Source organism: Anomalospiza imberbis, chromosome 1 (assembly GCF_031753505.1).
Source record: "Anomalospiza imberbis isolate Cuckoo-Finch-1a 21T00152 chromosome 1, ASM3175350v1, whole genome shotgun sequence".
Classification (NCBI taxonomy): domain Eukaryota; kingdom Metazoa; phylum Chordata; class Aves; order Passeriformes; family Viduidae; genus Anomalospiza; species Anomalospiza imberbis.
The window spans coordinates 59,317,950-59,462,128 of NC_089681.1; the positions used below are offsets into that span (position 1 = coordinate 59,317,950).

Here is a 144,179-nt window from a genome sequence, read left to right on the forward strand (position 1 = left end):
CTGGGAGTAAGATAAACTGTAGGGTCAATATCCGTTTTACTTTATGTCATAACAATGAATATTTAGAAGATAAATAAATAATTTTTCTCTGCTTAGAAAAACCTTCTGAGGTTCCTGTGGTACTTTGGGTTGATGATGATGAAAGATGACATGCACAGCTTTTCACTTACAGAAAGGGAACATGGGTAACTCACATTTTCTAAACTCCTCACAAGTAACTCACCTGATGACACAGGAACAAACAAATCAAGCCATCTGTACCAATCTCAGATGAACTTAAATTTGAGATACAAAGCATTTCACAAAGGAAAGAGCCAAGTGTCTGAAGCCATTTTAGTATTGGATATTTTTTCTTAACAGCTTTAAGCATCTCCAGCTTTTATCCAACATACTACAAGGCATCTTAAAACATTCTGTATTACAGAATGCTATCTGAATGTACCCTCTAGCATCCTCAAAGGATTGCTCCAGTTCAGCATCTGCTTAAAACACTAAGCCTTCTTGCCTGCCTTTTTTTTTTCCCCCTTCCTGCTTGGGGCTAATCAGTCTACTTGTTTCTCTAGAAGAGCAATATGCTTCTCAGAATGCCTTAGGTATTGGAGAGACCCTTCAGTCCACCCTCAACTACCCATAATTATAGTTCTACCTCTGGTTCACTCATCAGTCAAGAAAGCAGACATCAAAAAAGGCATTCCCTTATTTTCTGTCAGAACATCATTCCGCCTAAGAACATTTTTGCAGAATAAGATGATTCACCGAGATTAAATTATGTGCTTATTTTCAGAAGTTTCCAATTCGTCTTCCCACAAGCTGTCTGCACATTCCTCCTCTCTTTCATTTGAACAGAAGCCCTCTGCAATAGGCACACAACTCTTCTGGTTAGGTTTCAGAGTTTTTGCTCCATCTCCAAATTATTTTGATCTCTCAAATTGTTGACTTTGCCCTTTTTGGCAGTATTTTCACTCAATGGTGATTCCCCTCTGGACCTCTCACTCCACTTCTGGCCTCTTCTTGGTCCTGTTCTCTGCTTCGGCCTTCCTCAGAGACTGCTTTCCATTTACTTCAATTTCAGAGGGTCAAAACTTAGCCCTTACTGTTCTTTCATGGGCTTTCTTCCTCTTTCTTATGGCTCTGTGAGCAACATCCACCACATTATTCCAACCCCCAGAGCTGAGTAGCAACCAAACCCCTGGTCTGTGCTTGCTTCCTACTCAGAACATACCCCTTCCTCCCTCACTAGCAAAAGCACCCCTAACTTTGACCAGTAACTGGTGGGTCAGCTTGGAAATACTTGCTCATACCCAACATATTTTTTCTATGTACTATTTACTCTGTGACTACCAGCCTCAAACAAAAGGGCTTTTTTTTTTTTTCTAGCATTTTGGGGTGTTTATGGTTTTCTTCTTCCCATATGCAGTATTAATAAACCTGTGGGAAAAAAACAAAACAAAAAAAAAACCAAAAAACCAACCAAGCAGAAGCATCTTTGTAACAGCTACTGTATACTTGGAGATAGTAAATGATGTCATCACATGGGTACAGTCTCTCTTGAAAATGCCAGCATTCCCAGAGTTCCATGGAAAGCAACAAATAGGGGACCATATCTATGCTGTCTATGCTTTCAATTATCTTCAACTGCTTTACACCACTTGCTGTTCCAGAAACAATGATTTCCCAATTTATAATAAAAAAACTAAAGTGGAAGGTTTTTTTTATGTATCAACACACTCCATTTCATTTGTGTTACCCTTTAAACAGCAGGAGCGGACTGGTGTTCCTTACCTGCAAGCTCTCAGTGAATCCACTTGTGCTCTGTCTCTGAACACTAGACTGCCCTGAAGTGTGGGGTCTCAAACACAGCAAAAGAGAAAGGAGAGAGCACAAGTGGAGAAGACTCTGCAATTTGGTACTTTGCACAGAACTGCTGCCTTAAAAATAGTGGCTTGCACAGAGGCTGGGAAATTTGACTTGTCATAAAATGTAACCTTTCCCTTAATAAACCAACATATTTTATGTATTAAGACTCTAATGAAGAAGTTACCTCTTGCTTTGTTCCAGGGCTTGTGACAGATCGTTTTTTCAAAGACAAATCCCCACCTATGTCAATGAATTCCAGCACTCCTGGTGGACCTGCTGAAATACACTTGAGGTAGCCCAGCATACGTATATGGCAAGGAAGAACAAAACCTAGCAAAGGCCTGGTCAGAAACCCTTTAGGCGTGAGAAGGAGTGAACAGGAGGGATGCACTCCAACTAGAATAACAGGATTTTGTTGTTTTGTTGGCTCCAAACATCATGCATGCTCTGATGCCTCCAGTAGGACAAATGAAGACAACACAAAGTTGTCCAAAGCACAAGAATGCAGCAACACAGTTACAAGGATTACCATGAAACCAGCAGAATATCGGTGCCTGGAAATCCCCCTAGTGAGAAATTTGTATCCTACAGTCAATAGCAAACCACTTTTTGCACCTACCAGCAGATGCTGTTTTCTAAAGGATAATATTCAGTTGTTTTCATTAAGCTCGGTCTTCGATAGGACAGAGGCAACAATTTATGCTAAGGTTTATCCCTAAGGACTTTTAAGAGGTTTTAAAATAAAAACCTAAAAACTGTCTTGGCTTTCTGACTGGCTTAACTTTTTGCAGAATGCACCCATTTATACACAGCATTTCTGACAGAAGGAATTTCAAGAATGCAGCATGGTGGCAATGTAGTTGATTAGCCCTGTGGAGAAAGTTTCTCCAAGTTGGATTTTTGGTCAGTGTACAACATTCAGGATCCAAAAATACTCTGGTGGTCTTTCACTTCAGCCATTATAAAAGATATCTCCTACATTTTAGCTAAAATAAACCACACACAAATCAGAGAGGGGGGGGGAGGGAGAGAGAGAGAGAGAGAAAGGGAGAGAGAGAGATGGCAGATACACTGAGAATCTGCAGTGTAGATAATCAAATCCTTTATTGTCTAAGTTACATTAGACTTGCAACACCATAAAAACCTGTTAAGAAGAAGAAACAGTAGATTGGTAGAGGTAGTAGAAAGTCCCTGTAACAGTCATAAAAGGGCTTTACTGGAGTGTGTCATGCCAAAAAAAGGTATCACGTTGCTTAAAAGAGCTGATCAAAGCCCATTTGACTAAATAAATAAGAACACAACTCATTTTAAATACTATGGTCTAACTAAAATAACAAATCAATACAATACAATGATAAAGAAAAAAAACCAGAAATCGTGAGATTCACTTTCAAAAACGATGGTCCTTAAGCTTGGTTTTCCCCCACCCACTCTTATTTCTTGTTTAATTAAGTGAAAATCTCACTTCTGTGCTATACACAGCATATAATTATTTAAACTGATTTCCCCTAGTGTTGTTCTTCATGAAGCTAAATTATGATTGTAAACTTTGCTGATTAGTACCCTGGCAATGGCAGTGACAGCACTAGCTTCTCTGGCAAGAATTTGGGAAGAAAATTCCAGAAAGAAGATTTTGGCTCTAAATATTAACTCAGATTTTCTAGTTCAGCTTGCCAAAAAAAAAAAAAAACCCACAAAACAATTAAAAAAAGAATTTACAAATGTACACTACACTTTTGTGCCATTTTGGGTATAGAAGAGTTTTTAATAACTAAACCACAAACAAACAGGTTAAGCAACTAGCTTTTTTGCATTCCTGAACTGTCACCATTACCTTCTCTCATGGAAAATATGACTCAGAAAAGCAACAAAAAAAAAAAAAGAAAAAAAGAAATTTCAAAAAAATCAAGAACAAAGAGAGAGCTAGTGCAAACCCAAAATGATAATCATTAAGCAACACAGCAAAATATTTAATTTTTTTCTTTTCTTTTTTTTTTTTTTTGGTGTACAATGGAATGTGTCTATGCAACCTCCCTCAAAATAACTTCACAGAACAGTTAATTACAATCACTTTTAAGTACTTGCACAGACATTCCTAACTACACCGAGACTTACAGAGAATTCTGGTTTACATCTTGTGTAATAGCATAAGGAAAATCTAGTTAAAAAAAAATAAGTAAGGAAGTTAATTTGCATTGTTTTCAAGTGTTGCAAAGTAACAAAACATGTCAAGTAATTTAAAACAAGTAACAAGTAGTATCCAGCCCAAATTACTGACTAGATTTTTTTTAAAAAGCGAATCGCCCCCCGCCCACCTGTTAGAACAGAACTGTTAAAACAGAAAGAACACGTTTTAAGGTTTTTTTCTCCTTTTTTCTTTAAACAAATCTTTTGTCAGAAACCCATTTCTACAAAAACAGCACTATTCCATTACTGTATTAAGTAAACTGTGGTCTCACCTGTATTAAAGGTTAGCATCATTTCTGTACATGTAAAATTATTGCTTTTTTGAAAAATATATTTAGCATGCTAGTTGTTTTTTTAAACTCCATTTCCTGCCTTTACAAAATGTTACAATTAAAAAAAACCAAACAAACTAGTAAAGCTTTTGCAAAAATTTTCACAGAACATTTTCTTTCAAGGCAGCAGTAACTTTTGATAATGCATAAAATTATATGTGCAAAATCTGAAACTTTCAGAAATATTACCATCACACATAGTGTCACAGCAATAAGAAAAGAAAATATTTATATCTGTGGAATACATTTTTAATTGCTTATACTGCATGGTTTAACAACCTGTTATGTGCCACAACCCCACCTTGAAAACTTGCAGTTAAAGAGTTACTGTAGAAGAGGTATATAAAGCTTTTTTTTTTTCTTTTTTTTTTCCTAACACCACCAGTGATCACCAAGTACAAGACATGACACATTTATATGAACATTAACCTGCCAGCACAAAAGAAGTTCCTCATCTTTCCAGAACGTCAGCGGGCCCAAGGCGGAGCAGCAGCTGGTCTGCTGAACCAAACCAGGAGCAGAGTGCACCTTATGGCCCCAGGGCTGCCTGAATTCGTTCAGTGACACCTTTTCTCTTCTAAACAGACACATCAGCGGTGTTAGACAGCTGAATGTTTTTTTTTTTCTTTTTAATTTTCTTTAAGTGAAGACTTCCTTTGTGGCCAGGTTGAAGAAAGTAGCCCTGTTACAAAAAAAAAGGTCCTGAGAGTAAAACACAGAAGCCTGTTTTTTTTTCTTAGTGTTCAACTAGCTTTTCTTTTCCAAAGCAGAATAGAAGCTTTTCTCGGGAAGTGTTTCAATTTCCATATTCACATACTATTAATGGTGTGCAGTCAAGAGCAAGAGCACTAGAAATGCAAGTGGTCCCCAAACTGTAATGAAACAAACCATTGCAGAATGACGGTCTTTCTCTTTAGTCCCTTTAATCCTTCATCAAGCTTTGCTTTCTCAGCACCGAATGCCACCTTTTCCCTGCACCCCCCATTCTTTCTCTCTCTGTTGTTGTTTTTTTTAATTTGCTTTTCAGCATGACAGGCAGTGGCAGTTTCATTAATTAATACTTCTCCAGCCCTCGAATCCACTGCTGTTTTTCAAATGTATCAAATAGTCATTGTGAGCATCAGGGAGGTTTTTGTTACAGTGCTTAACTTCTTCATGCTGTCCAAATCACATAAAGTTTAATTTTTCCAGTGTCTCAAACTTCTCTTGATTAATACAGATGCCTTGTGCCGCCACAGTGCTTGCCAACTCCACTGTTTATTATAAAGGAAATAAGGAACCATGGGACTGATTAGTACGTCAATTTATATATATCTTGTGTAGCATCTTCATTTATTTTAAGATGATTAACAGCAAGGAGGCACCCCCCTCCTGGCAGAGCGCTGCTCCCAGCCTCGCGCAGCAGCTCCGGGTGCGGCGACGGCTGGCAGGGAGATGCTCTGGAGCGTGGGGGGCTGCTGGGGTTCCTCCACCCGGGATCTAGGTTCCTTTCCGGAGATGCAGCATGTGGGTGACCTCTGCGCTGCCGTGGTCCCTCCCCTGCAAGAAGGACAACACAGGGAAAAGCTCATTCTCGCCCCTGCTCCCAGGCATGACCCTCCAGCAAGTTCTGCCGGCATTCGTTACCCTTTATTAGCATCATGTACATTCATCCTGACCCACCACGTGAAAACACTTTAGGGTTTTTTTTTAAGCATCTCCACCAAGAGCAAAGCACGTCAGGCCTATAGAAAGTCCGTGATGGACTAGAACTAGAATAACAGGATCTGGTGGAGCAGCTCAGAGAAGGCTGAGAACACGAAGGGAAAGAAGAGGCCTCCAAAAAGTGGAAAATATGTGCTAGCCAAAAGGGATTCACAACTAGATCAGTGTTTTAAAAAGGCTGAAGTTTGAGGTCACAGAGGCAGCTAAATGAAGAAAAACTGAATTCTTGTGCAGGTCTGTCAAATGCTAAGGCGGCTTTCCCCCCCCTTGTCATCTTCCTTTTATTTTCTTAGACAATTTTCATGAATAATTACCACATTGAAAAAAACATAGCAAGGATATTCTAAAATCAAGTGAAATTAAAGATAACATCATGAATAAGTGGGAGCCTGCAGCTCTCAAGAAAAGCTTTAAAATGACATTTAGAACATCACTGTCGGAACAATGCAGTTTACAATCCTGATCCTAAAACAACATGGCAAGATTAATCTTACATAAATGCATTATCCTTAAGCTAAAGTCTTGATGAAGTGAAACAGACCATTTTAAATTAATGCAACATAAAATACAGCACCCATGTAAAATCCAAGCAAGTTTCAAGCTGTGCCTATGGCAGCCCTCGAAATAGCTAAAGAAAGCCCAGCTCTGGTTGACATAATGTATTAACTGCATCTCTTTTGTTAATAGATTTAGAAAATTCCTAATTAAACCTGGCCCGAGATTCATGACATTTACCAGTCAAAGTTTCGTTTTAAGTCGGAAAGATTTGCAACAAAATTAAAGAAAAAAAAAGCTGCTGTACAGACTGCAGTATATTTGAAATGTAGGAAACAGTAACTGAATGAGAGATGTGATAAAACTTCCTTAGTTGGATGCTGAATTTCCCGCAGTAAACTAAGAAAGATGCTTTACATTTTTGCGCGGCTGCATCATGCCTGAGAGACACAGCCACAATTCCAGGAGTAGGCATTCATCACTGGAACGCCTCGGATCGAACCGGCTCCATGTACACGGGGGAGCGCGGCAGAGCTTCATGGGGCTGGGGAGGAGGGAGGGAAGGGGAAGGGAGGGGATGGCAGGCACCTTGCCCCACTTTCCCTGGGCAGAAACTGAAAAAAGGCGCGTAATTAGGGGCACTCTTCTGGGATGGACAGTCTGCGAGGTGGTGAAGGCATGCCCTGCATGTCATGGACCACACAGCACAAGGGATCCAGAAAAAGAACAATCCATCCTCCCCACACCTGCAAGGACAATGCAGGGGAGTGGAGGTGCTGGGTGGCTGGGCCCCTCTAAGGCACAGCTGTGCTCCCAGTTTCACTGGCGAACAGGACCTGAGCTTCACGTGTGCCAAAACCCACCCAGGGACTCACCCCGCTGTACTCACACCATCCCAAGGTATGGTCAACTTTTGAACCAGCTGATACAGAGTTGGACTGAATTCTTCCTGAAATAAAAATGTTTTCCCTTTCAAAAAGTAGGCTTTCCTCACTTTCAGTGAAAAGTAGCAGATCTTTGCGTGAAACCTACAGCTTCCATGCCAAAAGCTGCTCTCATAGCAACTTCCAGGGCTTTTCCCCAGTTAACAGGAAAAACCCAGTTTGTGTGCATGTTAGTGAGACAGAGACAGGTCATTGCATGACATTGAAGTGAACTGCAAGGAGCACACATATCACTGCAGTTTGCTAGCAAGGGACAAGTGCTGGGACAAGAATTACAGCTCCTAATCCTGTCTCTAATGCTCATAAAGTAACAGACATAGAGTACATGCATATTACTCAGATGCCAGTACAGCAGCCTCCATGGTTCCTTGATTGTTTGCATTATAATCTCCATATGTATGAACGAGACAAATTAGGTTGCCATTTATTTGTTCATTATCTATTATTTTGATTAATGGAATTCTTGTTCTCAGAATAACTATTTAAAAATAACATTTGCAATAATGAGGACTGAACTATTAATCATGATCTTTGGAACAAACTCTGCAAGGAACTGGGGCAAGACATTTCATATGAACAAATGTCATAAATAGGACTTCTAACAGACAAGTACTAGAATTTTGAGTGCAAGAAAACCCAAACCAGCCAAACTCAGAAACCAATAGTTTAAATAACTTTTTAATCTGGGTTATGTTTTTTGCCTTCTCCCCTTCTCTGTAAAGTTGCTTTAAGACAAGTAGAGCCATAGTGTTGCTGGACTATAGAAACATTACAGGTAACAGATGTCCCCAGCTTTTCCCCCAAGCTCCTTTACAACACACATATAGACATGTATATAGTGTTTTCTTGATGGCACTTTCCAATCTTTCTATCCCCCAAGTTTAGGCTATTCACATTTATGTGATTTCAAGTACTGAATGCTGCAAGAAATATTTAAAAATACGTAGAGTGGAGAAAATAAAGGTTTATGGACGCCTTAATGAAGGGATATATAGTACCCTTGTCACACAGTAGGTACAGGACCTACTGCACACCTGTCTTTTCAGTGAATGAGGCCCAAAAACTGTGGTGTCCAGAGCTTTTTCACAAACCAGGCCAATATTACTGCCTTCTGGCATGGGCTAAGCTTCAGCCAGAGAATTCAAGACACCAACAGTTTGGTTTACTTCCCTGGGCTGCAGCTTCTAATTGATTTTCTGTAAATAAAATATTGTTTTTCTAGAGAGGACAAAGGTTGGAGTTTTGGAGACTTTACTTGTTTCACTCACATGGAAGATGGAGAACTTGGTGTCTCTGGCTCCAGTGCTGTAAATACGGTTCACATACATATACACTCAATTAGAGAGAGCTCTCCCTCTTTGCTAACCAGGAAATCATGCCTTTTGAAAACCCCATTTCTTGTCCCTTAAAATTTTTAGAGTGTATTGACTGACACTATTGATAGAGCATAAACTACATTCCTAAAGCAGGCCACATTTTTATATGGCTTTAAAAACGCAGAAGGAGTCAAAACACACGGCGTACGCGTTAGAAACTGCCACCACTGCTGTCACATGGTGAAAAAGCAGGCTCCAGACTGACTCCTGTACCACTGGGAATTGGGCTTCTGGCTGCAGCATCAGGCAGTGCCTCTGAAATGACCCCACGCTTTAGGAGAGCCTTGCTTTGAGACACACACGTGGTTGCAGGGCCCCTTCTGAAGGGGAGCCAGCTTTTGTCTTGCTGTGTATGTGCAATTGGAGTGTACTCCCCGAATTCATGACTGCTAAATTGTGTCTCTGGATGTTGCTTAAGAGTATTCCAAATTAAGATACATATTCATTGTTGATAAGCAAGTTTAATTATGTATATACTGGGATATTTAGCATTTATAAAAATATTCAGAATATTCAATATGTTTAATATGGCAGCTTTTCAAGAGAATCTACATGACTTAGCACAGATTGTATTGACTAGGGGTATGCAATGAGCATTTTTTGTCCTTTAGATAAAGAAGAGTAGGAAATATTCCAAAGTTCATGGGAAATTAATTTTAAGTAAAAATGTCATTTTGTTGGGTTTTTTTTAAAAGCATTCAGGTAGAAATAAGAAACCACAATAAATAATGTTATGAATGAACATCTTATTTCCTACATTTTATTTGTATTTCATTGGTGCTGATAACAAAGCATGAAACACAACCCAGTGCTACAAAACTGTGTGCGTTTGATCTTTTTTACACACTCCTGTAGGTAACCTTTTCACAGATGCTGAACACCTGCACCTCCTATTGGTGGTTCACTACCCTAAAATAGGGTTCTTATTTAGACAGCTAAATATAGATTTAGCTAGTTCATTTTTGAAAAAGCCTGGCTGTAGACCCTATTTTTAACATGCAGAATTAGAATTGTTCAGTGATAAAACTGCTATTCAATGTAGCACTGCTGTAAGCTACCATGCTGGGGGATTTTAAAAGCCCTACCTAACATTGTTTCCTAAACCTTTAGAGATGATCTGGCTGACTAGAGAAGGGAATGGTGGAACCCTGAAATACTAATGCTAATATTTTTACTCTTTAGCAGACTACTCAGGGGAAGCTATTTTACCTGTGAGGTGGAAACATTATGTAAAGTGAATCATTTCCACTTGACATCAAAAAAACCCCTTCTTCCCTTCTCAAACTATCGTATAGATAACTATTGTTTCTTGCTCGGAGCATATGCACGGCACTTCTGTAACTTGAACTGACTTTACACCCTAAACTCTCATGAATAGATCTGTCCCCAATTAAGAAATGAAATGAAGACATGGAGTGACAACGTCTGAAGTGGGAAATGGTAATGTTAACAGAATGCTGCAGGCACCGTTCTCACTGAGAGCTCATTTCTGTGCTTCTAAAGGCCCCTACAGCTGTGGAAATGAGAGTATTCCCTCTGCAACGCCCAGGGACTGTGCAGGTGGAGTCTTCTGGGGCAGCAAAATGCCTGCCTGCAATGAGAGCCAGCGAAACAGCAGACAACTGAATAATCCCCCTGACACAGATGCTGACAACTTGGGACTAAGGTTGGTACTGAGGAGCAAACAAGACAAAAGAAAGGGAACGATCTCCTGCAGGAGTGATCACACTGCATCTTCTGTGGAAGAAATACTGACTGGCACAAGATGAAGCCATTCAAGAAGCTAACCCCTATTCAGTGTTCTGCTGTACTGAGAGATGCTGTAATTTAATCAAATACTTCGAAGGCAGACTGGCAGATAGAGAGAGCGAGCTACCTTCGCCATGGAAGAAGCTAGTCAATAAATTCTGGCATGACTACAGTTTACAAAGATGAGATTATGAGTCAATTTATTGTGCAGTAATATCAACCAGATTACAAAAAGAGTCCAGATCTGGTCTGAGCTGCCATATTTCTTTTTGGATATATATGGCCATTCCAGAATTTTTTGGAAATGTATTTCCAACTTTGACCTTATATTGTCTTCTAGAAGAAAGCCCAGATGCCTTCAGAATGTGATCTCAACTACACATGAGAGAAAACCATGAGCATGAAAAGATGAAAGAGCTTTTTAAAAGACGCTTAGGTTTATTAATCTATGTTACTAAACTGATGAGAATCGAAGACTAGCTGAGCAAGTTGGCAGAGCTGCAGTGTTTCACTCTGTTACACTGACTGTATGTATCTGTCTCACAGATGTGTCCTTGTACAATTTTATCAGATAAGCATCATAAGGGGGACACTGCAACATAACTTTGCAGCTACTGTCCCACAGAAGCACAGCAAACATTGCTCACAACAACAGCCAAAGTGCTATGCCATCTTGGAAACTTTATGAGAATTGTTGGACCCTCTTTATGCCTTGGTGTCAATTCAGACGCTCCTGTGACAGAGGCTGGGCTCTTAATGCAGCCTTTGGGCCAGAAAGATGCAGGGGCACAGAGAAGGTGCCAAGAGTCTTCATGAAGGGTGCAGCATATGAACTAGGCAGCATAATGGTGCCCAGTGAGAATGTTTACTGAGCAAGTAGAAACCAATTCCTAAATGTCTTCATGTTGGGAGTAGCATGAAGATGCATTTTCTAAGCATGGTTAAAAACATCTGCAATAGTTTATTAAGAGACAGGAGGACAGGGGCTGCTATAGTGAAAATTAAAGTAAGAATGAGGATGAAATGAAAAGTGAGCGATGCTGGAGGCAGTTTCACTGATGGAAGAGAAGTACCCATGAGAAGGTGTGCTCTGAAACAAACCTGCCAAGCTGCAAATGGAATGGGAAGGTCCAGGCTGTGACACTATTCTCCAATGATATAAGATAGACAAAACAAATTCAGTTTAATGATTTTCTATGTAACAGCTTTGTTATATATAGTTTAAGGCTTTGAAAAGTGTTAAGAGAAGAAACTGTATACAAGAAACAGGAAAGCACACTAACAGAGTCCATGGAAACTGGTGGATAAGAGCTTTTCTAAGTCAGATACTGGGTATCAGGGTGCAAATACTCTTCAGAAAAATATAGACTAAACGTTAGTTGTCTTGTTGCAGCAGAAAATGTGTTAATTGTAAAAGCAAAATTCCAGGAATTCTTTATGTACTATCTCACTATTACACGTCAGAGCACATTACAGAGTTACCCATCCCACCTAGTCCCCAGTAAGCCAGTATCATGTTTATTTAAACACTAACTACCTGCTTTACAATTAACTGACTCTCTATATATCAGATTCTGATAAAATGCTTTAAAAATTTAAGAGCTAGAAATTAAGCAATACCATTATTATTTATACACGTTATAGAACAGTCAGTGCTTTAGTGATGAGTATCACTGTGCAATTTTTTCCCAGCTACCACATTAAAAACCAAACACCCAATTAATTGTAAAACATACTTGTTTTGGGGCATCTGCGGAGGTGGTGTGAACTTCAGTACCTCGGAGTCCATTAGACTCAAATACCACTGTGGGAACAAGGGGGCTTGTTAACAGATGAACATTCAAGCTTCGTTAGTGTGTGTACATTATTTGAGACCATTACAGATTAACCACGTTCAAAAAAAGACACCAGCTACTAGCCTGTGGCCGGAAAATACCAATTTACCGTAACACTTACTGTAAGAGAGTGTGCTAATGGCAGCCTAGGGCCACTGCCCTTTTTAATTCAGACTTCAGCGCTGAAGAAAGCAATCACTGACAACATTAATTATCAGTGTATGTGTAAAGGGACCCTCTTCCTGCATTACTTACCATTTGGCTTCTGTCATTTTGCATCAGACTGGCTTATGTATGCATCATTCACACTTTTGAGGAGGAACCTGCTACTCTCCCTGTCTCATGCAATGCTCAGGAGGGCTCACGACACTGGTGGCTTCAGTGTCCTCTAGCTTCAACCACAGACCGTGTCAGGTTAAAAAAGGCTGGTAGGGATCTCCCGTTTTAGGGCTGACCAGTCTGAGGAAAAATCGTTTTCCACAAAAATGTTCCTGTCAACAGTAACGATGAGGCAAAACAAAGCCTTATGTTGTGCTGAAAGGGGTACTTTGATTTCAATTTGTGCTGGTGGCAACAGAATTCATTAGCATATTCATTTCTGAGTACCCCACTCTCTAATTAAAATAAAACATTTGCAAACAGACTTATCTTAAATGCATTGCAATTTTATGGAGTTCGAGCAGGGATCAGGTAAGCAATATTTGGAGAACAAGAGCAATAGTCATAAAAATAAAAAACCTATCTATTAGATTTAGGTTCTGGAATTACTTAGGTTAACACAGTACGTGAAATGTAATTCTTGGCATTTGTTAGCTGAATCTGAAACAGGCAAGTGGGAAAGGGAGAAAGTAAGAGTGAGTGCGAAAAGATACCTGCATGGGACCTCTGATGAGTCCTGAGGTGGCTGGGTTGGGTAAAGCATTTTCCACATTCTCTGCAGACACAGTCTCCTTGGCGTGTTTGTGTCCTGAGCATCCCTGTAGTCAGGAGAGAAGGAGGGAAGGGGGGTGCGTGGGGGGGAGAGGAGAGAGGAAAGTTGAGAAGAAAACATTATGCCAGAAGAAAACATCATTAGTATGTCTAATGTGTCATTATGTGAGGCTACCTTCAGGCCCTGGATGACAACTGTCAGCCTTCATCTAGGCACTGGCTGACAGGCCAGGCACACACAGGACTGCAAGAATGCATAAATTACATTGAATTAAAAAATGCTCCCCATGATGTGCCCGCACCAGGACTGGCATGTCAGGTGTGCGCTTTTCAGAGCAGCTGGATCCACTTCTCAGCCATCACCCAGCTTTGTCAAGCAGTACATCAGGCAAATCAAAGTGACTCCAGCGTGGCGGAGACAAGTCACATGGATAATAGGAAGTGAGTAGGACCAGAGCCCGACTGTCCCCCCCAGGCTGCAATACCTCAGAGACAAATGCAGAGCGAGTGGAGCCATCGCAGACTGATCAAACCTTTCGCCCCTGCCTACCTGCCTGCCGGTGCTGCTCTGACCCTGGACCTCTGAGGCACAGACGAAAGACATCTGTGAATGAAAGTGTCATTCCGGACATTTTGAGCTGGTAGCAGCACAGCAGCCTTCCCCCAGCCCTGGGTAAACATGTTTTCTAGGCTATTAGCATTTGTGGAAAACCGCTCAAACCTCTCCTTTTTCTCCAAAGGTCAGTTTACAGCATCTGACTTAAAGGGCTGGTCTTTGTCTTTCTGCTGCTGATCAAAAAAGACACATTTGACTTTTATTGGGCTTTTTTATTATTAAAAAAAATGTTTGAACATCATCTTTTCTATTTTGGTAAAACACCCTCTTTGGAAGAAAAGAGTTGATGTTTCCATTTGCCACTGGAATACTTTGGCTTTTAAAGAAATTCTGAGAGGGCTGTCAACAGAAGTGAAGTTTCAGCTTTTCTTTCATATCCCCCCCCTGCCCCAGTTACAGCATTTAAAAAGAGTAATATTGTGACCAAAAAAGTGGCAACAAAAAACCTCCACACAACTGAAAAATCAACTGCAGGATGCCACAAAATTAATCCAAAATATGGATGCTGCATCTGAAAATGAATGGAGAAGAAGACAGCTGCCATTTACTCTGCTGGTATGATGCCAAGCATCCTGGGATGGTTTTCACCAGACCATACAGTGCAAAGAAATATCTTGCTGCAAAAAAAACTCCAAACAAACAACCCACTCACAGATTGTTTTCTTCCTTTATAATAGCACCTCCTGCAGATGGCAGCACAGTCTGCATAATGCACCTGAATACTCACAAAATTAAGTTTCTGACCGTCAAATACAAGATCATGATTTGGGGAAATATTCAGACCAGGTACGCACACAAAAAATCCCAAACAAACAAATAAAAAAAAAACCCTAGGGAAAAAAAAACCCTAACAAAATAAATTTTAAAATATCACATAAGTGTTCTAAATACCAATGAGAACCTTAGTGAACTGTAACAGGATGGGTTTGCCTTGTAAGGCAGTCAAGATTAAAGCAGGATTTCTGAGCTGTTACGAGCATTTGTACCCTCACTGCCCAGAACTGTAGCTGCAAGCTGGAAAGCAAAGCTGAGGGAAGTGTGTGGAGGAACCAGCTGGGGCCTTTGCAGGAGTGCCACGCTGATTGCTGGACAGGCAGGGACTGGCAGAGTAGCTTTGTGAGGCCCAGGAGAGCTGGGTTCCTCACATTATGGTTTTGACACCTCTGGAAAGACATTTAATCCCTCTGTAACCTACATTTCCTTCTGTTGAAGGGGAATACAATTATCTCAGCAGCCATCACCAATCCGATCCACCAGCCTTCACGGAAGCACCTCTCCCACCCATGGGGGAAGGCTGAGGATGCTGTTTGCAAACCCATGTACAAACACCAAGGATGAGTGGGTTAAGACTTCCACCTAACCCCTCCCTAGCACTCACTTTAAGGAAGTTACTCAAAAAGCAGGGGGAAAAATGGATTGCTTCCAGGTGTATTTGCCATTGTTGCATTTCCCAGGTAGCACCAGAAGGCTTTTGATAGTTCAGAGCTTTGAGCCATGGGCATAGCTGCCACAAGGCAATACCCCTGTGAGTCATCACTCAGGTTATCCTCTAGGTGAACAAAAGGGGGTGGGTGACTACAGGTGTTCTATAATTCAGGTAAAGGAACACCACTGTGTGAATGGGAGTTCCTGTGAAATCCATGCTCAAAGCTGGTCTCAAAGGAGCCCCAAAGAAAGAGTGCATCTGCTGCCATAACCCACCCTTTCCCAATATATCAATGGCATGAATAAAATAAATAACCTCTATGAAATATAACAGTAAGATTCTCTCTTACAGATATTTCGGAAGACTGGGAAGTGTGAAACAAACCTAGCCTAGCACAGCAAGCTTCATGTTTGAAGCTGCATCACAACAGTACACAAAACAACTCTCTTCCAAGGACACACTGGAACAAACATAAACGTCAAAGAAAGGATCCCAAAAACAAATGCAGCCACTCAAAAGGAAGTTGAACACTGTACTACCACACACTAAAATAATCTAGTGTGATCCAAGATGACATCATATACCAAAAAAACCCAAGGAAAGTCTATTGGGAATATTCAACTGAGGGTAAAAAACATGACAAATACTGTACATAATCCAGATTTTTGGATGTCCTTTATATCATAATTGCCATATTCACATTACAGTATTAAAGCTAAATGGGATGATGCATACTGACTCAGAGGACTCAGCCTATCTAGAGCCATATGTTATTTCAGATGAAGTTCAATTACCCTCCTCTGTTTGCAGTTGGTAAGATCTCATTCCTTTTGCCTGAAGCAGCTTTTTATTTCAGTGCTATGAAAAACAGCTGTCATGCCAATTGGTTTGGAGAAACATCAGCAACCTGGAAGTTGTATATAAAATGAAGACAAGCTACATTTCAAAAAAAGAGGTTTCAAATTCTGAAAACTTGATTGCTGTAAAACACTTGGAATGAAAGAAGAGGTTTCAAAGCAGAGATGGGCACTAAATAACTTCCAGTTAAAGTGTCTCTAGAAATCACTGCCCAGCAAAAACATTTTGGCAATAAAATCACTCTTTTAAAAAGCAGGTAAATAGAGACCTCTTTAGAAACCCTGCCCCTGTTTTACTTTGTTCTGAAAGTCATCATGAATTTTCTGGTCCTTGCCTTCACTTAGTCATCTTCTATTTCCTAGCTTTTACTGTTTTTCTCTTATCTCTCCTAACGTGGCTGGGAGCTCACTGGATCAGTAAGATTTCTCTGAGCAGGCTGACACAATGTACTATTAAATAACATCAAGGAGGGCACCCACGCGAAGGTACCCCAAGTTAGGGGTGGAACAATTAACTGGTACTTAGAGAAGGAAGTGGGCAGGGAGGAAACTTTAAATAACAATCCACTGGGATGGCAAAAGCAAAGCCGACTGGACAAAAAAACCCTAAGGAACACTGAAACTGTAGTTTCAGAAACTAAGCATGTCTTCCTCTGCTTCCTTAACAAAACCCAGCAGCCTGATGTTGGTTGCAATCATCCAGCAGGCGCTAAGCTCCTGCAAAATGATCTGCTCAACAAATAACAGGTTCCTATGCAGTACCACCTTTGAAGTGACTGAGCAGAACTGACAATGGAGGTGGCTGAAATGTGCAACTCACTCGTGGACTATGTCAGACAGATTCTGCCTTCCTGTCTCTTCCAAAAGACCCTTCCACCAAGACCTGACTGAACACTCTGGGCTCCTTCCTTGCCTCAACTTGCACACACCTTCTGGGCACTAGACCACAGCTGTCCTTAAGACTACCAGGTTCCAAGTGTCTTGGATTTTGTACCACTTGCAAAAGCTCCACTTCACATATGCCTTTGTATATTATGAGCGTATTATGTCAAGCAGGGACACTGGAACACTGGCCGAGAATGTGTGCTCTTTTCATGAGGAGTTGATTTGCACGATTTCTACAAAGAGAGGAAGGGTATAAAAAACAGCATCATTTACAAGTGGTAAGAGATGTATGGTATGGCTCTAATTCTCCTCCCCTACAGACACACACACATCTCGTGTATAAACAATCAGTATGATTTTCAGTTTCCACTGCAACAAACTAATTCTGGCAGATCATCAGAAGAGTATGGTTTCAAATGCAAATATGTAGGTGTATTTTTATTTATATGGCTGTTGAACTTTTTTAGTCCCCAAACTTTTAAACTGGCTATTTACACAACTGATTTTTCTGCTTATGTGAATTAGCAGGCACATGTCCAGTTCTGCCTCTTTTTAATTATAAGCATACAAACAGGTCAAAAGACTCATTTGAAAAATACCTAGTAGCCTTTGATATGGACAAGGGAGATCTTAAGACTTTTGTCAAGAAAGACAAAGGACACTGACAAGCGATTATCCCTCTGTGTTGTTGGAAGACTTGTTTGCTGACAAAATTGAACAAAACCTCCAAAGTAACATCACAGATAAGCCCCAGAGGATGTTTATTTTGCCTGAAGCAAAAAGATGATGATGTGTGCCAGCACCAGCATATCAGGGGGATCTTCCTGTGACAGCACATCCGTGTAACTCTAGCCTGCTTGAAGCAAGAGGACAAAGGAACAGCAGTACTCCAGGTGGAACCAGATACATTTAACCTTCGACAGAAATGTCACACAGTGCACAAGGGGGGGATGCTGCAATGTTAAGAGAGCAATAAACAAACTTATTCAAGCCTATCCAGCAATGATATAAACAGTGAACTTGTAATCCTAAGTGTTAAAGGCAGAGAAGGAAAAAACTGGGAAACAGCATGTCATGGTTCTGAACAAAAAAGGAACAAACAAGCTATGTCCTCAGCAATGGAAGGGCTTGTTAAAATCTTACCTGTGTGATCTAGGACAGGGCTGTTGGCACCACAGGTTTGGTACAGTGAAGCAAGGTCCTTTGGAATGTATGTTTTAAAGATATTTAAAATGTCCAAATGTTTCTCATGCCCATCTGATCCCAGATCCTGTTTGCTGGAGTGTAAAGCCGGAGGAACTCCCACGGCACCAGGCTGAGGCTGCAGCACTGGACTGGCTCGTGCTACTGCTGTGCAGTTTGCCAATGTCCTCATCTCATTTCCAGCCTTCATGTGAGGCTCCCTCTGAGGCACCGACGGCTCTTCATGTTTAGGGTACTGCTCACTCTTACACAGAGGATGGTACTGCAGCGGGGGATTGTATTTGGCCTTCATGGAGTCGGATGCACAGTGCTTACCTGGAGAGGCAAACCCAGTACTTCCTTGGGGAACCACGTACTTTTCCACTTGCTTACTGTTGGTGGGCTGCGTGCTAGGCCTGGATACGACTGTTTGAGTAGGTGTGATGCTTCTGCCGTAGGTTCCCATTTGCGGAAGTTTGGAATTTGCTTCGTATTTGCTTTTTTGTTGTGCTGCTATGCTGTATTGCTCCTGGGAATGGTTTAACTTGGGCTGTCTGTACCCATCCAGACCTGACACGCGTGAACCACAGTGGCCGAGCACGTGACTGTCCTTTGATGGATGCGTACTCCCGGACTTTGCAGCCATCCCAACAGAAAGGGAGCTGGGTTTGGAACCTGGCAACGCACTTGGCACTTGAGTACGTGTAAATCTGGCAATGGGCAAAGGCTGGCATTCCTTACCACCGAGAACAGGAGGAGGGCCAGTGCGCCCACTCCTCGCCAGAAAGACCAGGTTGGTTTTAATACCCTTGAATCCGTTTTGTTGAACCCACGGGGGTACCATTGAGTTACAGCTGATTTTGTGCAGAATTCTTTTGTGCATCCATAGGACTTCAGGGTAGTAGGTTTTGTGACTGCAGAAAGGACATGGGTAGACAATTAAAGTAGCCTGCAAGGATGTATTCAGATATTTATTGCATGAATTATCCCTTGTTGACTTTTCACTCAAATCGAGTGGAGCTACCTCTAGAACTTCAGCACCTTTTTCTATCAGAGGATGCTCCCTTTGCAAGTCTAGCAAATTTTCTCTAGCACGACTAGCCTGCACTTCAAGTGACGTTTTCAAGTCCATGACCATGTCTAAAGATGTCTGGCCCATACCCGAAGCAAAGCTAGCAATGTGACTGGAGCAAGGAAGCCCTTGGCTGTGATGAAATACTGGCATCTTTATGTCCGCAGAACCTTGGTATTTTGAAAAGGGTTCCTTGATGACACACTCCAGTGCTGACACCAGAGCAGGAATCTCTGGTTTAGATTCCCTGGCCTCATTCTCTCTGGCATTGCGGCCTCCCAGCTTTGGGAGTTCATCCAACTGAGATGTTATCATTGGGGTTTCCTCTTCGGGGAAGTTGCAGTGGTATGGCTTTCCATCTGAATGGGAGAAACAAAAAAAAATATCGTTGTCATTTTATACAGAAAGGAGCCCAAAAGACAAAGAAGATTTCAAGATTAGAAGAGGACAGCAGGAGAAAAAGGAAACTTTGGTATTACTATGGTAATGATGTGCTACAGACCAAATGTGCTGTATGAACAAGAAAATCTTGAAATAAGACACAACAGTTCAATTTACTTTTAAAAATGACTGCATAGTCTGGATAAACTCTCTAGTACTGCGTGTTCATGACATTTCGAAGAAAAAACAATTCAATAACATACCCATGTTAAAATTCTGGGACTGCGAGAAAAATAAACAAATCTGCAACCATTTAATGCTTTTACAAAAGCAAAGATAATGGAGCCAGATAAAACTGACCTAGTTAAAGGTCTGTCAGCACTTCCATTACAAGCCCCTATTTTCAAAGGGTTTATAACTCAGCAATAAAAATTGGCTCCACACGGAAACCAACCATATAAGCAGGTATAGCATACAGAATAAATTGCCCACTTAAGGGAGACTTTTGCAGTGGCCAAGTATAAAAGATGAGTTATAGAGGGTATAAATTTTGAATTTTCTGTCCTTTAGTTTAAAGCAGATATTTTTCTTCTGGTTTCTTTAATTTTTTTTTCTTTATAACATACGTTTATATTTGAGTCAAACTTTAGGAAAACTTTGTGACTGCTCAATCCATAGGAAGATAAGAATCCAACATTTCAGCCATTTAGATTACAGAATTCAAAACCCACTTTTAATTTTCCTCATTTACTTTTTCACTTCTCAGCTCTCCAGAGTAAATTTATCCACCTAACATATGTCCTGGAAAGGGAGCATACTGGCCAGTAATTAAAACTGTTTAGGGTGAAAGAGAAGAGCACGAATTGTTTTGCTGAGAGTGTGGCTACATCTGCCTGCTCTCCCGATGCTGACCTCTGAGAGCCACTGATGAAGCCAATAAATCCCTTTAAATCAGTTCACAGATCAATTCCACAGAGATTTTCATCACAGCAGTAATGCTTACTGCACTGAATTCATTTAGCATGTAACTGAATTGAATCATCTGACAAACTTTCAGTTTCAATTAACACGCAGTTAATGAGCCACTGCCAGGCAAGTGTAAGGAGACCGTGCTCCATCTAAAACGTCACCAAGTCTGAAGTGATCACCACATCCATAGGAGGGGTGAGAAGGGGAAAGGAGTGAACTGCTCTAAGAGCTGCATATCCTCTCACATCAGCTCAGAGAAGCTATCCCTTCAGAAAAGCTAGCGCCGTTCGTTAGCACAGGGCACTGCCACAGGCATTATTCTGCAATGGAAGAGCCACGCTGTTGGCTGGAGCTGCTCTGCACATGAAGTCTACTTAGACTCACCTTCAACTCAAGCAAAAACATTCTTAAGCTTTTGTTTAATTCGAGGTAATTAGGTTAAAAATAACCCATAGGCTTGCAGCATCGCAGGGCTGAATGCTCACTTTGCTAAGATCATTTTCCTTTCAAACCCTCCAAGGGGGTATATTCAGGGGGAAAAAAATCCCCACAACGCAGGAACTTGTTTTTCCCGTATTGCAGGCAACAACGTTTTGGGAAAGCACATGCCCAGCACTACTATCCAAATTTACAGTTTGAAACAAAGACACTGCATGCAGCAGTGAAATCTGACACTGCACATCTGTGTTGTTTTCAAAGCGTATCTGTCAAAGCCCAAAATACTTGTGCTCTTAAATAAGATTTTAAGGCTTCTCTTTATGATCACAAGGAGTGGCTGCTTTGATCATTGTAGTAAATAATAAAGCAAAGCAAAAACAAATCCTTTGGTTGCAGCAGTACTCAGTGGAGAGAGAACCGACCTGCTGGCTGTATTGGGCAGAGGAGGGAGGTGGGAGACCACTGCCAGCCCCATTCCAGGGACTACACAGCTGGGAGGCTCTTGGTCCACCTCTGCAGTTGTGATGAAGGGGGGCATCAAAAGAACGATATCTGCAACTCCTCGGTTGCTCTGAGTACTGCAGACATTCCTGCATACTTTCTTGGTCAAAATCTATGTACCAAGCTGTTTCAGCAAGGAGGACAAGGTCAGACTTTGAGAGGTGGCACATCTCAGATATGGGCTTGGTCTTTAGGTCTGGACTGTTCAGTTTAGGTCTGTACCTGGGGAGGGGAGGAGGAGGAGAAAGCAGAGAGACAGCACACAGTCCCATGTGCCCCCCATAAAGCCTGGGACTGCCAATTTTGAGGTGGATGCAGACCTCTTTGCCCTATTTCCTAGTGCATCCATCTATGAAGAAGGGATTTTTTCAGGTGGAAAATCTAACACAGCAGGAAAATGATGAAGACATTTCTGAGGTCTATAGGCCTGCAGTTGCCCCAAAGCTGTCAGTGCATTACATGAAAATTTGTAAGGCTATTACAAAACACAACCATAAGCTTCTAACACCGCTTCATAATGTCTGGCTAGATTCAATTCCTCTGATGCCTCACAAGAACAGTAATGAACATACCAGGAATAATTTTAAAGCTTCAATCAGGAGTCTCAATAGCAGTATTTGTGCTGGGTTTTTTTTAAGCCGTACTTAAAAAAAAGCCAAAACAACAACAACAACAAATGAACAAACAAACAAAAAAACCCCACATCCATACCCTACTTCCCAAGATTTGGACAGAAAAAATTTCCACCTGCAGGCCAACTCAGACTTCCTTCTCAGTACAAAGCACAGCCAATGCTCTTCCCTAGTCCCATCCTGTCTACAGATCTCAACTCCCAGACTGCCTCGTGCCAGCCTTCCCATCATGGCAGGTGGTCCAGGCTGGGCAGTGAGCAGGTAACAAAAGCCAGGTGGAAGAGGGGATGCAGGCAAGAGCGGGAGAAGATGATAAGTACACTCAAAAATATAGGTAAAGTCTCTTTAGAAAAACAGATTAAATTTATTTCTGCCTGTTCCCAGCTGCTTGCCCCATCTGAAAAGGGGTAGTAATAATCCTTTTAAATCACTGGTATAAAATATTGTTCTAAGCAGCCCAGCGCAGGCATTACTGTCACCAGAAACTTTTGAAATTTTATTATGGCCAGGTCAAAGCAAAAAGCCATGAATGAGATGCCTTCTGCTTGATCTCCAGGGACTATAACTCATATTCCCCATTGAAAGAGTTCTTGGCTAAGCATGCTCTTGCTTTTATCCTACAGTCTCCATCATCTCCTTATATTATGTCTCAATTCCTTTGTTTCTTACCCCAAACAGCTGTTTTTATCTGTTGTACTTTAGAGTGAGAAAGGTCCTTTTACTACAGGAGAAGTGTTATAGTTTTTCTGTATCACAGATGCCTGGGCAACAGCTAAAGCAGAGTTTTCCAAGGCGCCTAGCTAAGAGGTGGCTGCTGATGCCACCACCAGGTTCACTGCAGCTTCAAGTATCAACAGCATCACAGGCCACAGGGAAAGCAGAGCAAGAGAGTGCAAAACACTTAACTAGATGAAAACCATGGTCTAGAAACACAAGAATATTCAGGGATTTGTGCAGTTCCTCAGAAATACACCTAATGCTATCACCCAGTTACTCACACACACAGATAAAAGCAACTCCCCTTCTCCCCACACACATACACCCCTGTTCTCTCTTTCTCCCCCTCACATGCATACACTCCACTTGTTTTCTCCCCAGCACTGTTTCTCCACAAAACAGAATTTCAGAATGGGTTGCACAGCTGTTTTAATTAATGAGACTTCCTATAAAGTAAACCAGGCTACAAGGCTGAGGACAATGAAATCATGATTTCTATTCAGAAGAGCAGAACTGGCTAGAAATTGGCCCCTTTTCTGGCTAGTGTTACAGCACTAGAAGTCTAAGGAAAAGGAACAGATGTGGTCTGTTTGATTTTCAGTAAACATTTGATAGTGATTTGCGCTTTGAGATGAATACTGTGGCTTGATTTGAAAACTGACTGCAAATAAATCATGATAAAAGCAAAGGATAACAAAGGAAGAAGGTGCAGTATTGCAAAGACCTGTATTAGGTCCTATTTCACTTGGTATTTTCTTTAATGTTCCAGAAGAGATTCTAGACAGCATGCTAACTAAAATCTCCAGGAAATATCACATTTGGAGGAGCTGCAAAAATAATGGGGACAAGAAAATAATGCACAGGGACTCAGAGAGAATAGAAATGCAGTCTGAAAATAATCAAATGAGATTCATTCTGGGGAAGAAAAGCAGGCTAAGTAAGACAAGTGAAGGGAAATGATCCAAAAAAAATCCATGCAGTGGGAAGGTAAAATCTGGGAAGAAGCAATGTTGAAAATAACTGATGTTACAACAGACAGCAAGTTCAATATGAGTGTACTAGATGAAGTTCTTCAGCTTAGCTTTCAGAGATAAAAACACACATTATAAAAACAAAAATAAAACTATCCCTCTGAAGAAGACACAATGGCCATGCTAGTCACACTGGGTTTTGAATATAGAAAACATATGAAATATATATATTAAAAAAATCTATATAAATATATACACACACCATAATCATGGGTACTATGCAAAAGCCCACAGTAAGCATAATACAATGGGACCCAGCAGGGAAAAAAAGGCAAAAAGCAGTTTTGCCACAGAAAATTCAGATCTTTTATTCTGTGAAAGGAAGGTTCAACAAAACAGTCCACGCCCCTAGAATATCTGTGCAGATCTGCAAATACAGGTAAATCAGAAGGTGTTCAGAGAACTGCCACAGAAAAGTAACCCCCCTCCAAGAAAATAAAGACAAATAGTTTCCCCACATGGCTGAGGGAAGACAGAAGGGTGACAGGCCAACGTCTGCAGCCTCCCCAGGAGTTCAAGCTCCAGAAGAATGATGTCATCCTGAGCACTGGAGTCTATCAACAAATATCAGATACACTTGCATGCAGAAAAACTCATGATTAACAGAAATAATAATTTAAAAAAAAGATAATAAATATTTGCAGCTTGAAGAGTAATTGTCAAGGGAAGAGGTGAAACACCACTTAGACTGTAAAGCCTGCATGGACAAAAACATGGACTATCAACACATTATCTTTTTCATGGGGAGACAGAAAAGTATGAGTTACTCCTCCCCTTCGCTCTATCAGCACAGCAAAGCAAAACCCCACATTAGCCAGTATCCACACACTGTAACTGCTTCACAGACATATGCCAAAAAACTAGCCTTCCTTTCATATTAATTCCAGACACAACTGAAGAAAGAACCCTTGGAGCATTCAACAGCGAGCCCATGACACTCCTTAGCAGCAGGTTTATCCTCTGAGCCTAGCTCAGCTGTTCAAAGAGACTCAGTATGTGTTCTCCAGAGGAGGATTTTTCTTACCACAGCCATGTCTCCTGTTCTAGCAGCCTGTGGGTCAAGTTTTTATACTCCACACACTGCCCACCACTTTCCCTGCTTTCTGATCCAGTTTTGCCACGAAGAGGATCCCACATGGTGGCAACGTGGGCATGAAGCAAGAGACAACTCCTACAAACCTTCTTAGGCTTTGTTACAGCACAAGGCCACGTGGCACAATGAAATACTGGGAAGATAAAATTATGCTGTTTTGACTGGAGATACAGCTACTCATCTGCAAAGCTCCTCTTGCTTTACATGTTGTTAGATGTTTTGAGGGGCTCCTACACAAGCTCCCCAACAATTCAGAGAAAGATCGAGGACTAGACTGGAGCACTCAGCACCACAGGATGGGGTAGGTTAGCAGCTAAGAAGGTGATACTGAGGGTAGAAAGCACACAATCAACTAATATCCCTGCCTTCTGTCCAACAAATTTTAGAACTGACGGTCAGTGGTTTTGGCTGAGGTTTGAGGTTTCTAACAGGGCAGAAACCCAGCATAGCTCTTGATGCTGGCTGATACAAATGGTTTGTCAGTCAGACAGCACACCCTGTCCCGCAAAGGTTTCCCTTCAGCTACACAAGGGGGGAGAGTAATGCTGTCCCACACCACAGCCCAGGAGCACATGGAAAGCAAGTCCCAGGTGCCCCGAGAAGTCCTGCCTTCAATCCGGCCATGAGCAAGATGCTTCTGGTTTGTACTGCACTGCTTTTTTCTTATTATAGTGTTTTTTTCTCTTATTTTTGTTGTGGCTAGTTGTTGGGGAGTTAGTTTTACAGTTCCACGAAATCAGCTATACATTTCTAGCAACTCTATAAATCCTTAGCAAATAAACCCAGGCCAAGGGCTTACCAACCAGAAGCAGCAGCCCTTTGGTACAGTTTGCACTGCCTTCCCATTCTCCTTTTCTACATCTAAATGTTAATAGTTCTTAAAATGATTTCCCACTGACTCTTTAAACTCAAAGCCAATAATTTCAAGCAAAGCATCCTGATGGGAGCTCTTTACTTTCTATCAAGTATTTATTGGGAAGGATGATGACTATGAAAACCCATGATCTTACAAGTAGATTAGGGGTGGAAAAATAATAATCTGATGAAAAAAAATTGAACTTTTTTTAGGCACTGTCCTGGTTTTGGCTGGGACAGTGTTAATTTTTTGCAAAAACTGGGAGGGGTCATGGCCAGGATCCCAATGTTATTCATTATTCAGTACCTCAGGTCATTGCTGGGTGGAGGGGAAAGGGACACTCTCTCCCTGCTTAGGAGAAGGGAGCAACCTGGAGACCAGACAAGTGCTGTATTTGCTGGGTTTTTATCTCATTTCTGTTTCCAGTAAATTGCTCATCTCAATCTGTGTTTTTTGCTTTTTGTGCTTCCAATACGAGGGAGAGGAGGAAGTGATCAGCAGCAGCATGATGTTAGTGGGAGTTCCAAACTGAAGAGTAATATTCCTAAAGCACAACAGGCACCCTAGAGTAACAAAATTTAACATTTTTTACACCATTTATTTCCCAAATAGTACTACTGCTGTTTCCACAATGATTATATGACTAATGGTTGGTGTCTTTAATTCATTTTTTTTTATGATCATGCTGTTTTTCAGCTAATTTTCCTCTTTTTTTTTTTAAGGCTTCCCTGTATTCCTACAATAACACTGTACTGATTTATTTCAAAGTCCCTTTTCCTTCATTTCACTAACTTTACCCTCTGCAATTTCTCACTTTAGCTCTAAGTTACTTTTTACCCTCGCTGTCAAATGCATCGTCCTTCCAAACCCAGAGAGCGCAAACGGCTGAAGAGCCCCGTTGCATTGTTCATCTCCTTTCCCCTGCAGAACTGGGGGACACTGCAGGGAACAAAAGCAGGACAGGCCAGTCAAGACCACCACTTCCAATGCTTCCCGATCTCCATTTCACTAATCTTTCCAACATTGTCCAGCAGGACACCTGCTGCTTATGAAAACAAAACCCACAGAGCTCTTACAATCCAGACAGCAAAAAACATGAATACTTGACCATCAGACTTAATAAAGTTTGTTCAGTTCTGGACTGCACATGTTGAGATTTCAGAATTATTTTAGATTATTTGTGTTATTAACATCAGAGATACTGCACTGGTTTTGCATTTCAGAAAGAATCTGAAATATCACCAAAGTGAGTGGAAAAAAGCACAAAAATTTTAGTTGATTTCATTTGAAACTTAACCTTTTAAGATGAGGGAAATCTGAGTCTGAGAACAGTAACAGTACAACACACAAAAGACCCCTCTCTACAAGGTATTCCCTAGTTCAGTAAAATTACAAATTCCTCCGCACAGCAGAAATGCTTTAGAGTTATGTCACACTTCAAGATCCCTTTTTTTTTTCCCCCAAAAGAAAAGGGAGGTCTGAAAACATCCACACAGCTACAGATGCAAATGCCAGCAAGGTTATTGGAATTTCAAGCATAATCAAGAGAATAGGCACCAACAAAGTAAGTAGAAACTAGGCTGTAAAGGGTATCGGGGTCCAAAATCTCTCAGACTGAAGTGCACATTGTTAGGTACTGGAAAAAAAAGCCTGAAAGTTCACAGTGAACTTTATCTCTCCAGCTACAATGTTTTCTTTAAGACTATTTGGCTTTGTTGTTATCTACAGTACTGATGCTACAAGGCTCCTGAACATCAACTGCTTGAACCAGCAGCTCTATGTGCAAATTATTCCAATATCCTCTTGCACAGTACCTTTTCATCACCCTCAGCTTCACACCAGTGCCCATCAGGTGCAAAAACTTTGTAGTGAACCCCAAACACAAACCCTCTTCTAGGGCAGATGCTTTGGGATCTGTCTCCCAGGTATCAGCCCTTCCAGTCACAACACAGACACGGAGCTTACGGAAGGAAAGCATCCACAGCAGGGCACTTAATGAAGTGAAAGTGCAAATGTGGGTAAAATGGCTGCTGCTGGCAGTGTGCCACAGACACGACATTTTCACTGTTCAACATGTTTCTCTGTACCTCCTCAGTGACATTTTCTTGGTAAGTCATTCTATACATGGTACACAGGAATTCCGTGCAGTGGCAGAGCTAGTCGTGACTTACAAGTCCTTTCACGCGTGTATTTCTCACAGAGGTCTGTGAGCATGTTCTCTGCCCAGCAGCAGGCAAAAAGCACCACAAAACATACTGTACTTATCTGCAGGTGAAGCTGTAGCTCCTGTTATCACAGCCTAAGTGCCTTTTTCACCCTCCACCGAGTATTATATCAACCCAAGGGTAGTGAAGACTACACTGGGGCTTTCACTGTTTGAGAATAAAGTTTGTCTTTTATGTAGAGCTGAGGGCAGGTGACACTGGTCTGACCAATTCTAAAAAGCAAGGCTGGAGCTAAGGTATCTGATCCTCATCCTGATGCCACATCCAGCTCTCATCCCCAGCGCAGCCCCTTCTGGGACTTGGGAACAGACTTCCTGCTCACGGCCCACAGCCCTTTGAGCTTCAAGAGCATCCTGATGTCTTCCTATCTCACATGGAGCTGTTTTAGCTACAGTCTGGATTCTGGAAAAAGGTGAAGGAATGGTAAGTACTTATCTAAAAATTTGTGGGTAAAATAAAGGGCTAGAGGAATACATACACAAAACCAATACAAAACACATTTGAAGGACTTGCTTGCCAAAATGAAGCTGTACAATTTGGCATTGCCTTAAATGTTGCTGCTCGTAATATACTTAAAGAAAATTATGGGATATAAAACCCCTGGAATGCTCTGCAAAATTAGGAAGTGATTAGGCCAGATGATATCAATTTGACTCAACACAGCTCTCCTGTAATTTCAGAGTTAACAGCAATACAAGTAGAACTGGTCCAAAACTTAGGCAGCATACCTCTGTATGCTCTGTAGCTGCTGCACATTTCTCTGTGTGTGGCCCTGCCTGTGAAGTTTGGTTCAGGTAGATGGGGATAAAAGAAAGGGTCTAAGACCATTAACACAGCAGTATACACAATTAAATTTGAGAGAGTTGGATTTGGGCAAGGGTTGTTGTGGGTTTTGTGGGTAGTGATTCTTTTCTTTTAGTTTAAGGCATAGGAAGAGAAGTGCAATTGGCTTTGATGCATCAAAAATACTTGCAGAGGAGATGGAAAATCATGACTCAGATTTTTTTAAGCAAGTGGCAGCTTGCCTGTACAATCCCTCCAAACATAGACCCAAACAGTTGTAAATCTTCCTGGAGATTTTTCCTTTCATTCCAACAGTCAGATTTGCCACAATGTCTGCTCCACAGCATCTTCGTGACCACCACCTGTTCATCTTCCTTCAAGTGCATTAAGGAGGAAAGCTTTCCAGGCCAGGAGTGTGGACTGGCAGCCATCCCATACAGCTTAACATTCCTCATCCAATATTTCATTTCTCCCATCATTTGTTAAGCACGGGTAGCATACTGCCATACATCATAAAGCCCTTTACTACAGCTACTCAATCTAAAAACAGAGGGTACAGCTGTGCTGTCAGCCAGCATTCTGCAGAAATGCCTCAGCTACAGCCGGCAAGCCCAGCGTGGTAACAGAGGCAGCAGTCACAGAAATAAGGAGCTCTGCATGACCTAATTTACCTTGCTTCTCCTGCTGAAGGCCATGCTACCATGGCTGGTGACTCTGCTAACAGACTTAAGGCAGTCGAGAATCTCTACTGTGCAGGTCCATCACACATAAAATACAGGAGCACATGACAGAAAGGGGAACTTAGATTGTAAGTTATTACACAGATTATACAGTGCTTGGAAAAAGAATATGCTTTCTTGGGCTCATTGTTTTTCTAGCTTTCAGAGGAAAAAGAACTTTGAAAAAAGAATGGAAGAAAATAGGTTTGGAATAGGTAAAGAAGTATATACTAACAAAACCCAAGACATAGGCTGGACAGAACTATGATTCTTTGACCACTGGAAACTGGATGCCCTTGGTGAGGTGTGAGATTGCTGGATCATAATTAGCACCATTATGTGGTGCTGCAAGCACATGGCAGGAAAAGATGAGAGACCAAGCCCTGCAGAGTTTCCTCAAGGAAGAAGAAGGACCTATGCTACTGAAAGATCAAAAGTTGATTTGAAAAGCTCTGCTCTGGACCAAAGGGAACCAAGGCTCCTGAGGAGGATGTGACTGTAGGCACAAGGGCAGCCTTTGGCTACTCAGCCAAAGCCACTGACTCAGTACCCACTGAAGCTGAATTGCACCAAAGGCGTTGTACATGTGACAAAACCAGCAGCCCAGAGCCAAAGGCCGCAAGAGAAGAGGCTGGAGGTGCCAGACCCAGCTCACGTGTAGCCGCCTCTGGCTCGGCATTGGCAGTGTTTGCCCCTTTTGACTGCACAGGACAGGGGTATTTGCTGATCAGTTAATTGCTACGAAAGTACCTTCCCTTTCCCCTTCCTTCCACTACCCTCCCGTAAGGTAGCAGTGACAATGGAAAGCACTTCCAGAAAAGTAAATGATCTTTCAGACCTGGCTTGAAACAACTCAGCCTTATGCAGATCACTGAAGACATCAACCATTTACTGGCGACTTCCATAATCCCCTTGAAGATCTGATAGACAAAGCAGGCTGGAACCTAGCACCACCAGCACAGCAGCAGAAAGGGCAGCTGTCTGCAGGCAGAATGAGCTCTAGAAGGGATTTGGAGCTTTAGCATTTTTCCTGACATCATTCCTTTTACACTGAGGGGAAAATCTGAGAGCTCACAAGAACACCAGAGCTCTGGGTTCACTTATATTCTTCCTTTTAAAGTCTTACTATTCTGAAAAAAAATTATTAAAGGGAAAAAAGTAACTTTCAGGATGTCATTTAAAAGACAAAACGAATAAATACCAACATCTATTTAACTCTGGTGGAAGAGACAGAGGAAGTCCTCTGTTTGGGAAAGAAGTCAGATGAGAATCATCCCAGGGTGGATCATGTCAGAAAGGTCAGGAGACAAGGGTCTCAAATATGTCTACAAAAAAGAAGAACCAGCTGTAAACTTGTTTTAATGAATCTTTCAAATAATAGAAATTTTGTTATGCTAAAAGACAATAGGGAAGACAAAGCAAATCCATTTGAAAAGTGGCAATAGAAACACATCACTTAAGCTTCAGAGACAATGAAACAGTAATTCTGCACCTGTGAGCCATGATTATTTATATCACCACCTCGTTTTAATAACAGCTGTGTGAAAATGCTAAAACATTATTAAATCTGAAACTAACTACTGCACGTAGCACATAGGAAGCTTCTCCACTTTCCAATTAGCACCAAGGCTTAAGCGTTAAAAGCAGCAGAAGCAAAAGAAATGCTGAAAAACACTGCCACAGGCTGGCTAAAATTGGAATTTCTCCTTTTCAAAAGGATTAAAAAGAGAAAACCGAACAACCAAATATACACATCCAGAATGGCAAGAAAGTACTTCAGAATTATTTCCTTCCCCCAGCACTCATTTTATTACATTCTTTACAAATGAGCAGGTAAGTGTATTTAAGGGCAACTTAAGAACTTGGTTTGATAAAAAAGAATTTCTACACATGTACCTGCAGCGCTCTGCAGCACCACTCTGGGCGAGACGCTCCATTAACCTCACTGGCATCTCTCACCTCCATACTGAGAGCAAGCCCCAGGAAAGATCCCTGGGCCTGCCATGAGATTAACAGGGGAAGATTTTAAAATATCGATGATCAGTTATTTATGAGCTGTCCTTAAACAGAAAGATGTCTGATGTTTCAGTGCAAAACTTGTTGCTCAGACATGCAGACCTGGCAGGATGGAAGATCATCTCACTGGGAGCAAGGAAAAAGCTGCACCAGCTCTTGGGCAAGGGCTTGGTGTATTTTTGTAGGAAGCAGTACTGACACTTCTCCTCTTGAGAAGTTTAAGTGTTAATTATTCCCCCGTGTTAAGGAGTTACAGGGACCTGATTTTTTTGGAAGCTCAGGAAGGCCATCTGCTTTCCCAGCAGCACACAATAGGTGAGAACAACTCTACTGGGGAGTGGATGCACTGGGGAAGGATGAGGGGAACTAAGGTAACCAAACCACCATTACCCCACTTTCCAGACATGTATCAATTGCAAGGTCTGTTTTCATGCACATGACATTCTACAGGAAAAAAAAAAAAAGGAAAGATTAAGATACTGAAAGAAAAAAGTTCCTCGGATCTCTAACATCACTTCCCTTTCTGTTCAAATGGCAGGACACCACTCATACCAATCACAGTTGGCCCCTTAAGACTGCTACTAGACAGAAATAAAACTTGTCTACAGAAGAATGGGCTCAAGAAATTTATCTGGGTAATTCAAATTCTTAAATAGTAGAAAATCATACTGAAAAACAGATGTTTGCCCAGATATTTACTAAGAGCGTGTGTGTGTGTGTGTTCCCAGCATGACCATATAAAGAAGTACTAAGTACCACAACTGCTCTGACAAAGATACAGATTAAGCCGACATCACAAAAATGATAATGTTTTGAAAATCCTTCTCAAAGTCAGAGTAATTTTAAATCGATTCACTAAGAGGCATTTAATCTGCAACTTAATGCACCTGCACACCTGACTACACACAGGATCCAGGTGACAACTCGTCCTTCTGTACAGACACCGATCACATCGAGCCCATTTCAGCTTCAGTTCCTCAACCAAAAGAACGCACAGCCTCCGAAGGGACTTCAGGCCCTTGTGAGGGATGTTCCATAGCAAACACAGCACCCGTCCCGGAGCTCAGCCACGCGCTCTTGGCACTATGGAGCTCACACCGGCACCTTCACCTGCGCACAGGTAACGCGCTCAGCTGAAATCCCAGCCCAGGCACTTACTGCCATGTGCAGCACCTTCAGCCTTCTCCAGCCACCAACGCCCCCACCGCAGCTCCCCAAAGAGCCCAGGGACATCCATTTGTACAGGACATCGCCGTGCAAGACAGCTCTGGTATTTTCACTGTCACTAAAGGCGCAGTCACTTCTCCCGCATGCCGATGTCAGTCCCTGGCTCGGCAGCAAGCGGGCACCGGGCAGCTGCGGGCTGCTGAGCAGAGAGCAGGCCGGGCACGAAAAGGAGGAGGAGGAGGGGGAGGAAGTGAAGGGAGGTGCCGGTGCCGGCCGTGGCCGCCAGGTGGCGCCGCCGCCCAGCGGATGATGCCAGCGCCGCTTCCCAAAGGCAGCGCCGCCGCCTCGGTGTCTCCAGCCGGGACCGGGTCCGGATGCTGCCCGAGCGTCCCGCTCCAAACGCCTACCCGCGGCCCAACAACCCCCACACAAATAAAAAGCAAGCAAACAAGAACAGGAAAAAAGAAAAAAAAAGAAGAAACAACAAAAATCCCTACCAAAAATCCCCTGCCGTCCATAACTAAATTCATACATGTCATTCCTCCTCTGTGTATTGGGGACACAAGTCCTTCGGTGACCTAGTGCAGGGCTCCTGTCAGAGCTATGGGGCAAAGTGACGCTGCATCAAGTGGCAAATGCTCAGTCCCTGCAGGAATGAGGTGTGCCGATGTGGTTGATGATGACACCCAACTCACCCTAAGTCAAAGTGTCTGCCACCATGAAGAAAATGTATCTGTGGTTAGTCCAGTAACTTGGAGGATAATTACAGAAAGACCAAGGGTTTTCTATATAATGAACTGTGTAAGTTTTTAAACCAAAATTATCTTTATTTAAATACTTCCTAACAGGTTAATATAGATTAATTTACAAGGAAGCACCATGTTTGCAGATGGTGGAAAGGCATCCATTTTAAGGGACACAAAACCTCTAGCAGAGATGTTCTGACTTTTGTTCACTGCCCCTACTAGGTAAAAAAAATCTCTGTCAAAACAGGCCGAAGTTTGGGTGGTCAGCAGTAGGATGAGGTAATGCCAACATCTATCCTTCTTTACAGAGTGTCCTCCTTGATGCATGGTAATCAATTAGCCCACATGTTCCTTTCCACAGGAAAGGATGGCTTCAACTTTCCTAGCAAAGCCACTGGGGAAAATACAGAAACATGGGAGAAGAGAATACAAAGACCTCACAAATGCAAAATCCTCTGCCTGCCAAGTGCTAATTGAGAGAACATTCTTGCCAATTTAAAAAGTGCTTTACTAGTGGGAGAAGCTTCACTTCTAACAGGAAAGTAAACTAATAAGCAGTAACTCCAAGTAAAGAGGTATCTGTGGAGATGGCAGCCGACATTTGCAACCAGGTCAGTTCTAAACTACTACAGACTGATGGCTTGTGGTTACAGGAAGGTAAATTAAGATGTTGCAACAACACATTATTAAATTCAAAATGTTTGGAGAGTGCACGTGAACAAAAACTTCAGATTTAGCCAAACATAGCAAGGAAGACAAAGAAGTACAATATTGTGCTCTGAATTCAACTTAAGACAAAGACCAGGAGAAGGATATATGGAGCCAACTCTATTCACAGGGAAAAAAAAAATTTAAAAAATCAATTCTTTAGAGGAAGGAGTCCTGAAATGAAGGCTTAGGTTTTTTGAAGCAATGAAAGATTGTGGGTACTCCTATTTCATGACATTAAAACATACTTCATATGCTTTCATTCACAAGGCATAGCTTCCAGAAGACAAGCACATTTCATCATGATCTGCAGAATGTGCACACTCTTTGCCACTGAGCACCCAAATGCACTTGGTTCTCTGGCATTTGTTTCCAGCTTATGAAACACTTAGCAAACCACTGACTCTTCCCTGATGCCTCACTTTTCTTTTTGACTATCTGGGAATGGAAAGCAACAGTAGCCAAGTCAGAACACACAGCTTAAGGATGTTTTGCAAAGTTTCATAAAAAGCAGCACTTCCAAAGAATATTCTCAAAAAAAAATTGACTTGGTTTAAAGATTTAGGGTTAAATTACATAATTCCTTCATTATTTCAGAATGAAAGTTCCCTGAAAAATATAAGAAGATAAATGAGTACTGAGTTTACCAGGGACTTTCCAAGGCTCTGTCATAATTTTGTGTATTTGTTGATGAAATACTGGCTTTCCCAAGCTCATTGCTGACAATTCCTCCTTTCCATTGTCTTTAGGTTTTGCTTCTTAAAGAGCCTTTAAAGTTTTCTTTTGTCTATAATTAAGAAATTTTGCACTATGAGGTACTTCCTTTCATCTTCTTTGGGCTGTGCAAGAAGGCTTCCCATGAGAAGGGAATCCTTGGCAGTTTCTAGATAAGCCAGGTCTGTATTTAGGGTCACAGATTGTGAAAGCCACCCTTTTCAGCAGCATGCAGAGTACAGCAGCAAGCACTTTCTGCCAACTATGAAGCTGAGTCAACTTTTCAATCTCCTCTACTAAAGGTCTTTACCCCAAGAGTTTTCTCCTTTGCCCTTCCTGCCTGAATCTTCATGGCTGTATTTTTTTAACCACTGGAAAAGCTCATTACTTAGGTGTAATGCCTTTTATCCTTTATCACCACTATAAAGATGTCTTCTGGACCTCTTTTCCCCACACCCTACTAGTATATTCTGGACACATCCTTCTTGCTAGTCATTTTCACTATCTGTCCTTTTGTCTTGTTCCATTCTCTGCTTCGCAAGAAAAAAAAACGTAGAGGGTGGATGGTTTTGTAGTTAAAGACAACGAATGACATTCCAAACTACAGTTTTTGGGTTTACTACATACTTTAGTTCCATAAACAACCATGAGAAAGTTGTTCAATCCCTCTGAGATTAAAGTTCTCAATCCTCTGGAGGAGGAGCACTGTTGCTCAGAAGTGACAGCGCCTCTTAGCTCCAGCTGAGAAGATTTGTCCTTTACTCGACTCAGCTCTGCACACAGAAGTCTCTGTGTTAATTTCAGTTGTGGTTCCTTCATCACCTGCCCTGGCCAGGACAGGGAACTTAATAAGCTGGTACACTTCCAGTTTTGAAGATGTAATGCACTGCAAACAGCCTTGCTGATCCTAACTCCTCACCACATCTAGTCCTCATCATTTACTACAAATTGAGCATTTACGTCAGTTTGTAAACTCTTACTCCTTCTTTTGGTTATTCCTTCTTTTGAATCTAGTTAATTAGTTGCAGTGAAGCTCAAAATAACTATGTAAGGCAAGAAAAGTCACAGTCATGATGAAAAAAAGGTATATTTAAAAAAACACAAACAGCTATTTACATTCTCCTTGCCTTTTTCATTGTCCCAACATCTCTGATCCCCACTCTTTAGTTCTTCTCAGTTTTCGTTAAACTTTCAGTGCACTGTATTTGCACTCAGGCAAAGTTGAAAAACTTCCTTTAGGCAGAAACTCTTGCCCAAGAAATTCATGCTCCCTTAACCTAAACATAAAATTCAGACTTCAATTAAACTACTGTGAATTTCATACAGCTGAATATTGCTGGCACTTGCACTGTGCTAAATGTTTTCTGGCTGCTTAGTGTTGGACTTCAAAGTGAGGTACAGTTTTACCCTGGAAATCCTCTCAACAGACAAAACATAAAACTTTTAAGACAGTGGAGTATTTTCAGTATTGTGGTAAAGTACAATCCTCATTTTCAAACAAATCAGAAGTGCCACAGCAGCTCTTCTAAAAATCTCTTCATTTGGTTTACCTAAAAAATGTTATTGAAGTGTCATACTCCTGCATTTACAGTGAGAAGTGCCTTTAAAATGGAGCTGAATTTTTTATGCATATCCTATTTTGGTTCAAAATTGATCTACTGCTACTGATAGTAAATTTAAGCTGTAATGTTAAGAACATAAACCTATATTTTTAATAGAAATTGTTTCTATGTAACCTAATTATCCAGGTTACTATCTGAGTCATCTTGTTACTAGGCTGAAAAAAAACCCAGAAAAACAAAGCAATACCTTGTCTAACATTACTGAATCACAAGAAATTAATTATTTTCTGTGGAAAGCAGGGGTTTTAGTATTATAGTATTACACTGCTACAAACAATACTTTCAAAATAAGCATATTTAGATCTCAGACTGATTTTAAGTAGCTTTCTTGAATTTTTTTCTAACCTTCACTTTAAAATAAAGTATGAGAAATTTAATGAATGAGCTCAGTTAAAGTTGCCTCCAAATTCTGGGCTGACAGGTTCTATAATCCAAGTTGAAAGGCACAAGGAGGGGTAGTGAGGGGTTTTCTCTATCCCTCTGCCAGTCTTATCAAACACAAATCCTTGCCAATTTAATCTTTTCCCTTCCACAGACTCTCTGTGCAAGAGATGGCTGCAGCCTCAAAATGGAGAATCACCACTGAAGAAGTCTCACCTTTCATTTGTAACTCTCTGAGGAGGTTTTCCATTTCCCCAAAGCTGGAAACAGAAAAACAGCCCCTTTTTTACCATAGTTGTCTTGTTGCAGGTGGGTGCTATTCTACCTCTTCTAACCAAGCTCCTTCCTGAATCTAAGAGGATCTAAAAAATCCCTCACTTGATGTGGCCTGTCCTCTAAGACATGAAGACTCGGGGTGATAATGGGTCAGCACAGTCTAAAGATAGATCAGCTTGCTCTAGCTGCTTAATAGCTCGTTACAGGCAGCTGTAGCACTTAATGAGGCAAAGAACAACAAACTCGGCTCCTTCGAGGTTCTGCTCCCAACTGCTGGGAGTGGCATTTGCCAACTTGGACAAAAAAAAAATTAAAACTACAAAACAAAACCAAAACAAAACAAACAAACAAACAAAGACAGAAAGCAAGAAAGAGAAAAATCATCATTTTACTACTCATCACTAAGTTAATCTCAGAGCTGATGACAGTATCTGCATCTCCCAGATGCAAAGCCTGTGTCTGTCAGGTGATGCTGGCCAGAGACAGCGTAAATCAAGTCTGCCTACTCACTCACTGAACTGGTATCAGGACAGGCTCTCCAGCAAACTGCTGGAAATGGATGCCACCTCCACCACATTTGATGATCAGTTTAAAGGGAAAAGAGGAAAGCAGTTGGACTAGCAGCTCTTTTCCTTTTCCTTTGCTGTACTCCAACACCAGATTAGCAGCCTGGCAGACAGTTACAGGTCTTCACCCATTCTCAACCTACATGTTCTATCAAGTAGTGCCAAGAAAGAGCCCTGACACTACACTGCAGCCTCGGGATACACGGTTTGGAAGAACGCAGAAGCTCGACCTGCTTAATTAGTTAATTCCCCAGAAGGAGTTCATTCCATGAACATCTGCTCTTCCAGGGAATGTCAAGCTTTGCTGGAAGAAGCAAAACCAGTAACAGATCCACAGTATTCATAGGGCTGACATTTTTATTTAAAACTTGCATGGCAGTTACTTTAAGGGCCTTTTCCTTTAAGCAACCTTGTCATAACTCATCAGTTTGGGACTCCAGAGCAGAACCACCTACATCACTGAGACATCACTACTCTTGATACACGTCATTTTCAGATTTGGAAAATCTGCAGGTTTGTATTTTGCAGGGAAGAAGTAGTGAAGAAGAGGCTACTGCAGGCATATCTGAGAAAGAAAAGAAAAATGCTAATACTGCTGCATCATCACAGTCACTGGGTTCAAACACCTTTCTGTATTGAAAAGTATGATGATATTTTGAACGTGACAGGAAATCACCAAAATTTCTTCAGTGCTTCCCCTGTGAGCCAAACAAGTCAGGAATAGAAATGTATGAGCCACTGCCCCAAGTGCTCCAATGGTACTCTGAGGTTCATCAGACTGTGCTGAGCACTGAAGCATCCCTGAAGCGCTATAAAACTTCAGTTAGAACTTGTAATTCAGAGATTCCCAGTGACCCCATTATCAGCGTAGCATAGAGAAAACGGGGCTGGTCTTGGTATATGAAGGCAATGACTATTCAGGGAGCTTTAATCAGAAGGAATTTAACTGAACAAACAGCCGTGGCTCCCAGAGAAAGGCAGAGTACTTATAAAAATTGAAAGTAGCTGAGCGTATGCTCTAGAACAATAAGATAGAATTATTATACTAAAACCCTTTAATTAATGCATGCGACAGAAGCTGTGATTTTTAAACCCTAATCTCCCTGTCATTTCAGTTTTTAAGAAATAGTAAGAAGCACCCATCTGCTCAAGCTGCCACACAAGGCCCAAAGTTCTGTTCTCACACCAGTTTCATGCCGGATGTCTCAATAAATTTACTGCTTATTTACATCAGCCAAAATGGAGAAGAAAGCTGCTAATCTCCTAAGTTTGCCCTTGTGCTGAAACAAAATATATTTTGCTGCTACACACCACATTCTTCCCCCTAAAAGCAGGGGTTTGTCTCCCCCTCCCCCCAAAAAAGAAAACCCATAGGGCATTTCTAAAACCCTGACAGATGTTTAATTACAGAGGCACTAGCAAGCATTATTTTGAGAAGCTCAAGCACAGAACGACTGTATCTGACAACCAAATGGCTAAAGAGTCTGCGGTACCACTAGCAAAACAAAAAACTCTGCTAATCAACATTTTTGCTAATTCAAACAACTAATAATTGATATGCAAGCAAAAAGCTGCCAGTAGCGCAACACATCTGAATAACCATTTAATAGGAGGAATCTATGGTGCAATCTCATGTTACCACGGGTGTATTAGGAAATACAGCAAACAGCAGTCAGAGCTATGTTGTGAAATATCAAACCCAACTCTTACTCTCAGCATCTAAGAACAAAGTACCTTTTGTAATGCAGGTTTCTCCCCCGTTCTGCATTTATTAATTCATTAACTTCATTCATTTAAATAGGTTCTTTAGACACTGATGTAAATGAACAGGGAACTACAGTATGCCTGTGGGCTGTGTGGCAGGAAGAGAATAGAGATGGCACTGCCTTCTCCACTGTTATTTCCAGCTGTTTCTTACAAATTTCTCACTGATTTCCTGGAAGTTCTCACACTCAGTTCCAATTAAAAAACTTTGTTTTATTCAGACAGAAAATCCTACTTAGGACTATTAAAAAATTAACAAAACCCAAAAATCCAGTCACACAGAACTTTGACTAAAATTTCTTGGCTATGCCTCTGAATGGAGTGGAACCTGCACCTTCTTTGCTGAGTCAAATTTAGTAGTGAATAATCTTCATCCTTTATCCACCCTCAGAGCTGAGTGAGGCATACGCGCCTTGCTGTGCTGTAGAATTGTGTACTGAGCACGCAGCAACATGAAATATTGTCCTAACAGATTTAAGCATGCCTCAAAGCACATTGTTCTGACAGCGCCTGGGTCTCCGTCATCACTCTCGTAACTATCAATGATTCTGGTTAATTTTACAATCACAAGAGGTACAAGCCTCCATCTGGTTAGTCTACATATTGCTGCAGAGTTGGAATCACACTGATCAACAAAATATGCTTGCTAGTAATGCTCTGTTAAGGTGGACTGATGAGCGGAGAACAGACCTGCTTTCAGCTGCACATAAGACCCACAGAAAATGCAAGGGAGCACAGCATGAGTATTGGTGCTCCCTGGGGAAAGGTGCCTGACACTCTAGGGCTGCTGGGGGAGGCCAGACAGATCAGGATTCAGGTGTGCCAGCAGGTCTGCTTAGTAACCTAACACACCAGGTACAGTCTCTCAAATGCCTGCAATACATAAAGCAACAGCCTGCCACAGCTCTTTCCGTGGAATGAAGCTGAAGGGAAGAGAGTTCCTGGTTTAATGCCTGTGACTGAAGCAAACTTGTGAGCACAGGTGACAGGGTTTCCAAGCACTTCTTGCTCCCCACTTGCTCAAACCCCAAGTACAAGAGCATCCTCACCTGCAAGTGAATCGTGGTGTAGCTGCCACTACAGAGCAAGTCACCACCATTGCCATCAACCCTCATTAAGAAGCCCTGGCTCACAGATCTTAGGGGGTGTCAATGCATGAATCCTCACACCAAGAGTAACAAGGTTACATCTGTGCCAGCAGCAAAACCAGACATCCACAGGACTGTCAGCATGGATGGAGACACCGTGGCAAGACTGCTATTTGTGTTGTTATAGCCCTTCCTCTACACAAAAGATAGCTGGAAGCGTCACTTGGTTGACACTGCTGCATCTGCATCTGGAGTCCCCTTTCACCAGACCTACAGGGCTCACAGGGTAATGCTGCTTTAAGCCTAACACGTCTAACACAGACAACTGCTGGCAGAACCTGCAACACAGAGTGCATCTAAGTCTCCTGTGAAACAGGTATTTCTTCCTTATCTTCCAGTTCTGGGTTACTTTTGGATGTTGTCACAAACTAGGACTCCCCTCCATCCCCTTCTGTCTTCCAGCACAGGAGCCAGTGTTGATTTCTCCCAAGTCTCACTCAACTGTATTCTTACCTTCTAATCAGGCCTTTTCTCTGAACTCCTGGTAAGCAGCATGTTTAAATGCAGAACTGTTTTTATAGATCTTTACCTACAGCTCTTCTCAAACAAATTTGCAAAAACACAAATTACTGGGCTTATATGCAATGTACTCCATAAGCAAAAGAAATTACAAATTCAGAAGCCTTTTCTTATTCTGGACTTCAGAAAACACTTCTCCAGTAAGACCCTGAGTAAAGTGATTTAAATGCTCTTAAAACTTCAGCTTATTCTCAACACTAAATTTGCACCGAGGCTCTTCACAGCACAGTATGTGTAATGTAGGATTATACAAAGGAACTCCCTTATGCAGCAGTTAAGAAGCACCTCAACCCTTATATTGTTTTGACCTTCTTTTTGCATTAACCTACAAGGCAAACAGAAGCAGTCCATGAGCAAAGGGCAAGCAACACTTCTTTATCTGCTTTTGTTGAGAACTCCCCTTCCCATAGCTCTACTCACTTCTATTCACCATCAGGCACAGCACAGAATCCCCCAACCATGTTTTATTTCATTCACCTAATACTATTCTAAATAGGTACAAAAAGTCTGCTGTGATTCTACTGAAATCCTCAATGCTACAACTAGTAACCTCAAAAGAAAGAGAACTAGTCCAAAGAACATAAATATAAAAACCAGTAACTTCAGAGCCTCTCCTGGCTCTGGACAGCTGGAGTTTTTAAAAACACAGTAGCTCTGTAGCTTAAGCAATGAAAAACAGGTTACAGAACTCAGCAACAGGAATTAATAAAAATGACCAAGGGTCATCTGTAGTCTATCAATCACTGTATCATTTACAGTTCATATTACAGTAGAAATGTATGAATGTTGTCAGTGTTATACACTGGCTACTCAGATCTATAATGAATAATTGATAGAGGTCATCCATCTGAGTCCCAGCCTATTAGTCAAAACTCTAAACCTGCTGTTCACCAACAGTAGAGCACTACAGATGAAGAATAGAGGGGCACTTAGAGAAACTGTTTTCAATGATACAAGCAGTTATAAGGGAATGCAGATGATCTGAAAACAAAAGCTAAATTTTTCTGAGACCTAAGACACTACTCTTTGTGAATCAGCAAAACAGCATTTCATGTATACCTGTTTTGTACAATTTATTGCCAAGAGTAAAATCCATAAGGCAAATCTTAACTCGAGGCTTCAGTCTTAAATCTCTTAAAGGGTTGAGAAGTTTTAAGAGTGTTTGAGCTGACTGCTGGGAAGTGCATTTGCCTCACACTCCCTTAGATATTTTACACTGAGCATCCACTATGTCTCATCCTGACAAAGTGACTTTGAACTAAAATCAAAGAATAAAAAAAACTTTGTTTAATAGACCAAAGTTTTGATATTACTTTTAAAATGAGTAAGTAATAAACCAGGAATAGCTATATTTCTGAATACACCGGGTGTTTGAGGAACTAAGACTTGCAACATGACCTACACTGTATTAACCCAGACACAGACATTACCCAAGTAACTTACTCCATGACCACATTAATTCTAATGGTAGCAAATGGCAGCACACCTTGGAAATTTGGAGCAAGGTTAATGCACCAAATAAGCATCTACTAACTACAAACAGTCCTACTAACTAGTGCCTTGTTTGTTTACTTACAATTCACCATGACTGAACTGAAGAATCACCATCCTGACTCTCTCAGTCCATCCTGCAGGGTGCAGAACAGATCATAATTTCATTTTAGCTTTAAGGTCAAGCTCACTGAGCTGCCTTTGAATGGTTTTTAAGGGCAGAATAATCCTTTACAATAATAATGACTGAGACATGGAATAGGATTGTCTACAAACAGCAGCCCCACTTTCTAATCTTTACAACAGCAATTCAGTAGTGGCTGAATTTGAAACAGCCATGATATAGTTACATCCTGACAAGCAACACCTGAAATGCCTTCCCTAGCTTTGCACATCCTAGGAATCAACAAAAAATTTAACATTTTTTCCAATAAATTCAGAGGCAGGTAGCCAAAGTACAGTTTTCTCTGCAAATTTACGGATAACAGAGCCTACTTTTAATTCCCTTTGCTGAAATACGAGGCTCTGTCTAGACACCAGCCTTAAGGCACTCTCTTTGCATATACGGCAGGTCAGGGTATACTGGAAGCATAAGGATTGTCAAAAAACCTGTTTGGGCTTTGGCAAAGTAGCAGTACATATTCTGTAGACAGCACAGTTCTTAGGCTTCTGTCTGACAAAAGCAAGAAGATGCTACAGTATTTTTGACAAACTTAAGCTTTCCTTGCCAAAAGCCATCCTCTCCCCAGCTCAGCCTGTTAGGAAACCAACCTGAAGAAGGCACACCTCTGCCTTTTCTTACCCAGAGATAAATTTTGTTTATTTTGACTGACTCTTGGAGGCTGCCTACTTCGGACTTGCAATCAGATTCCAAGATCAGTAATACTGGTTTTATATTGGACTTTTTACAACCTGCCACTCATCCTTTCTACAACTCAGTGGAGCCATATTTTGATGAGAAACTAATTAAAATCCTTGCCTGAACACACCAGGAGAGCCTCTTCTCTCATGCTTCCTGTAAACAGCAAAACCCAATTCCACTCCCATCTTCACTTCAAAATATTTTTTTCACACCAAGCTCTTGTTCAACAGCTTGTGTGTAGTGGTCAGGCTGTAGACACCTTTCACATATACAGTCAGTGGTTGCTTTTGATGGGTCAGACTCTCAGCTATTCCACTTCCAAGGCTTATGAATACAGACTTCCAGGCAAGTCTGGAATTTGGTTTGAAACACTGGTTTGGAGACAGGGCAGTTGAAGACACTGCATAGTTTCCACTAAGAAATTTACAGCTGAATTGGCTGAGTGGTTGGTACGGCAGCAGGGTTAGGTGAAAACAAGACAGAGGGAAACAGATTTGATAGCAAACAAGTAATTCATCACTCATTTAACTCTTCCACATGTGTTGCTTCCACATAATTTCTCAGCTAGTTAAAATGCCCATGTGATACTTGACATGGACAGGCAAATACAAACAGCAGCATTTAGTAAATCAGTTATTAAGATTAGTTTTGCCTTACAACAGCTGAGCAAAATAAAAGACATTAAGCCCAAACAAACTTCATAATGTAGGAAAATAACTAACTGCACTTTAAAGAAAGCCCAGTAAAATTACTACACCATCAGAAGGGAGTAATTTATTAATTACGTGATGATCATGTATTTCTGTTCTTTTCAGCTAGGCCTGGAGATTAAATATGAGCCTTATATGGAAAGAAACTTTGATGACAGTCATTTATTTGGGAAAGCTTTCTCAGCCTTTTTGTTTCACACAAATGATTTGAATGTTTAAAGTACTGTAATACTTTCATATCTAGGTATTAATAAAGACATGTTGTCTTTTCCATCTTTCATATTTTATTAAGCTTTTAGTGAAAATGTGGCTGCTGGCTTATAAGAAATTCAAAAGTAATATATATACAAGCAGGCAGCCATTTTCACAGTCTGGCAAGTAACAGATTTCCATAAATAACAAAGAATACAGGGTCATGTTATCAGCTGTTCAGAAATTTTTAAAAGTCAGATTGCTTCTATTTTTGCAGTAACTATTTGCTGGATTATTTTTATTTGTGGCTTGAAAGAGAATCTAGAAATATTTTCCCTAAACTTTAGACACTATGCTCCTAACTGACTGGCTTTCTCTCTGCTCTTTTTTCACTTGACTTCCACGTATCTGTGTCCAGTCTGAGGGCAGGGAATGGCATTGGCTCAGAAGCTGGGCCTGCAAAGGTCTGTGAACATCTGAATATGATCCTCGTGCATTTATATGACCAGATTGCACAGATATTGGGTTATTTGTTCACATAGGTGGTCAGCTGCCCTGTTACCTGGCTCTTCAGATGCAGCATTAATTGCACTGTACATCAGTTTTAGGTAATTAGACACAGCTGTATGTTTGAAAATGCTAATACACAGTGGGAAATCCTTCTGGAAGATGTTGGTCATTAACACTTTTCTCTGTTTTGATCCCTGTTTAAAGTTCCCTTTTACTTTTCCCTTGGAGACTTTGCCAAGCTTTCCACTTGAAAATGATTCTGCAACATTGTGACTCTGCCTCTTTCTAATAGAAAAAAAATCATATACATAATTCTGTGAAAATGGAAGCCATGTCCTTAAAATATACAAGGAAAAATAAAATTATTTTTTAAAAGTATTTTTGACCAGCAGAAGCTGATGGACAAGATGAGGTTGCTCAGTGTTTTTCTTTTTAATGACATATGAAATAATGCATTTTACATACTTCTTCCTCCCTAGAAAAGCTGACCATTTTTCTAGAAAGAGACCGGAAGCTCCTCTTCTGGGAAAAAAAAACCCTGAAAACAACAAACACCAAAATTGTCTCGGATCTGCTCACTTAATTTTCTTCCACAAACACAGGTTACAAGCCATGTTAGTTCAGAACCAGACTTTGACAATCTCATTCCCTCATGATTCAGGTAACTAATAAAAACCCACAAAAACAACAACAAAAAAATCTATGCTATAGTTTTAATCAAAATTATGAGACTATTCTTGTTATTGCTTATCTGAAAATATAAACAAGTTGGGTCTCAGACTTCTTGAAAAAATGGCTTGTTTCATGGCTGTATTGGGGAGGTGCAAATAAAAAGGGAAGAGATTACACTGGTGATTGTGAAAGCATGAAAACTCAACAGGCAAAAAGGCATACACAGATATAAATATAGCACAAATAAATACAGCTTATATTCTTATATATAAGAATAAAATTAAATGGGTTCATCCAGTCTGACTTTGCATATTTGCAAATCTGCATATCTGGCATCCCAGAACCAGAGTACAGCATTAGTTAAAGAAAATGATCGAGCAATTTATTCCTTGTTTTCAAGAGTCCAGAGAGAAGAACACTGTAAGAAGAGCAGTGATAACATGGTAACCCCAGAAATTAGAGAAGTGTATATTGCTTTAATTTTGATTCATGAGCGAGGATTTATTTTCTTCCTTTTTTTCCCCTAACTGCCACTAACTGTATTTCTGGTGTTCTGCTTCAAGGGAGCACCAAGCTAGTAGGGGATTTCCTAAGTGGGATTACCCGTGTTTCTTCAGTTCCTGCTGGCTGCTTGCAGTTGCACCTGTGACAGCTTAACCAAGTTGGCTGTCAATGACCTGCAACCAAACCTGAAGATTTAAGCTCTCTCGGAAACAAAGCACATGGATGAAACGTAACCTCAGGGTGGGATTTCTTCCTTTGGCTGAAATCAGTAAAGACTTCTAAGTCCTAATAAAGAACGGAAAATCTAAGCTCATCTAAAAATTTCCGCCTTTTTGTCAGGAGTCTTGCTTCTCCATTCAGCTTTTGCTGAGGTGTAGTCACAGTGCAGAATATAATTAACTCTTGAGTACGAGAGGAATGGGAAAACAGTTTCCCTTCTCTTCTCAGGAAAAGCCTTTTGGGGTGGGAGGGTGGGCGTCAAATCAGAACAGTGCCAAAGCTTAAAGTAAATAGAGGCACAATTAAGCTTTCATACAACATCTGTATCACATTTACACATGCGCTCACTTCCAGGGAAGTGACAGACATCAAAACTAATGGAGAACATCCCGACTCTCCAAATGCAGGAAGAACGTTGCAGCTTTCCCAGCTGTGCTCTTGGGACTATAAAACAAGAGATTGGCAAAGGAGCCTATTTTTTATTGCTTTTACTATTGGTTTTGGCCAGGTAGTGTCACAAAATTCTTAAACAGAGTTATCCTACTGCACCGCGAGAATTATGTACTCCAGGACTACTGGAAAACAATAGATGCAGAGTAAGCCTCATCATCCTCTGGATGTTATGCACAGTAATTGGTTCCAGGGTCAACACTGTGATGCTACAACAAAGGGCTGTAGCTTAAGGGTAAAGAATAAACAGCGGGAGTTAATGGAAGTTCTGTTAATCTATAAATGCCCCCCAAAATGAAAGACAGAAAATAAAATATTCTGTATAAACAAAACTGATTATGAATCCAATATGCAACCTTAGTTCTCAACAAGCTGTTAATTTCATTAAAGAAACAAAGCAAGTATTTCAAGTCACTGTAACAAGAAAGCAACACATTAAGATTTTGAAGCTAGTTTGACAAACACTGTGCTTGCCATGGGTGCAAATTTATTTGGGAATAAAATACAGACAAAGAAAGGTGTCTAAAATTACAGTATTATTCACAAAATACCATTATTAGGGTATAGGCAACTTTGTTCAAAACACCACATGCGATTGCTCCACTAAATCTAAACATCTGGGGCAAGTTACCCATCTGGCTTTAGTGCCTTTGAAATTACATGCTACATTTAAGCTACGAGGTCTAGTCACACCAGTTTTAAGTAATCATGTTTTCATAGTCCAGCACTTCATCATTTTGAATTTTTCATTCAATAACACTTTTGATAAAAATACATTTAATCCTCTTCCCCACACAGCAGGAAAGTGAAACAGATATAGAGGTACAAATGTTTTCTTTCTAAGTATTTCTCCAAATACAACAATTATCTCCTGCCATTCAAGCACTCAGATGAAAAGGTACAAAGGAACATCATTATCCTTGTGATTTGCCAGGTGAAACACTAAGATGCAACATATCAAAACAGAATCGCTCATTAGTATGATAGTATGTTTCCCTATCACTCCTCCTTCCCTTTTCCATTTCCACTGTTCTCAGGACCTGAAAGAAACTTTTACCTGCTTTTCTTTCACCTTCTCTGCTGCTGTGCACAGCTTCAGATGCTGGGACTGCTCATGCAGGGTTGTAGCAGGGGCACTGTCTGTCCTCCTTCCCCAGTTCACTCCTGCCTCCTAACATGAGCAAGATGACACTGAGTTACAGCACCTTCTTCTTTGGTGCTCCACTTTTTCTCCGTGGTCACTCATTTCCTTCCTTTAAACAATACTCTGTTCCCAAATGCCAGCTGTGCCCACATAGGATGAGTTCCCACAGCATGCCAACCTCCCTGGCACATGCTGCTCCAGGCCTTGGCTATCCTTATGGATCTCCTCCCATTAGTAAGCCAACATTGTGACACCATTTATGCAAACACAGCATGCTTTTACCTCCAGCTTACTTCCTTGGGCCATTGATTCAGCTCTTTTCCAAGGCTGCTCCTAAGGCTCCCCACACCTACATAAACCACCAATGGTTTGCAGCTGACAAGAGCCTGAAATACAGACCCTTCAAGACAAACTCTTCTATCACTTCCTTCAGCTCACAAACACAATGGTTGCATCAAAGAAAAATATCCCCAGCCAGGTCCCATCCATCACCCAGCTCTTGGCAGCACCAGCCTGAGTGCCTGGTTTGCCCACAGCAACACCGGGATACATCATAAAATGGCACTTGGGCTCACTCCTAGCTGGGACCCTCGTGAGAAGAAACATGGATTAGTAATCCTACAGTGTATATGCTGTGAGATAACCTTGATATCATGCATCAGATCAAACATGTGCATGTCAGAAAGCAAATTCACAGATAGGGCAGTTACTGCAGAAAACCACATTTCTGGCCTGTGCTTTAGCATGGCTCTCACTCGCCACTACAGCAGGGATCTCTGGAGAGCTGTCAGCAACAGAGACCTGCTTGGAACTATCAATGAGCTTCCAGAAGAAGCTGTTTACATCATCTGGATGCACCTCTAATAGTAACACATCATCCCTTTACCATGTAGATCCATTTATCTATACTTGTTACATAAACAATTTCTGAATTTTTGTCTTTCTCAAACCTTTTTCTGCTTGATGGACTTTTTAATTACATTATGGTTTTGGCCCTTTCCAGCCTTCCTTTCTTCCTTAGGTATCAGGTTTCTTTCCTTTTGGCTTCTAAAGGCCACAAAGAAAGTTGCAAAACTGGAATTTGAGTAAATACTTTATGAAGAACACTTTCCATGATGCCCTGCTTGAGTGAAGTCAGTATTTCAACTTACTAAATATATGCTAAAGTACATTTTATTTAAACATAATCTTGCCCTAATATAATTGACCAAGAAATGTCAGAATAGCAGAAAATATTACTTAGCACATAAAAACTTAATTATGAATTAACAGCATTTCATTTCCATTATGAGCCTTAATTTTAGGTGTTATCAGCATACAAATGTCTAAGATAAAAAAATCCTAATAACTTGCAAAATTGTATTATTATATTTGAATTATAACTGATGTGTCATATCTGTGTGTATTAAACTAAAAAAAGCACAACACTCCCTACTTCCACAAAAAAACAGCACTGAGGCTTCCTTGTCAAATATATTTAGCATTACAGTAGCAAGTAAGTGATCCTCACTTATGTGCACCCATTTTGTTGTCCCAGAACAATCCAAGTAAAGATTAATTTTTTCCTGTTACAACTTTACTTGTCATTCTGTGTTTGGCTATTTTTTTAAGGCTTCTCCAGGCTTCAACAGTACTTAAGGTTAAGACATTTCTGGGAAATTGCTGTGCATGTGGATATAGATATGTGCAAGGACAAGAAACTTCTGCAAAGTATTATAAGGGGTTTAGGATTAATATGTTCCATGTGCAGTGTAAGATGTACTTCCTGAATTCTCTTTTAAGGGAAGAGACAGATCTGTTTGCTTCATTATCTACCAAAAAAGGCTTTACTACCTACTGAATAAAGGCTAAATCACAGAAAACAGATCATACCCTTGGTTCAGTAAGGGTATGAACCTACCAAAACATGCCAAAGGCAACAAGGAAACACAGCATCTGCTCCACTACCTTGGGTACAGCAGGCATAGGAAGAGATTAAGTCTTTTATATCCCATTATCATCCTGAGTCACTGCATTCAGTCCTTCACCATCATGACAGTGGTGAAAGACCTCTACTGTCAAAACACCCAGAAAATGCTTCACAGGAGGTGAGAGGGAAAAAAAAAAAAAGCCCTTTAGACCTGAGGTTCACATTTCCCAAAGAACTCATATATATCCCTTGTGGCTACGCTTTTTTCTCCCTACCAAATATTTAGGTTTTGCTGACAACAGCTTGCCTCAAATGCTATTTAAGCAGTAAGACATCACAAGACATATGCTATCCTAAGATAACACACACCTCTGAAGTGCTTTTAGGTGTAGCTGATGCCTTCAGCAGCCTGATGAATTTTTTATCTCAAAGAAACACAAGGTTTGGGAATGCCTTATATTACAAACTAACCCTAAATTTAGTCTTTAAATAAATAAATAAAAGCTGTGATTTTGCATCCTGTAATTAAAAAAAAAAAAAAAGAAATCTGACTTGGAGTAAATTCTAACTTCTGGCTCCCAAATAAAACCGAACTTTTTAGCGCTATACCTGTGATATGACAAAAACAACCATTTTAATGGCTATTTGTTTTTCTGTTATTTGAAGTAACAGAGATAACGAAGTAATAACTGAGGTTTGAGATTACCCACCTTGAAAACAAAGTTCTGAAAGCAGGAGGGCAAATCTTTTCCATGGGTCCTGTACAAGGATGAGTATCTCATGCTGTAAATCCATGTTAAGTAAGCACCCGTATCAAAGTTACAATAACCATCAATTGAGCGAGTACTTTTGCCTTTCACACGGACACCTTCTCATCAGAGATTCTGCGCTTTAAAAGGATGAAGGGTTGGATTTTTGCCCTCAGCATTGCTAAAGCGTAACTGAAGCCATCAACAGAGTATCCACAAAAGACAATTCTGAGACTTGCTCCTCCCCTAGTCTTATCCCCTGTAAAGTTTACATGCTACAGTACATTTCAGGATATGCAATTTACACTGGCATTGATTAGAAAAAATAAAGATTTCCCTATTCTTCTCTAATCTCAGGCCATTAGGTTCCAAGTGGTTCAACAAAGCAGTTAACAATTATTCCAATCTTACTGCTCATATGCTTAATATCAAGCCAGCAGTTATAACTATTGCTGTATCAAGGCCAAAGTATTCTGCAATTTTCCAGTCCAAACCCATGCTGTCTATAAACAAGAAAAACAAATTCACCATGAAAGTAAGTTCCCTACACATTTACAAATCCATTCAGGGATTCAGTCCCTAAAAATACAGGCTTGCTGATGATAAATCTTGTAGGCAATCAAAAGAAAACTGAGAATAAGAAAAGCTATCGATGCTCCCATCACAAAGTGTTCCCTTAACTGCAGCAAAGTTGTTCTTGACTTTTACTGGTACGACTGGTACCACAGTCAGGCCCTTTTTTACAGTAAAGTAATCCAGTGCCTGAATGAAACTAGTAGGTTATAATGTAATAAAGTGAAGTCAAGTGAGACCTAGTAAAACTTGTATTTGTAAAACACACCTGCAGGAAACAAATTATCTACCAAGGCTAGGCCCAACCACACATTACTTTTATATCCTGTGCAGCCCTGGGACTTCTCCACATTTCAGCTCCCGCAGAATTCAGCTCATCCCATCCACTGAGAGTACCTACTGCCAAAAGAAAATCTGACTCTTGGTCGAGGAGAAACTGTGAACCATAATGTTAAGAACCGCAAAAAGATTTAGCATTAAAGACATTTATACAAGCCCCTCGTTAGCAGTCATTTACAGATCAGCAGAATCCCACTAAGCACAGTCATGGAGCTACTGAAGTATTTGGGAATCAGATTAAAACACTACCATCACAATTTTCATTGCCTGAATCCTGTTTTACTAGATGGGGGGAGGCAGTCCTCACTGATCAGAAACTGCTTGAAAATAAAAGCACTACACAATGTGATCTTTTGACTATAAATGTCACAAAGCAGTATTTCACACGCTACAGTTTGATGTAATAGAAACATACAGTAAAAAGAATTACCAGAGATGCTAAACTGACTTTTACAAGGCAGCAAGGTCAGGGCAGGTGTCAAGAAGTGAGGGATTTGTTAAAACTGAGGTTCCATGCAGCTGGATTTCCAAGTGCACACCCCTATATGCAGACATTTACCCTATTTACTGAACAAGAGCTTTTTAGCTCTAGTATGAACACTGGAATCCCTGTGCAACTGACTTAAACATAAAGGGGTATTTCTGAATGCACAAACTGAAACCAAGATGGCCAATACATTTCCACACCTTTTTAAATGCTAGTGTATGTGTGGAATGGTGACTGACAGCTGAGGAAGAAATAAACAAAGATACAAGCAATCCTTTGAAGCAGCTCTTGGGACAACATTTCCAAAATCTGTGGAAGTAGTAGTATGAATAAATAATTTTGGGCATTTTCTATAAGCTTCAGGGCAAAACTTATCCTACTATGACCTACCTTTAAGAAACCACACTTCCTTGCTTCCTAAGAGATAAAATAAAGGTTGGGTAAACCTATCTCTCTCTTAGCATCTTGTACAATTTTTCTTCCAAGCTGAGCTGTGTTTTGGTTGCTTATATCACAGAAGTACAGCTAGAGTAAACTGCCTAAATAATACTTCTATCTCACGGTGTCACTTTTTATTGCATACGGTAACCTGCAAAAAAGGAACACTAACAATTAAAGCTAAATACAGCAGAAGTATCTTTGACATGCACGAAGTTCTTCGGCACTTAACACCCTCGTACAAGGAATAATAAAAGTAGTGCTACAGCTGGTCTAATAACTTCAAAACACTGCATAAGAAATTGTCTCTGAGCAACAATAAAGGCAATCTCTCTCGTGACAAGCCATTAATCTACTGAAGTATCCCAAGCTCAGCCAGCAATCCTTAGTTCTGACTTGAGCTGACTGTGTTATCTGTTCCTCATCACCATGTCCCATTTCAAGAGGAACTTGAATTGCTGTTTAACACTCTTGCTGGCCACCCACATTACATGGGACTGAGTAAAACAGCCCTTGGTAATGCAGAGCAAAGTGTGGTAATGAGTAACAGAGTGGAATTTACCTAAGATTCCTACAGGGCAATTGTTGCATGTTCCTTAGTCAGTATGACGTCAGGTTAATAGCATTAAGGGGTACAGACTGATTTATGCCAAAGCATTGCTGTCCCGCTCCAATCAAAGACTTCCTGCATGGATTTGTTGAAGCATAGCTCCCACCATCAGCCTAAAATACAGAAGGAGCAAGCAACCTCATGTGTGTGAGGTGTACCTGGCAAGGGAGGTTTTAACCAGTTTTAAGATGTCCCATGGCTTTTCTCTCTTCCTTTCCTCTCAGTACACACTGCACTCATCCTGGCTGCCAGAATTTTTCTTGCTATCCATTTTCTTGGGACAATCAGCATAATTTCTATTTTGTTCTGTTTCCTCAGTAGGTATTCCCATTAAGATCAACCCACTGTTAAAGACAAATAGAATAAAAAAATACTGCTGAGGGCAACGCCACAGGAATGTGTATACTCACGTAGGAGATTATCACTGCAGTCCTGAGGAGAGTACAAGGGGAGGAAAAAGTTACAAGTGGTGCTGTGGAGATATACACAGGCTTGTACTGGTCAAAAATGATGGTCCAGCCTGCAGTGTTTTACAGAGAAACCTCAGATCATGAGAAAGTACCACACTGCACATGGCTTTGCTAACATGCATCATGATTGGACTATCATTACAGTCCATTACATTGGACTTGCATTACAGCAAGGCAGATAGGAAAGAGAAATTTCTAAATGGTATTAGATGTGTTCAAACTAGGTAACAAACTAAGTAATGGATCTAGTCCAAATTTGCTTTAAGGAACAGTTGAATTCTGCTAAGTCCCAACCAATATCTAATGGATCTCTTACTGCTAGCACAAGGTCTTTGCCTCTGCCCAACTTCTCCTATGATTTGAAGCATCAATTTGCTTGTAATTCCAAGTCCCAAAGTTTCATTGATGCCACTGGAGTTAAGAATTCAAACAACTAGTTTGAGTTGTAAAGCTGAAATGGTTTTACATTCCAACAAGCACCCCTTAGCAATGCCCAAATTAACTGGTGAATGTATAATCACAGCATGACACTCTTATCTTCACAGTTCTGAGACACCGTTCCTTCTTGAAACAGCCTTATTTCTTGGAAGCCTTGAGCAAGAGTTACCTATTGTCCAGGACTGAAACATTCTCCAGTTTGTTATATGCTCCTTCAGCAAACTAAGTATGATAAATAACTTAAACACACTTAAGACTGTACATATAGAACAAGATATCATTTGGTGTAAAATGCCCCAAGAGCACTGCCCTTAGCAGCACAATACTATGGGATTTACAGTAAGTGAGAGTCTGGCATGAGAAGCATCTGAAGTGTAATTAATCAAGATATGTAATAAAAATGTTTGATTTTTAAACAGTGGGGAGACCTCCCCTTGCACACCGAGAAACACTTTTTCTTGTAAGAACAATGAAGTCCTGATACTGAATACTGGCAGCTGTTCCATACAGTCATGCTAGCAACAGAAAACATTTACTAGAACTAGCTCTGTTCTCTGGAATTACTATACATTTTTATTTTTCTAATTTCATTTGCTTAGCTGTTTTATTCTTATTGTTCCTTACCTCCCAAAAATTACAGCCTTGCTGCTTCACTAAAATATTAAAGCAACTGTAAACAAATTTTACTTTTGAATTATTTTACATCAAAAGACTTCTAAAAAGATGCACTTTTCAATGAAGTTCCAGCTCCTGGACTTGTTATAATTCATATCTGAGCAAAACAAAGTCCAAATTTATGCTTCATAAATCTCCCCTACTCTTTTTCCTCAGAACTTGCTAATGTTATGTTCCTATTCAAGCATTCCAGTTTATATATAGGATTTGCATATAACAGGCCTGGGATAAATAGTATATGTTACATTCCCAAGACTGTATAACCTGTAAGCAATTCATAGGCAGTTGTCCCTTCTTTCAGTTTACTAGAAAAGATACTAAATCAGTCTCTGGCCATGCTCTTCTAAGAGTTTTTGAAATGTAACAAACACAAAGAAAGAGGTCCAGATCTTCTGGTTTTCACATGGACTTCTTGGAGTGACCCACCTGAGCAGAGCACATCACGAGCCTTTACAGCTTCAGTGCAAGCCACCAGCATGCTGGCACTGCTTTGGAGAGTCTGAACTCCAGTGCCATTGCACACCTCTCTTCAGCCCCCCATCCCCCCTGAAACCTCATCATGTGGCTCAGCTCCCTTTACCAAGGTCCTGCTTCTCCCCGCTATCCCCCATTCTCCTTTCTCTCCACACTGCACCTTACTCCCATCTCATTCCCTGTTCTAAGCAACTCCCACCATGCCACCAGTGATTCCTGATATAAACCAAGCACAGCCACACACCACTGTTTTGTATTCACTGTCTGAGGTTTTTTTATTTATATTCTGCACAGTCTTGTGTCCACCTCGGGCAGGTCACGAGCTTCTTGGGCTGAAAGCAGTATTGGTACAGGGCCCAGCACAACAGTCCTCACTCACAGTCAGCCCCTTCCTGCACTGGCCAGTGCAGAAAAAACAACGTGTGTGCAATACAGGTGAATCAGTCTCTCCTTAAAGCATTTTGAAAAATCAGAGGAGTAGAAGGGAAAAAAAGGCAAAGAGAAGGGAGAGCAGAGGCAGGAGATAAAGGAAATAGAATACACAAGATGGTTTTCACTGGAAGCTGCATTCCAAGGTGATAGACCCTCTCCTTTCCCTGATGTCTTTCCTTGACATGGCCAAGCTAGAAGCAGCATTCCTCTCTTTTATTTCTATATAACACTCCTTTTTTTATTTTATTTGTTTTCCCCTTCTAGTTTAATTTTAAAATTTACTTCCAGCCCAGATTGATACTTACATGCAAGAAGTAGTACCACCTTTATGGCATTTCCTCACTGGCTGGGCTATCTCAGGTCTGTGCTTTTACTCCATGCTTGCCAAGAACTAAGAGGTATTTAAATTCTTTTCACTTCTTTTCTTCATCTTTCCACCTGCCAACAGCAGTCACAGCCTCAAAAATTATTCTTCCTTCTTCATTTCAGGACTGACATATAGCCTAATGTAACAAACCCAAACACCTTTGCTGCTAAAACCACCATGGCAATGAAGGGGCTCATGCCTTAAAAATACTAACCACCAAATTACTTTCATATATCTAAAATTACATTTTAGGTGAGAAGTGCAAGATTATTAAAATAGTTTTTTCCTTTCACTTTTATCAACACATATATAATCCCTCACTACTCTCTCAGTCATATCTCTGGGGCTCTTCTCAATGAAAAATGAAAATAATTTAAAAAGCCCAACAAAACCCCTCAATTTGGGGAAGAGGTGAGCAACAATCTACAGATGGTTCACACAGCTTTGGCTGCAACTAGGTGAACATTCAGGTACAGTCTTGCAAGTGGCTTGAAAGATAAATAAAAATGAAGAATCATCTGGGGCAGGAATACCTCAAAACCATCCAAAGTCTGGTCTCAAGGAAGCAAACGTGCTCTGAGCCACCTCTTCCCACACGGCTGTCACACAAAACACAAATACTCCATGCATGATCTCTGCATGACAGGTATCACACAGTACACTGTGTGTAACTCTAGAAAACTCCTATTTACCCTCCCTCCAACCAGATGAAGCACACTTTGTAGTCAGCCCAGCAGCTGATAAACTGGGTTTGCAACACTACACCCCAGTGCCTGAGAAATCATGATGCTACTCGACAAAGGCAGCAGAGGCAAATTCCAGACATGTTAAAAGGGAGTGCCTGCCCTGGAGGCTCTCAACCCCAATTCTTGCTCTTCTCCCAGTGTGCCTTGTCAATACTTCTCTGCTCCTGCCACCCTCAGCTCCTACACCTGCTGGCCCTAAGTGACCATAGAGGTGTCCTGCTGCAAGACCCTGTGCGTCAACAGCGCTCCTCAGATTATTAAGAATTAAATGCACAAAGAAATACTTTCAGCTGAGTCAAGGCCACAGCATTCAATACTTGGCAGTCTCAAGGCCCTCTTCTGACACAGGATAACATAGTAATTCATGAAAGGGGGAAACAGAGAGTAAAGATAGGAAAGTAAGAAAAAAAAAAAAAAAACAACAGATATTGTATAACCTTTTGAGTAGCACAAGATTTTCCTGATTATGGCCTGAGTAAAAATAATGCTGTAGCAATAATGTCAGGAACAGGAACTGAGAGCCCTGCTTGTCTGCCTCCACTGGGGAGGAAGCCTGTCCATGGGGCTGGAGCTCTATTCTTGATGGAAAATCTTCACCTGGAAGAGTAACTAAAAAAAGATGCAGCAAAGGATAGCAAACTACAGCAGTACTAGGACAAAATGTGCTTCAAGGCCATACCAGAACACCTCATTTTTGCAGGCACATACATGAGGGCAGAATCTGGCCTTTATTCCATACACCTTAAGTTACTGTTCATAGGGGAGGGGGAAAAAGCCCTTTTGAGTTACATCAGAATCTGCAAAAGAGTAAAATTAACCTTACAGCTTACTGGACAGAAGGACTCCAGTTCCTTAGAACACAATACCAGGGCAGTGCCAATAAACCTCCATACCAAAATGAGATAATTAGGAAACTTTAGTCCTGAACATTTACCTATGAAAACTCCTTTTAAACATAACAAAACAAATAAGTAAAAAAATTTAAACTTACTTTCAAATTAAAAAAACCTGCCATTTGTAAAAAATGTTCCCTTCACTGAGACAGTAAATAAACTCTAGTAATAGGCAACATTCCTCTCACACCGAAATGTTTCTTATTAGCCAACTAAATACTTGATTAGCTCTTCAGCTGTGATGTTAGCAAATATAAAATGCAGCAGCCACCCTCCCAGCCCATCATTGCAAATATATCCCTTTTCCAAAATGTGCCTTTACTCAGGCCCATCAGTTTGCTGCTTCTTTACAGTTAAAGCAAACAAGGATCAATTTGGTACCCTAAGAAGTGAGTTTCCAGTCGCTGGCATCAGTTAAGCCAGTAACTTTAATTCCTATGAGAGCATAGTGCTGTGTGACTAACTCTCCCCTTTCAGTCCCTTTCAGGACTCTCTCAGTCCTGCAGCAAGGGCTCAAAGCCTGAGCTGAGGCAAGAAGCAGAACAAGCAAAAGAATGAGGCAACTCCTCCGGTTAGAAATAAAATATGGAGAGCATATAAGAACAGTTTGCCTATTTGAATGTCATACGAGGAAGTGTTGCGGTGTTTCCAGCCCAACTGCAGAGAGATGGTTTTCCATCACAGCAGTTCTGATTGCAGCATTGTACATTACACTGGTGAAACATGGCATCCCCATTTAATGCTAGACAAAGCTGCAATTTTATCACCACACCTTGTGTCAGCTGTACCGAAGTATCTCGGTGATGGACTTGCACACAAAGTAGGCATGTACCCAAAAGGAAATTTAAGTGTTCAAGAATCCAACAGCACATGGGAAAGCCAAATTCTGAGTCTTTTAAATGTGCAAGTAATCATACTTTAAATATTTAAGAATCTGTAATAATCTAGCTTGTCACTAGACTTTCTGGAGTTGTTTTTTAAATGGAAAGGTGAAAAAGCATAAAAAAACCCCTGGTGTTCTTGGATTAATTTGAATATATCCACCATTGCTTCAAAAATTTATGAAAAACACGTAACAATTCACAATTCTGGAAAATGTCGCTTTGTTGCTGTGGAGTCTGAAGCCAGGAGAAAGGGCAACATTATATAATATCCTGACAGAGCAAGGTAATTGAATAAACCCACTCTCTTCCACAATGGTGCAGATTACTTCATCCACGATGGTCTTGAAAATGAGTTTAACTCTATAGATAACTGTGTTCTTCAGAACAAAAGGAGTGAAAATGAGAGGAAACCGTTTTTGTTCACCAAACAGAAAACAAACAAAAACCAGCAGAAGGGCTAGTAAGGAAAGAATGGTTAATCTCACATTTCTAAAAGGGTATTATAAACAAAGCATGGTGAACAACAAAAATAAAGGATTAAAAAAAAAGACACGAAAGTGCTTAATGGTGTTCTTTTAAATATTTACTTTGCTGCTATTTGGAGAATAATTTGTTCCATTTAGTAGCATTGGGCTCAAAGGACCGCTTTAATCCAGAGAGATTAATTATAGCCTTTGGAGTTATAAACACAATTTGGGAAGTGAAGCGGAGAAGAGGAGAGAGACTCCTCTCACGCTGGCGTTTTAACAAGTTTATGTGCTTTGGGGCTATGCTACACAGGCTACACCTGTACACTGCAGACAGAACACTGCACAGAACACCCATGAATTGTGGAAAAACAGCCCCCAAGACATCCAGGGGGCTATCCTGAATATCCTACAGTGTTGCTGTAGGCAACTAAAATACTTCTCAGGAGTCCTTCATCAAAATACAAGTTCACCAGCGCATTACAAAAACGTCATCTCACTTCTATTACCTGCACCAGAAAGGAGCTGCCACACTGAGACAAGCAGCAGACATGGGGCCTCTAACACCTCTCAAAGCTTTCATGTATTTCTCTCTCTGGTCATCGCTGTGTCCCAGACCAGGTGACAGAGGGACCAGCAACAATTACTAGGGCAAAGCTGGGAGCGATCTTACCTAGCAAGAGATTGGCTGCTCCCTCCTCCGAGCTCTCCTCAGCCCCCTCTTCTCCCAAGCCAGAGGTGGCCGAGTCCTCTGGGGCGGATGCAGAGCCAGGGGTGCTGGGCCCACTGACGGACCCCGAGTCCCCTTCCTCACTGCTGGAGCCGTAGCGGTCTGGCTGGGCGGCTGTCCCACCCTCGCTGCAGCTCCTCCGCTCCTTGCGGTGCACCCGTGAGTGCAGCACCATTTGGTGGTAGGTGCGGAAGATCTTCCCGCACTCGAAGCACTCAGTGGACTTGTTCTGGGTGGCCCGCCGGCTCTGCCGCGAGGCAGGGCGATAATCCAGATCCCCTGGGGCAAGTGGGCAGCTCTCCCCCGCTGGGACATTGCCAGTTTTCTCCAGGCACCCACTGGTGCAGCTCTTCTTCTTAGGGTTGCTGGGTGAGTCCTGGTCTCGCTTGCGCTTCTCCTGGTTGACAAGGATATACTCCCTCTTATCCTTGTCGTAAGTCACATCTGCATCTGCCAGGGCCTCATCCCATCCCACATACTTCACATACTCTGAGGGCTCTACTACTTTTCCTTTGGTGGCCAGCTGCCAAGCTTGGTAGCTACTGACCGGATCCAGCTCAGCTACTCTTTTCCCAGGCTGTCCTCTCGTAACTCTATCCAGCCCTACAGATGGCCGTAGACTGAGACACTGCAAGAAAAACTGCTTGGTTACCGAGGAGCTCAGGCTCCCATCAGTCAAGCCCTCAGCTTTATCCCCGGTGCTGCCTGGCTGCACACGGTAGTGAACAGCATTATGCACTTTCAGGCTTTCCATATTTGTAAACAGATTTCCACACTTGGTGCAAACTTCATACAGAGATAGGCCGGTCACAATTGTCTCCTCTTGTATCACGTCATTGATAGTGGCAATCAGCTCCAAGTCATTTTTTGGTTTGTTTTTGCTCCCAGACCTGGGGCCATGCGACTTCATGTGGTTTTTGAGAAACCATGGCTCTTTGAATCTCCTGCCACAAATATGGCACCCGTGATCAAATGACCCCCTGTGCTTTTTCATGTGAGCTTTCAGGAACCAGGTTTGACTAAAGGTCTGACCACAAACTTCGCACGGGAACTCGCCCACATTCAGCTCGCTCTTGCAGTTCTCAGTGTAGCTCTCCCCATTGGGGACCTGAGCTGTTATATGGTCTTTCTCTATGTGGTTTAACAGCGTCTCCTCCCTCAGGGTCATGTAGCTGCACAACCTGCACTTGAACGGTTTATGGACCTGGTGCAGGTGCTGCTCCAGGTCCTTCTTCCTTTCGAATTTGTTTTTGCAGAAGGTGCACGGGTAAGAGGTCAGCTTGTTGTCCTCCTCAGCTGGTACCATTTCTGTGACCTCCTTCTTGCTGCTTCTCAACAAGATCTTGCTGCTATCGATCTGAACGGTACCGTTCAAGATCTTGTTGCAGGCAGACGTACTTTTAGTGGGGCTGGTGCACCCGCCAAGGCCCTCTGAAACGCCCATCTCTCCCAGCTGTGCCTCTCCCACCTCTGCCTCGTGCCCCTGACTTAAAGTGCCTGTCCTGTGACTGCGGATGTGAATCTTCAGGTTGCCCTTTTGGGAAGCTCTGTGGTCACAGTAAGGGCATTTGTAGGGTTTCTCACCTGTGTGCTTCCTCATGTGCTGAGACAGGGAGCTCTGAAAAGGGAAACTTTTACCACAGATGCAACAGCTGTGGCACATGGTCTTGTCAGCATCCATGTCATTCTTGCTTAGCTTGCCAGGGCTGAAGGATCTCCGTAACTCCATTTCTGCCTCTCTGCTCCGATCCATCTGTATTACTGCAACAGGGGGTAAGCGGGGCAGGAGGACCAAAGCATGTCTGGCAGCAGAGGAGGGCTGGACCGCGTTCTCAATCATACGGTTCTGCAGAGAGGTGTTTTATTGCTTCATTCTCAGGGTAACGTTTCTCCTTTCAGCTGCTCCACAGAGTCCACAGCACCGATTTATTTCTGTGTGCTTTGTAAGCAGATGGCATAGATCACCTGAAACAAGAACAAAATCATAAAAATGTACAGATTCTTAAATATAGTCAAACCTATTCATGTTTTGAATTCAACAGCTTCCATCACTCACTCCGCACTCAGAAGTGCACCATATGACAATCTATTGTACCAAAAGGCAGTAGTTTCTCTTTTTGTTTTTATTCTAGACTTCAGTGACAAGCATAATTACTAAATAGGTAAAATCCATAAAAGAGCAAATACTCATTTCCATACACTGACATCAGTGTCTTGAACGAAGTGCAAACTTTAAAAATATTTTTTGTTTTAAAAGCAGGCAGAAGTGGCTAAAATTATACCTTCAATGAGGAAAACATTTCTTGTGGGGGTTATTACATTTTAAATCTGTGGCTTTACCATCATGTGTAATTTCATGTAAAAGACTTACTTGCCAAAGATAAAAGGCTTTCCTAGAGACTTTAGTAAGTATCATATTCCTGCTGGCAACTGCATTACTTTGTGTCTCAGACAGCTCAGCTGTGCTTGAAGTGGCAGGCACAGAAAGGCGCAAAGGCTGAGGACGCTCAGTACTTTGATTACAGAGCAAACAAGAATGCAGAGCCTGACAAAGCACTCATGAAAACTCAAAGTTATTTCCTGCTGGACAGTGAACTAAAAAGACCCTCCAAGTATAAATTTTAGCCTCAAACTAACAAAGCAAAGTGACAATGTAGCTATCAAATTACCTCAAATGTGAGTGATTTATGTCAACATGACACACAGGAAATGACACCACCACCCACCTCAATGAACCAGAATTTTAACTGTAAACAAACAAACAAAACAAGAAAAAACTCCGATTAACAGAGCAGATTAATAAAAGTTTAAATATTTTTGTATCTCTTCATGAATAAATGCAAGGGTCAGTATCTTAGTGCAAGATGAAACACATCAGCAACTTGTATACAGCAAAAAACAACTATCAAAATCCACATAGGCTGTTTCTTTTCAAATTTCTACACTGTAAAACAAAATCTTCCCCCCTCCTATCCTCATTAACAACTACAAACACCACATGACTAAGATCAAAGAACACAGCATTCTCTAATGAAGAGAACTGATCTATTGCCACATTAAGAAAACATCAGCTTCTTAAAATGTAGCTAAAAATATGCAGAGCACTAATGAGACCATATATTCCCACATCCATCGACATCTATGACTCAACAAAGAGCTACAGATCTACTGCTGCAAATTTTAAGATTTCTCACTGTGTTCACCTCTGAGTCTCTTCAATATGTAAATAAGCAGTCTGACCATATTACCAGCAGGAGCTAAACAAAAAGCAAGACCGTCGCAATGCTCATCTCACTCACAGGCTACAGAAGAATTTCATTACATTTAATTTAATCTAGCCCTCTTATTTGCTACAAGACATTCATTTCTGGGCTGGATTTTCTGCATATCTAATATCCATTTAGCATTTCAGGGAGTTCTCAAACAGTATCAAACCCAAACTACCTTTGCCTCAGAGACCTGACAATAGCATTTAAGGGATGAGTTACAAAAGCAATTTCATTTCCTGAATGAAGCATTTTTTTATTAATCAAAAAAAAAAAAAAAAAAAAAAAAAAAAAGATATCTCAAATTCAGAAGTCCATATGAGCAGGAAGTTTACAAACTACAGAATCTAAACTAATCTTTGAAATTAGTCATTTAAAATCAAACTGAGGGACAGTCTCAAAAGAAACCTCCTGGGTTTAGGATAAAGGATGTCAGCCACTGAAATTGTGGTTGCACCAGAAGGTACAAACACACCACACAGAAAATACAAGTTTATATTCATCCAACAGTGGATGAAACAACTTAGAGTAACATCTTATTTATCTGACCCACAATGTAAAACTGCCAAGTAACAACCCATATTGTCTTACAATCAAAGATTTAACCTAAATGTCATTAAATCATAAAAAGAAACACCAGGTTCAAGTATACTATGCTAAATGCAAGCAACAGCTTCTTCTGAAATGTTCTACACCATTTCAGAAATAAAAAATATAAAGCTTTGGGAACAAATTTTTTCATGTATTATTTTATACAATGTTTTCTACATTCCTAATTTTCTACAGCTCACATCAGTGAGCATATTACTTCTATTGGCAAGCTAATTTTTAGACTAACAACTTTTTTAAATTATTATTTTAATATGTAGGGCCCATTTTAACTCAACTTTCTGCAGTGTTTCCTGTCTGAAAGTTCAAAAGAGCTTTAAGAGCCAAGCTTAGACAAGAATGCTGTACGCAGCAGTCCAAGCACATGTGGATCCAAAGCATCAGAGTCCCTTTGTTTACTTGGCCACAGATTCCCTGGGCTTACTCTTGACATATTTCACTTTAATTATTTATAGCATTTTCATTAATGAAACTTAGTTATGAAAATGAGGCTATGAAGAAAGCATTACTTATAAGAAGGGTATTAGCCACTCACAGGAGATCCTCCTAGTCCTGTATTAAATTAGGCCTGAGGGGGAAAAATGTCAGACTTAAAAACTACTGAATAATTTTATTAGTCTAAAATACTTAATGGAAGTGTTATCATCTTCACAAAAATATTCTGAGAATTTTTTTTCATCTTTATTACTTTATCTTGCCCAATACACTGCAATCTTTGACTTAAAAGTTGGAATAAAGTATTCCTACAATTAAATTATTTGAATTCATGCACATGTAAGACTCACAAAATTTCAAGTCTGATATTCCACAGACAAAATTCTAGGGGGATGAAGGGTGTTCATCCAACCTGAGCTTGCTTTACACAGTATGTGGAGGTCAGTCATTGGCTTTGGTAAAATGTATAAACAACTCACTTCTCCCTCCTCATATCATTTCAGTGGCTACTTAGAAGTAATTCTTCCAGAGAAGTCTCTCTGCAGAACAGCAAAGCTGGTTCATTGGAAAGTAGCAAATAAAATTACAACTTTGAAAAAAAGCTTTAATTTAGAAAACTGAACTTACAAAATACGGGAAAAAACACTGGTAAAGAATCCTAACAGTAGAAAATAATATTCTGTCTTAATAATTTTTACCTTGGGATTAAATACTAAACATCAAAAATAGCACAATGGATGGAAGACAACTGGTAAATCAAGCAACACCAGTCACTCTTTCATTAGGAGTAAAATTTTGCAATAGTTATCTTTGTTTCTTTCTGGCTGACTGTGATAGTTTAAAAAGTTGTATTTCGAAAAAGTTCAAAATTTTAAAGTATTCTGAAATAATTCTCTATCAGCACACCTGGAATGCAGCCTCAGGCTACTGAAAGTGTTTCGGGTGATAACCAGCAGCCCTTCACTGTTTTGGTCCAAGCTCACCCTGCAATTCCATAGCACTGGCTCATCACACAGAATCCATAGAGTCACACCCAGCCCGCAGATTCCTCCCAGACTGTCACAGCACAGAAATCCCCACCAGCAGAGAGGCAAGCCATAAGAAAACAAAAACGAATGTAAACCATAAATTAATATATAGTCTTTAAAAATATTTTCTGTGTCTCAATGGCAGTGCAGCCTATGCCAAATGCCATCCACCTACTTGGGGGAGCTGTGATACTCTAAGGGGCATAGAAACTAGATTCAGTTTATTTTGTTGAACTAGGAATCAGCAGTTCATGTAAGAAGCAGCTGGCCACTATCCATGAGGCATTTTCAGCCCCTTTTAAAATACACTTATCATCACTGCTTACACATGAGTTTGGTATATAAAGCAAGATGGAAGAGAAAAATGAACAAAGACCAGGAGGGGTGGTGTGCTGAGAAATAAATGCCTTTGCACAGTCAAATATTTTAGTTATAAGGTTTCTTCCTGCACCATTGCCTCACTAGATTCTTTGTCTTGACCCACATGGGAACAAATAAAAACAAACTTTGTTTTATTCCCCTGGTGCCTCCAAAGGGAAAACAAACTTTCCTAAACGCTTAAAGCCATTAGTTATCAGAATTTATTCTATTTCAAACTTCTAGGCATCAAAACTCCTTTGGTTTTTAAAACTAACTTGGGCAGAGTTGTTTCCTTCAGAGAAAGCACATTTGACCAAAGTGACTTGCTGTCACCACAGAGCCCCAGCATCTTTTCCATCACCATCCATGGCTTTCCCAGTGAGGCTGTGGTAGCCTGTCCCTGCTGGCAACTCAGTGGGTACCCTGGTGCATGGCTGCATCAGCCTTACAACTTCTGCAAGACCCTCATTTAGCCTTGCAATGAAGCATGCCCAGAAGTACAGGGAAAAAGCACTTTGTGTAACATAGGAGCACTCTGGAATATATATTACTCTTCTCTTCATCCCACCTTCCTACTCTGGAAGATGACCAGGTATTGAGGACTGCCCATAGGTCCTCAAAGGAAAGACACATCCTCCTAAGGACCTTTTGTGCCTCTTGGAAAACAATTAATAAAAAGAGAAATTGAAAATAAACAACACAGGAAAACTGGAGGGGGGGGGGATAAATTAAGACGAAAAGAATTCAAAAGATACCACACTGGAAAAGTAACTGCAAATTCATTTCTCACATACAAATATGCTGTGCAGTACAGACAGAAAAACATACAAAATTTTTCCTGTTCCAACACAGAACAAGCAAACTATATATTTCTTTTAAATTTCTCCTCAATTAAACATTATTTTTAAAATCATATTGCATGATCTATAGTGGCAAGAAGGGAAAACTCTTCAGCAAGTAATAAAGAAGAAAATACAAATTGGGAAGATACAAAGACCTATTCATATAGCACAGTGCATCTTTTAAAACAAACTGCTTTCAGTCTGGGTGTACTTCAAGTCGCATCTGAAAGATAAACGCACTGGAGAAATAATTGCTCTTCTAATCTCCAGGAGGTTTTCGCATACACGGCAATCACTCCACCATATTCCTCTGCCAAGAGCAACTAGGACTTTAAACAAAAAAAAAAAAAAAAAAAAAAAAAAAAAAAAAAAAACAAAAAACCACCACCCTATGGAAGGCATGATCATGATGAAAAATATCTTACTGAAACTCCTTCTAGATGATGAAATGATAGGACATAACATGTAAATATCTAGGTGAATTTGAGGAAGTTGTGTTTTTGAAGAACAGCATCCTGGAGAGAGGCTCTCTGCTGATTGAGACGGCTCAGATCACCTCAGAGCCAAACAGGCTTTGCCATTCAAGAGCGAAGTGCAGGAAAGAGAGGGGACAAAAGACAGAACATTTTACAGCTGCCACACCAGCCCTTGAGCTCACAGAACCACAAAGACCTTTCTCCCCATCCTTGTCTTCTCCCTAGGTAACAGACTCTGTCCTCCACACACACCAGCCTTGCTCTACCTGCACATCCTCCTCCTCACTTTGTGAGGGGACATGGCTTCTTCTGAACAGCCACATCCCACAGGACACATCAGTCCATCCTCCTGACTAAAGGCTCAATCCTGCCCACACCAGTCCTGCCCAAATGCCTCTTATAGACCATATCACCAGACTATGGAGCACAGACTACACCAGAGCACAGAAGAACAAGCTTATCTTTAAACAGGAAGCATGTACCTGAATTTGCAGGAAATTCTGGCATTCAAGGGTAAAGGCAGCATAGTTCTAAATGCATTTTTTGACAGTAAAGCAAACTAACCCAGTAAAAACCTATCCAAAAATCCCAAGCCAGTTGCAGAAGACTGGCAAATTTTCCAAATGTATTCAGTTATCAGAAGTAGCAATCTGGACAACAGACCTCCTGAAGTCTGTTGAAGCCTGCCAAAATTGACACAGGACTGAAAAAGAAAAATAAAAAGCTTCTGGAAAAACAAACAAGAATTTTCTATTAATCTATTTCCACTCAGGCTTTTAAAATCCTTGGGCAGCATTTTGCACAACGTTTTTTGTTTAATTATTTTCAACCAGCCTTCCCCTGCAGCTGGCGAAGCTCTTCCCCTTTGCAAAGTTTGCTGTCTGAACCCTGAGATATTATTTTGAGCTTCTCCAAATACATCATGTGTTTTTGTGTCTTTCTCCCTCCATGAGCTAATGACATTTTGCAGCAGGCTTCCGAGCAGCAGCCAGGAAAGCAGAGTCAGGCCTTTCCCAACTGATGCCGCACCCTTAGCAGAGGAAGGAATACAAGAAATAAAGGTAAAAACACTAATGCTGAAAAAGCTGGAGGCACAAGTTTGCAACGAGGTGATCGCTCTCAAAATGAAGTCAACAAAACCTCTGTAACCCAGATTTTTCTGTGGGTCCTCAGGAATCAGTTCAGGAGCAAGGCAGGGGCGGGGTGGGGGGGGAGTTTGTTTTCACACTGCTACAGGGTATGTTGAGAAACACAGAGCTGTCACCCACTCAGTACATACTTTGTGTTTTAGTGTACTGTGCGTGTTTGTCTTCTGAGAGACAAAGAAATGTACTTTACTAGTTACACTGTAGTATTCTAAGCAATGAATTGAAATGTATCATTAACATCCAGGACAAGCTTTATCTTGCTACCAAAACAAAGGGACCATTCTTCGAACAAATTGAGGGGGAAAATCCCATAATGACAATGAAGAGTTCCTCTCCCTAAAAACCGTGCTGCACAAGAGTAACAATTACGGGCTTATATTCTACTGACTGAGGTTGCGAATGGCTGCATGAAGCGATGCATTCACTATTGGGAGAGTAAGTACCATTGATGACAAGGCCTTGGGGCTTCTGCTGTTCGCAGACCAATCAATAATCCATTATGAACAAACTACATTTCCCCCTAATATGAAGAAATGAATAAAAGGGAGCCACTAACACTAGTACTTTCATGGAAAAAAAACCCTACAATGTAGAAATCACAAAATGCCATCACAAGACTTAAAACTATTGGTGATGTCTAACACGGACAGAACTACCCACAATAATCCTTTATTTTACAGCAGTTGCTGGAGACCATTACATTATATTAAAAAAAAAAGCTTATTTTAACAGCAAGATTTTTTTCAAGGCTACTTATTCTGGCTGCAGGACAAAACAAAAAGCAACATTAATCTTTCAAGGCAAAGAGGAGAAAATGAACTAACTTCACCCAAACATCTACCAGCTTGCTTCAAACTATTTTCTAATGCAACGCAAATAAGATCTTCTAATTAGAAATAACTGTCCAAATGTGACTGGTCAACCATAACAAGACTTTATTGCAGCAGCTGCGTTACCATCCAGACATGAGGCCCTGAAACTGTTGTTCTCCCATTGTCATTGTCAGATGCTACAATACAATCAAGAGAGGATCCATTTGAATAGCACAACCATAGCAAACCTCAGCATCCTGAGTCCAGTTTCTACCCAGACCGCCCAGTACAGCACCAGAAGGCAGAAGAGAAAAGCTCTCCTGAAAAATTACAGATAAATAAAATTTAAAAAACAAGAAGTTACTGATTTTTTTGATGGGTAACAGTAAATTAGATCCAAGGAAACACTGAGACTGATACTAGTAACGCAAAAGGCAGCCTATGTCCTTTTTCTGAAATGTAAAGACTTAGTAGTTAAAGTTGACCCTGCAGGGTGGGGGGCTAGCAGGAATGAATGCACAATGTGATTATTGATCAGCCCTAGAAAAGCCAAGAACTGCACCAGTGCAGATGTGATTTTTCTTTTCCTAGGGTCATTACTGATATATATTGGCAAGTCAAAAGCTCTTATTTTGACATACTGTAACAGTATCATTAATTCTGAAAATAAGCATCAACTTAGGTTCCAGAAAAAAAAGGGGGGGAAAAAAACTTCAAAAACCCCAATGACAACAACAAAAAACCCCTCAATTTTACTTCAGTGTAATAGTAATGTTTTCCTATTTGGCCACACCCACCAAGGGAGTTATTTTAGGCTTATTATTTCCCGAAACCCAAGATTTAAAAGCTGAAGAAACATTTACAGTTCTGATAATTTCAAACAAAAAAGTAAGTCAGTTATATGCAAAGTCACCTCAATCCTGTGTATTACCTCCTTATTCAAATCAATGGCATTGATGCTGTCTATTCATGCATGTCTATGGAGATGCATATATATATGGGCAGCACAGTATTTTCCCAGCATCCAACAGTGCTTTTATATTTAATGATCTTGTTAGGGCTTCCACTGCAGATGAATTTACACGGAGTTGCAACATGGCCATTTTAATCTTCAGTGTGGGGGCTGATTTCAAACTGTATGGGCGGGGTATTTTTCTGTTAAATATACTCTGCTCCAAGCTCAGTTTCTATCTTACAACAGCAAAAAAATTTAGAAGTACCTATTTTTTATTTGCAGTGTCATGACAAGGACATACTTATGTTTTTTTCAATTTTTACATTATCTGTATAGAAGAACAGGGACTGGATCATCAGCTGGCAGAAAGCGCAGGAATGCAGTACAAGGCACACACTGACACATACCCCTTCTTGCTGCCTGTTTCATTTGCCCCATCAACGCAAGCTACACACAAACCACATCCTCCGCTGCCACAAGAGCAGAAAGTGCCATGAAATCCATTTGTATCAATTCAGAAGCTGCACCGCTAACTAAAACTGGAATGCCTTTGTGCTGTGTACATCAAGACCTGAACGCAAGAAAAACATGAGCATAATTGAAGGCAAACATTTTGAATTGCTGATTTCCTACCTCAGCAAAAGTTACACGAAGCAACCTTGCCCTAAATGCCCATCCAAATTCCACTCTGTCACAACTAACAATTGCACCAGTAAGGAACAAACTTCAGTGCTTTAGCAGACTCATGCAGCACTGTAACTTGTCCATAGCAGACCTCAAATGTGAAAAGCTGTATGTTTAATACCAAACAAGTTTACTAGCTACAGACATGTGATCACCAGGTCAATGGAAGGTAAATATTATCTCTATGGGCCATTGCTGCAAGATAAGCTGTGTGAAGAATTAAGAAATTCAAGGTAATAAATTAATTTCACTTATAACTAATATATCCTACGGCTCAAACTGTAACAGTAAAATCATTAACTTATAAATAGAAGCGTTGCCAAGTGTTAACCTCTTAACAGACTGAGAATTGCAGCACTTTGATTAACTACTAATGTCTTACTGTAACAAAAATTATTTCTGAAGTAACACCACCAATTTGTTTGCTTACTTCTTCCCCCCCCCACCGTATTATAAAGTAATTATAAAGCAGTTAAACAAAAGCAAAAAGAGTGCATTGAAAAAGCAACAAAACAAAAAATTGGGGGGAGGGGGGAAGGAGTGGGACAGAAAGGGCAGAGGGGAAAGGGAGAGGAACTGTGCCCTGAAATACAAGAACGAATAATCATATACAATAAACCATGAAAGTATTCTGTTAAACATTACCTTCAGAGACAGCACTGAGAAGAAACACAAAATTCACGAAACACACAGCTGGCAAAATCTCATCTGCAGATGTTGGGCTACTTTTTTTTAATCTGTGTGTGTAGAGATATGTATGTGTATGTGTGTGTATATATAAAGTATTTCACCATATGCTGTTGTAAAGCACAAACAGCATGGACAAGCTCTATTTTAGGAAGCTTTTTTAAACTTCTTACGAACTTAAGCAGGTAATTCATTAAGACTTTCAACCACAGTTTTTCCATTCTGCAACTTTTCTGAATGTCAACCATGCAGACTATGCTCAGGCCCAGACGAAGACACTGCACTTCAGAGATTCCTCACCACCCAAGCTGAAGGTTGCTCCACACCAGCTGAGACTCAGGACCTACTATATGTTGCTTAAATCGCACACACTTTTGGCGCCATGACACCACCAATCCTAAACTGGCAGAGGACAGTGCTGAGGGCCAATCTGTGGATAGCCAGTGTCTTAGAAATACCTTCATTTCACCTTCTTTACACTGAAGTACACAGTAACCCCTGAAGATCAGTCCATCCACAAATGTGATTTGTGATGATGAGTTTATCTTATACATAGCAGTAAGACAGATGACTGCTAACAGTTTAAAAGAAGGATCAAAAGTTTTTAAGTTTGCCAGTAGCTCTAAAGATGAAATGTCAGCTGTTGCTTCATTACTCCAACAGTTAATTTTTGAGTTTTCTGCAGTTATCATCATTAAAAGCCATTTCCATTACATATGTGATAAATCCAACTTCGAAATACACTGAATCTTGTACTGGCCTGTCCCTGCCAGCACAGAAAACCAAACACGCATAATCAGTACAATAAAGGGGCATAACCATAAAACATTAGTTAATTTGCACAGTGAAGTAACTACTTTTCTCCTCTTTTCATTCATTTATTTCTTTAAACACAAACAGAAGAAAAGAATAATGTGGTATGTCAAAAGAATACAAAGCACAAGATAACTCTTCTGGATTTCAAACCTTCCAGTCAGGAGAAAAGAAACTAAACCTGAAATCAAATCTTTCAGCTGTCTGTTGGTCTGGCTTATTTTGGTATGAAGTGCTGAACTATCTCTGTGGAACAGCGCTGCAGTTTATCACCTAAAAGAGAAAAACATCCCATCCACTCCTTATAAATACAATTTCAAAGCATATTTTACCAGCCCTGTCAACTTTGCTGTCAGCACAATGAAAAGCATCTTTCAGAAACTGGCAGGTCAGGACATTGTGGAATCACAAGATGAACCCCGATAACTCTGTTCAGAATTACTTCGTACAAGTACTTCTCCTCTCCTTGCAATTTAATCAAGGACTTGGCACCTTTGGGCCAGTCCTTCACCTACAGCGTACAAGGCACTTTCCCAGAACTCCAAAGGTAGACAGAAATTTACCCAAATGCAGAAAATGTGTGAAAAAGAAAAGCCTGGGTGGACATCTCCAAAACCATTCCTGAGCTCACTGTTCACCTTTAGTAGAGTTAACAGCATTAAAAAAAAGTAAAGGAACAAACCCCACCCCTACTTAGATACTCTGGTAACAGCCTCAACACAAATGCAGAGCAACTACTTCAAAACAAACCAAAACCTCTGAAATTATCACTCAGAGGATAGCAAGCAAGCAAGCCTGCAAGGAAGAAAGGTCTGATGGCACAGGCTGTTGCCAGTTAATTTATTTTTCCATACACCACAACTGTAACTTGCAAGACAAATCTATTGACTGGTAAAAAAAACCATGAATTACATACACCAAGAACACCAATCTGTTTGCATCACAAAATATTAGTTAGACTTTATTACTGCTTTCAAAAAATGCACAGACCAGCACCCTCCCCTCTCACCACTCTTCACAACAGAGACCTCAACACACCACCATGGCCCTATGTGTCACTGCATTTTCCACCACAGCCCACGTCTCTGCCCATCCCACATCACTTCTGTGGCACTGCTACCCTCTGACCTGGCTCCACCCCACCGCTGTCACGACCATCCCTCCTAGCCCCAGCTATCCATATATGCTGCCTGCCTGTCAGATTCCTCCTGGACAACCTGAGGCCAGCTGCCAGGTTCACACTCCCTTCCTGGCCACCGCCATCCCACAGATGTACTTTAAAGGCCACGTCTTTTCCCCACTCTTCCCTGTCTGCCTGCCCTCCAGCCTTTCTCAGTTGTCCCCAACACTTCTGCTTCTTCCAGGAGCACTTTCACTTCCTTGTGTCTCCCAAACCTGTTTGGGCCCTTGACTAATTCTTCCATTAGGGCTCTCCCTCACTGGTACAGCCTCAGTCCCTGCTCACTGGCTTGTTGTTTGCCAGGGCATTACAGCACACACTCACACACCTCCTCCTTGCCCCTTCTGTCCTCTTCCCCAGAAGATGCCCACTCTTCAGGCTTTTATATCCTCAGTTACAACAGAACCATTTCCAGCCTCCAAGCCTGTAACTTGTCCCCGTCTGTTCAGCAACTGCTGCTGTCCCAAAAATCAAAGGATGGCAACACCCATGCCAAATGCCTTGTGTGTGAGGCTCTAGCGCCATTCTTCTTCAAGGACCTATACAGTTCCACCCTACTCTCTTTTGTGTGGGCAGTGACTCATCCTCTCTAACACAGCTTTTATATCGGTTTCCCACTTATGACCTTGTGTTCTGACACTGCATTTAGAACTGGTTTTTCATTATATTTTCATTCATTCTTAAATTATATTTTCTACAAATGACTCAAAATTATTTTCTAAAATTAAATCCATAACTCAGTTTTGTATAGTTTTTCCCCCTAATGCATAATACGTGCACTACATATTGCTATGTTCTAATTGGTATGTATATTCCTCAAGGCAGGAACTTGAGATCTTTTGTATGTGCTCTTTTATGTACTTTTAAACAGTGCCAAATGTTCTAACTTCAAATAATTTCTAAGAGCAAATTATCATTATAAAGTTAAGATTCACCTTTTCAAAGAGTCGAAGTCCTTCTTTTCATCAGAGGCACAGACAGAAGTTGAGAAATAGCTTCTTTCCCATAAGCTCCAAATGTAGACTAACCCCTCTTCTGCCTACCCAGAGTTCATCTCTTAAGTTAACCAAAAGGACCATCAAATAAATGGTAAAGGTAAGCTAGCAAAGAAGCTAACAAGGCATAAATCACATGTCACTGACCTCTAGCATGTCTGCCTATTTGAAATACACACTTCCAGCCAATGTTATGTATTTACATTTAATAACAAGAAGCACAATGACAAATAGAATTCAAGTGCTGCACTTCTCTCTCCATTTCTTCACAAGCAACTGGAAAAAATGTAGGCTATGTAGAACATCAAATTAAAGGGTAAGATCCTTAGAGGTGATGCTCACTTCAGTGGCGTATTCTTCTCACATGAGTTAGTCACTTTCTACACCTGGGACTGTAAGTATGATTTGAAAGCTTTTCGAACTCACTTTCCTCCAGCATGAGCACGCTGCTTTATATCACACATTTTCCCATTCTGCAAATAGAAATATACTCCTTCACCCCTCAGGGCAATGCTGAAGCAAGTAGATTTTCCACCAGAGAAGCACAACATCACTGTGACTCTTTAACTCCAAGAGCAGAATTTGAGCCACACTGCTAAATCCTTAAACCTGTTACACAACAAATAAGCATGGATTACAGCGTGGCTGGTTCATTATGGGATGTTTTGTGATGCTATTCCTAACACACAAACGCCATTTGTCTTGGCCACATACATAAAGACCGTTCTCCTATTTTAGGTTATCCATCTTTACTATTGCTTTCACTTCTTTGCATCTTGCCCATTTATCTTTCATTTACTCCCTATTTAATATATTTCTACACTGCAGACAGTGTTAAATAATCATGATGTAACAGCACAGTATTATATTTGCTCTCTGTATAAATAACTGCTACAATACACTTACTTGACAATTCTTACTACCAAAACAAACCATTTATAACTATAAATTATCTTCAGTACTCCATGGCTACTCCACTTGCAGCACTAAACAAAGAACACACAAATAAAAAGTAAGTAATCTATGCCAGGGAGGTGTATATTTCAGTAGAAATAGCAAGCGTAAGTTGTAGAAAATGCCTGACTAAAAGCTTATTTTTAGGCAGGTGTAATCTAATTTTGGCAGGTTTACAAGAGTCAGCTACAATATTTGCTAATACTTTAGAGGATTTGGGATTTTATTTTTTTAACAGATAAGATTTTTTTTAGATAAGCCCACCTGTATTCACTTCCTTAAGTAATGGGTACATTTACCAAAGCTACTGTTTATAATCTGAAGAGATGATTTTCTCACAAGTAAAAACTTGCCATATATGTTAGAAAAAAAAAAAAAGCCTCAATTTGACCAACAGTAAAAAAACCACAATCTTGAAAGAAAAAAATACACATTATTACTACTGTGTACGGGGTCAAAAGTACACCACCTTATCTATAAGCAAGTATTTTGTAAAAACAAAGACATTTTTTCCTTAAGCCCTTGTATCAGGTTTGCATTCAAACATGACAACTCCCTTCAAGATGACAACTCTAAAAATAAAGGTTTACAATTAGAAGTATTGCCCTTCCTTCTGACACACTTCTTTTCTGACAGGCTTTCAAGTATCTCCTGAACTTGATTAATTCAAGCATGATTCATTCAACTAACATTTGAAATCAAGGTGTTAAATACAATATCCAAAACCAGGTATGGATAAAACTTGCAGAGAAAGCACAATAAAAATGGGTGTTATAGTACTGCCAACTCGGAGCACGAAACCTCATGGGTCAAGCGCTCAAATATCATGGTACATCCATCAGCTTAGGTGAGGTTTTTGACCAAAACTTGTCTGCGAATTCTCTTGTCTTTTGAGCTTTTATAGTACACTCAGTCATATCATATCTCAAGCTTCTTCCAATAACCACAAAGTCAAGGAACTTTCCGTTCTTACAGGCTTACATCTTCTCTTTTGGAACCACTGGACTGCAGAAAAAGGGGCTTTGGGCTACCTTCTCCACTGACAAAACTGTAAGCAGGAAAACCGTTAACTAAAGCAACAACTGTGGTATTCTTTTGCTCTGCTGCTTCAATCATAAAATACTCCTCAGAAAGTTACAACAGCTTACCTACAAACATCTAATACAGGGGGCCAGAACAATCCCATACGCATTCAGTGGATGGATGGTCAAATGCACAGAGCATGCATAGTCTCCACTTACTCCATGGGACTGAGAAGTAATCAAAAAATTAGGCAAAGAAAGATCTTCTCCCAGAATGCTTTTAGTATAACCCTGAATATAAGTAGAATTATGGTGACAACACCATTGTAAGACAAGACAGCTCTGAAGGAGTTGACAAACCCCACTGTGTCTCACTGGGTTTGTCATTTGAAAAACTGGGTCTGTCTTGGGTACAGCTAAAGGCAGTTACAGCATCTGCTAACACTGAAACCAGTAAGAGGTTGTTTCAGCCCAAATTGTTAGGTATCCCATAAAGAAGTCAACAGACCAACCCTCTGAGACACAGCAATAATGCTGGAAAATGAAGTCCAGAATAGCCTCTGTTTCATCACTTATTCTCCAGTGTATTATCAGCTTGGAACTTGTGAAAAAAACATTCCTTCATATGCTTCAGATTACAAACCAAAGGTGCAAAGGGTTGTCTCATGCTGTTACCTAGAAGACTGGACCAAGAGAAGCTGTTCCACCCTCTGAAGTGGTGTTTGGCCATCAACAGGCCCTGTCTGGTCAACATGATACCTCTTCTCGAGGCACCTGCTCTTTGGGAACTCAATCATAATGGCAGTGGGATAGAGCTAATTTAATCAAAAAGTTTCTCTCATCTTGGGGCTTGCAGAAGGACTGCCAGCATACAAGAGGTTTACACCCACTCAAGGTTTTGCTTACAAACTGAGGGTCAGATTCTAACCTGAGTCAGACAAGTGTCCCTCCTGACTTACTGTAACAACTTTAGCACTCACTGGACACTTATACCCATACAAGAAGGAAGACACCAGCCCTTCAGTTTTTGTTTTGAAGTCCAAGGCTGACATTTACCTTCCTTATACATTTAGAATAACTTATTTTTGCACTGGAATTCTTTTTAAACCCTGCCTGAGCCTATGAGGTGCACATCAGCTGGAAACCAAGACACCCAAAATTTAAGTTCCTAGCACACCTCACAACTATCTAATCAGTTCATGTAAGGCTTAATATTTGCAAATGCACAAACTCCAGAAAGAAAAGCCTATCCAGGCTAAGAAATCAAAAATACTCAGATATAACCTCTAGCTTAGTCACTGAACTGCAAACTGGTCAAACTGGGAGAGTACCCCAAGAGACTTCTGATGCTCCAAGCACTGTCAGAGGAAAGAGGGGATAGAGCACACAAATCTTCAGCCTGACCCAGTTCAGACCCTCTTACATTCCCATGACTATTAGTAACAAATCCAAAACCATCTGCTGCTGTATGAGAAAAGGGACAAGGCCTCCCCACATTCAGATCTTACAGCCCAGCCACCTCCAAAGGGTGGGGAATCACTTTTATGTGGCCACAGAATTTCAGGGCAAGGCTTATCTTTCACGGCAAGCTGCAAAACAGCTGGTGCTGCAGCCACCCAGAGCACAGCCACCATCTCTGGCACAGCAGCAGGAATATTCCTTGGCAAGGTAAAGAGGACTCCCTTCCCTGCCTTTTTATGAACATATGCGAGAGGTCAACAGCATCCAAAAGAGTTGACAACACAACTTTCAAACTGGGAAGGCAAATAGTGCTGATTCCCTGGAACAACAACAACAACAAAAAAAAAAAAAAAAAAAAAAAAAAAAAAAAAAAAGCTCTAAAAGCACACACATCTCCCACTCTGCTACTTGCTCTGTTTGTGTGTCACTACTTCCATCCTCACAGGCTGTCAGGAACACAGACACCTCCTTTACTGCAAACCAGACACTGCCATGGTTGCCGACAAGAGGCTTCAGAGACAATCCTCCTTGCGCCTCCATCAAATGAACCTGAGTGACCAACTCACAGCAATTATCTTGCAGCCAAAGGGAAGGAACAAAAATCAAGTTCATAAACTTTGGTAACTAATGACAGGGATTTTTTAAATCTTAAACAATGACATATAAAAAAGATGTCAGTAAGATTTAAAGGGCATTCAGTATACAGATCTTTTGAGTAAAGGACATGCTACTATGAAGAAAGGACATTATCAGTGTATTTGCGCATACACCAAACTTCACAGTTCTCACTGCAAAACCAGTTTTCTCTGTTTGAAACAGTGAAGCTCACCTGTAGAAATTTTGCAGCTAAAAAGCATTTGATTTCACTTTCCAGCAACAATATGGCCATCATATTACAAATACCATGAAATAAAATTTTAATTATTTTCTAAGAGTCAATTGGTAGCTGTTAACAAAGGCAAACTGTTAGGGAAATCCAGCCAAAAGAGAGTAATGACCAGATGTGTACCAGTGCAACAAGGTCTAACTTAACTGAACAACAACTTTAAAACATTAAAAAGAGTTGGACTCATCTATTATCAAACTTCATCCCAACATTTATTTTAAAGTATTTCTCCTAATTCAGAATCTACATAAGCCCTTGACTAAAGCAGTTTAGAAATTATGAAATATATGTTAATATCTAAATAAGAGAAAGAGCAGTAATTTTACAGGCTTTCACATTTAAATCTCAAATTCTTTTGAGCAACTTCCATTAATCTCTCTTTACAGCTTTTTCAGAGTTCATAATGCTTCCTGCAGCCTGAAATAAAACAAACTGCAGAGATGTCAGAAAGCTATAGATGCAGGCTTTAATTACCCTATATTAATAATGTTTGTCATCAACATTAACATTGTAAATGAAAACAACACATGCAGATCCAGAGATGTGCTTGCACTAGTTTGTACCCTGGGCCACCACGCCTGTGCGGCAGCAGCTAATTACGAGGGTGAGCTATGCCAATATGGAACTCGTGCTTGTGTCGCAAAAAAAAGCAATTCCTAGCCCAGCTTAGGTTTAACTGCACAGCATGGGGCTTGGAGAAAAAGACCCACATTTTGTACTGATATTATTAAAATGGTATTTTTCACAAAACAGAGGAGAACTATGTTTCTGTATACATCAAATAAACCAAAAGCACAACTTAACCAATACCTTTTGAATCACATTGCACTTCCTTATAAGGGATCTGCAACCCAAAATACTTAAACTACTCTGATAACCCCCTGACAGGAACATACTAAACTCCAAGGCATAAAAACACAACATATCTTTAGCGTAGCACAGAAATATCAAATTTAAAAGCTATTTCATTTGTAAATGCATCCTTATTAGAAGAATGCTTATTGCTTCACTGGTTCATATTCCCAAGTCTCTGGCCTATTGAGCAAGTAAGTGAAACAACATCTATGCATTTTATAATTAGGTTATCTCCACATTATTGTTCTTGTTCTGCACTGATGAAAGCACTAAAGAAATGCAGCTGCTGAGCACCAAAGGTGCTCCTCATTTAAAGTACCTTACAGAATAAAGGCTGAAGTTAAAAGTTGGTCACATTCATTCAGCACAATAAAGGTTTTCCAGGGAGAGTTGCCACAGTCATCAATAATCAATCATAAAATGTGCAAAAAATCACAGTTTTTCAGCCTTCAATTCCAGCATCCACAGGCAGATTTTCTGCTAGTGTTACACTTAGTTTTATCTATAGTTATTTAAATAAATTCTCTAAAGGAACACAACCAATAGCTGAAAAACTACATGTAAGGTTTTAATTATTCTTTTCGTGTCTTGCCATGAAGTTTGTTCTAACATTTTTCCAGCTGGCCAAGTAAAGGAAACATGTGTCAAGGTCAAAGAGAAATAGTTGAATTTGAATTCCAGTTCTGGGCAACAAAAAAAATCCAGCAATTTAAACAGGAAACTGGCTTAATAGTTCTGAATTCATCTTTTCCATTAATGGAGAAGCAACATGCAGCAAGCCTGTCTGTTTCTTCTTGTTTCATCAATGAGGGAAAGAAAAAAAAATGTAAAAGCTTCAGATGTGGTCTTGCTGAAGCAGATCTGCAAGCAGTGGCTGATTTAATAAAGCTAATCTTCAGTGAAGCACATGATATGTAAATTGCAGACCACAGTAGTGTGTAGCTTTCCTAATACTACAGTGTTGGTTTCTAACATGAATTAGAACCTCTTGCATGAAACTTCTACGGATAATCAAGTGCTGCCATGTCACCATTCTTTGTCATACAATTTAGTGTCATTTCAGAGACAGTGCAAGCACTCTGTGGCTTTTAGACTATGGCTGACTTCGAGCTTAACTGCCACAATGTTGGTTGGGATTTTTTAAAATCATTTTTATCATACTAAATTCCCCTTTCTGACAGAAACAGTTCATATTTGGTATCAAAATAACAGAGCATGCATAATCATGAGGACATTTCCTTAAAATCTGAGCCACTATAGCAGTGATTCAGATGAAAAAAATACTTTTCTAAAACCAGACCCATCCTTCATCTTAAGAAAAGCAATAAGAGATGAGACCAGTACCCCAACTTCAGAGGGCACAAAGTGATTTAGAAGTAGGCAAGAGCATCCTTGTTTGAAAACGTGCCTTCTTGACCTCATGCTTTGAGTAGCCCTCTTATGCCAAAAGTCATATGTCATAACCTCTCCATCAGTTAGCCTGAGCTGTAATGTTTTACTCTGATAGTATCTTGGTATAGTGAATTCCACAGGTCATATGTCTTTGAGAGGTCAGCTCATTCTGGCACCCAACCACATGATGAAGTTTCTTTTCATTCAAGCCTCGCTCCAACTCCACAGTCTCTGAACAGGCAATGCTGGGTTTGAATAGAAGTTCAATGTAGAATATTGGTGAAATAACCTGAGCCTAAAGCAATCTTTCCTCAATGACTACATTTAATTTGAAACAGATATTTTAGCCAGTTTTACCATACAGTACATTTTCTATACTTGCACATGCACAGATGCACAATACAGGCAGACAACAGAAGAGGTATAAACTGAAATTTTCAAAGCAGCTGAAGAGTCTTAGGAATGGTGTTATGGAGGTTCCTTTGAAAACTTCGGCTATGCTTTTTATAAGTCTCCTCACTGGCTTTTTTATGCAAGAGTTAATCAGAAAACTTAGTGATAAGTACTCAAGAATGCATAGCTAGAAAGGAAAAAAAAGTCTCTAGCATACAGAAGGAAAAGGAAAAAAAACAGAGGGAGGGAGGGAGGGAGGGAGGTTATAGTGTGTGTTTTTGAGGGAAGTACTTTTTGGTCTACCCTTTAGTGCATGGGAGTTCAGCAGGCTTTAACTGCTACTTTGAAAATGCCCCAATTTGTCTGCAGAGCAAACTAAAAGGTGACTGAAACCATTAAACTTCCAGGTATTACCCAGAACAACTACATAAAAGGACACAGTGAATCCTGCTTAAAATTTAATAACAAGAAGTATTTTATATTGTCTGAGGAAATCTAGGATGTCCTGAGCTTCACAGCATGTCCGTACTGTATATAACTATTTCAGGACATATTTATAACTGTTCATTCATGAATACACTTTCCTAAAATATGCAGTCTTACTATTTCCATGCTTTATTGTACATTACTAGAAAAAAAATTATCTGTTGCACATTATTCACAGTGTCCTAAAAAGGCCTGCATTTGAGAAAGCCTCATCCATCTTCTCATTCCACATAAAACCATTAAACTGCTCCAAATGGTAAAGTCATCATTTTGTAATTATAACTCTAAGGCTTTTGTGTTGTTAATTCTCCAGGAAAACTTGCACCTATGTTTTACAATAAAAGGAAAAATATAAAAAATACATCTTACTAAAGGTTTATGAATGAATCCATTGTATCACTGATGAAACATGCATAAAGCTAAAATCCGTTCTATTTCAACAGTAATTTTTTTCCTTCTACATGAACAGAAATTGACCTAAAATTATTTTCCTTTCTGAAACCAAATGCAGAGAGTGAGCTGTGCTGTAAATACAGGAATTTCAGACATCTTAAAAATAAAGGTATTAAGAATGGAAGAAAAAGTTAAGCCGTTAACTGAAATTTTACAGAACCCCCAGTTCTGCAAACACTTATGCAACAGAGTAACTTCACACACATAAATAATCTGCTTAAGTCCAGTGAGGCTACTATTATTTTCAAAATCACTCATACCTTTTGAATGTGAGTAGAATCATGACAAGTACATTTAACAAAAAACAGAATCAGAGATTTCATTGTGAAACTTGAAAATTTCTTCCAAAAAACAGTACTTAAAATATACAATCAAATTCTATTCATCTACTCCGATCAAAAATACCTATAAGATTCAGAATTATTTAAAATTAAACCTGAAATTTCACAAATGATGTGCAAACATTTTTCAAACACTTCACTGGCTCTGGAGATACTAACTAGGTTACTAATTTAGGTAAAGAATTTTCATGTCTCAGGTATCTCTACAAACCATTATGTTTAAGTGCTTGACAAGGAAAGCTTGCTTTTCCAAGTGCTTATTATTGTATTTCCCGTTGACTGCAATGGGATTTCCAAGTACTAAGCTCTTCTGACTAAGGGAATACTTAATAACAGGCCACAGGAGTGTAAATTAAGAAATCTATAATTAGGTCATCCAGATTTTACAGTTTTTACCTGAAAAACTGATTTGTGCATTGTACTAGGGATGACAAACTATCACACATACAAAAACAAGAAAACCAAACAAAACCAAACCCCTAGAAATTATGACACAGTAAAATACAAAGCACACACCCTTGCTATGAGAGAACGCCAATAAAAGACTGGAGCTTTGATCTTATTTTCAACAGTCACTCATACAATGGCAGAAATATCCTTAATCCTCCAAAATATATTCAGCCAAGACTACAAGATGCCAGTGCTTTCTCATAAGCATTAAATAAAGGATGACTTCACCTGAGAAGTCCTTTAATCCTTCCCATATTACTTTGTTGTCTAAGCACATAGCAAAAAACCCTCCTATCGTACCTCTCCCTGGATCCACGGAGAACATTCCCTACAACTTGGATGCAATGAACAGCAGTTCATTTTTTGAGTGTGGAATCAATGTTGTTAAGTGGGAATCTGGGTGGGTTTTCCTTCCCTTGTATGAATGCTTGTAACCATTATTGAATCATTTCTCATCTGCTATCTGGCATAACATCAGCATTTGCTCTTTCACCTTTGTTTCTGCTGCATCTCCACTTTCAGAACTTGCTTCCAGACTCATTTTGGAGCCACTTAGTCATAGCAGGGTGGTGAGATCATGTCTTTGGGATGCTCACTTCGTGCTACGTTAAACAAACAAACAAAAGCACACCAAACATACTTTAAAAAAAAAAAAACTCACTTCCTGATACTTTCATTGATTTTTTTTTCCTCCTAAACTTTAGGGCATTAGTGACTCAGCTCCCAAATGAAACTGATGCTGGAAAGCTGTCAGGAAACTATATTTATCTGGCAAGTTATTAAGTGTTGCAAATGTTTATGTTGTAATTTAGAGAAATTATCTGTTACCAATACTTCAGCCGTCTCAATCACTGATTTCCTAACATTACACACCCATAACCGAAAGACGGATCAATACGCATCTGATAACCACCAAACATAAACTGCTCCTTTATAGTATTGATCAGCAGCTTTTTCTACACGTGCAGTAGTTTGAGGGAGTAACAGGCACTTGGCAGTATCAACACTGTGCTGACAGAAAGAGAAACTGGCTGGCACTCATGCAACATCGTGTCAGTAGATACCACGTCCATCAAACGCTGACAGTTTGGCAGATCAGACACTCTCTGCCATAATGTCATAATGACTTCAATTTATTTCTCCACAGCACCCAAAGGCTGCGATTTTATGAGCTATCCAAGTCTCTTCTCTTCAAGAACGAGACTCTTTTGCTTTTGCAGCCTTGACAGCTTCATATATTTCCTTGAAATTTCCTAGTAGGCATAACCAGAACAGTAAGAAACACAAAGCTGTTAATTGATTCCCTCATTATTTATACAAATAACTAAAGTTTTATTTAGCAATTAGAATTTCACTCTCAAAATTCAAACAGTAGCAAGTTTCAACAACTGAAAAACAAACAAGTAAAACCCACTAGGATAGCATAAAACCCACTAGGATAGCGACTTCCTCAAGCCCAACGTCAACAGGGCTGCCGTCACTCCTAACTGAAGAGTAAGACGCCAGCGTTCAACATTCAGGAAGGTGCTTCCATGCACCAAGAGGAGGCAACAAGAGTTTCAGTCACGGATAGGTAGCAGCACAGAGACAAAGTCTAGTGCTCGCTCCTGTCCACCGTGGATGGAAGAAACCCTTGGCAGCAACGTGTGTTCAGGCACCAGTGGGAGAAAACACACATCACTGCATAAGGTCACCAAGACACTACCAGCAACTAGAAGATATACTCAGGTATTTCCTCACAGTTACTCAGATGCTGCAAGAGGGGCAATGATTGTGTCAGTCAACAGTTGAACTGAAACTGCTGTTTGAGTTTTGGCAGAAAAATGCCACACGTTCCTTAATCTGCACTGGCACTTCTAATTGAACAGGTACTTTTGTTTTCTCTGCCTTTCTACTTCCCAGCTCCCCAAGGTCTTCTCTGCTGGCCAAGACAATGACTTAAATATTTTAAATGGTCTTGAAAAGCACAGTTTGAATCTTTTCCTTTAAAACTTAACAAGTTGAACAAAAAAATGCAGCAAAACCATTCTTTTGTAAGAACAGAGAGACTCAGAATTGAGAAATCAAATCTGGGTTTCTGCATGCAATTTCTGTTTGCCACAGGAAACATTTTATTCTTGTAAAGCACAGGCAGCTAAACATACACTTCTGGTAAAGTGTAGGTAGAAAACCTACCCACCTGAAAGCGAAGACAGGGGCAAGGAGGCAGGCTTTCCACTAGAGGACTTCAAAGCACTCCTCAATGCAATCAAAAATGTCTCAACGGATCCATGGAGGTGAGCCAACACCTCCAGGCTATATCCCTGCCCTCCTGTCTCCACCTCTTCCACCCCACCCCTCCACCAGGTCTCTGTCCTCCACTGCACAGCCACTATCACAAAGATAGACACCATGACACAAGAGACAGGAGCTCCTTCTCATGGGATTCAGCTGTTCAAGAAGTCCAGCCCATTGGTCTTGAAAGAAGAGACCCACACAGCACAAGGCAGAATTTCCACCTTGCTGAAGTCTACATAAAGCAACAACACCTTTGTTGCAATTTGCAACACTGCAGTGGTTACATCCTATGTACAGGGGAAAAAATAGCTTCATCTTACCTTCAAATTTTATTTGAAAGAAAAATAAACCAACTTTTCATTCACAGTAACAGAAACAATCCAAAAGAAAAGTTTATACAAGCTACCTCATTTACACCGCAAGTGATTGTTGTATAAATAGAGTAATTTCATTTTAAATCCCCTGCTTTAGGAGACAGATCTCATTAATCTGAAGTAGGATGCAAACTCTTTTTGCTGTGCAACCAGTCCAGATTATTAGATCTCTAAGATCAGGTACTGCATGATCTAGCTCAAACATGCAGATGCCTGCTACACTGCAGGATGCCTCACCTGTCAGTAACTACAGGAAGAGTAACTAAGCACAGGACAATCAAATCTGACTGCACCCTGGTGACTGCATCCAGCTGGTCTTACCACACTTCAGCACATTTGCCAATTGCTACATCCCAACCAAATCCCTTCCTCCTCACCCTGACAAAGTTACATACTACATCTAGTGTGTTAATGATGTTTCTCAGCAGACCTGGTTTTCACCTATGTCAGTGTCACAACCACCAAAACAAACAAACAAAAAAAAAAGCACATGGATGAAATCCAAAAAGAAACCCAAAGAACCACACCTCTCAATATTGAATCAGCCACTCCATACCACACCTTTCCTGTGAAGGAAGGGGTAAGGGGTAGAGCAGGCTGAGGAACCCACTCAGGCCAGTATCTCTTGTTCACGTCACCTCTCCACAAACAGTAACAATGAAGGGTCATCTGTGTCCCCAGGTGCATATACTGATGTGCTTAAAATAATAATAAAAAAAAATAAATTAAAATACCATTTTGGTTTACCCAAAACCTTTTATACTTGAAATACCATGTCCTTGATCTGGATTGTTCTAAACCCAGTGTTTCATATCAAAAATAATCATCTCCTCCCAAATATATCAAATGTTAATATAAATTTTTGTTAAATTCATACAATTTTAATGAGGAAGAGTTAGTGTTTGTTTTTTTTTTTCAAAGAAAATTAAGTAATTCTCACTGACTTTTTCACTTTGCAACCTTTCAACCACACGCAAGAGAAGAGTTGTCTTTGCACTGACACCTGCAGTGACTCCCTCTAAGCACATATGCAAGCAGGCAGTGTCAAAACATGCTTCCTAAAGTGATGCCTGAGAGAAGTTTTTGGCCAGAAGACATCCATATAGGAGTTGCAACATGAAAACTTGCAGAGGGGAGCGGATACGCTGTCACAACAGGGTATGTGGAGCAACCAGGCAACAGGATCTCACCTATGCTATGTCAGCACTGCATTTATTAAGCCATTTTCCATTTATATAGGTTGGTATTTTAGCCTTCCTAAACCTTCTTTCACATTCTCCTCACTGCTTAGAGAAAAATCCATAGGAACAACCTTTCCTGCCTGCTTCTTCTGTTTCTGAGTTTGCACCTGCGGGTCTGCCATCCTTCAGGTACCTGGGCAGAAGCATCAGCTGGGGCCGGAGCCCTCGACCTGCAGCAAGGGTATGCTGCACACTGATATTGCATCATATGCCCAACGAGGCTTTTTAATCATCCTGATGATGACAGCTTCCCTTAGGGTAACTTCAATGGGCTGCCTCAGTCCTCTCCGACTGAGCATAAATCACAGTGGACTTGGGAAGAGTACTAAGCTCTTCAACGTCTTGAAAAACACAGCCAGTGGGGAGCTGTAAGGATGAAGACACTTTATAGATCTGAAAACTACATCTGAGCATCAAATGCTAAATCTAGTGCTCAGGGGCACTGTGGATCTCTGACACTTCCAGGAGGACACTGAATGCATAAACTTGCGGATGGATTACACGCATTACACTAATACATAAACAGTGGTTTCATGCAGTAGACAAACTGTTTCTCCTGCCATTTAACATAAACTACCTGCTTTTACACCCTAGTTAGGAACACTTCAAAAAGCAGCACTGATAGCAAAGCAATTATTTGAGTTCCAAAATTAGGCAACAGTGAATCATTGTCTCTGAAACTAAACCCCACATCGTACAGACTGACCCACATGATCAAATCTTTGCAGTCAGTTCAATAGACTTCCAAGTGGCCACCAGCATCCGCCTACAGGGATCAGTTTGCCAGACCAAGGAGGAGTGTTAAATTACAAGCTTTGTACTCATGGCATGCATGTTGATTAAATAAGTAAATAAATAAAGATCCATTTTATTAATGGCAGTATGGCAGGCCCATGCAAAAAATTCAAAACTTCTTTTAATTTTGAGCTCACTCTAATATTAGTTTAAAAAATATCAAATCAACAGCATCTTTTAATGTTTAATGAAACAGCTACACTCATCCCTGGTTAAACTCTGCCACACTGGAAAAGAATCAGAGATTAATTTAATTGAATGAATTTGGCTTTTAACCTAGACAATAAAATTTACTAGTATAAAAGCTTAAATCCCAACTGGCAATGTAAGAATGCCTTAGGGTACATTCTGCTTCTTGCCAGCACCACATATCCACTTTTAAAGCTTTAAAATAAATCTCTGACTTTTGTTTCCACATGTATAGGCATATACTATGTTTATACTACAAAAAATAAACACTGACTTGCAAGGGTTAATAATATGATGCTTGCTAATATATAACCTCAAAACTATAGCTAACTACAGATAACCAACTTCTTCAAAATTGGAAGTAGGAGAAGGAAAAAAAATTCTGCTTTTTACCAAGACAAAACAAACAGAAATACTGAATGACAACAGGATTCTGAAGTCACTCTATTGAACTGCATTATCTTTGGCATTAAGTTCATCATACACTTACTATTATTCTAGCAAGCACCTTTTTTAACAATACTTAGCTGGGTGTCTTCTGTCATACTTGAGGAATTACATGAAACAATCTCTGTTTCTAAAGCCATCATCATGACAATACTGCCTTCATTTTCCCATTAACCAGCAAGGCATGTACCATTTTCTGTTAACAGCTGACCTCTTGTTTAAACAAATACATTCAGAGCATGCAGGTCTATGTCCTATATAAACAGAGAACGAAATCCTCCCGGCCTACACCACTGAACTCTCCACAACAGTGGGTGGAGATGGCAAAGAGTTGAGGAGAATCCAGCCCACAGTGTCACGAAGGAGGCAAGAGGACAGAAGCACATCACCTTGCACTGCCATGAACACAAAATGTTCCACATCATTAGGTGCAGCCAAGGAGGCACTTGTATCTACAGGGATGCAGGTATTATGTTTGCCCGACTTTAAACACCATCAACAACAGACACTAAACAATTTAATTTTTTTCAAATCATGGCCAGGTAACACCAACACCTTTTTTTTTTCATTTTTTTGTCTTTTCTTTGTGCGTGTGCATGTATATGCCCATGCCCAGGCAATGCCAAACTTAGGGTAACTGAATCACCCTCTGGGGCCAGGCTGGGCCACCATTGCTAACACTGGCTAACTCCTACTCACAAGAAAAGTGCCTCTCAAGTCAGCGAGGCTCCTCTGATGAGTAACAAGTGCTCACTGATGTCAGTGAAGATTACCCAGTGAGGGCTTTGAAGTTGCTATTTTGTAGTGGGGGGGTATGTGTGCACATGCACAGGAGCAGACATGACTCCCTAAAAGCCATGAATTCATCATCAACCTACAAGGCAGTATGGCTTACAGTCAGAAAGTGAGATAATGACCCTATGCCATGACCGCAAGGTAGAAATAAACTGGGCGTAGGCGGTACCTACCGATACCAGGATTAACATGACTCAGGGAATACAGGGCTGAAATAAAGTATTCAAGAGACACAAAACAGATGCCATAAGCAGATCTCCTTTTGCCAGCCCAGTTCCCTGTCATCCTGCTCCACTTTCTATGCCACAGCACATAATCAGCACACCTAATACCAAGCTGTAGTCTAACGTATGGTGACGTAAATTTAAACTAATATGACCAAAGTAACTGGAGAAACATCACTAAAATGCAGAGTAACTGAGCAAGGTTTAGCCTCTGGGGTCAAGTTGATGCTATGTCCTGAAGTGATGGAATATGTATAATTTTCTGACCACTGTCTAGAAGAAATTACAATGACATTTACATGTGCAGGGGATGTGGCAACACTTCACTTCCAGTTGCACTGCTCAGGAAATACATAAAAGTAAGCTTCGTATCTTGCATATTTACTATGCCATACAGCTTTTACTAATAGGCTAAATTACCAAAACCAGAAAGATGCTGCTGCTGCTTGCAAAAGGAAAGTGTCTTTGCAATGAAAGAGAATTCCATACACAATACTCTTCTTCAGGGAAGAGAGCTGTACCCACATGATTATACCTATGCTATAATATGGCATGCTAAACCTTTTCCTCCTTGGTCACAGATCTCTTATGTGACTTGTCCATGCTACCCCACTGTAATGGACACAAAGAGAGAGGGCTACATCCTAATATTTTTCGACAGGTTAATTTCTGGAATGACCCAGGGACACTGACATTGACCACATTTCTAGGCACCCATGGTGTGATACAGAACTAGAGCCCCATGGTGTGGTTCTCCTGCAAGCCTGCGGCAGGACCAGTTTCTGCACAGAAACCAGCTGAGTCTGGAGGAGAGCAGAGGACATTTCTACCCCATCACCACACAGGCAGCCTTCAGTACCAGGAAGAATGTGGCCAAATTTTTGCCTTGCATTATGCATACACATTCAAATGCCAGATGAGGACCAAGCACCAAAGTTGGCTTCCTCCCACTGTAGTAAAATGCACAGTAAATTCAATTCTAATAACTTATTATTGTGAAGAGGACTGTGATAATTAACAGACATTTATTAGCATTTTATTTGACAGCAGATATGCTTTGGAGAACTTTAATGACCCCTTAATGGATCCATACAACCACATGTACACAGAGGAGATACAATCAAGTCCTGGAACTTATTCTTACTGTGTGTTTGTACACATCCCAGAAGAACAGCAACAGATCATCATTGTTACTGGGTGCCACCATATAACAGCTTATAATTATACTCTCTTGATAAATCATAATCTTCTGTAAGCCTAAACCGCTGACTTTGTGTCAGATAGAAACAGATGCCTGCTGTGTTCCCACGCACCTTTACCTGACCATCATGTTGTGGTTTGATGTAGAGGATGATTGTTACCATAAGGAACTGATCACAGCTACAGAAGCCTGGAAAAGGGAACTGTTGCAAGTCCTCATTTTATCTCCTTTATAATGCTAAAAACATAAAGCTACTACTTTTTAAGAGAGCAAAAACATGATACCCAGTACATTATTTGCAAAAGTCATCAGAGCTGTAGCAGTAAAAGTCACATCTAGAAAATTTGCTTTCAAGACAGATTCATGACAGTATTCACAGAAAAGACAGAGGATGAACAACAGACTTCCCAAGTGCTTTTTCTTTTCATGGCTGTTTTTGCTGACATGCATCTTTCACAAACCCAGCTAGTCCTAACAAATTCTATTCATTAACAGCAATTTATTTTTTAAGGAAGTTTGCTACCAGTGCTAAAAATTAATCAGTCTTAGGTGGCTGTTTGCATTGACAACCTCCCAACCCTTCTGTGCCAACAGCCTGTTTTCTCAGCATAGCTCAATCCTTCTCACGGGCCCCTTGCAACACCTGGATCATTCCTGTTTTCATTCTGAATACAAACCTGCTCCACTTCATATTCCTCCTCCAAAAACTCTCATGCTCAGCATGCCACATCCTCCCACTCATCCCAAGTCTCTGCTACCTTCAAGTTTTGAGTGCTGACACCAGCTCAAGTTCAGAAGTGTGCAACAGCCAGGAAAAAGGGACTGCAGAGCAAAGTACGCCTGGGGGACAAGAGACAGGAAAGGAGTCTACAATAATCAGAGATTTGTGCAGTAGAACCAAGTCTGAAGTCCCTTCAAGAAACTACACAGAAGAAAAATTCAGTTACCTCACACACATGCAAACACGTGCGCTCAGCCAACCTCCTCTTCTTCTCTTTAACATCTCCTCTCTATAACCACCACCACTCTAATTTCTTCCAGGGCTCCTTGTTGACAAAGCAGGACTACACAAGCTAAGCCCCACAAAGAACACCAGGCTTCTCCCATATACTGCTCCTACACAGCTCTGCACACACTCCATCTCATTCTGGTGCTGCCGCAGGGTGGCAGAGACCACCTAGCAGACCAATGCCACAGGAAATAAATCAAATCTCAGTCAGACCCCATTAACACATCCCAGACAGCGACATCCAGCAACACTGTACAGGGACATGATGACATGGGGAGCTCCAGCCACCACTTCAGCCTCACCACTCATGAAGAAAAGCATCACCAAAGGGCAATGATTCTTTTACTACCTTAACGCAGATAACTACAGATTCCTGCCATGGTGATTTCTGATGAAAGACAGACACCCACCTTCAGAAACGCAGCGTTCCTAGGTACAGGAGAAAGTAGTTCTCCACCTTCAACAGTCTTCCTGGACACCCACAGCTCCTTCAAATACGCACTTCCTCCTCCTTATTTCTGTATGATCTTGTTACAGTCTTTTTTCCTTTAAGGCTCAATACACCCTATATTCTTCTCCTCCAGCTTTTGCCATGCCTGCTGCTTGCACCAGCTCTTCATCACTTCTGAGCAAAGAGACCGACACTAATGCCAGACATGAAACGGCTGAGAGATCTTTACAAGTGAACCAGCTCATATTGGCATAGCTCCGCTAATGCCCAATGCAAGGTGTAATTACCTCACTTGTGGGTGGAATTACACAAGGAGTAATTCTGGTTACCTGGTCTTCAATAAACTTGACAGAGCTGCTGTAAGATTCCACAAGAATTGAGTTATGCTAGGGAAAATCCATTAGACCCTAACAGCATGGGAGGAAAACAGGAAGGACTGTGTGAAGAGCATTTTTATTATTTGTCTGCAAAATTATTTTCCTACATTCACATACTGCTATACCTACATAGATATTCTCTTTTTAAAATTAGATTAAAGTTCAAAACTTCATTTTGCATATTAGAATGAGAAACTGAGATTTTAGCCCTTCAAAGACTTATCTTCTTCAAAGTATAAAACACAATGGATAAAGCAGAATAAACTGTGTGTTTAAGAAAACAAAAATCTGTCTCATGTCTAGCATCTTCTTAGCTGACAGACTCTCAAGTCTCATCATCTTGTCCTTTTTCTTACATGTTGAAGAGAGTTTAGTTTTAGAGATAGTGTTCTTCTTCCATAGGGATCACAGATGACAGACTGTACTAAGTGATGAGGTTTTTTTCCTGTTCAGAGGAAGTACCAACTCAGAGGGCAGCATTCCCAATCCCATTGAGCCAACAGAACAGCTTTAGGCTCCCTACACACTCCAGAGTAACCTGCGCCAGTGTGCAAGCTGAACTGCAGTAGAAAATACTTAAGCCAAAATTCATACAAATTTCTTGACCTTGTCACTGCTCTTGGGCTGCTCATCCTTCATCAAGTCTATTATGCTCTCTCTCCCATCCTCCAGGAGCACAAAACTCACAGGAGAGCCACATTAAGCAGCTGGCTGTCTTCCTTTTCAGTCTGGTGATAGAAGCCTTGATCCTTGGATATCAGTCTTAGAACCTGCAGGAAGCTTGGACAAGCTTTCTGCAAGGACAGAAGAAAACCTAGTTTTTAGAAGGGTAAGGGATTAGCTTGATCTCTTACATCTCAAGGTCCCCATTTCCTTCCCTTTGGCTGGCCTGCCAGATCAGCCAGTCCCCAGAGGATTCTTTTTAAGCTTGTACCATCCACTCCTCTAACAAACCAAGTCAGCATTTCTCTTCTTGAACTTCTTGTTCTCTCCCTTATCTTCTGTCAGAGCCAAGGACACAAAAACAATTACAGGTCTCTCCACCAATCTTGTGCAGAGCTCTACATCTAGCTAAAAAGCTGCAGAAATGTTCACCTGCTATTTCATTGCATTTGACTTAGCAAGTACTGAAAAGCCAAATAAATGTCACTATGCTATCTCAAGCTGTACATCAGGACAAGGTAGCAAAGAGCGTTAAAGTCACAGCATCTCCTGAATTACATAGCAGAAGATAAGAGTAATATCTAAAGGGTTCCAACACGGGTGCCATCTTTTTATCCCCCAGAGGGAATGCCCTGGTTTGCAACTCTATGCCTAGCTCAGACCTGTGTGTGATCTGCAATAAACAAGAGGCAGTTAGGGGATTTTGCTATGCAGAGGTACACACAGTTTGTTTGCAAGTTAGATCAGGACACACAAAAGCCATCAGTCTGTTGCACAGGCTGCACGTCATAAACATTGTTGTGAGTAAGAAAAGCCCTGCGTTCTGCACTGAAACAGAAGACACAACAGCAGGCAATTCAGCAGCAGGCATTTGAAATTTTGTTAGTGGCCTGCATGAATTTCACAGATTACTGTTTTGTACAATTTTGCAGACTTTTAACAAGCCAAACTACCCCTTTACAACACCGAGGCCCCTTAGACATCTACTTCAGAATATAAAAATCTGAGTGGAAAGGCTGCCCACAATCTAGAAACCACTTTTGAGCTCCAGACACCCTCCTTCTAACTGCATGAAACTCTGACACAAAATATTAGCAATCCTCGCCTTTTGCACTGCTTACTTTTGTGATGGTAACCTATAATCTCTAATCAACCTAGAAAATAAATGACCGATAAACCAATCTGCTTGTAACCCCATTAACAGATTCTGGCTTCAGTATCAACAGGGTAATTTGCTGAGACTATTTTTAATCCCAACTGCTAAACCATTAATCCCACGATTTCCACATAGTATTTCCACCAGCCCCCAAATTTACTCAAGGTTACCAACAATTTTGCAACTCATTAAAAAGAAGATAAATAAATAAATAACATTTGCAAATATACACCTCCTGGCACAGGAGAACTGACAGACTCCGATTACTTGGTTGATCCCGTTAAAGTCATTACTTTCTAATTGGAAAGAGTCATTTAGAAGCAAAGCTGTGTGTCTGGCATGTCACTTGACACCTGGTATGTACCACTCATGATAAGATGAACTCTCCAATATGCTTGCCACAATGAAAAGAAGTGGGTTATTTCATCATACCACTGATAGTCACAGCTCTCTACTAAAATCTTTTCTAATTTAATGGGACCGAGGTTATCAACATAAATTGTCATGTTTTCTCTAACTGGCATTAAATACTCTCCAACTATCATTATTAATGTCAATATAATTAGGCATTGAAGATCACAGCATTCATTATTGAGGTAAAATTTATCTGGAGGGAAAGAAAAAAAGAGACAAACTGAGCAAATCTAATTAAAATAAGTATTTATAGATTTCATACAGCTTTTCTCTTTAATGATGAAAACATGTCTTTAGAAAAGGTCTTAAAATAAGGATTCACAGAGCCATCAAAAACTGCACCAAGAAAGCATTGTGTTAATCAGCTAAAGGTACAGTTATACACAGGATGTTGCAAAGGGACTGCTGTGATAATACACGAGCCTGGTAGTTTATCCAAGGATGTATCAACATGCTAGTACAACAATCTGGAAGACAGACCCTCGGTTTCACATAAGCAGCTACACACAGGAGGAAAAGCTGTATTTAGTGTTGGAAGGGTGGTGTTTAATGCTCCTTTCAACTTCTATAAATTATAACGTCAGCTATTCCTAATTGGTAAACATTAGTATTCAAACACCACATTGAAATTAGAAGCTTAGCAGTTTTCTGGTACACTTACAGACTCTTCACACAAACACATGAATAACCTTGTTGAAATATTTTCGAGTCCCAAGGTTAAAAGAAATTACTTTAAGAGACAGATGGTGAGCAACTGGTACCTCAGAGAGGAGTGCCACCGACTTTTGAAAGTTCTCACGCAACGCTCCGTATGGGGCTAACTCATATTTACTGCACACTTTGGGACTTTGTCTCAGCTCCTGAAACTCCAAAGACGTGCATAGATAGGATGGCAGAGGGGAAATAAAGCCTAAAATACAACTCCCAGGGAAATCCAAATCCAAAGGGAAAATAAGATATCTTATTTCCCTAACTGCATAGTTTAAGTCAGTCCTTAAGTTGCCTGATTCATAGTTTTATCATACTTGTGGCTGCCAATACTGCTACCAGCTCACCAATGCAGGTGCCTCACAGTCTACCACAAAGGCAGCCAGAATGCATCCATTAGAATAGACAACTAAGCGACCTCTGTGTAAAGACTGGGGGGGGGGGGGGGGGAGAGAGAGAAAGACTTTGCAAGCACATACTCAACCATCAAAAGAGGAGCTCTAGTTTCAGCCAGCAGAGACTGTAACACCTCGCCCAGCAATCCTTTACAACACACCGTGCCACTGGCTATTGTTCATAACTCTTCCCGCAAACCATTTCAACATTCAGAGAGTGACTATTTCTTAAGGAAATTATTTCATAAAGGAAAAATATTGCTTACTCATGAACCTGGTATCATTTTAACAGTGAGGCAAAAGAACTACAGATAATTGCATTGCACAATCCTAAATGCATCTTTTGTTGTACTAGATTTCAGAAAAAGAACATTCTGAAACACTGAAATAAATCAGAGAATAAATGTGACTTGTTGTCAGCTAATACAATATGGGTTAAATGCTACCATATGGTGAGTGCGCACACGTTACCCTTTTAAAAACAAAGAACATGGCTAATTTCATTCCCAAATCTATTTTTAAATAAGTAAACGTGACCATTTTAAAATTAGGCTACAATTGTGACTAGAACACCTCAATTTCCACCAGCTTCTCTTCCTCTTTCTTTACTGAAAACTAACACCACTTCCCTGCTCACCATCTTTTTAAAAAAGACAAGGAAAAATTACTATTCAGTCAGCTTTACCCCCATAATAAGCTAACACAAGCATTTCTATGCAGCATAAAAATAGTGACGAGCCAACTCACCGTTCTTCCTTTATTATACCTGCCGGAAAAGCAAAGCATGCATGCGTGTGTGTCTGTGTGTGTGTGCAGTACATTAAAACTCACTGACACATGATCCGGTTTTCAGCAAACACTCACAACAGGACCTGCCCGACAGACACAGCTCTCATTTTCTCTGCACCCCCCAGCATGTACTGACACATACAGTTTCAGTACACTCCCAGCCAAAAAAGAAAAAAAAAAGAAAAAAAGGAAAAAAAAACCCAACGGAAACACGTATGAAATACACATAGGGTAGCTGAAGTGGATGCTGTTGGTTTGAAAATTGTCTGTCTAGCTGCTGTGCTATTTGTTTTTATCATTATACTATAAATGAAACATGTCAGGAGTCTAAAAATAGCTACAAATTGTAATTACATACGCTTTGTAGTTTTTATTTTACTTTGAAAAGAAGATTAAAAGCTAGATAATTTTAGAAACCAGCCTTAAAGATTTAGGGAGCCACAAAATTCTTCTACTTTTCAATTTGAAGTACACTGCTGGAACGCATTTCCTTTGGGACATAAATACGACAGCCCCAACATGGAGAAGCAAGCTCCCAACACCACACAGTAAAATGGCAAGAAAGAAAAAGGAGAAGAGTAGACAAAGGAAAAAGTAATTTCTTAGAGATTCTAAGAGTGCTCTGATTACGGATGTAATACTATAAGCTTTAATTAGGTGCTAAGTGCTGTGTGCTAAATTCATCCCCACATCCAGTGCTGTAAATTCAGAGCCACCCTACTAAAGTTACCTTGGGTTTACCACAACAGTACAACAGTAATGCCAGGCCTACAGCTTCTGCAACAACCCATAATGAAATGTGGATTTTGTTGAACAAGCGTTGAGCAACACAATATCCTGTTGATAAAAATTTAATTCTTTTCCATAAGCATTCGCTTAAATGAAAGGTTAGCAAAAATGAATTTTAAGTAGTCCTCAGAACGCAAGCAGTCTTGAATCCACAGAAAAGAACCTTTGTTCTTCCATGACTTGAAACTGTTTATAGACCAGTCTTCAGCAGCCCCTGTCCCAGTGTCCCTGCCATGGACACCATGAGCAGTGTTAGCTCACAACTTGGGAGTGGTAAATAAACAACTTATCTTACAGCAGATATGTGCTACTGCTATGAGACCTGCTAGAACTCACTAGGCAATAAATTGTTTGGTAGCAACTTGAGAAATGCAAGTTCTGTCCATCCGTGCGCTAATTTAATCTCGGAACACACACTTAATACTCCATGATCCTTTGCACAAGCACTGTTGCCATAATGCAGTTTCAGGAATGCAAGGAGAAACCGCTAACACCAAGTGTGCAACAACGCTGATGGGCCTCTCCAGGTAATCAAGATGTAAACAACATCAAAAAATGAACAACCAGCTTTGAGTAATCATCACACCAAAAAAAAGAGAGCTTGCTGGCTTCAAATGGCAAAGCAGGTTCAGCAGATCAAGAGACGAAACATTTGCTGACTAACAGTTAGGTAATGAAAGTAAACATTTGTAATGAAGTCATCATCCTAATGAAAGCCTAAGTGGCAGCGTTAACTACCTGGACCATAATCCACTCACAAGATTTAATGTGGGCTCACTAACATAGTATTTACTAGAATCGTTCCTGCTGGAAAAGACGAGGAAGTCCCACTTACTTTTAACACAGAAGTGACAACCAAGAAATATTGCTATCTGTTAAGTCATCCTAAATCCTGAGTACAGTACAGAATTTCTGTGCAGTTATAGTGGGTAACTGAAAAACAGAATTTTGCCTTCAGTGTCTGAGTCAGAACAGCTTTATTCTAGCACTGAAGTGTATAAATATTTGCAGCATGTAAGATGTCTGCTTTGAAAAAGCAACATTGCTCCAAGTTTCAAATATTTATTTTGTAGATATCTAATCAAATAAATGTGACTTTTTTCTTTTTTTTTTTTTTTTGCCACTCTGTGATTAGGTATCTGGATTAAGCTTATAGCTAGAGGTAAAAAAATGACCAATTTGAAGTTTTAGTTGATTAATTGCCAATATAATTAAGGATTTCAGATATGCATATAAACTGTAATTCCACCCAGAATCACCCTCATGCAACTCCCAGTGGTCAATGGGAGTGGAAAGGTGCTCATTATGGGTCAGCAGTGGATTCATAAGCAACAAGTCTATTTTTAGGATGGTTGTACATGCTCTTATCCAACTAAAGAACATCACATGGTTTTGAAAAACAGCAGTAAGTCCATTTCTCCTTTCTGTGCAGAAATCCAATGCCCATTCAGTCTTAAAAGGTATGTATCTATAAATTCATACTTGCATCTCAAAAACTTAAAACAGGCACTTTTCTTGCGAAATTTGCAAGCTTGGACAAGTTGCTCCCTGCAAAATGCAATCACTTTGCATTTCAGCTTTCTATTTTGATGACTTTAAGAAACAGCATAGTCAAACCCAGATTTCCAGTTTAAGCACACATATACAGACTTCATCACTGGTCTCTTCGAAAGCTTATGCACTGGATCATTCTGCATACTGCATGTAACCCAGAGAAGTCCTGTAAGTTCTTGGCACGAACTGAAGCCTTTGCAGAAGTTAGGCTTTTCAAAGCTGACAGGTTTTGGATCTTATTAAATATAGGTACCCTTCATTAGATGAGACCTCAGCACAGAAGTCATCAGATCTTAATCACAGAGAACTATAGCTAGGTGACTATAGATAACTTTAAATATAGGTAACTGTAGACAGATAATACTTATTGGTAATTATAAAAATATATATAATATATAAAACTATATAAGACAATAATTATAAGCAACTACAGATAACTCTTTAAGTCACCTGCACACAAAGACCTTAGCCAAAAAATCCCAATAAACAGACTGCCCAAAGTTCTCAAAAGTTGGTGAGTTCACCATTTCTATGAGGATACTCTTCTAGGCTGCCCCCACTGGTGTAAGCACCCACAGCAGGGTGCATTTTAAAGGTTATGCGTTTTTCAGTCAACTGAAGCCAACAGCCCAGCTTCTGAAGGTGATCCGTAAGATGTTAAGACATAAACATCCTCCTTTGCTAAAATGACAATCAATTCAACAGGCAGAGATTCAGAACAATGGCACAATCGTTTCCAACCCCTTCAATGAACGCTTCTGTACTGATAATTGCTATTATTAAATCTTGGTGACAGCATGATACTATGACCAATTATAAAATCATAATATGAACCTATTTTTTAAAGTAAATACATTAGTCATTGCCACAGGAAAACTTTAATCTACAAAATGTTGCTCCATTCTAGGCAGATAAGAGTTATTGAGGGCACTTGCAAGTAACAGTAGGTAGATTTCATCCTAGTGATGTAAACTCTTTTCTATGATGCACAGAGAAAAATAGTCGTTCGCATTCATGGAGGGACTAAAACATAATTTGTCTGGTACAGGAGTTTAGAAGGTCGTGCTAAGCTTAGATAGGTGCTGTGCTGACAAGACCACTCCTCTCTTTAAACATGTTTTAGATCATTCCTTAGGACAATGTCATTCTCACTGATGCTTTATTTTTTCTCTCCTTTATGTAAGCACTATCTTTGCATATCAATCTAAGAGTTTAGAGGAACGGCTATAATGGCCTACTGTTCACACAGACTCCACAGTACTTATCACTAACTAGGTGTCACTTCAACACCACTCAGCTTTATAGGAACTAAAGGCTTGAAAACAAACCCCAGGCAAGAATTTCCAGAGATAACTAAAAACCACTTTACACCAGGAGCTAGTAAAGGTGTGCTTGCGCCAGTAACACAGAGCCCCACGCAAATTACTTTATTATACAGAGTTCACTTAAGATGGCTATGGCAGCTGCTCTTGTGAAACTGAAGATGTCTCCTGGAATATCTGCACCTTGATACTAATTACACCACAGGTGCCCCTATGAAACTTCAGCTTCCAGTTTCAACAGGGGAAAGCTCCAAAAACCACTGTACCCACCCTGGTGGGACAAAGCTGGGGTGCACAGAGTAGCAGATGACCAGGCTGATGATGGTGGGTTTGCTGTGACAGAAGTGAAGGACACTTTGGCAGAGAAACAAAGCAACAACATTCACTGACAGACAACTCCTCCAGCCAGCTGCCACGGACAAACTACTACAGCAAAACTACCAACATACTCCCCACCGACATGAAACTTTTGTTCTCATCAGCAACACCCCTCCCTGGCACTGCTCCCCCCCTAAAACAGCCAACATCTCTGCCAATGCTGTTATTTATGGCCCACTGGCAGCAGCCAGCCTGGGGGGTAAGTACATGCACTACTTCCCACACGTGCCCACAGGACACAGCCACAAACACGGGGGCAGGAGCGCACACACACACACACACCTGAAGCACGCAATGAAGCATTCCCCCACCCCGCAGCCATGTGAGCCTCATTCTGCCGTGCATACACACCCCCAGCAGGACCTACAGGCACACACATCTGGCTCCCATGCAGCAATGCAACATACCCCATCCCTGCCCTGCATCTGTGCCCACACACTCCTATCCACCTGCCGCAACACCCTCCTGGCCCTGCATGCACCTGCCCGGCATGCAGCACCCAGCTCCCCAGCATGTACGCGCACACACTCCCCCCAGCCCCATCCATACATTCTCGCAGGGCTGACAGGGGGCAGCTGAAGGTCACTGCCCTGCCACAGGGTCAGCATCCTCCTGCTTGGTCCAGGACACACAAGGCCTTAAAGCACCGCTGGAAAGCAATGGTCAAAAATCAGGACACACAGCCCATCTCACAAAATAAAATTCTCGGCTATCATCCCACCCACACTCCATGCTCGGGGATGGAGGCACAAGGGAAATCTGACAGAAGATTTTGAAAACGATTCCCCCTCCCAACTCCCAAATCAAAATCAACCCATATTATGCCACTCAGCTTTTGCTTAAAATTACGCTTTTTTTTTTTTTTTTTTTTTTTTTTTGGGGAGGGGGGCTGGTGGGGGGAGAAGCCAACGAAATACACGGTTGCCAAGTCGAGTTAATGAAAAACCCTTTGGCTGTTAACTCATTTAGTGCAGCAAGCATGAAATAAAGTCCGTGGCATGGGGCCAAAGCGCAGCGGCCCTTCGCCGGGCCGGCTCCTGGGACCTCTCCCCGGCCGCTGAGGAGCCGGCCCTGAGCACGGCGCCCAGCCACCAGTTTTGGGGAGAGACTCTCCAGAAACCGGCGAATCCGCCTCAAAATAATAAAAATGTTAAAATAAACCCCACAAAAATCAAAATACCGATGGCCCCGCCAGGCCCGACGAGCTTTTCCATAAAGGCACTTTTGCCCCCACTTCCAAAAAAAAGCCGGATCCCAGGGCTGCGGGGGGAACGGCGAGGGGACAGCAGGAACGAGGCCGGGCCGGGGGTGCGCTTAGGGCAGGGCAGGGCAGCAGGAAGGCGGCGGCACGGCGGCTCCCCGTCCCACCTCGCCGCGCCCCGACACCCCGGGGCCGAGCGGAGCGGGGCCGGGCCGGGCGGCGGCGGGGGGCGGGCCCGCGGGCTAGGGCCGCCCCGGCAAGGCGGGGCTGCCGGCGGGCGGGGGCTCGGCTCGGCGTCCGCCCGGCCCCATTCCCCCCAGCCCCCCCTTACCGCGGCACCCCCCGCGTCCCTCCCCGCCGCGGAAACTTCTCCGATCGCGGGGAGAGTTCGGCTCCCCAGCCGGAGAAGACGCTGGGTGCGAGCGGGGGAGCAGCGACGAGCGCCCAGCGATGGGGAGCGAGGGGAGGAGGAAGAGGAGGAGGCGGCGAGAGAGTTGCGCCTCTCCCCAAAAAGGGACTTTGACCCCGCACCGCTCCCCGGCGGACCGCGAATTACATATTTTTGTCACAGGTCGGATCCTAACGCACGTCGACACAGCGTCTAATTTATGAGTTCATCAGCCTAATTTCATTATTTAATCATGCGCCCAGCAATCGTGTTTCCTTAAGAAAGGACTGACCTATTTTTGGCTGGAGATAAACGATCATGTTAACAGATGTTAATCTTGTAATCTGTTTTTCCTGTAAGCACTTCGCATACCCGAGTTTCAGACATTAAAAAAAATTTTTTTGAAAAATCTTGCCCAAACGACTTGACGTCATGATTCAGTTCTTATTAAAAAAAAAAAAAATCTCGCAGTGGTTTCAAAGACATTAAATCTTTTTCACTTTATAAATGCTGATTTGTTCTGCCTCAACTCCCACAGGCTTTTATTTGCATTTCAAATTCCACAGGTTACACCAGTCGCCTTTTCAGAAAATGTACACCCAACAATAAGGCAGCAAATGCGGGGGGGGGGGGGGGGGGGAGGGGAACCCTGCATCTGGATTAAATAAAGAACAGAATTAATGTTTCGAAAATAGTCCGTGCAAAATGATATTTGCACGTCCAGTAACCGAGCGCCTCCGTATCTATAGGGGTAATGTAAAGGATAAGCTGTGGGCACACACAATGTGCATTCCCCAGAAGATCCCTGTCTGCTGATGGGAGCTTATTAACGCTCCTAATAAATGGTGCTGACTCCAAACCGACACTTTTCGGCTTAAAACACTGGGTTTGTCTCCAGCAGCTAATTGCAGAGGTTAGCTGGTTTGAGGGGAAAAACAACGGCCGGCTGTCATGCTCCACACGCCTCCCCACACGTAGTGCCAGTTTTAGCACCCCACCTTCTTTCCCTCATAGCAAAGTTTACCCATCCAAACTTTCCTCAACTTGCCCAAGTGCTTAATTCGCATTAGGATCGCGACTCGGCGCTATGCTAATAATCACCGAAGATAGTAATGGGGGGAGGGAGGGAGGGACGAGGAGGAGGAAAGCTTTTATAGCACAAAATGTCTGGAACTGCATTATTTCTATTCTTCTTTTCTCTCCCTCCCTCCCTATCTCTCTCCCCTTCCTTCCCTCCTCTCGATCCCCCCTCTTTTTTTTTTTTTTTTTTAACATGTACATTAAACTCCCTGCCTCCCTCCCCCCACCCCACCCGCATCAAACGGGCTATTTTTCCTCTTCTGGAAATAATCGCTACGGAGACATTGTCCTCCGAGTCCTCCTCGCTGTCTATATGTGAGTAATTGTTTTCTCTGCCCGCCCACCCCCAACTTCCTTTGATAAACTGTGTACTTCTCTAACGGGGATCACGCAGCGACCGACTCGCCACGGAACCGAGAGCGACTCCCAAACAAGGGGGACACAGCCCCACATCGGGCATTTCACGCACACGCTGGATCAATATTAGCGGGGGTGGGGGGAGAAAGGGGGGGAACAACCCACTGTTAATAATTGAAGTGGCTACTCGGGGCTCGACGACCCATCACCCACGTTCTTCAGCCGAAGCTTTTTACTTTAAAGTGCGGCAATTTGTTCTTTGTCTCTTAATGGATTAATATCGCAATCCGCCTCCCCTCAACGCCCCTGACGGAGCGTACAAAGCCAAAAGGCTGCCGGAGCCCGCAGGGCTCCCCCACCCCCCGGCACCACCACTGCAGCAAACCCGACCTCCTCGCGGAACAGCGCAAAGTTACCATTTTGGAGCTGCTCCGATGACCGGGGGGACAGTCCCCGTACCCGGGAGGAGGCGCGAAGTTCAGGGTTTTTTGTTTTTTGTTTTTTTTTTCTTCCCCCAGGAGCACAGCCCGAGGACCCCCCGCTCCCCGGGCCATTCCCCCGCCCCGCCGCCCCTCACCTCCTGCGCGGCCGGCGGCGGCAGCGTTCGGGGAAGGGCGCGCCGAGCCGCTCTGAAGGTGAAACCACGCGCCGCATGCGAGCGGCGCCGCGCTGCACATGATCCGCCGAGCGGCTCCACTGGCGCGGGGGGGGCGGCCCCGCCGGCCCCCGCCGCGCCCGCGCCCGCGCACCGCCCCCGCCGCGCCCGCGCCCCGCCCGCGCCCCGCCCGCCCCGCCGCCGCCGCCGCCGCCGCCGCCGCCGCCGCCCGTCCCCCGGCGGTCGCGCTGCTGTGGCCGGTGCCGAGCCCGCACGCACACGCCGGGGACCATTGTCTGCGCGGGGCAAAGTTGGGGCGCGGGTGCCGCCGCCCCCGCCGCTGCGGGAGAGCGGGAGGAGGAAGGCGAGCGCCGCGTTGTGCGGGCGCGGAGTGGCGCTTCTGCCCACCGCCGCCCCGGTTCCCACGTACCTCCTCCGCTGCGAAAGGTGCGGGCTGGAGTTGCCCCAGATGCATTTCTATGAGAAACTTTATTTTTTTCTTTTTATTCTTTTTTTTTTTTTTTTGGGCGAATTCCACTGGTAAAATATTTATGGATCTATTGAAATGCGCAGAAACAACAACATTAAAGTCCTCAATCAAGATCAAAGAGGAATACTGTTCAACAGCCACGCTGGGGAAGTTGAAAGACCTCCGAACAAATCAATCTGCCATATGGCTTTAGAAAGAAAAAAAAAAAAAAAAAAGCAACCAAAAATCCCTCCTGGTCCTCCCCACCACCATGGCTGAAAAGTTCAATTCTTGTTTTCCTGCGTGTTTACGAAGCCCGGTTTAATCATGCCAAATCTGTGTGTGCCACAGGCGAGGGGAGTGTGTTTAGTCTATGGCTGGGAAGCCTAATTTAACGCTCGGTACTAGACATCAAGGGTGTGGATGGAGCTTTTTTTTTTTTTTTTTTTTTTTTTTTTTTTCTTTCTTTGTCTCATAATGTGCGATGACGTACAATTGACACGGAGCGCTTCTTTTGACGGAGGGACGGTGTTTTCTTGACGCCCCGGGCCGGCAGAACCCCATCGCCCCCGGGCACCCTGGCTCTGAGCTCCCCGCCGGAGTCTCCCCCCCCGCACCCCCGGGCCCTTCCTGGGCGCACCGGCCCCGCTCCGCCCTCCCTCCGTCTTGCACTTGGGACGCGAACTGCTCCGGCAGTGAGAACAGAACAAAATTGGGGCGGGGGGGAAGCTTTAAATCCTGCCCTTTCCAGTGCTTATTACAAGAACCCTCGGAATAAAGGGACGGGGTGGGGGTAGGGGACAGCGAGCGAGAGGGGAAAGTTGGTAATGAAGGATACACGAATCATAAAATGTAAGCTATGTGTGATTAATGATCTGCACTAATTTGTATAGCAGGCGTGTTAAAGGTCATTGACAATTGTTGCTGCTTTCAGCATGAATGGCTGAGTGGGATGTATTTGGGACAATCAAATTTAATTCTAATTTACAGAAAAAAAATAACTAGACATGCATAGCAGCTGGTCAAAATATAGAGAGGACACACTTTAAAAAATGCACGTTGACTATTCTTCAAAAGCAGCTTCGTTACATTAATATGGTGCCTTTAAGTGCCTCAATAGTAAATAATGCATCTGGAATGTCTGGATTTTGTCCCTTATGCATCAGCATCTTTCCTGCACACTTTTTCAATTGCTGGCCAAATTGGGTTCCCAGTTACTCCAGAAGTGCATAATTTTGTGGGAATTCCGAGTTCACTGGTGCCATATTTACTTGTGAATGGACCAGGGCAGATGTCACCTCTCTGAGCCTCAAGAATTCACCCCAGTCACACGCCTATCACACAAGCGTGTAGATTCTCTAATCACAGTTTATATAGTACTTTAGCATTTCTTTACACAAAGAGTAAGAAATCCATTATAAATCAGCATTCCTGGGCAGTATTTAGAACTACAGTATTAAGCTAACAATTTCCATATGGTGAAAATTGACAAGTCAGAGCAATGAAAGGTGCATGAGACTTCTCAACTCCTCTACCTAAAAATGTGATTTTTATGACCTACTCCTTTTCTCTCGGAGTCTGTACAGATTCTTTTCCTTAGACAGTAAAACATGAGAGTACAGAACACAGTGCTTGCTCTATTACATTACAGAGTAATGCTTAAAATACTTAATATTTTCCATATTTGCTTCCATAGGGCCCAGTCTTACACTCCATGTTCCCATAAGAAAATAGGAGGCTACAGGAGTGAAAAGACTGGAGAACCCATCTCAAGCTTAGTACGGGAGGGGTATTCCACTTTAATGGAAAGGCAATTAAAAATTCAGAAGATGCAGAGACCTTAAAAACAATCAAGCGGTATATTAATTTCACGGAAAGTCACCAGCAGAGTTCCTCTGTCCATGTAATTTTAAATAGGAGATTTTCTCACATTTCTTTTGCTGAGACCAGCACTTCTGGGTTTTAAAAGCAAAATTGAAACAGTGTACGAATTTATAGACTCAAAAGATATGCAGGATATATTTGCATAATATCATCAATGTCATTAGAAATTTCAGGTAGAGATTATGTTCTTAATTTTCAATTCGTTACTAGTGTACCATTTCCATGGGTGACTAATTTGTTTGCAGACAGTTTACTAATTTTATCATTGCCAGAAATCTTCCAGGAGATGTCCTCCAGTTTCAAATTCTTTAAATTACAGTATTTTGTATGAGAATGTCAGCAATATTAATGGCTCAATACGTGTTTTACTATTTATAGACTTGCATGTATAATAATTCTGGCTAATGAAATATTTGGAGCAGGAAAGCATTTATTTACTTTTGCTATGGTCTAATAAATTATTTGTTCAGCGTTTGGGACCAGGCTTTCTCAAGTTAGGGAAAATGGCAGTTTGATGAAATTCTGTGCGATGACTTGTCTGCATAACTTAGCCTTAGGAGTGATTGGTGGAAGTTTAGATAAGAAAAGGTTCCCGAGAAACACTGTGGTAGAGTACTGAGGAAAAAGGCCATCTCTGTAAAAGCAAGGCTGAAAGCATAGATAAATACTTCAAGACAGGCAAACAAGCCAAGTTTGGATTACGTTTCATATATATGTGTGTGCATATGTGTGTGTGTACATGTCACATACACAAATAGAGTCTGTGAAATGTAATCTAGGGAAGTCAGTCTCTTTCTCTGTGTGCTTGCTCAGAGTTACTCAGGTTTTGTGCCAATTAATATTTTCAGTTATTACAAATCTGTAATTTCTGTCTGAAATTCTATTTAAATGTAAGACAGAGATTTTGCTCTCAAACTGTGCTTGGTCAGAAAAAAGAGCACACAAACTGATGACAAATCATCTTGTATTACTCTTTACATTCTAAACCAGACTTTTTCTTGGTGTATCTGGAAATACAAAGCACATGTGCAGAAGTTACAAACTGGAAGGCACAGGCAGCTCTAATACCTATGTCTGCAGATCACCACACAGAAGCATTCCCAGTAATGCTTTTAAAAAAGAAGCTCACATTTCTGACTCCAGTGAAAATGGACCATTCTAACACTGGTGTGCTTCCAGAGTTTCTGTGGGTGGCACAAATTCCACTCTGAAACAAAATGGTTTCAATTAATAACAAGCTTATAAACTTGGATTAAATTCATTGACTTCTGATGTGCACCACAACAATCTTCCTCTCCTCTCAAACCGTGCCTCAGTAGCTGTGCAGTGTCAGGCTGCTTCCAGAGTTTGTACTATGAAAACACACCCCCACCCACCAAAGTTTTGCACAACAGCGTACCCCAGGTTTGCATGGATTGAGGTCAAGCTCTTGCACCCTGTTAATATAGTTAGACATAAATCTACTGAAAGGATTTGAAAATATTTTTCCATTCGGAGAGGTGCGCATATTTCACGATCTGACATGTCTATTAATGTGTAACAGCAATAAGCAACTTGGTCATATCTGATGACAAATTGTATCAGGTGTCAGGATGTGGTCATAACCTCTTTACTTTCTTTTCATACAAGTTGTCCTCTTGCTATCAGTGTAATTGCATCAATGATAAAAGATGACTGGTGTTTGTTTCCATCATCTCATGTATGGCACGTAATGAGCTTTCCCTTATGGCAGAAATAATCTGGAGACCTTTCTTCAAGAATCAACATTTTTAACTCTAATGTCTTACATATTTGCCCCTACCGCCAGCACAGTTGCTAGGATATAGCCTGATTTTGATTTTTTGGGCTTTGATCCTCTCAAACCCACATTTTTTTAAACTGAATTATCCAGTATTGCTTTTACAATGACACTGAGAAAGAGAGCAGAAAAAGGTAATATCCCAAATAAGTACAGCTTCAGCATACATGGCTATTTTAGTTTCATGCTAAATGTACCAACTTTTTCAGCCCTGGCAGTCAGATTTTGTCACCCATACGTAATTTTATAAACTACATCAGAGCTTCACAGCAGGTAGGAAGCCCACAAACCTGTTCTTAATTTCAGTTTAACTGAAAGAATCTCAGCAGCAGCTGGTTTCAGAATAGTTGATCAGACTTCCACAGATGTGGCCCATAATAGGTTCAGAAATAAAAAAGAACTAGGCCACAAAGTAGAATTAATTTCAAGGAAGACAAATTCAATAAGGATGCGACTTTTAAGATTTTTTTTTTCCCTTTGAGACAGAGATCATTGGAAGGGTATATTTCTGTGGCTTGGGTTTTTCCATTCTGTCTACTGATAGTAATACTGCAGTACACTGATTTTCTGGCAGGCTGGACCTGGCTGTTAGCGGGCTGTGCTCTCCCAAAGCAAAAAAAACAGGGTATTTCTGAGTTTGTGTCACCTCCTCTCCCCTCCCCCTCCCCCTTCTTATGTTCCTCCAAGCATAACTGATAGTACTGGAGTGCTTGTGCACTTTTCTGACTGGACCAGACAAAGACATACAATAGCTAAAAATGACCTGTGATGTTACAGCGAATGCGCCGCTTGGTAAAACTGGGGAAATTGGTTGCCAACTCTAAGCAATGTGTTATCTGGGGCTGTTACACAAACTTTAAATAAAGGACTACAGAAAAAAAAAAACAGTTTCACAAATGTTCATTTCTGGAGTTTAGCAAGGAGAAGAATTTAACTGATTTATGGAATAGCATGGCAAATACATCATTGTACTATCTTCTGCTGAGTGAAAAATACCTCGAAAGTAAAAGTGGAACAAAACAGTCACTTGTCCTCACTAACAAAATTTCCCTTGACATTCTGTGCAGTGGTCTAAAGTGGTTGAATAATCTTAGTTTATATGGTCTTTCAGCTCAGGCATGCGAGGAAAAAGGAGCTTCAAAAAGAGAATATTTTACCTGATGTGTACTATTTTAAGGCTTCAGTAATTAGAGAACTGCAAAGGTCAAAACAGCCATCAATATCACAAGCAACAGAGTAGAAGTAACATGTTTGAGAGGAAGTTAGTTGGTTGGCTGTAACATAATATGCCATAAGCACTCGGATGTGGATCAGCAATGACGAGCAGCAGAAGGAACAGTAAAAGTTAACCAGCATCAGATATTTACTTGGCTGAAAGCACACAGGAACTTGCAGATGAGAAATAGAGATGCTTTAGAGTCTAAATCCCAGAGTTTATTGCCTCACTGCAGAGATGCTGCAACTTGCACCGAGGTTCATCCACCCAGATCCATTCACAGGCTGGAGTAAAAGTTTGCCAGAGCCTTCTAACCTTTCAGTGAGCCAAACAAAAACTCAGCATTCAGAAGCTCCCAAACCTTTTTTCTACCTTCTTGATCTCATTCGAATAAGAAATGTGTGTCATTAGCCTAGTTTTATCATACTACTGCCCACATCCTAAAGTAAAATCAGGAAATACTAGATTGGGGTGGGTAGCTAAGATGTTGCTGTGTGTCTGCTACTCCCGAAACAGTGTGTGCCAGCCTGTATTTCTGAACTGGCATAAATTAAAAATTAGTAAAAGTACAATGATTACATCTGAAGCTGCAGTAGTTTTCAACAGTATAATTCATAATAAATATGCAGAATTTTGGGGGAAATTATTTTGAGAACAGGAACTCTTCCAAAAACTTTCCACTATTTCTTTCATTGCTGATAGACCTGCACAATTTTATGCCAAATTGGCTATTTTTCTAATTTCCCCATAAATAACGCAAAATTCATGATTCCTTTTTTCATATTTGGATTCACAAATCAAACAACAGAATTTGTTCGAGTGAGACAAAGAGACTGAAACAAAGACTCTGGATCATTAGCATAAAATTATCAGCATAAAATTATCCTGACTTATAACAACAAGTTGCAGGTAGCGTCTCATTTGTTGCTTTCATAGGGTTTGAAAGACAGAAGTGAGTTAGGGAAGTTGGTCCACTACAGATTTTGTGAGGCATTTGCCTTTTTTCCCTCGTTAAACTCCAAAGCTAATAAACCCAGAGCATTCAGTAACAAGTAAGGCACTCATGTCAACAAAGACCTTACTTAGAGACGGCAAGGTTTTGAGAAACTTCTGTAGCAAGGATTTGAAGATATTTTAGTCATATGCAGTGCACTTTTGCTTCTCTGTTTCCTACAGTATAATCCCCCTTGCTTTCCCCCCTCTGTGTTTTAAAACGAGCACAGAAAAGGCTGAGTGTTAAACTACACTATTCAATTGTCTGGTAAGTACACAAATTCTGTTCAAATCAGAACAAACTTTCAAGTAGACAGAAAGGGGTATTTGGATTTCTATTTGGATTTCTGTTTTATCCTGGAAACCCTGCTGAACACCAGTGTGATGGGGAATATAGCCATATCAGACCAACAAAAGGCTCCTAATGTAGTGAAGACCTCCTCCCCCCTCCTCTCCAAGGAAGCCGGCTGGCAGAGCTTTTGCTATCGGAATTGTTTGCAGAATAACCAAACTAAAGCAGCTCCCTATGTGGGTGCCTCATTCAGGAATAAGCAGCACTTTTATTCTAAAACACTTATCTAGCTTCCTGAAGAGGCTATTTGGAAGATACTTCTTTGTTTTGAACGTTCTTGTGGAGCAATACCTTATCTGTTTTTTTTTTTTTCTTCTATTTACATTTTCATTTGCTTCTCTGACAAAAGCAGAGATGTACTCACTCAATAAAGCAGTATCACATATGCCAGCAACTCTTAGATTCCTTCTGCTGTTCAAAAAATTCCCAAGAACTGTTTTTATTGCAAAGGATCCCATTAATATCAGTGGTGCAAACATCCTGTTTGCTCCTAGGGGCTTTATAAAAAGGTTATGCTTTATAAAGTCAAATGCAATAGATCTGCATTTCACATCACTAGTATGACAATGTTCTTGCAATGCAAGATATACCACCGGTCATACTTTTATTGCTATGAAGAATGTTGCTGTGTAATACTCCACGTATTTTTCCCTAAGATATTATTCCCTAAGAACAATTCATGCCAAATCCCTTTATCATCTAAGGAGTCCAGGACCCTATATATTTTGATGGAAGTTGGGGTAATAAAAATAATAGGTTGCAAAATAGCTGTGGTAACAACGCTGCCAAAAAATGCTCGCAGAATGATGCTGTTAGTATTGTCCAAGCCAATGTTTTCTCCAGAGAAGAAGGATGCATGTGAGTGTATGCTGTAAACTCCATTTGGTGTTACTAAGGGTAAAGTGTGTGTTGGTTTGTTTGTTTACTTGTATTACAGAATTTAAGAAAGTTAGGTTCACCATTTGGTGCTTAACTCCCTGAAGGCTCCACCAGGTAGAACTAACAGAACACAAGCATCTACATCTGTAGTCCACAGGAGAGACACCATGAGGCATAAGGGGAAAGAAGGGGTCAGTGGGCTGTGGAGAGGCCAGGAGCCCTCTGAAAGTGCTCTCCTCCTGCCTTGTGACCCCAGTGAATGTTATGGTGGATCCAGTGCCAAGTCTGTGAGAGGCCAGCAACTGGAAGCTGGTGTGAACAGCTGAACATGAACTGCTGCCCTAAGCTGCAGGAACCAAAGAGGGGTGGCTGTAGAGGTCACAGCCAGGAGCTCTGCTGTGGGACCTGGGCCAAAGCCAGTAGTTTTGGCTACCCACTGTCTGGCTCTACACCTGCTGCTGGAGCCTTCTGTGTTCCCACCTTTGCTTTTTTGGAGAAAGCTACTTGCCAGAGCATTAACACTACCTCTGCACACTCCTTACTTAATTCACAAGTGCTTCTGCAAGGAATATATAACTACATTAAGTTTATGTTCAAGAGTTTTCTACTAAGTTCATACCATTCTGCTGTAGGGCAGGCATAGTATCCATAATCTGGTTATTAAAAAAGTGCTGGTGAATGGGATATTTGCATGAATGACCTCATTTTTCACTTGCTCACTAGAACATTTTTTAAAGGAAGCATTTGCTTGGTTGGTAGCCAAGTGTTTTCTCCTTGACTACCAAATGTGTTTAGTCCATATTAAGGGTAAAATTCTCTCCAAAGTTCACTGGTAATTTCCAGACCCTGCAAGATTTGCACGCAAGAGACTGACAGGAACATTCTTATTTAATCATTTCCCACCATATTTCAAAAAAATGTGGTTTTCCAGATGCTTCTGACTTCCAAATGCAAAGTGGAAAATGTCCAAAGAAGGCATTACTTCATCTAATGTCATTTACTTAGCACACAATATTTCTGTCCTTCTTCTGCTTTATCAAAAGCAAGGAGATGTGTGACTAGTTTGTGTAACTTAAATTTCTTATCTGGACTTGCATAAGTCAATTCAGCAGCTTCCTCGGATGTACAGTTAATGGGAAATTCCATGAGTTTTACACTTAAACTTAATCAGAGATATGAATGGAAGAATGTAACCATCAAAGCTATTGTGGAGTCCTTCACTCCCTGACCTTAGGGCCCATAAACCCACAAACAAGTTACATTCATCCATGTACTAACGCCTTTTTTTCATCACTATTGCAAATCGGGTTAAGAACTCCAGTTATTAATTCCAGTTGAATTTAATTCAAGCCACTTATGAGTGGATACTTAGTCCTTACCAAGGGTTTGTAGGACTCCTCTCTTTACCCCATGCAGCACAGGTAAGTGAGGAGAGGGGAAGGACTGTACCACTGAGCAGAGCTGATGTGGGTGCTCGCAATCCCAGGCAATTACTGGCTGCCTGTGGCTGCATCTGCACCTCCCTGTCAGCACGGTGATGTGTGCCGTGGTCCCCTCTCCCTGGGTATCTCTGAAGCTGCCGCAGCAAGGGATGCAGGAATAACACATCTCTGCCCTGCTCCCAAAGCACCTTGCTGGATCCGATCCCCAATTGCAGCCATATATACTGGGTTTGAGGAGGACTCTCCACTCACTGCGTAAGCCAGGTTTTCTTCTCTCTGAGCCTCATTTTCTTGTAGCTGCAAAATGGGTCAGTACTTTCAGAGAGCTGTGCTCACTACTGCTGTAATGAAATACCCTGAGACCTTTACTGACCCTGGCAGAGCAAACCATGGCACAGTCATGCTTGGTACCTGTGCTTGGAATTGTGTTTTGGCATTTGTACCTCACATAGCAAGGGTTATATCCATTCAGCAATCTCTGCCGAAAGCAGTTTTGCACCTTCTTTGAGTTGGCTGCATAACCAGAGTAGTCACCCAGCTAAAAGAGAATAAATATACTGTGAATAGAAGAGAAAATCTGTCCCAAACGTGCACCAGAGAAAAAAACCAATGTGTCTGCTGCCCAGTGGAGGTTTTCTTGCAGTGCTCCAAGATGGTAGATCAGGAAAGCATAAGAAGGAAGAACCCACTCAGATAAAGACCTCCAAGATAAAAATATCTCTGTCAACACAAACTGAATATGAACAAAATGATTCAAGGGAGTGAAAAATTAAATGTTTGTTTGTGTTCAGATTTGGGAAGTGAACAGGAAAAAATATCAATATCAATAAAATAATATCATTTAAAAAAAATAGTCCTCATCCCAGCTCTGGTTGATAAAATTTAGTTTTTTCGTTTAAATAAAAAAGTACCATTCAGCTTACCTGTGAACCAAGTTTTGACCTGACACAATTTGATACAGGTGAGATATTAAACCCTGAAGACCAAGTTAACAATGGAAACAGTGACAGTTAACAGTAGCAAAGGGCAGTAGTTGCCATTCTACTCATAAGTGACACGCTTTTCACAGCGTAGAGGGACAGCTGATAAACTCTGAACCTGCCTTGCTGCCTTTAGTTTGCCTGTAGTTTTTTCAGGGAACGACCTTGTATTTACTGATAAATTCTGCAACTCACTTAATGAGGCATTAGAACAACTAGAAAATTTTTAATATCAAGAGCATTTTGCCTCATTTCTTCAGTCTTTGTAATTTAAATATCCTGTTGTGTAAGCCTAAAGGCAGGAAGTGAGCTATACAAACCCTTACAATAACAGTATTAGGTTGCAGATAAGCCCATGTGCTCAGTGGTGTTGGGTAATTTTTTTTTTCCCAAGGTAATACAAGTTCTGCCAATACTGGAAGAAATGCTAGAATGCTTTCACACATTTAAATTTTTCAAAATGAGCTTCATCTGTTACACACACACACACAAAAAAAAATACTCTCCTGATAACAAGAAATTACTTTGGCCTTTTATGCCAGGCTTTAATTATTTACCTTCACTCTGTATTTGTGTTTCTGCCGTGAAACCCAAACCTTTTCAGCAGGCAGAGAGACGGTGGTGGGGTAGGTGCCTACCTGTCCTCTCTTCCATTCTTTTTCCTCCAACTCAGCACTGTTTTAATGCAAATCAAACCCTTGGTGCATACATAGCCAGCACAGATATCCTTACACTTCATGCACCTGGCAGTCAGCTTTCCTGCTGAGGCTGCTGCTGAACTGGATTGTTTCCTCTTGTGATGATTACACTTGGCTCTCTGCAATAAAAGACAACAAGAACTTCTTACAGATGATAAACACAAGCCTTCTTTTTTAATATATACCTGGATTTATAGGCCTAAAGGAGAAAATTCTGTTACTGGTAAAATTCAGATTTTCGCAAATGAATCAAATCATTTTTGCAAGCCAGACACACGAGCATTTCAATCCATGTGCAAGCCATGTAACCTAGCAGTGCTGCATTTAACAAAAGTAGGACATGATTTCTGCATCTATTCTCCTTTAATAAGATTATGATCCTGACTGTCCTGTTCTGACTGCAGTTGGAGGTAGTGTTGTTGCTGAGTGGCTCACGAGCAGTAGGCTTGTGTGCTTGCATAACTGATCCCAAATTACACACGGTGACTATCTATAGGTGCTAATCTTAAACATGGAAAAACATTTGATCTCTCTGTGTATATTTGCACATTTCCAACTGCGTGCAAACACACACATTTTTATCAAACACATGGCATTATGTGTAATAAGATTATTACACGTTTGTGTAGGTGCACTGTGAAAAGAAAAAATTGCCTGACACTCTACCTTTATAAGCCTGTCTTCACAGAAAGCTAAATTTTTTCAGTTTAGCCATTTCTGCTGTCATTATGTGCAGCATCTAATTTATGCCCAAATGCTAATGACAATTTCAGCCAAAACTGTTTAGCTGTTTCTGAAACAGAAAGCAGGTTGTTTTACTTATCAATAAACAGTCTGGATTTTCTCTGGGAATTGTTCTACATCTTCACAATTTGAAGCCAGAGTCTGAAAAATCTGAAGTCTCCCTATGCTAGGGCTTTGCCTTTTGCTATTCTCGTTACACATTTGGCTGTGTTATAAGTCTGTGAAAAATCACAGTTTGCACATGCTCCATCACTACCTCTTCAATTGGAGTCACTGAATTCTAAGATTCTGCTGTAACTGAGGATGCTCAGGTTTCTCACAGCTGGTAGCGCCGACTGAACCACATATGCCACATCCTCAGTTATAGACTACAGTGTCCCACTATTGCATGCTCGAATATATTATTCTAGCGTAGATTACATGGGCAAAGCCAAAATTTCACTGTACTACAAACTCAGAGCAGTAACGTTGGGATGAGTTCCAACAGCAACTGCCAAGAGGGAGATAAATTAATTTATGTTCATGAAGCGTTCAAATACTGCAGAACTGGTCACCACAGAAAAGCTCATGAGGAATTTAATTATTTCTTTTTGAGAGAAGCATTTTAATAAATTTATTATGTGGCTGTGCAATTAAAGATGATACCATAAAGCACACATATAAGGGGTCAAATGAATAGAGTGAGAATTGGAATCCTCACTATTGGAACTTTCTACATTAGTTTGTCTACATGACTTAAGAACACAGTAAAGAGCCTAGTTCCTTTAATTGATACATTCACACATCCACATGTCTGTAAGTAGCTTGCCTCCTGTTTGAAATAATAAAATAATGGTGGACAAGGGGTTAATAGTTAATTGCATTTAACAATATAAAAAAGGCAAGAACAGCTTATCTGAAGTTATCGGAGACAATGATTTACTAGACATTGCGGACAACCCACAGCGTAGAGCTTTCAGCTATCCTCCCTGGGATATTAAAATCTCTGATATCAGTGAAGTACAGAGTAAGGGGCTTTTTGGACTTGCCATCCATGTCTCAGCAGGCTTTTAACAGAACAACCAGGGGGAACTGTCTACAATAAACTTCTCTTTGTCTTCACCTCTTCCAGCTTCAGTATGCAAGGAGCTCCATTTTCAGCTATGGAAATGAACCATTTCATTTTTATGAGATCTAATTTCAGTAGCCTACTTTGAATAATAAACAACAATTAACTTTCAGAGTACAGAAGATGCATAATTTTTAAGGCACATCCTATTTCAAGGACTTTAGGATACTTAAGAACAAGAAATTGTAGAAATAAATGACAAAGTTGTTCCCAGTACAGTGAGGCTGTCAGTCTTTCTGTACTCTTGCCCTTGTAATTGTATGTGTTGGGCCTGATTCCCTGACTTTATTTGAGACCACTTGGGAGAAAACTGAAGTAACATACTGTGGGATCATGTTCTTCTCCTGACATTTGTTTTTTGGAGGGCCAGTCTAAGTGTGGTGCTTAAAAGCTTCACATGAACTGCACAGAGCTTACATGATTTCTTTTGGTTTTCTGAAAGGGTGAGTACGGTAGAGCTTGTGCAGAGTTGTTTCCTGAGAGCCTTTTTAAACAGGTTTTAGTGTTAACTTCAACTTCTTAACAAGCTTAAGTACAGCATCACATTTGATTTGGTTTTGCAAATGTCTGGAACTTTTCATGTGGAATTAGCAGATCTCAGTCTTCAAGCCTAATGAACTCAGATAAAACTCAGCAGGATGTCCTGTTGGAAACTAATTTTTTTGTAGGAAGACAGCTCTTTGGTCCTCTTTTCTTGCCTTGCATTTGTTGACTTGTCTCAGAAGCTCATAAGCTATCAGCTCTCTTATTGATCTACTCTAGAGTCACTTGAAAACATAATTTTGAAAGCAGCATTTCAGCACCTCTCCTTGTTTGATCTCATTGCTGTGGCACAGATTTTCAAGCACTAGGCTGAAATCAATGTTGGGGGTTATTTTATGCTTAATAATGCATTTTTTTAACTCTGTACATCTGTCCAATTTTATTTAAAATTCCTCTCTATATGTTAAATTTTCTGCTTTATTAAAATCTGTCTGAGGATTCACATCCTTCATTTTAATTTAGCTACAAATTGATTCTTAAAGTATCACATCTAATAGCCTTTGGGGTTTGATGCGCAAACTATTCTGACATCTATTCATAGACCTTTATAATGGGACCCACTCCAGTTTATCCCTTGAACTGTCAGGCTCTTTGGGAAATAATAGCTCCTGACAGTTGTAGAGTTAAAATATAGGATTAATGATCAGCTTTTAATGTGCAAATGGGGTATTCAGCTTTCCTCTTACCCGTCCTATTTAATGCAAATTCACTGTTGAAACAGGTAGCATGATTTTTTTTCTCTCACTAAACATAGATTAATCGATCAGGGTAAGTCCCTGAATCAAAATAGAAATTTAGATACACACCACAAAGTAAATACAGGACGCTGCATTTGTGCTGATTTATAAGCAAGTATTTTTCTTCTGCCAAGTCCATCATTTATTTTTGAGGTTTCAAAACCTCACTTTCACACAAAAATAAAAATAGCTGTGCATTGCAGCAACCAATTTAACCAGCAGGAAGAACTCTGCCTTTCTCTATTAAGTACAGCTGTAGAAAGCCCCATGGACTTTGATTTAATTGATTCCAATAGTCCAAAACAATCAGCTACCTGCATTTAGTAAAAAGTAAAAAAGAAAAAAGACAGGGATTTCTACAGAGAAGCATGGAGGAGATCAGATATTTTCTTTAGGAGATTAGTGACATGTTTGTGGTTCTCGGCCTTAGGAATTGTATGGTAATTGTCAATTGGGGCATCCTATTAAAAAGCTGCCTATCTATACAAAATTAGACTATTTCTTTAGAAAATGTTATATACTCATGTAACTGGAAAATGCATTTTGAACATAATAAGAATAAGAAGCATTTGTCCATTATGTTCTGCAGTGATAGGCAGCGCTGCATCCAAGGAGCAGAGCACAGGGAGGAGATGTTGGGTTAAGGTGACACCTAAAGAACCTTGCACCTAAGAGTATCTGGGGAGGAAAAAGGTTCTCAGGGTAAATTGAGTGAAAGGCAGAACATAAAAAGATAAAATAAACACTGAGTCATTCAAAAAATTCTTTCATATTTAAGGCAGTCCCGCACCTGCCCATACATCTCTGGTAACCACTATCTTTCCTAAGCACATGAAACAGAAAGGTGTCCCTCAAGATGTGAGACTTAATCCTTGCAGTGCTTGAATGCCTTAAGCTGCCAATAAAGCAGAGTGAAGTCTGTTGTCTGCAATTATTCCTTTGAAAGGAGTCACATCAGAGCAGCACACATATATAAGTACCTTGAGAAGCAAAGGAAGGGGGAGAAGAGCAAGAAGAACACGCAACACATCACTTGCATGCAACTTTTGTGTCTTCTGTTATTATTGCTGTTACCTTTGCATACATGCTTTAACACACTAACAGGGAAGAATAACGTAGACGTTATTTTGGAAATCTGGTTTCAACAGCATCTAAATGGCCTCCAGAGATTTCTTTTGTTGTTTTGATAACAGTGTCAATTTACATGGATATTATCCCCCTGCACCCCCACCCCCCATTTCTAAGAATGCAAAGCAATCTATCATTTATGACTCTTGAGAAACATAAGCTAAATTTAAATGAAGCTCAAAGGCATTGTTTATAATGTCCTCAACTACACTGCTCATAATTTTTCGCTGCCTTCTACCTTGTATTTACAGCTGTGCAAAGCAAGCCAAAACAGGAGTCAGGCAGCAGTGTTCTGCAGACAGGCTGCGTTCACCTTGCTTTGGTGTGAGTTAGGGACATTTCAGCAGAAAATAAATGGTTGCAGACATTCAGGTAAATATATAGGTATAATAACCATAGCAGGCTGTGGTCATCAGATGGACTAAAGGTGTTGTTACCTGGAACTCAATGAGCTGGAGGATGCTTTATCTACCTTATGCAATTTCTGACCCTTGCCAGCAACTTCTGACTCCCGTGTCCATCCTGCAGTATTTTTCCCAGTTGTGTAGGAGGCTGGATGGTGGACCTGATTCCCTGGAAACAAAAAACACCCAGGAATGATAAAATAGACAAACAAAACAAAATACAACAATAAATTATTATTTTCCCAGGGATCCAACTCTCTCCCCCATTTCACTGTAAGGCAGGACAAATCAGTAAGGGTCAAGACCAAGATGAAGCAATGGCAGGGAACAGGGAAAAGGAAGTTGCTGGAAGCCTTCTTGAAAAGTTGTTAATCAAATTACAACAGAACAAACCAGAGTATTCTAATTCCTATCCAGGAATCTCCTTTCTGTAAGAGGCTACAGCCAAACTCCAGCTTTTTCATGCCTTGCTGCAGCTATGTGTTCCAGTCTTCCCTGGGCAGAAAGGGAGCAATGTTTCCCCAACACAAGGTGTTGTGTGTGCTGCAGTAGGAGCACAGGGAGGCAGTTTGTACTTGGGCTTGTAGTCTTAATTTCCAATATCGTGTTTTTGGTTTACAATGGTTCCAAAATGCCTTCAAGCTTGCAAAATAGTTGTCATGCCTTGTCGAAGTCAAACCCACAGGTTCTAAATTATATGGCTATTTTCTGTATTTTGAGAGAATTTTCTCTGGAGACACGTTTTTATATAGAGAGATGGGAGGTTTTTTTAGACTTTCTGCCAAACCCTTTCAGAATTCTTAAATGAATGAACTTAAATGAAAATAAAATTAAATTAAAAATTAGTCATTGCATTTAACAAGTTTCACTGATAAAACCAATTTGTTGATTTGATTTCACAGTCATAGCCAGGAAACCTTTATATTTCTTTTTGGGCTTGCTTGTTGGACACTTAAAATCAGAGATCAGAAAAAGCGCAGCTCACAAGAAGACAAAAAAGTTTTTACTAATCCAGCAAGCAGAGATTAACTGATCTTAGAATTCAGCTAATGAAGGGGAAAAACACTAAAAACCAGGAGCTGCAATGTATGTCAGAGGGCCAGTTTGGGGGGGAAGTGGGGAAAAGAGGACTCCAAGGAATGCAGAGCTGCTGATGGCTCTGGAGATTTATTCATTTGAAGTATCCCAGAAAACAGATTTAGCAAAGCTAGGAAGCACAACTGTCTCATAGGCACCCCCAGAATCATCCGTGCATGAAACTCAAAAAAAACACCTATTAATCAGAGGACGCTTAGTATTTATCTTCGTTCTCAACACAGTTGTTGTGACTCCTGTTTGGAGAACAATAGGGATGGGCCCTTGATATTGGGACACCTATCTGCTAGCACAGGCAGCAGCATGGAGCTGCTGAATCCCAGCCTGTCCTCCTGTTTTTCCCCAGAGCAACAGATAAAGAAAGAACCATTTCACACACCTACCTAGTTCAATGAAGCATTTTATTTCAACCCTAGCTATTAGCCTAAAATGACATCAGGATTCAAAACACTTAGAAAACTAGAATCCAACTTTCTGTGGTTAAGGGGATGACCCCCACCTCATCGTCATGCAACTCACCACTGCCCCGATTTCACGTGCCCAAGTGGGCATAATTGAAGGGGATGGACTCTCCTAGCTCACAATTTTGTCCTGCAGCCATTCAATTGCCCCTCTTTTGTTTTGGCTTGTTTTGTTTGTATTTTCTAACCTTGCATAACTTTAAAATGGCCATGCATAATTTTTTGGACAGTTTCCATTTGGGGCAGAAACGCTTCTTGACAGGTTCAGCAAAAGCTGCAATTTAATGGATGCATCTCAGATTCTCTAAAAGCAGGGTTCGAAGTGCTCAGACACCAGTTTCAGCATTTCTGGAATCACATCACAGCAGAGGAGGTGCAAGCATGTGTTATTTATGTTTGTCTGCAGCTTTGCTGCTGTAAATAGGGGGTCAGATTCAATCGAAGTCAGCCCTATCTTATGATGATATAAACCCCCAGAGGGGGCCTGTGAGGTGGGAAATCTGTGGGTAGAATAAATTGCCACCACCGAAACCAAGCATAACCCCCGTGTGGGTGAGCGGCACCTCCCGGGCCGGCAGCATCCCCGGGGCGGGTTCTGCTGGGCGGGGGACGTGCTGACCCGGCACGGCCCCCACGCCTCTCTCACAGCCGCAAACCAAAGCAATCGCCTGCACTCTCACCAGAGCAGTCCGACGCGGGAGGAGGACCCAGCGGGAACTCTGAGTCTTTAGGGAGTGAATCAATCCCACTGCGGCGTCCGGGACTCGGCGACACGGGAGGAGACATTGCGTGCCAGGTGCTGCCCGCTCCCGCTCCCCTGCGTGGGGCTCACCGGCTTATAACAACCTGCCGGTTGCTCCAGCTGACAGCAAAAATATACCACAAGGACAAATACGTATGAAAATGATGGTGAACAGGGAAAAAAAAAGACGAAAACAAATCTAATAAAGTCAGATGGGAGAGTTCACAGGGCAATTGGATGTTTACGCTGTCCCAGGAAAGTGCAGTCCTGTGGAGCTAAAGGGAATCGATTGGCTTGTATTCCCATTTTTTCCAAAAAACTCACAGTATAACACCAGCAGCCTACAGGGATGCTGGGAAAAAACAAACAAACAAACCCCTCTGAGGCTTCCCCCAGACACTCATCCCCTCTCCTGTTATTTTTTAAATCAGGGAATGGGGCAAAGGGGCAAAAGAGCAATCCTTGTATTTGCCAGCCCTAAATCTAACTTCAATCCCTAGTGAAACAATGGGACAACCAGTTAAGGAGGGAGAAAAGGAGGGCAGAAAATGATGGGGTCATGAGCAATTAAAAGGTTTGGCCAAATCTGACCTTTGTTTTAATGTAAGTTTGAATCAGCAGAGTTATATTTGAGTTAAATTTAACTGCCTGGTTTTCTAAATTTTCTGAAAGAGAAATAATGCCAGAGAAACTCAGTTCATCTGGTGGAATCAAAAGATGTAGTGGGAAAAATATGTTTTCTTTTTGCTTGCAACAGCTGTTAAACTTCAGCATGCAAAATGATATAGATGGAAAAAACCTTTCCTTAAAATTCCAGGATCACCCTCAGTTTATCTAAACTGTGAAAAAACTCATAATATAATCCCAGTCCCTCCCTCAAAAGCTTCCAACCTCCTCATCCACAATCAGGGGAAAACTAGCCTTGGCATTCTTGATATTGCCAAGACTAAATGAGGTTGTTTAGATTTCTTCTTCCCTCTGTTCCCTCCTCTTATAAATCAACACCATTTCCAGATTAATTTATACTCTGTGTATCTCTGTGTGCATGTGTATTTATAAATGAAGGGTCACGAGTCCCATGCTTTTAAAGGAAGGAAGTCTTTTTACATTATGTTTTAAAATTAGCCAGGACTAAACATTGCAATGCAGAAATGCTCCTCTTTCTATTACACAGCCCCTGGCAAGATATCCTGGGAGCTGTTTCAAGACAGTTCAAATTGGTCAAGCTAGTGAGGGTCCTCCCCTTTCCCTGAACTATGCCACATGTTGCTGATGCGCAGAAGTGCAGTAGCACTGCTGCTTATCTGACCCCTTATTGAGCCAATTTAAACAAATAGCCTTTTTCTTTTCTCTTTTCTCTTTCTTGTTTTTTTTTTTTTTTTCTGTGTTACTTTTCAGTTGATTTCAGACTTTAAATTGAGTCACAGAGAGGTCAGGGGAGCACCAGGGCCAGCAAAAGGGCAAGGTCTGGAAATACATCACCAAGTCCAAGGTGAGGATGGCACTCACAGAGACGGGGTCATAGCTCCCCATCAGTGAGCAGCATTTCTTATACCAGCCAACTTCACCTTTCCCACTCCCATGGTTTATTTTTAAAAAATTTCACCTGGATCAAGAAATTAATCCAGCTAAAGATTATCCAAAACAGGCTATTTTTCAGCCAGCTCTCTTCCCAGTCCATCTCACTGAGTACCGTAGGAGAGACTTTTGAAGAGTGGGCAACTAAGGAGACAGATGTGCTGCCCTGAAAAATACATTGCTTGGAAACTGGGGCTGGTTTGTGAGGAAACAGTATCACTGCTCCAGAATCTGGTGTTGAAAACTGTCTGCATTGTAAAAACAAGTCAGTTTTACAATCTGGTCTGATTGTTTCAGATGTGTCTGCTAATGAACTTATAAGCGAAGCGCTGGGTTTCAGCTCGCTCCCCTCTGCCACCAGTCACTGCTGTGTGTTCTCAGCAGACAGTAATTATCAGCCCGAAAGCCAACAAGAATGATGTCATTTTCAATTCATCAAATACCAGGTGTCCCGGGGGGGATCCTTCACCAGAAATGTAGCCGTTCTGAAACCAGTTTGGGATTTTGGCTTTGGTAGAAGGTTGGTAACTATGGGACCAAAAGCTTTTGAAAATCTGAGAAGTCATCACAGGATAAGGACTTTTTTGACTGTCTCTGCAATAATAGGCCACCACCATGAGTAACAGCTAACACTTCAGACTCTTGAGTGACCCCTGGGAGTTTTCTAGGTATTTTTTTTTTTTTTCCCTAACTGGTAAATTTGAATAACTATGAGATAAAACAAGGAAAAGTATGCTGAGGGCATCAGGTTACCTATATGCCCAAAGCTGTCATTTTAACCAGATCATTTTGCTTGTAGACTGCTTTTTTCTGTGGATGCCTGTTGCACAATGTTGTTTTTAAGTGAGAGAGCAAAATAGATGAGCTCTCAATATGATGCAGAGAGCACATGTAATTTCTTGCATAGTCTTACTGGATTTATTCTGAGAAGTTACTGAGGCTTCCTGTAAAGATTGTTTAGTATCTTTGGTGGAAATAGTCAAGCATACAAGCTTGCATAATAGTGATGAAAAAATCATGACTTTTCATATCCAGCCAAAGCCTGATTACACTCATTGAAATACAAATGTCAATATTTATTAGCTAATACTAAAATTACTGCCATCTCATTTTTGCAGTTAGTCAGAAAATCATTATGTATCCCTTTTCAAAAATCATTGACTTTTCCTTAGCACAGAAAACTCTATTATCAGTCTTTATAAAATATTTATGGCTTTCCTTGACATTCTTATAATATCCCTAGGAGAACAATCAGCATTCCTTTTGCTGAAAATAAGACAAACCTCTTCTCCATAAAAAATAATTAATAAAATGTAAATGAAATAAAACAAAAAAAAAGTAAGAAACTACAGCTTGTTAATCTAATTTTTCCTCTTACATTAGGAAAAATCAAAGGCATCTCTCTTTTAACTACTTTATTACAATTATTTGGGCTAAAAAGTGGTCTTGATTTGTCAGTGAAGGACGAATTATTATCAATTTCACATGTAAGCATATGGAAAGAATTATTAGGCTAAATGGAGGGGCTTTTCATTCATTCATTGATTTTTCTGTGCCCTTGATTGTTTGCGCCACTGTTTCTAAGTTAACAATAGGTCCCCTCCCCAAGGTCCAGGGCAGGGTTATTTTCAGTGAAGAAGTGCTAAATCACCCATATTTTCATTAGAGGCTGCTGGAGCTCTGTATGATCTGAAGGAAACATCACACTTCTGTGTTGCTGGTCCTACTTGATGCTGATATCCCTTCCTGTAACTGGACTGGAAATCCTGATATGTCTTGTCTCCCCGTTGGTGTTTTCACTTTGCTTGGTAATGAGGTGTGATAAAAAGGGATTCTCTCCCACCACTAGTATCCCTGCAGGAGCCATGTATCAGCAATGCCTCTCGTTTAGTTAGCAATTCTGTCTTTGTGCAAACTTTTTTACATGCACTTGGCTTGTTGCGTTTTTGTGTATACTTAGCTGTATTGCCATGGCAATAGGAAAAACATGATGATACAGATTTGGAGAGGAAGGGAGGGAAAAAAGAGATAAACCATCACTGTAATATCATGGCTAGATGAAGTCAGAATTGGCTAATTCATGAAGTTAAGAGACATGCATTTTGAAAGATCAGAGAGGTTAAAAGGAGTCCTGAAATGGAAGTTTTCCGATTAATAAATGTGTGAAGATGGGGATCTGAATTTCCTTAAACTGAGTCAAATAAGTCAGCCTGCACTGAGATAGAACACATGATCAAAATCTTTGAGTAAGGAGCGGGAGATTTGACTAATGCCTTTTAACACAGACATACCATAGAAATCAAGTTTAAGCTTTTGTCTTTGTATTTACACAATGCAAAATTATATATTTATATACAAAAATATAAACTTTACATTTTTCAAACATAATCTTCAGTAAATTAGCTAAATACCTTATTGCTATTTGTATAAAAATTTTCATAAAATTAGAATTTTTTTTCTACATTTCCAAGTATTTCTGTCTTGTTTAAAATTCTTTTGGCTTAAGTGTAATTTCCCCCATTGTATTTACAATTTCAGCATCCCAATGTGTTTCTATTTCAATTCAAGCATCCAGAGAGATGATGAGCTGCCTCAAATGGACAGAACAGTACAAGAGTTTCACCAGCGAGCCTGAAGTCTAATCTTGTAGGCATTTGCTGGTATGAATATTTTGAAGCTCAATAGCATTCCTCTGGTGACAATGTTACTCTTACAGAAATTGGCTCTTTCAATGCTTGCACATGTGAATAATTTTATGCATCTGAGCAGTTGTCTTTGTGAAACTACTGCCTTGTGTCAAGTTAACCGCGTGTGGATGTGCTTCCAGGGATGAGAAGGTTCCCAGATGATGATCCTGGGGGTTTATAGGAATAAGCCTTATTGACCACTGTATAGATAAAGCATTGTTCATGAGATCGTACCATTAGCAACGTGCAAAAATTCTGCAAGCAGTATTATGAAATTTAGACCCAAATTTTGAAGAAAATGCAGATTTGATTTTTAACAGGGGGTTTTAACATGAAAACATCTCTTTAAAAATGCACTGCAGCAAGATCAGTAAATATAAATAAAACATGTGAAGAATATTAATCTTAGTAAAATTGAAGAAGCAAGCTGTCAATGGCTGTCAGACACAATATGAACTGACAGTTGCATGGCTTACAGTCTGACATCGGGATCGTTACCTGTCTGTTTCTCTATCAAAATACCTACAGGGAATAAGAGTTTGCAGATTACAGGCATGGGTGGGAGTGGGTAAAAGGGAAGAGCAGTTAAAATGGAAGCTTAATGACAGCCGTGAAACATACGTATGCAACATATTCATTAGGATTAATCATCAGTCCGAAGGAATGGCTTACATCATTCATTATCATCAGTACTGGAGAAAAGCTTTAAAACAGCATCTACAGCTTTCGGATCCCACTCCTCTCTCAAATCAAACTCAAACCTGACACACAACCTTTTTCTGGCTGCCACATATTAAAAAACCTATAGATGAAGCATCAATTGTTTTCACAAATTAAGACAATTCACAGGAATGGGTCAGATATTAGCAGCAGATCCTCATGTGGAAGGATGCTGCAGGCTTTTCCACCCTCCTCTTTCAGTCAGGCTTCCCTGGCCGGCCACCCACCCTCCCAGGATAACACAGAAACCCCCTGGGTGCACCTGGAATGACAGGCAGGAGAAATGACTCACCTCTGTGACTGTGGTCTGCACTCCCAGGAGTCCATCCAGGGAGCAGCCATCTTGGTAAAAGCTGATTTTTCATGGAAACTGTAGTGTGAAAGGGTGACTGGGGTCACAGACAGCACTGATCACATTCCTTCTGGCTCCCAGGATGGTTAAGCTTTGCATGGCTATTTATGCGATATGGGAAGAACCACTGGGGAGATTTCTTTTCGTGGTAGTCTCTTTCTACAAGTTTTATTCTCAAACTCCTTCATCCACACCAGCAAGACTGTGCTGAGGTTTGAGCTCAGTGGTCTAAGACTGACTGTACAGAATCACCAGAAAAGCTGGAAGTGTAAAGGTCAGAGGAACCAGCAGGGAGGGAGGGCCAGGCCCATGGTCATAGAATCACTGACCACCTTTCTGCACTCATTTGAGGCAAATGGGCGCACAAAGCCACTGATGTGCCAGCATCTCCCATTACAGCAGTTGTCTGGAGGGCCTGGGCTCAGGTTGGCACCCCTGGAGGCTGCCCCAATGCCACCATGTTGACTTCCTGCTGTTTTAAAGAAAGCAGCACTGCATGCAGGAAATGCTCTGCAATTTGTTTAACCCCTAAAGAACAGCGATAAACCAGGATTGGAAGCAAGCTGGGAACCTGTTAGCTTAAGACGTTAGAAAGTGTTCCTGAGAAAAGTTAGAAAAATTCAGTTTTTTCCCCTTCAGATCTAAAACTGTACCTTCATATGCTCTGAGGAGAGCATCCCAGAGCCCACAGAATTCCCACCTTCCCAGCCTGAGTGGCTGGGCCAAAGGCCACTGGAGTCACAGGAACCTTGTCTGTGGGCTTTTCTTCGGCTCCTGAGTAGCTTTGTCTGCACAAATGCTGACTAAAACAAAATATAGTTGGGTGAACAACACAAACTTTTTCTATTAAATTTTGCTCAATATTAAAATATGTATCCATTTCACCCATGCTGAAAGCCGTGGCATTCTCTTGTCATAAACATTAATGCAAGAAAATAGTACTAGTATATCTTTATGGAAAATTTTATGCACATACATACTGATGAGTTCCATTTTGAAATTTATTTCCTGTAAGGTTTCAGACAAGGATCCTGATGAAGGTTGCATGCATTCACTCTAGGAGCAGAAATAATACCATGTGACAACTCACCATCAAAAATGCAGCTTTGGTGGCAAGTATTTAATATCAGCTAGAGAGTGAAAAACAACTTACAGGTAGAATCTTTGCAACATTTATCAAGAATTTTAATAACAAATGCATAAAAAATAATGCAATCTCCTAGCAGTAGCTTGTTAAAACTTGACTGAATCTCACAATTTCAGCAGAACATTGCATTAAAATTTCAACTGCCAAAGAAAAATAAACCACATTGTTAATGATAATTTATGCAGCAGAATTTTGTGCTTTTCAACTTGTTCCACGACCTTAACTATTAGAAAAAAATCCCACTTACAAAGCATATTCCTACAACTTCCTTCTGTTATATCACTGGCAATGAAGAGAATGGATGGAGCAGGAAGAATCCTCACTGACCTCATGCAGCTTGTTTGTTTGTTGTGTTGGGGTTTTTTATGTAAGAAATACAAAATTGAAGTCTCTCATGCTTGATAATTTCCCTAAAAATTCAGAGAAAATTGTAAATGAATATACATCTATTTACTTTCTCTGGTAGGAAAAATATTATTAAGATATTTATATTCATTAAACAATATATAATTATTTAATATTAATACAGTCCAGATAATAAAGTGTTCATTTTCAGACCTTCCTATGATTGGTATTTTGTGTAACAAAGCTTATTTCCAAAGGCATATTAGCTCCCATAAACTCAAGAAATCACAGAAATTACACAAGCCATTATGTAGACACCTCTTCAAACTGTGGATGAAGTGGATTTCACTGTGAGTTAGCAGACAGGGAGTGAGTAGCCATCATGATTCATAACATCATCACCCTGTCCTGAGCAGATGTTAGATGATATGGACTTCTATTGTTCTGTCTGTAGGTAGAGTTCTAGCATAAAAGAAAAATTGCCAATATTGATACTTTCATGTCATTGCAACATATGTAGTGAATTCTTAGGATATTAAAAAGTTCTTAATTCCTGTTTATTTAACAAAATATCTAACCCTTTGGGACAACAAAAGCAAAATTTCCCAAGGTTGTAGCCATAATTTATATGGAGATTTCTTCTGCAATCACAGGCAGAGGCCGTAGATTTTCCTGTCTCTCTCCACCTCCTTTTCTGGTGTCCATCGTGATCTACACCATGAAAGTCTATCTGTCAGCACCAGGCATTTGACCTGGGGACTGCCAGTAGCTCTTAGTAAAGGTCACCTAGAAAGGCATAGCTAGGAAACGGAAGACCTTTTTTGCCTGTTTTTCTAATACATCTTTCAAGTAGCTTTAAGTACAAGCCTGTTTTCACTCTCTGTCACACTCTTTGGCTTTAGTTTTTTAAATTAAAAAGAGAGTTTAAATCTCAAATCCTAGGAAGCCTTAATGACACCTGTCTCTTAAATCTTTTCTTTCCCCTTGCTTTGGTTACTGCAGTTGTCCTTTATCATTAAGAGGAGACTAGACATTCAAGAGCTCATGTGGAGGAAAAGCCTGCCCAGTGCTGAAATTATGTGAAGTGCAATGCTTTTCAGTGAAGGGAAGTCCATGGGTAAAGGTCACTCAAAATATTTCACCTGCCTTCCCTGGCATTGCACCACATGTGGCAGAGAAGCGCCTGTGAGAGTCAGGAGACAGAAGAATAGGCTCTGGCAGGTGTCTCAGTGTTTAACTCTCCTAAGGAGCACGAGCACCCTGCCCTTAAATCCAGCGTGCAGAGTAAGAGACTAGCAAGGAGTGGGCAGGGAACAAGCACCCCTAAGAACACACGATGTTGAATGAAGTATTTAGGCAGATAAAGTGAGTTCTCCCTCCTAAGAACCTGATTCACAAGGGAAAGACACCAGGATTTGTTAGCTTGTGATCAAGGCTTTATATACTCCCTTGATAACCATGAAGGTGCACTCTCATTAAGGCAGAAATCATCCCTTTTACCCAGCAAAAATCTGCTTTTGCACAAGGCTCATTATCCTCTAAAGCACTAAAGCTCAGCTTTTGCTACTGTCACAGCCCCCCAGCATCTACTTGGTGCCATGGGCTGCTGCAGGGTGTGATGTACCAGCTTTTCTCCAAAGCTGTAAGAGGCACCACAGTGCTCCTTCAGTTATCTTACAGGCCTTGCTAACACAGCTGTGCCCAGCATGCTGAATGTTCCCCTCCTAAACCAGCTTTTGGACATCCAAATAGAATTAACCTACATCAACCTCACTATCTTGAGTTAAAGTAACAGAAGCTTTTTCTTTCAGGGCCAAAATACAATTTTTGGCATCTAAGGTTTAAAAGTTCTCTGTGAGATCTAAAAAATCCTTTCTTAGTGTGGCACATTCTAGACATGTAAGCTAAGTTAAAAATACACCTAGTTCATATTCCTTACTTTCAAATTAACATATGTCATTCTAATGATTTGTCAATTAAATTAATGCAGAGACAAGCATTGTCTTCAAGATTGTATGAAACAATGGAAATGAATCTTAGATGGATAAGATTGAATAATAAGTGTTTCTTAGTTGTATGGACATACAGTTTTAAATTCAGGATAGAAGAAGAAGGGTCTGGAATATATCCTTTCCAACTGGAGATATTCTATGATATTCCTATGAAAAAGAATGGGAGACTTAGAGACCAAAAATGACTGAGACCTTGGACAAGCCACTGTTATTTACATGAAAGTAGATCTTGATTTGTGTGCAAAAAGGACTTAGGAGTAGTGACATTCTTCCTCATCTGAGATTGCTGGAAATACCAAATATTAATTTCCTCTTACTGTGGTCCTCAAATGGCTAAAGAGGCAGCTCTGTACCTTACATAGGCAAAGGTAGGAAATGACTAAGTTGTTGAGTTCCTAGGAAATGAACCCTAGACATTTTACTCACTAGGGCTGCATGCCATATTCAAGACCATCATCTTTGTGTATGAGCAAGGAAAGTTTGATAAAAACACATGCCCACACATTCTTTTCTGCTTCCTTATTTACACATTTTGTATGTGAACCAATAAGCCACACATTTTTCATCCACACTATTCATATTGAGCAGAGTCATGACAGATTACTGCAGACTGGTAAAAGCTTTCTGTGGAAAATTTTAACCCATCTGGAGTGTTGAAGATCACCTGATTGTTTCGAGATATTTTTAGTAAGAATGATAGTTGGTCTTTAAATTAAAAATTAAAAATCCCCATTCCTTGCCAGATGCTTTTACTAACTTGTCAAGAACTTCACATTTTTCCCTGTTAGTGATAATCGGATGGTTTGAGGCTTAAGTATTTACTAGAAGACAAAATATGGTTTATTCTGTGCCTGATAGCCAGTTTACATATACTTCTCCATCTTGATGATAGCTCTATAAACCATACAATTTGGTGGAATGGGAAAAAATAATCTGATTTAGGCTGTAGCAAATCATAATATTATTGTTTCACTCTGGAGAGTGAAACAATGGGGTCAGTATATGAAATATTTTATTTTTATATTCTCATAAATTATTGTTGCTTTTACCTGCAAGGAAAGTGTCCTGTAGGTAAGGATCTAAACCTAATTAACATTAACCACTACACAAGTTAAAAAAGTACAAAAATATACTGTGGTGTTCCATTTTTTAAAAAGTCACAATTCAAACCTTTAGTGATCCACAGAAATGGGCCATGCCAATGTGATTTTTTTCATATTGGTTTACCATTGTTGTTGTAAGTGAGATTTCAGCACCATCAGTGTCTGACCTGAAGTGTCTCAACTGCATCTTACCTACTGAAGGTAATGGCAAATCATCAGCAAGATGATGAGGCACTTGTGGTTTTCTTTGGGTAGGTGCCTACCACAAGGATGTTATTCACTGTTATTTTCAACAGTGAATCCCTGATAATAGTGTATGGATAATGCCAACCTGAAAGGATTACACTTTGCAAAATGTCAGATGTGGTTTTCATTTCCTGTTCCCATCTCTACTGACCCCTTTTTTATCAGTTCCTTTCCGTTCCTCTTTTATGGTTTTCCTTCTGTAGCTCACTTTTAATCTAAATTTCCCATTAATTCATCTTATTTATTTAGTATTCCAGATGTCCTATTCCTGCCTTGCTCACTAGCCCTGATCCTACCAGGAGTTCACTGAACACTGTTAAGTGTTCAAGAGAAGACTTGGCAATAGAGACTTGACAGCAAAAAAACTTACTACATCTGTACAGTGACCTTTAGGCACCTCTAATATGTAGTCAAATATCAGAAATGCTCATTAAACAGTTAAGAAAAAACATCTGAGGATGCAAAGCTACTAATCTGGGGCCAGAAGGTGAATCAGAGGCAGAGCTGGGAGCACCCCAGGCTTGTGTGCCTTGCCTTCCATTCAATGACTTTTCCTCCTTATGTCTGCAGTGACTTTCATCTGGAAAGCTCAATATACATCTGAATAAAGTCCATGCCTCTAAGAAGTTGAAAGCATTGCATTTATCTCTATCTCTGCTGCATGTGTACTGGAAGGCTTATAACTTGGATATATTTTATGGGCATATTCAGAGTCAATAATAAGCAGATCCCTTGGTAAGAGACATCATGATGCGTCAGAGTACCATGGTTTGCTTCTTCATTATAGGCTTGACATTCAGACTAGATACATAGAAAGGTTCCCTCAAATCCATCTAAGCCAATACACATTTACACTGACATAATGCGTAATGTGTGATAATTTGCTTCTCAGAGCAAAACTGAGACCATAACCCAACTACACCAAATATAAACTTTGTTTTTGCTTTGATTTTTATAGAAACATCCAAAGCTTCCAACACACCCACAACAGGTATTCAAAGTAAAAGCCAACATCAACTGTTTGCACACATCTTTGCTAAGTAAAACTGCAGTCATTATGCAGTTCTTTTTCTGTTTCTTGCATTACCCTTTACAGTATATTGTCTTCTTGATTCCCTGTTACCAGCTGTACACATTCTTTGAGATTCAAGGATTCATACTTAATCCAGAAGGTATGAGTACTTAATCAGTACCATCATGCTGTCTGAAGCAATGATAATTAGAAATTAATCAACTATTTTTATCCTAACTTTAGCATCAATATTAAAACACAAGAAAATGTTTAAAAACTAAGCTCTTGGGAAACAGGACTTTGCAGAAAATTACTGTAAAAAAGCTAAAGGAAACAATGAAAAATGAAACCCTTTCCCTAGTGTTTTAATTGATGTCTGGAAAAAACATAATCTTTTGTAAAATTGCATTTAAGTTCATTATTACATTTCCCAGTTAGTTTTAAAATGCTATAAAAAGTCTTGTATTTTCTATTATACCCTGCATAATGACATAATGTATCTTACAAAGACAATTAGCAATCTTTGCATATCAAAATGCATATCTGAAGGAATTTTTATCTCATATACAGGTGTCACACAGATTGTGGAAACAGTAAAAAAGTAGGTACATTTTTTATTTCTATAGGAGTAGATATTCTGCTGTCCCATATCTGCAAAGCTAAAGGGATATTCTTTATCTTTTCAAGCATTAAAGAAATGTTGAATAATTCATTTCCAGAAGTATTAACTCTACAAAAAATATTTTTAAAATCTCTTATTAGTTTTCTAGTTTGAAGACATTTCAAATCTTTCTCAGATACTAATTTTACAAATGTAATGTCCTTGGGAAATGAAACTCAATGCCTGCTTCTCTAATCAGACTTGACTCTGTGTTTACTTTATGTGTTTCTGCCTATTCTGTCATTGAGATAAATAGATGGAATTCCTGAATAGCAGCAGAATGGTAATTATTAGTGGCTATTATAAGAATTTAAATCACTATTGAATTCTTGGATTAACTTTATAGTATGCTTAAAAACATTGGTTTGGAGTGATAGATGGGAAAGAGAGACAATGGGGCACTAAACTATTTTTTCTTCAGTTTTAAAATGTAAAGTTATTTTAAAAATTAAAAGGTGGAGGGGGGGATCTAGTTTTTGCTGCTTTTCCAGCTTTTCTGCATCTTGGCAGGTATAGATTCATCACTAAGAAGAGACTGAAAAGTTTTACCTTTGCTCTCCTTTTATGATCTATCTCTTCAAAAGACCAAATCACTTAGGAAATGAAAAATCATCTTTGCTAAACTGGATAACAATTGCAATTTATTTCTCAGGTATTCTGAGCACTGTCTTTGACTTCTTTGACTCAGCATGCTGGGCTTCAAGATGAGATTAGGGTATTTGCCACTAACCAGGCTTGAGACCTTAACCAAAAAAAAAAAAAAAAAAAAAAAAAAAAAAAAAAGAGAAAAGAAAAGAAAAGAAATACACCTCAAAATGTGCTGGAAGAAGGAAGACTCACATAAAGAATTTTAACAGATACAAGGTCACCATTACTTAAAATAAACTACTTCAATGATCAGACTGAGCTCTTCATTCCTGTGGTGTTTTTCATGCAGAGAGAAGTATTTCTCTGCGTGTTTTAGGCTTGCCACTTTAAAGAGCAAAGTCCTCATGGCACAGACTGGCCCCCAGTGGGGCTCAGTAGAGTGCCTGCCTATCCCAGTGAGGGTCTGTTCCCAGCTGGTCTGCAGCCACCGGAGCACCCTCTGAACCACCACCTCTGCCCACAGCCCTCCTGATGAAACCTAAAAGCTTTAAGCTCAATAGGGGAAAAGATGGCAGGGTGAAGTGAGACAAAGAAAAAGAACTGACACAAGACAAAACCTAGATAATTTTAATGGCAGAAGCAAAGATGTTAATTCATATTCTCTCTATTGATTGCTTTAAATAAACAGTGTGTCAATAGACCAGAACAATACAGAGAAAAAGTGAAAGAATGGGAAGAAAATAGAGGGAAGGGAAGGGACAGCGGGGTGCCCGGGATGCAGTTCTCACATTAGGAAGGGAATAGATTATGCATCATCATCACCATCATCATCAGAGAATGCTACATTAAAAGATCTGTCAGTAAAAGGTACTGAAAGTCTGTAGCTGAAAACAACTCCTGTCTGGTCAGAAAACAGGTGTAGCAAAGTCAGCAGTGTGGTGGCAGCTCTACTCCATCTCCTCATTTAGCTGGGAGTTTGAGATTTAGTTTGGGTGGGAATTTTATTCTCTGTACCCAAAGCTTAGCGTCTCTGCTTGAATAACCCTGGGGTGCCACTTCAACTGGTCCTGGAACCACAAAAAACTGGACTGCAACAAACAGCTCTTTTGATAAAGACCACCGAACATACACCGAATGGTGATACCACAATTTTCAGCAGCTAACAACCTGAATTTCATAAAAGTCAGTAACTTAGAAGGAAAAGGTACCATATCCTGTTACCAATGCTCTGAGCCAGGTCCCCATCTGTTTTTATCTTACTGGCTGCTCTGCAGATTAGTAACTGGTGCCTCTCCATCCCTCCTTTTTCATTTTCTACTTTAGAAACAAGAGGAAATTCCCAGTCAGTACTTATGTCCCATGGGAAGCTGCAAATAAGAAGCTCATTTTACTGTTTATACTGAATTATATCATACAGTTATTGCCCTATTTATTTTCCTTCTGTATCTTCATCAATTTTATAAAGTGAGAATATATTGGCAGGGAATAATTCTAGTCTTGACATCTGAGTTGTGCAATGTGTCAACAAAGAAAGTATGAATTGTTTTTCTTTTTGAAATAAGCATTCAAAATGCAAACTACAGGACTCAGGACTACCTTCTGTATTGGAGATGTACAGAAAAGATATATGTGGCTTTTATATTTTACTGTGAGATCAAATATGTATATACAGATGGAAGAATATTTAGCAGACAGCAATATGCAGTTAGTTTTCTGGAAATATTATGGGAATTTTGTTAATTTTTTTTTTATTATGAGAATTATTATTAGAGAATTTATGAGAATTTTGAGAGTTATTATGATTTTTTTTCAGTTTATCATGATATCAAACAACACAGTATTATGATTTTTCTTTCCAATATTGCTAATAGTATAAATAGTAATTGCAATAAGTTCTTATTGGAGGGAGAACTTGTCCCTGTCCATTTTAAAGGCATACATCATTAAAAAGCTAAATTATATATATACCTGCAGATCCTTCCTGCTATATTCTGTAAAGCTCTTTTGAAAATGGCCAGTCTTTACTACTGGAGTAAACTTTACTGCTAAAATATCCCCATCTGAAGCCAAGAACACTGGGGAACAGTTTTTTTAAACCACACTTCAGGTTAGAAGACTTGTCCTTAAACTGACTAATGAACTCTGTGTGATGTCTGATGCTGGTTGGCAGCAGCAACATGGTGGGGGCTGCATTGTGCTATTCTGAGAGCACTATCCACAAGAGGTGGGCTAAGGCTGGAATTCCTGCTCTACCTTTCACCCCAAGGAATGCAAAATACTTACAGCTGGTAGACTCCAGATAAGTGGATGAGGCAATTATCTGCAGATATAAACAGAAGACATCTACCCCATGTGCTTTGTTGCTGTGGGTTTGTGTAATGGTTGGCTGTCAGGCTTAGAGGGCTCCTCCTGTGTTGCCCACTTGGAATTATTGAAATGTAGTTACCTCTAGGACAGCCACATGAAAAATCCAAACTCATGGAATCACTTTGGTTGGAAAGGGCCTTTAAGGTGTGTACATGCTGTTGCAGATGAGGTAAATTTTTTACATAGACAACAAAGCAGTACTCACTACTAAAATGCTTCTATGGATTATTTCCACATCTGTGGAAAACAGGTTTTTGAGATTCCAACTGAGTTTCCACAGCTTTTTATACAGAAAAACAACTTTATTTACTTGTACCAGTTTCTTCCTAATTTTGTGCATGAAGAAGGGTCACTGAGCCCATCACTGCAATGCACTAGTGTTCCACAGATTTATGAATTCCTTATTGTGAGAGAGGGAGTAGTTATAATCCTTCCTCTCAGAAGGGATGAGCTGCTGCTGAAATCTCAATGCTGAAATCCTCTGAGATGTCTGACCTGTGTTTTGGAAATGAATGGACGTTAGGAGTTGCAAAAGAGGAGTGAAATCCCTCAAAGGCTTTTCTACCACATGACTTTCTCTGGACCATGGCAAAGCAGAGAACTAAATGGAGATACTCTCATTCCATGCCTTAGCCAGTAGGCCATCATTTGTCTTTAACAGTAAAGGGGGATGAATTGGATCAAGCAGGTTATAAACCAGTATTACAACCTCAGGCTAAGTTATAGGTCAACGTTGCAATCAACTCAAGGCCAGGATTTCACTTGGTGCCTTCCTCATGTGTCTGGAAAATAGAACAGAAGATAAAAATACAAATTTCTGCAGGATTTTAAAAATTTTTCTTAAAATTATTCAACTTGGTTTACCACTTCTAGTGATTACAACTATACTACTGAATTAAAGAAAGAACAAAAATTTCAATGTTTTTATTGAAAAGGAAACTTCCTAGTTAGAGACTGACTTAATCAACTGTGTTCTGGGTTCAATTTTTATCCTTATTCTAATAAGCTCCAGTAACTGGAGGCATATGGCATTTTGTCAAACCAAGGACAGTAGAAATAATGTAAACCTATTTTTACTCCTGAAAGTACAAGACTTTGGGTCACTTTGTCCATAGACTTGGCTAGAAGCAAAGTAATTATGTCATTTTCGTATTATAAGATACATCCAGACCACGCATCTTTGTAAATGCAGCCTGGAGGATGATGCTTTCTCTTTAAGGGAGGATATTGCAAGAAGCACATAATGCCACTTGCAAAAGAGGCATCTACAGAACTCGAATACATCTGCATTATGGAAGAAAAATCCCTCCCACTTGCTCACTTACTTCTGTTAACTGTGCTAATTGCTGGTCTAGCCACTAATTTTTCAGACAAGCTTTAAAAAAAAAAGAGCTTTTGTTATGCCTGATGGTTTCAGCTCAAATCATAGAATTATTTAGGTTGGAAAGGACTTCTAAGATAATCAAGTCCAACCATTAGTCCAGCACTGCCAAGTCCACCACTAAACCATGTCCCCAAGTGCCACATCTACGCATCTTTTAAACACCTCCATAGTTACATGGAAGTGTTTTGTAAATATCTCATGACTGTTGTAAACACCCATCAGCATGCACCAGCTTGGCCTGAGTCAATTAAAATGTTAAAATCCCACCTATGCCAAAGGAGACAGTGTAGTGAAACACATTCCTCAGGTTTCCCTTTGTAGGTTGTAGTGTGGCCTAGTGGATTCTAAGGTGTCTTAAGGCTGTTCAACCAGAGGGCAGAAAATATTTTGGGCTTCAAGAATTTCAAGCCATTTCCTCTTTCCTCTTGATTCAAAGGAAGAGAAGGCTTTTAATTGTGCAGGGATGAAAAAGGTACCTAAGAATGCAAAGGAAAAGAGAAGGTGGCTTAAGCTGTGTCTGTTTCAGTCCCTCTCAGCTCCATTAAGGGTACCTTGGTGACAGGTAAGTTTGTGACTATTAGTAATTATATTGGCCACTTTCATGTAATATTGGCTGATAATAACAGAAGTGCCATGAGAACAAATTATCTTGGGACAGACGCTGATTTTAAGGAGGTATATTCTCTGTAGTATTAGATAAGAACACTAGATACCAAAGTCAGCATTACCTGATGTGCTATTGGATTAGACTTTTTTACTGTACCAGATGCTAAATCAACAGAGATTTTGCTTACTAAAGCAAGCTGACAAAACAATGTTTCATAAAACACTTAGAATTGTATACCTTGGCAGAAGTTTCTGTAATGGAAGACGACCAAGTCTGACTTCCTTCTTTCATAGATTGCCAGGTGGCACCTCCCACACATTCAGTCTGGTCACATTATTTTAAAATATTTTTGAACAGAAGATTTTTTTTCTTTCTTTTAATATCTTTATTAAATATTGTCAAACAGTCCTAGTTTTGCTAACACAATACAATAAGGGTTACTTTTTAAAATTAATTATACAAGAGGATTAATTTCAGAATTTCATTAAATCCTGGCTAAGAAAGATAATTTATACTGCCCAGAAAAGACTCCATTAGTATAAGACTACATTTATTCCCTGTATTGAATGAGCTGCTGGGGGTAATTAGATAAAGCAAACAAAACCAAGCCAATCCACAGGCCAGTCCACCGCTGGAAGGATCTACTGCATGTAGCAACCTGGAATGGGGAAGGAGACAAGGCTGACAGAGCTTGTACAGAATCAGTGTCTTTGCCTGTGGCTGGAGTACCATCCACCACAGCAGCCCCAAGCCTTTCCTTTCTCCCAGGGCCAGCTCAGGCATGGAGCTGTCTTCACTCACTGTGCTTGCTAGGCATGCACCACATCAGACATCAGCCCAACCCTGGCACTTCTCTGGGTTCTTTTGGTGTAACTGAGGTCAGGACCTTGTGGCAGGAGGACTGAATGGGAGGTAAATGTATGAAGGGCACAGGGAAGTTGCAGCTGGCCAAAGTGGACATTGCTGACTGCTGGGGTGATGCTACTACATGGCTACCCATTAAGTTTCTGCTGTGATGATGTTGTGTACAATCATCAGTACAGCAGTAACAGTGACCCTTATTTTTATTTCTGCAGGATAAATCATCCTCAGGGCTCCTCCTTTCCAGAGTGTAGAGGAGAGCAGGTAGGGTTGATAGAACTCTGCATTTACCAAGTCACTATGGAAATGGTAAATTCATAAACTTAATGTTATCCTTTTGGATGGGAAAATCTATGGGTGCAGTTATTGACTATGCAGATGGTGAAACTGAATTAAGTAGTGGGCAATGGAAGGAGCCAAAAATGCTTTCCATTGATGAAAGGGATGACTGGACAAGAAGTCTAACTCCACTTGTGGGCCAACTGCTTCATATACTCCATATGACTCATCAGGGTCAAACTGCTGCCCTTGTGGCAGATACAAAGCAAATATACATGGTCTGGGAAAATGACGTTTCAATACTAAATACTGAGTGAAGATAAAAACCAAATCAAAATAATATGTGCTTTCCAATACCTGAGTCAAATGGAAAAGCAGATGCAAATGCAGCCAAGGACAGAGTACCTATCACTTCCTATGGCTGTGCTGCAGGGAAGTCCCCTCATGGTCGGGGACAGCATGCTTGCCACTTCCCTCTCTGTCACCTGCTCTCTGCTTTGTTGTGGCTCCTTGCTACAGTTGTTTCTTAACAGTTTCCCACTTCAGATAAGTTCCTGGAAATTGGTGAGGGTGTACTACTGCATGAGTTTTTCAGCTTGGTGTGCACCACAGAGCATGTTAATTCTGGTCAATCAGGGACGGAGGAGGAAGAAGCAACAGTGAAGGACCTGCACATCCTCCCCCACTGGCAAAGCTGGGATTATTGTCTTGAAAACACAGTTCTGAAAGGGACGCTTTTTGTCAGTCTAGTCAAAGGATCTGGATCTGGGAACATCCATACAGAGGTTTTTGTCTCTACCTTATAAGCCATTTCTAATAGCTTCTTCCTAGAGTTGTTTTTCCATGACCTTTCCCTTTTTTGCCGGCCCTCAGCCATAGATTTGGACACTGTGCTAAGACCATCTTGTCCATGTCTCCTTGACATGCCATTTGGCATCTCCTGTCAGCAATGCTACCTGTTCCTCTTCTCCCACCTGCTTGTGCCTGAGGTTCTCCATCCACTTGCTGTGCTTTAGCCACAGACCTGAGCACAAAGAAGGAAGCTGGGAATTTCTTTCTTTAAGTTGTGTTAAGGCAGCTGCTTACTGGATCTCACTATATTTTACTGTCATTTCATGCCAATACAAACATGGTACATTAGGTAGGGTTTTACCCACTTAAAAATAAGCACCTGAAATGAGGAACAAGGAGGAATATGGCCAAATAATTTAATCCCTGCTTGCTTGCTGCATAGGAAGGGCAAGTGATGTGACTTTTTACAGGTGACAATTACAAGCCAGAAACTAAGTAGGCTTTCTTAGAGAACACACTGATCTTGTTTTGCATGTCCAACCTTAGGACAATTCCTTAATCTGCTGATACTCTACAGACAAATTGAATATTCATAAATTTTCAAGTTTTTGCTATGTGACTATTGTTTAAATAAAGCACTTATAATAAAAGGAAGTAAAGATTGATGTATATAGAATGTTCATCATGGTTTTTCATTCTTCCCTTCATTCTTCCTCTTTCCTACCATTGTTTATTGTGATCCTTTTCTATGCTAAGCCTAGGTTATGCTGTAAGATAGTTTTGTTGCTTAAGATGCATGCTTCCTGTGGTATATAAATATATGGAGCAGACTTACACTGGTCAATAATGGATGCTGTCCCAAAGTGATGGAAAAGAGTAATTTGATGTGAAAGAACACAGGTTCAGAGGACTGGAGCCAGTAAGCCTATCTTCCCAGGGATTAGAGTACTTCTGATAGAGACACCCACAGCTCTGCAATGTTCAACAAGCATGTTATCCCTGCAGCAAATGAGAGTACAGCAGTTAGGGAGAGTTGGGAGAGTCCCCTGTATTTAGCACTGGTAAGGCTACACCTTGAATCCAGTTTTGGCCCCTTGAGTGTGTCCAGAGAAGGACAATTAATCTGATCAAGGCCTGGAGCACAAGTCTTATGAGATGCAGGTGGTGGATTTAGGTCTCTTTAGCCCAGAGAAAAGAAGGCTTAGGACACCCTATTGCTCCTAAAAACTACATTAAAGGAGGGTGTAGCCAGGTGGAGTTTGGCTTCTTCTTCCAGGTAACAAGAGAGAGGACAAAAGAAAATGGCCTCAAGTTGTACTGGAGGAGGTTTAGCTTTGATATGAGGAAATATTTTTTCGTGGAAAGAGTGGTCAGGCATTGGAACAGACTGCCCAGTCAAGAGGCTGAGTTACCATCCATGGAGGTATTTAAAAGGTGTGCAGGAGGGGCACTTATGGACATGGTTTAGTGGTGAATTTGGCAGTGCTGGGTTAAAAGTTGTACTCAATGATCTTAGAGGCCTTTTCCAACCTTGATCATTCTCTGAGTTTCTCCAGTTAATATTTATCTTGCAGAGACAGTAGAACATCTGGTTATCCAATGATTATAGCACTACAGCTCCAGGACACTATTCTTCATTGTCCTGCAATAAATTTGACTGGGTTCAATGGAGTTTTTTTTTTTATTTTCACTGCCAAAGCAGTACCACTCTGTCTCTCTCCTCTTCATCAGTTCAGTACCCTTTGGATTATTATGGACTCATGCTTCCCATCAAAGTCTAGCAAGAGCCCAGGGTTTTTTTTTAAAGCATGTCCCATCAACTTAGTGGACATTCCCAATCCTTTCATACAGCTAATTTGGAAGAGCCAGACTCAAAAGGCTTCTGTGCTGTTATAAACCAATATTTTAGAGACAGTTGTAACTTAATATACCCATTTGGCTGCCTGTCACTGTTTCTCATGTTGAAACCATCTTGAGATCCACAAATCTACTTTAGTGCTAGAGCTGCTGGTGGATGGGAATAAAAGAAGTTTTGTTTTCTTTTCTCAGGTGTGTTAGCTAACAGGTTTTAGATTCCTATTACCGGCAGGATAAATTGTACTTTAATATGATTTAGTTGGCTCACTCCTAGTCTCATGTACACTTCATAAGGCATATTAAAACACTACTTGCTAAGCCTGCACCGGAATATATAATATAGTAGTTAAAATGAGTTAGCTAACACATTTTTGAGAAAAATGTCACTTCTACTCAAGCCAAGACATTCTGTTAATGAGTTGAATATTCCTTCCAGCTCTTTCTGCAGCAAAGGGAAAGTAGTTTTTACATTGTCCAGACCTCTGGCATGGGCTCACACAATAAGAGAGGCAAGAAGACTGGCCCATGGGACTGTGTGAGGAGATGGAGGAGCCCTGCAGGGCTGTGTGCCGGGCCATGGCTGAGTGCTCAACAGCAGCTGAGCCTCACAGGAGGATGGAAATAGGGCCAGGTGCCTTTGGCTGGAGCCCTGCCACACATGGGACCATGCTGGCTGCAAGGCAACCACCTCTCGCACTGATCAGTCTGACCCTTTTTCTGGAACACCAGGAGAAGCTGAGGCACAGCACTGTAGAAGCACCTCAAGAGCAGAGTGATGGCCTGGGCATATTAGGATGGTGGATCCTCCATAAAATGAATGAAACACAAGAGGTCTGGTTGTCAAACCTGATGGCAGTGCCTGATCTGATGTCTGCTGAAATTACTATAAAGATGCCATGACCTGCCTTGGCAAAAGTGGCAGTGATTATAAGGAACACAGTTTTGATGCTTTCTGTCAGACCTGTTCCCCCAACAGCTCCCACCCATGAAAACTTTGAACTGTGAAACCATAATCTTCTGCCATTTCTACTGCTTCACCAACATCTTGAGACCTCTCCCCCACCCCCAAACCTATATGTCCAACTGACCTCTGGATTGCTTGAGCTCCCTTCAAGAAAAGGTGTTTGTGTGCAGGTTTTTGTATCTGGTGAAAGGGCCCTTGGTATTTTCATTACTTTGTACTATTTTACTTCAGGGTTGGTCTGTTGTTTTTTTGGCTATATTTACAAATTCCAGCAAGCTATCCTTAAGAGAAAGGTGCTTTTTACAAGTCTCCCATTCAGCATTCATGGCACAAATCATGGAAATGCCTTTAGGCTATGCTGGTGCCAGACTCTGTGCCTCCCACTTTTATGTGTGCTTAATGAAATGGATCTATTTTCTTATGACCAAACTATCTTGGTTTCAGTCATATCAATGATGAAATACAATTGCATTAGTAATCCCATATGTGCGGTGCTTGATCTGTTTCTCTGTTTCTTTAGGATCCTTTCCTGCCTTGATGGGGAGCTTTCTTTTCTGTTCAGCTGCTCTTTTCTCCCTTTTTAGACTTTTTCCTGCTGCTTCTCCCTCCTTCTTTTCCCCTCCCCCGTTTACACTTAACCTTCTGTTTCTCCTAGTGTCCTGGCAGGAAGGATATAATGCAATCGCTGCTATACAGTGACAAAAGTAAATATGTAGCTCTGAGTAAGTGCAACAGGGTCGAACAGCCTTTTTGCAATATGATACCGCATAATCTGCTCCCCTTCTAGAGATAGTTGCTTGAATGTTAAAGAGTTGTAGCTCCACTGCTTTTATAACTCAATAGTTTTTAACTCTACTTTTCTTTTGCTTTGCATAAAGCAGTTCTTTTACTGGGGCTGGTTCTGAAACTATCTTCCAGATTAAATCTGAAGTGGGAAT

At 40.7% G+C, this 144,179-nt stretch overlaps 1 protein-coding gene across 6 annotated transcripts; it reads right to left on the reverse strand.

The window, feature by feature from the left end:
• Positions 1-5,378: 5,378 nt before the first annotated feature.
• ZNF516 (zinc finger protein 516) lies at positions 5,379-104,127 on the reverse strand. 6 transcript variants are annotated; one of them, XM_068193886.1, is made up of 7 exons: positions 103,989-104,127; positions 59,798-61,819; positions 18,337-19,806; positions 13,352-13,456; positions 12,381-12,448; positions 7,467-7,524; positions 5,379-5,915 (listed from the first exon to the last, which is right to left on the reverse strand). In XM_068193886.1, the coding sequence occupies exons 2-7, from the start codon at positions 61,692-61,694 to the stop codon at positions 5,668-5,670; spliced, it is 3,846 nt and encodes a 1,281-aa protein (XP_068049987.1). In that variant the 5' UTR covers positions 61,695-61,819; positions 103,989-104,127; the 3' UTR covers positions 5,379-5,667. The 6 variants fall into 6 exon arrangements, with proteins under 6 accessions (XP_068049987.1, XP_068049940.1, XP_068049949.1 ...); XM_068193839.1 differs by lacking the exon at positions 7,467-7,524 and having other exon boundaries at positions 5,712-5,915; positions 12,381-12,453; positions 13,357-13,456; XM_068193848.1 differs by lacking the exon at positions 7,467-7,524 and having other exon boundaries at positions 5,712-5,915.
• Positions 104,128-144,179: the final 40,052 nt, after the last annotated feature.

Coding starts and splice junctions, on each gene's coding strand:
- ZNF516 (XM_068193886.1), bottom strand. CDS start 61,694: ATGATTGAGAACGCGGTCCAGCCCTCCTCTGCTGCCAGACATGCTTTG. Junction 13,457..18,336: donor CCCTGTCCTAGATCACACAG/GTAAGATTTTAA, acceptor TCCTGACTACAG/GGATGCTCAGGACACAAACA. Junction 7,525..12,380: donor CCGCAGATGCCCCAAAACAA/GTATGTTTTACA, acceptor TTTTTATTTCAG/GAAGAATTCAGTCCAACTCT.